Source organism: Oryzias latipes, chromosome 14 (genome assembly GCF_002234675.1).
Source record: "Oryzias latipes chromosome 14, ASM223467v1".
Taxonomy (NCBI): domain Eukaryota; kingdom Metazoa; phylum Chordata; class Actinopteri; order Beloniformes; family Adrianichthyidae; genus Oryzias; species Oryzias latipes.
The window spans coordinates 30,383,343-30,494,748 of record NC_019872.2 but is presented as its reverse complement, the minus strand read 5'-3'; the positions used below and the strand labels follow the sequence as shown (position 1 = coordinate 30,494,748).

At 43.8% G+C, this 111,406-nt stretch overlaps 3 protein-coding genes across 5 annotated transcripts; all 3 read left to right on the top strand.

Moving 5' to 3' along the window:
* Positions 1-27,042: 27,042 nt before the first annotated feature.
* On the top strand, positions 27,043-56,615 carry acat1 (acetyl-CoA acetyltransferase 1). Of its 3 annotated transcripts, XM_023962148.1 has the most exons (12): positions 27,043-27,205; positions 36,598-36,645; positions 36,871-36,988; positions 37,088-37,183; positions 37,262-37,362; positions 53,265-53,408; positions 53,489-53,639; positions 53,716-53,811; positions 54,580-54,693; positions 54,771-54,835; positions 55,467-55,624; positions 56,364-56,614. In XM_023962148.1, the coding sequence occupies exons 1-12, from the start codon at positions 27,158-27,160 to the stop codon at positions 56,482-56,484; spliced, it is 1,260 nt and encodes a 419-aa protein (XP_023817916.1). In that variant the 5' UTR covers positions 27,043-27,157; the 3' UTR covers positions 56,485-56,614. The 3 variants fall into 3 exon arrangements, with proteins under 3 accessions (XP_023817916.1, XP_023817917.1, XP_023817918.1); XM_023962149.1 differs by lacking the exon at positions 55,467-55,624 and having other exon boundaries at positions 27,063-27,205; positions 56,364-56,615; XM_023962150.1 differs by lacking the exon at positions 27,043-27,205 and having other exon boundaries at positions 36,592-36,645; positions 37,062-37,183.
* A 13,444-nt stretch (positions 56,616-70,059) lies between these two features.
* LOC100125446 (insulin) lies at positions 70,060-70,932 on the top strand. Its single transcript, XM_004084322.3, has 3 exons — positions 70,060-70,279; positions 70,359-70,550; positions 70,673-70,932. The coding sequence occupies exons 1-3, from the start codon at positions 70,075-70,077 to the stop codon at positions 70,837-70,839; spliced, it is 564 nt and encodes a 187-aa protein (XP_004084370.2). The 5' UTR covers positions 70,060-70,074; the 3' UTR covers positions 70,840-70,932.
* A 1,325-nt stretch (positions 70,933-72,257) lies between these two features.
* LOC101159483 (magnesium transporter NIPA2) lies at positions 72,258-96,262 on the top strand. The gene is made up of 10 exons (XM_023962674.1): positions 72,258-72,489; positions 81,615-81,713; positions 89,394-89,531; positions 89,835-89,891; positions 90,669-90,759; positions 90,834-90,994; positions 91,088-91,255; positions 94,807-94,886; positions 95,230-95,442; positions 95,510-96,262. Exons 1-10 carry the CDS (start codon positions 72,447-72,449, stop codon positions 95,699-95,701), a joined length of 1,242 nt encoding a protein of 413 aa, XP_023818442.1. The 5' UTR covers positions 72,258-72,446; the 3' UTR covers positions 95,702-96,262.
* The last annotated feature ends 15,144 nt before the right edge of the window (positions 96,263-111,406 follow it).

Below are 111,406 nucleotides of genomic sequence, written 5' to 3'. Positions count from 1 at the left end.
AAATAATAATAATAAAAATGATAAAAAATAACAAAAAAACTAAATAAAACTTACCCCCTTCCTCATATAATCTCATATTAGGGTGAGAGGGTGGGGGATTTAGCCTTGAGGGGGGGGCTACTTGGCAGTGGTCCCCCTCCCATGGTTGCCGTATGGAGTGGGCCCCCCTCTCTCGGTTTTATTTGCAGCTTAGACGTGGCGAGGGTGAGGGGACATCACTGTGAGTAATCAGGAAATGTCCCCTTAGTGCCCTACCCGCCAATTTTAACTGCACCCCCTTAGTGCATACACCCTTTACTCCTCAAAATATACATTCAAACATAAACACACACACACCCTCACTTAATAATAATAATAATAAACTTTATTTGTATAGCACCTTTCCAGATAAAAATCACAAAGTGCTTCACAGTACAACACGATAAAACAACAGTAAAACACAGTAAAAACACATGTTAAAAAGAAATTAAGAAAAAGCTATTTTAAAAAGAAATGTTTTAGGCTGCTTTTTAAAAGAAAACACTGAGTCCACACTTACACACACGCACACAGTCATTTCACAAGGAAGGTGGGACCTTGGACCATCTGTCCCCTACTTGCCTTGCTACTGTACATGGAATACAGACACAAAGCAGTAGGGGGCGCCCAAGAGCCCATTACAAATAATGAATAAATAATGAAAAATCCTGTGTCAAATGGATTCACATTTATTCCGTTACATCAGCAGAGAGCATGGGAGCATCAGAGACACAACGAGAATAGTCAGGATCCAGACAAGAGACAGGGCAGGCAGCAGGCAAACAGAGTCAGAGACAATAGAGGGTCAGGATTAGGTATAACGCTTGACTATGCAGGCAGAGCGGCACAAACATTACTTTGCACTGAGTGAGTCTCAGTACAGTGCTTAAGTAGACTGTGAGTGATTGCAAATGAAAGTCAGTTGTGTGAAAACTGAGAAACTGTGTGCTGGGGTTGCTGAGAGATGAAATGCATTCAGAACTCTGGAGATGGTGACCGGTGACCAGAGGAGGAGACAGAGTTCTGACAGTTTTAATATTGGGCTATATAAATAAAATTGAATTGAACTGATTTGAACGATTAGAGCATGACATCCTCCAGTGGTTTAAATCCTATTTATCCCATAGGTACCAGTTTGTTAATGTAAATGGACATTCCTCTCAGTGAAATCGAGTTAGCTAAGGAGTCCCACAGGGCTCAGTTTTAGGGCACTGTTTCTGATTTACATGCTACCCTCAGGAAACATAATCAGGAAACACAACATTGATTTTCATTCTTATGCAGATGATACACAGTTGTATTTATCTATTAAACCTGACCAGAATGACCATATAGAGCAGGGGTCGGGGAACCTATATATGGCTCTTTTGATTGTCACATCTGGCTCGCAGACAAATCTTGACTTATATAATTTTTTTTTCATTAGAGCAGTCTTTCTCTGGCGCGATGCAATGGCAGAGGGGCGCGCAGTAGTAGCGGTGCTTGGAGAGAAAAAATCTGCGCCACTATTAGTTTACTATTATCTGTTATTTCACAGAGTTTGTAATAGCCTGAAATCTGCGAATTGCAACTGCGCGCTCCCATCTCTGAGAAAGAGGCGGGAGCGCGCAGGGACAGGGTGTGTGAGGAAGAAGGGGGGGGGGTTAGTGGGCGCAGGCATCAAGGGGAAACGTGCACTGATTAGAACACGCTGTCCGTCACATACCACACTGCAGCATTTGAGTATTGCTGTACTGTACTGACGTCTGCATGTGAGCAATCTCTGTCAGATCTAAAGAACATTCAGACCTACGATCAAGTTTAACGGATGAAAGTCTCAACGCCTGCATGAAGCTGAAAGCTGAAAGTATCAACCAGACTAGACCATCAGCAAAACCATCATGCAGCACCAGAAGTCACATTAATGCTAAGAAATACTCAGCATTTATTAGCAACATCATAGGAATTTATATTTTTGGTCATTTCATTAGGGTTTTCAGTCTTACTTTTTATAACATTGAAGATTAGTCATGTGCTGAAGTGTGTGCTTTAACATCCTTTGAACTTTGAAGAAGCTTCCTTAAGGTGCATATGTGAGAGGGTTTTGACTGCAGCTCCACGCTCATCCCCCGTCAGGGGAAAGAAAGGGATTCTTTGATCTTCTAAGGCCGTTTGGAAGACTCTGGGAATGATTCAATCTGTGGGAACCACTCCAGGCGTCCGTTCACGTGTGGAGAACAAAGCTCTAGGATCGACTTCCTGCTGGGGAGTTCCTGCCACCTGTGGTGGACCCATGGGGATTCCGAACCGTGTCCATCTGTGAAACTGCTCCCCAGAGGCCAGATGCTGTGAATCCAAGTATGGGCGGAAGGAAGTAGGCGGGCTCCTCTGCCAGCCAATCTCTAGCGACCAGAGGCGGAGATTCAGCGGCCATCATGCTTCAGGAGGAGGGACTCTGACCACATGATTAAAAGGGCCATGCTTTGGAAAAAGCTTTGTCCCCAGACAAGCTGCATGTAAAATTCGGATTGTAACTTCTTACGTTTTGCAGGCATTAGATTCGGGCACCCAGATCGATCTGTTTTATTTTGTTTAGAGCTCTTTGTTAGGGACAATAAAAACTCTTAATTTTATTCCGTTCGCATTTTCTGGTCATTCTCCCGACTTTTGGAACACGCATGAAAGAAATCTCAAAGCGACAGATTTCTCTTTTCTTCACAATGTTATTCAAAAGAATCCATAGACTTATTGTACTTTAAGTGTTGAAATCACATCAAATGCACACATTCACTCATTCATGCTGCTTGATCATATCAGCTTGGAAAAAATGTCAGCCCAAGGTTCAAGTAACTTTGAAAGAATTCGGTCTCTCTGGTCTCCCATAGCTAACTCCATGACTTAGGGGGTGGGGGGGCATGGTCGTCGCTGCTCCTTGCCCTTCTGCCGTGGGCCGGGGTGGGGGTCGGGGCCTCCGGTGCCTGGCGGGGGGTGGTGGGGGCTCCGTTGGTCGGGGGGTCGGGTCCGGCGCCTGGGTGGGGCGGGCTGGGGCGCTGCGTGGTCCTCTGGGCTTGGGTGTGGGGGTGCGTGGTGGGGGGGTGGGGTGGTGGTCTGGCTTGGCTTGGGGGGGTGGTCCCTTTGCCTGTGCTGGGGGGGGTTGGTGGGGGGCGCTGCTCGGGGGGGGCCCAGCGGCGCTGGATGGGCTTCCCATCTACACCTGGGGCTGGGATCGGCCCTTCCCTGGCTCTGGGGCGGGACGGGACAACCTTCTTGGGGCCCCCGGTCGCTCTGGGTGTCATCCGCTTTGGCTGCGGGGTCTGGGGGGGGGTGGTGTGGGGGGTCTTGTCGGCCCTGTCCTGTGGGGGGGCATTCTGGGGGAGGGGGGGCACTATTGGTACGGGGCAGGGGGGGTTGACGGGTCGGGGTCTCCGCTGAGGCCATCGGCGGTTTCCCCGGCCGGTCGGCTGCCTCGGTCCCGTCGAGGCCTGACCAGAGCTCTTATAGAGCCGGCGTTTGGGGGTGGGGGCCTGGGCTTGCTCCGGGGGGGGGGGGCAACGCTTTCTGGCTCCTCTCTCTCTGTGTGGGGGGGGTGGTGCTGGGCCTGGGGTGTCGGCGCCTCCGGGGGTGGGGCCCCTGGGCTGGGTGGGCCTGGCCCCCTTGCTGGGGGGGGGGGGGGGACAGCTGTTTGACCATCGGGGGACAGTCTACCAGCTGTCCCCAACTTACCCCCTTCCTCATATAACCTCATAATAGGGTGAGGTGAGGGGCTTAGCCTGCGATGAGCCTTGGGGGGGGGTTTACTAGGCAGTGGCCCCCCTCCTATGGTTGCCGTATGGAGTGGACTTTCGGTTTTATTTGCACCTTAGACATGTAGGGCCCTTGGTAGGGGGGGGTGCTTGGACATCACTGCCAGCAAGCAGCGGATGTCCTCCTAGCACCCTACCCGCCAATTTTAACCACACCTTAGACATTTAGGGCCCCTTGGTGGGGAGGGTGAGGGGACGTCACTGTGAGTAATTAGGAGATGTCCCCTTAGTGCCCTACCCGCCAATTTTAACTGCACCCCCCTTAGCACACACACGCCTCCCCCCTCAATATATACATCCCAACATAAACACACACACATGCACACACACACCCTCTCAAACACACATACACGCACACACATTTTGCAAGGAAGGTGGGACCTAGGACCATCTGTCCCCTGCCTCTTCCCTGGTGGGGGGTCCGGGCCCCTTTGCAACGGCGGCCGTGTCCCCGGGGTGCCGGCTTCCTGGGCCCGGCGGTGCTCTCTCCGCGCGGTGGGGGGGTTCACATCACATCTGAGCCGGGAGTGTTTGTGTCCCTGGGGGGTGGGTTCTGGTCCTTGCTCCTGAGCGCTGGGCCCCGCCAAATTTCCAACTGTGGCCGAGCCTGGTCGGGCCATATTTACAACACCCCTTGTGGGCCCTCTTTTTTCCCCGGGGTTCCCCCCTCTATGGCGGGGGCGGCGGGCCCCTGCCTCGCTCCTCCCTGGACCAACCGTGGGCCGGGTGGATGGCTGCCTGGAGTGCGGAGCGGGTCACCCTTGGGGGGTCCTGGCTCGTACCTGGGGTTGGGGCGGGGGGATGCCCGGAACTCCTGGGTGGTGGTGGGGTGCTCGTCTGGGGCTGTGGGCATCCTTCTCCGGTGGGGCCCTGCGTTGGGTTTTCCCGGCGCAGCGGGGGGGCTGCTCTCCTGGTTGGGCTGGGGCGGCGCTCTCTCTCCCTCCGTGCCTCCCTGCTCTCTGGCTCTGGGGGCCTTGCGGCGGCCCTGCTGGCCCTGGCCTGGGTGGCGGGCTTGGTCGCCCGGGCGGCGGTTGTTCCCTGCCGGTTCCCGTGTGGCGTTGGGGGGATTCCGGCTGCCGCTGCGGTGGGGGTCTTGGGGTGGGGATGGCTGGGCACTCTCCCTCCTTCTTTTCACGTTACACTATCCATTTTAGAAGAACATAAACACTCACCTGAGCACAGGTGTTAGCTCACCTTTGCACTAACAGTTCGCATGACTGAATGACTGAAATATTTCACACTAGTTGGTTTTAAGGCATAAGTATGCGTGTGAACGCTATCTGTGTGTTGTGTACATGTCAACAGGTGGACATTTTTGCAGCTAGCAGGTGTGTTTATAACATTTGAGTGTGTGTGTGGACAGGCTCCGCCCTTTTTGTACTACATTTGAACCTTACCATAATGATTAACAACCAGTAAACTTGTTGCTTTATGCTGCTTCATGATCTTATCCCCCTTCCCCTCCTATTATCACCCCCTACCCCCCCTCTCTCTATCGTCCCTCTCTCTTCTTCCCCTCTTTCCTTTTCCGTCCGGTCCAACACCAAAGATTTTCAAACATGATTGAAATTAATAAAGTTTGGCCTCAATTACAAAAGGGGTTTATTCAGACATACCTTTGGTTTGTCTGAAGATTAATAACCCCTATTGTTAAAGTAAAATATGTCCAACACAAGAGGCCCTCAGCTCTCATCTGTCTGCCCAGCTGTTGGACAGGACAAGTTAAAATAAAAAAAATAAAAAAATAAAAAATGCACACATTCACTTGTAGTTTTAGTTTTAAACATATTGTAGTGGACTAAGTTGGACTGGGCGGCTGTTGGGACGCGTTCTAAGTTCTGGAGTTCATTGAACACATCATGCAGAGTTGCTGATTGGCCCTCAGTCTGTCGCTCAGCCTGTCGTTGGGGGGTTTGGACCAATGGGGTTCAGTTATGGGCCGACTAAGGGTAATAGGAGGGCTGGTGTAGGAATAAATAGTTGGGGGAGCGCTCTCGTCTCGGTGGGAGAGATTGAGGAGCTGCTGAATAAGTTGTACGGCGCTGGTTATGGCCTGGAGTAACCAGAATAAAGAGCCTCAAAAGAAGTTAGGTCTTAGTGCCTCAGTGTTGGAAAGGGACACTACATTATTGTATGGCTCTCACGAAATGACATTTAAAAATATGTGGCGTTTATGGCTCTCTTGGCCAAAAAGGTTCACGACCCCTGCTATAGAGAAACTGAATGCCTGCTTCAGAGACATCAAGACCTGGATGACAATTAATGACCTCCTTTAAACCCAGAAAAAACTGAGGTCATTAGCCCTTGTGTTATCTTAGATGACCCCCCCCCCCTTCCATTGACGTGTTTGTTATGTCTTGCTGTTGCTGCTGCTGCTGCTTTGCTGCATCACCTGTCATTCTGCTCACCTGGCAGGTGTGGCCAATGATCTTGATCAGCACCTGACAGGTATTTAAGTCAGAGGAGGCCACAACCGAAGGAGAGGCATGCAGAGCAGAGCAGAGCAGAGCAGAGCAGAGCAGAGCAGAGTAGGAGGCTGAGGTAGTGATGGGACGATGATACCTCAAGGAGTGTATTGACACACTAAACAAACTGTGTCGGCACTGTATTGATACTGTGTTGGTCACCCAATAGTGACCCCTGCAGTAGTTATGGAATCATTGCAGGTAAAGAAATTCCTTGTTCGTGTAAATGCTAAAACTGAGTTGGTATGTAAAATATAGCAAATTAGAGTAAAAATGCAGAGTTACAATTTTTCTACTTTTTATGTGCACATTTGTCAACTTAACTGTTAAATCCTATGAAATAAAAGACAAAAAAGTGATTAGTTCATGAATTTTTATTGAAGAACAAAAGTTTTTGGAGTCTCTTTGCTCCAAGGCGATTTCTCCTCTTACACACCAGCTCCCCAGTCTTGGAAAATACTCTTTTGCATGGAACAGACGATGATGGTGAGCAGAGAGTTTTAAGTGCAAGTTCATGAAGATGTGGGTATATTTCCTGGTTCAATTTCCAATATTGCAAAGGATCTTGGTTTCTGGGTGAGTTTCTTTCTGCCAGGTAGCGTTGGACTTCAATAATGGAGTCAGCTGTTGCGTTCCTCGTCTTCTGGGTCTCTGCAACCTCCATATCTAATGTTTTCCAGAGATTGTGCCCTAAAAAATAGTTAATCATTACTTTATTATCACATGATAATAAACAGGTGATACAGGAGATCCCTGAATCCCTCATTTTCAACAAAGCTGAGTGGCTGACAGTCTTTGATGATCATATTGACCACTGCCTCATCCACTGCTTGCTTGTTAGGAACTGCAAGCCAAAAGGAACTATTTTGTCAAAAGCTTAATAAAAGGACTGTAATTTTTTACAAACAATATCAAATAGACATAAGACGACATGGTGGAGTAGTGGTTAGCACTGTTGTATCACAGCAAGAGGGTTGGAGGTTCAATACCAGGCCTTGAGCCTGTCTGTTTGCATGCATGTTTTTTTAGCACAATTTTTAGAGAGAATTTCAACATACCTGGGGTACTCTCACGAGTAGCTGCCAATTCTTCATTGCCATGCCGAGCTCTATAATGCCTCAGCATTGATGAAGTGCTCTTATTGATATAAGATAGCTCTGTGGAGCAGAGCCGACACTTCACCTACAATAACATAAAAAGTTAATTTATCTGAAAACAATTCAAACCTCTTACCAGAACATTGCATTAAAAAAATAGACACCCTATCTCAGGATTACGAGATCAGGATCTCATAATTACATGATAACATGAATAAAGCAACTGTAAGGCTCTTTAACTATCATATGTATCACAGGTCATTCACTTGATAAACTGATAAAGTGAGTGCAATGCACCACCTTAAAAAATAGTATATAAAGGAGAAAAAGATTTACCTTGTTTGGCGTCACGAGATCAAAATTATTCCACACCGGGGAAAACTTCCTAGGACGATCGATGATCAAGCAAAACTCCATCCGACAAACCCACGACATGTTCATACAGTTTGTTTCCTTATAAACACACTTTGGCGCGGCACATCCAAACGATACAGTTCCTGTATCGGTCACGTGATTCTTTCTTAAAGCAATACGCGCACCGAAACGAGGTTTGACTCTTGAGGTCTCGGCACTGTGCTGCACCCGTGTCGCTCGTCCCATCACTAGGCTGAGGAGCAGTTGTATTGGGTTGGAGCTGTGCTGGTTGGTTTGTTTCCCTTTTGATTCCCTCTTGGTCCTCAGCAGTCTTATACTGCTGGGTTTTGTTATTATAGTTTGGGGTTGGACCTTGGTGGTCCTTATTCGCGGGCTTTGTTTACTTTCAATAGTTAGATTTCGTTAGGCAGCCTTAGCAGGGAGCTGCTGACTCCGACGGTCAACGTGGCTGGGTCAGTTGTCTCCCTGAATTATTTTCTGTTTGGCCAAGGCTCCAATCTCTTTGTTTTGTTTTTTTTGTCAGGACCAGGGGGGTATTCCAGGAAGCATGTTTAAACTATCCTGACTTTAACCCTGAACTCTGGCTGATATCCGCCTGAACTTGCTTACTCTGGGTATGTCGGTTCCAACAGACCGGATAAGAGTTAGCGTAATTACGCTCCACTTGGTAACCCTGGGTTAACGCACGTGCACAGCAGGTACATAAAGACATTCTCAATGGATCGCAGATTTATGGAGTCACTACGGAAACGCGTGGAGAAAAAAAAAGCGAGCGCTATACTTCAGTGAGACGGAGTCTGAGATTTTAATGACGGCGGATGAAGATTATACGTCCATCAATAAAGTAATACGGCTGCATCATCAGCAAAAGAGAGTTTCTGCTTGTAGTAGAAGAACAGACAAATTAAATGCACGAGTTTCTGATCTTATTTCCATTTTCATGTGACGCATATATATATATATATATATATATATATATATATGTATGTATATATATATGTATGTGTATATATATGTATATGGCTGGGTAGCTCGGTTGGTAAGGTGCAGAACTGTCATGCAGGAAACCCCGGTTCGATTCCCAGGGCGGAATGAACAATTAATGGTAATAGAAAAATGGCAATGATAAATGGGTTAATTACCATGGAAGTGGGGCAATTACCATAACAATGACGGGCAATTAATATCACCAGTGAGGGTCCTTGGGCAAGATCCTTAACGCTAATGCCTACCTGACAACATGAGAGACAATGAACCACATGTCATGCCGGCTCAGACGTCGCCCGACCAAACAAGGTCTGCGTCAGGTGCTGAGGGACCAGAGCACCCTGATGGAAAGTGGGCCACTGGAACAAGACGGAAATGGACTAGATGTGAGAACAAGGTTCTGTTAGAATGCTACTACTCAAGTAATCCCACCCAGAGGGGTTACATGCAGAGAATGTGGAATGAATGGATGCTTCGAAACCCACAATCAAGGCTAACTGCCAAACAACTGTTAGCTCAGTGCTCTAACATCCACAAACGGCAACTCCTATCACAACTTGAGATTGAAGCGCTACAATAGAATGCCACGGGAGAGCCAGAACAACAGGTCAGAGAGGAGGTTATACCACACTCCCACCCTGAGATTGGGTACACAGCCCCAATAACCACATTTCCGCTGACCGAGGCAGCAATTGACCTGAAAGACAAGATCATGTCTACAATGAACACTAGGCAACCCCGACACCAGCTACAATGGTTAAGTGATGTACCGCCTGAAAGTCAACTGGAAACTGTGAATGAAGCATTGAGGGCGATTCCTACCACAACCATCACAGAAACCAATGTACTGGTTTACACTTCAGCAGCAGTGTAACACTCTACAAACAAAATTTGAAAGCCTTACAACCCACAGGTCTGTTAGTTCCTTCTTAAATGCTTATTTAAGTGTATGTGAAAGAAACAAAACCAGGCAGACTGTAGGAAAATATCTTTCGCTCTGAGATTTTTCCACGCATGTTCTATTAGTCGGGAGAGATAAAAGACCAAGATTCAGCCGGATAAAGTCACAGAAGGTTTATTCCCTAACAAAAGTTCTAAGACAGAATTAAAACAGATCTGGGTCCTCATTTTAGAAGGCCTTCAAAACGCAAGAAGTTACAGGCGTTTTACATGAAAGGCCACAAGGGAGAAGAAGACAATAAAATTATGCTCTGCTCAGACTTTTAAAGACAATTCGGATTTCCTCCTCCCATAGAAAACATGACGTCGAATCTCCACCCTGGAACACTTGGATTGGGTGACTGATGATCCGCCTTCGTCCATCAGCCAATAGTCGACGGTCACTCTCCGGACCCAATCCATCTCCCCAGGGGATGACTTCAAAGGTACGCCTGGTGCTGTGATAAACTCAGACTCTTCCTGTCCGTAACAAATCAGATTGACAGCAAGAAATCCATGGAGAGCCTAGGTTAAAGATCAACCTTTTTGTTCTTCCCTGGAACCGGACATCTACAGAAGTTCTCACAGCTATAATCTATTCCTCGTGGTTTAGATTAGAGTGCTGGCTCCATTTCTGCTGGCCAGTGCCCGAGAGGTCAGCATCCCCCTCCTCTGTAGGGGAATGAGTGACAGCTGCTGTCCATAGGTCACATCTCAGGAATGTGAGGTCAGGATGCACAAAGTTAAAGCACACACTTAAGCTATGGAATAAACTTCAAGTGATATATGTAAAACAGAAAACGTAATAAAATAAGACAGAGAAACCCTTCTAAAGTGAGGACCAAAAATATAATTTCCTTCAGTTCCCTCTCTTGGCCTCATGAAGTGAGGCCACACAAAAATAAAAACACATTATCACATTACACAATCAAAACATATCAGCCTACATTCAGACAGAAGCATTCTTGTATATTATAGTATAAAAAGTATAAAAATATAAAAAGAGAGCAAAGACAATCAAATTAACACTTCCTGTAAGAAAAGAACACCTGGAATTAAGGGGAGAAATTGAGACATATTAAGGCAGAATCAAAAATCACACAGGCAACGAAAGAGTAAAAATAGAAATGTTAAACATGACATCAAGCCTAATTCAGAAAATTTCTTCCATGTCCTCCATGGTGGTCCCATCGGAGAAGCTGCAATTCATATGGCCCACATAAATAAGAATAGCAATATTCTTAGTTAATATTCTTAGTTTGTTAGTTAGTTAGTATTGCAACAAAATCCAAAAAGTCATTCAGGGCCTTAACCACTCGTGTCCTCCTCCTGCATGTCCCACAAGCTCTGGCAAGCTTGGACCTGGCCTCCTATGGACTTCTGAATAAGCCTGGTAATTATTTAATCTGACACATGTGATACAACAGAACGACTGCAAAAGAGCTTGGGGTGTCTCCCCAAGATGAGTCTGCTGTGGATCTAAATATTGATTAGGGTTAGGGTCAGAAACTTAAAAAATAAAACAAGAACAAAAGACAATAATAAAATAAAACAATGACAAAACACGACAAGACAAGAATAAAAATGCACAGAAGAGATGTGATGGAAATGTCCACCACTTTGTCCTCTCCATAGTCTGCTTCTCCTCGTGCTGTTTTCATGGAAAACATAGGTGGGAGTATGCAAATTCAAGATAAAGACAAGTTTATTAGGGGCTGTCGTCTAATGACCCATGTGGTGGATTCTAACTCCACCAGCATTACTTATCACCTCAGGACAGTGTGGTAAAACCCCTTCATCCTCGCTGTGGATGAGATAACCAGATGAACAGACACACAAATCTCTAAAAAGGTAAAAAGGTCTATCAAAATTAACATTTAAACCTTCTTTCTAAACAAATACATTCAAACGATGATAATTGAAACAAAGATAATTGAAACCATGATAATACTAAAACAATTTCCTGCAACGAATCATTAATACCTCCTTTCCACCCTCTCTTGGCCTGGGGGGAACCCCAGGACACTAGTTGGGTGAAACCATGCAGGTCTAAACAAAGATAAGGCATAAATACATAAACTAGAGCAATTGAAAGTAAAAATATAGAAACAGTTTTGTGCACCGGTAAGGTGAACAAGCTGTCTGTCCAGATTCCTATGGAAGGCAAGATAACAACAGAAAGAAATGGAACCACGTATTGTCGTTGCCTTACTGCCATAAGGTTAGTCACACCCTCGTCATTTATCATCAACCTCAAGTTGTCCATGTGTTTCACAAAACAAAGAAGTGTCTACTACAACCACAAGAAAATCAACATGTCCAAACTATTTCCAGATGTTTATGCTGCAAAGTAGACATCCTACGCTCTATATACAGTGAAAAACCTGTGCTAAAAACAGTTCTGCCTAAAAATGAGACTTCCCTTCTGCTAAAGGGCAAATTCCTGTTGCATTTCGAAACTCAAACATACAATTGCAACAGAAGATCTTTTACTACTCACAGGCAGGTTTCAACAGTCGGAGCTGCTAGCTGCTACCCTCTAGTAGCACAATATCTTGTCAGAGAGACTGCAAACAGTGACTGAAAATGCCAGGAAATTTTATTAACACCTATGTACTAAAATGCGAATAACTGTCTGCTATTTTCACGTAATGGAATGCAAAAATAAGGGTTTGCTAAATCAATGGCAGTGAACAACACACATTGTTGAGCTAAAGTTGACAACATGCAATATGGATCAGGAACTAGAGTAATAGTGACATAATTAACAGTCCTTAAATCATATGCTATGCAATAAATTTTACCATCTGCTTTCAAGACCAGTCTAAAAGAAGTACTACGAAGAATGTGAATGCTACACCAGAGTTCCACAAACCAGTCTAAGTTTCCTTCATCCCTCCATCAGCTTCCTGCACCAGCATTACTGAAATCTAAAAACTTGTGCTCCTGCAATTACCTGAAGCACCACTAGGGAAGCGTGGAACATGAACCAACATCAAATGAACCTGTGGAGCATGAAGCATCAGAGAGCGTGTTTTAACAGCACCTCTGCATCTTCATGAGCTGTCTTCTGTCTGCCACGATGTTTGTCAATACAGAAATGGTCCAGAACTCAGGAATTTGTTGTTGGATGAACGGTTAACCTATACATTTTTATTGAGGGAGGAAAGTGAACACCTGAAAAAACACAATTCTACCAATCTGTGTTGTTAATGCCCCACTTAGTCATAGGACTGAGTTGCAGAGCCTCATGACCAGGGGGTGCTAATCCTATGTGGGATACAGCTGTGTCTGACAGCTAGTATCATTGCATTTGTGAGTGTATGAATGTACAATAAGCTTCTCGCCCTCAGGGCTAATATATGTCAGTGTAGTTCAAATGCCACGTGTGGCCTTCTACCTGCTGAAATATTACCGTGTACTGTCAATCCTAGAGTGTACAGGTCAGACCATTCGGAGGCGGAAATAGAGCTTTGAGGACAGGAGTCATGGTTTTCACGCCTGAAACCCATGAAACCACCTGGCGTGTCAGGGCCCTCTGGTTGTCTGGAGTGGGGGTTGGCTGTGGGGTCTGGCATGGCATCCAGTCTGCTGGCTCCTGTTTTTGACAAGACTGTCCCATCCCAACAGATTCACAGGCGTGTTTAGTGAATGCACGCATGAATGTTCCACCATCTGGTCAAAAGTCAGTCGGATGGTCTTTTGCAGGTTTTGAGGAGTCATTTGTTCATTTGTCAGAGCAGGTAGTGTCCACTAGAGTCATCAGTGGTTACCTCTCATCTTGGAAAAGACAATGGCTCTTGCATCATCAAGTGGTATTGTCCGACTTGCCCTGTGGTCCTCGCCACGGTGGAGGAGGGGCTTGGGGTGGTCGTGGGTACTGTTCATTTTTCCTCCAGACCCTCTGCCTCTGGGTCTGTGCATTCTGCTGTTGGGTACCTCGTTGTGGGCTATCACATGCCCAAGGGTTTGGAGTGCCACAGATGCCATTTCCAGATGCTGCTAGGGTCTCCTGGGTGGCTCACGTGTCCCAGGGTTTTCACCATGTTCTCCTGTCCCCGACTTACGAATGGCTGAGCATAACACGTCGCTTCTGCTGTCTCTGAGGGCATCAAAACTCAAAATTCATGTTATTATTTTTAAACACCATTTATCATGTGTGGATTTTTCAGCTGCTCAACTCCTCCCTTTCTCCTTTCTATTACCTGCAAATGTGCAGTAATACTTTACATGATTGAAGTAGTCATCTTAACCTCAGGGTCAGTCACCTCTGACTCGGCCCCCTTCTGGCTAACTGAGGTCCTTTTGGGGGAGGCGTGAGCATCTGCTCATGCTCTTGTACCCCTTAGGCAGAAGAATGTTCTGCATGAAGATTTATGAGGATTAAGGAAGGGTCTGGACTTCACTCTTATCTGGGCTGCCTTTCCTGCAAACATAAAGTTATGTGCTTCTAAGGACAAAAATTTAGAAAAATCATTAGTGTCCTGTTCAGGTTAAATGCCAACACCGTGGCTGCAAAAGTCAGTTGATCAGCGATAAAAGCCTATTCAAGAAAAAATCCCTAAATCTGTATGTGACCAATATAACGGGTGCGGAGCAAAAATGTTCAAAAATACACTTTCTTAGACACATTCTAACAGCTATTTATTCAGTTCTTTATCAAAAAGCAAGATCAATTGAGCTTTACAGTTTAACATTAACACCCTTAGTTCGACTTGTCCTGAAGGGCTTGCTGGTCCTAATAAGAATCTAGATAATTGCTAAAAATAACAATCTGACCAATCCAAACTTTTCCTTAAAGCTGCAGAACCTACAATTGCTAAAATACAGTAACAACTTTATCTTTCAAACTTGAATGCAAACCAAAACTGAGTGCCTCTTAGTACTAACCACCACAGTTCATACTGTGGCAGCTGATCGCAAAAATTCTACAAAGTGTAAATGTTCTAACACACAAAATGTCCTTTATACTACAGCACTTTTAAGACCTGCAGATCATCCTACCATCCTCCATGCCACAGATGGGAACTGCTTACAGAGGGGAAAAGAGGGGGGGGTGTTACATGGGGGGGTCATCATGTCTTGTAATTACTTCTTTTTCCTGCTAACAATTAAAACACTTCTCTTACACTGTCATAGAAGGCCTTTGTTTGTTCAATGCTGTTGCTGAGCACTGTCCATGTTCTATATACAAAATTGTACACCTTTCATTCTGATCATCATGGGAATTAAGAATTCCAATTAGTGTAAAATGAATGTTACAACATTGGGTAATGGTTAAACCTCTGCTCTTTGTCACCTAGAAGATGACAGCACCAACCTCTTTCTGTGAAAAATGAACTGCTTAAACCGTTCTATTCTCCTAATTCTCTATTCAGTTTTCCTTATTTAATCAAAAAACACAATTCACACTCTAAACTACAACAGGTTTGTTAAAACACAGACAATCAAGACGCAGACAAGAACTTCTAACAATTTTCTCAAAACCAAACCAAAAGACAAAACAAATTAGGTACCTTACACACAAAAATAAACCATTTCACTGAAATGAATCTTTTCTAACTAGTGTTAATATTTCCCCTTCTCTTTTCTCATCTTTCTCTTATAACAATTTTCAAATATTCTTGATTCTGATTCAAACGAACAAAACCGCCAGTCATGTGCTTCACATTCAAACATTCACAGCTGTGCAAATTCTGTTTTAAGGGAGTCCGAGTCTAAAAGAACCAAATGCTTATAACTAATTTCAATAAAACGTCTTTGAGCAAAACTGAACTAAATCTTGGTAATTAGGAAATACAAATAAATGAGAGAAAGATATTCAAAATACAAAAACCGAAATAATTGCAAAATTATTTTACACAAAATGTTTTAGACCGATGCTACCTTACCATGTTTTTGAAAAGATTTGGGTTACCTCCCGAGAAAGTAGTTTTCGTTCGACCAGAGACGGCTGCTGCAGCCATGCATGCAGTCATATCCTCGCCGTGGTGACAGAGGCTTCCGTCGGAGGCGCAGCGCTACTTAAAAACCTTTTTCTGCGAACTGAAAACCCACTGAAATTTGTTTTTAAACGACGTCTTACAACCGAGGTCATGACCACACTCGATAACGACGATCCCCGCCATGATTTTACCGCAGATTAGATCCCAAACTCTAACTGTAAAAGTTTAGCGTGTTTCGCCATTACGATTTCCGGGGACGCCGGCTCGCCGGCCACGTGGTACTAACAAAGCCAATCATAGACATCGACACATTCGAAAGCAACTAAAACCTCCAGTCATTGGTTCATTCGACGTAAACAAGATGGCTGCGGCCATAGACACAATAAACAAGGAAATGTGGAAATAAAGTTAAAATTCACAGATTTCAAACACTTTTTCATCCCATTCTTTCCAAAATCTCATACATTCCATTCCATTCATCCACATTCAAGTCATTTTCACCGCTGTTGTCAAGTCAAATCGTCACCGTCGTCTGTCGTCGTATTGTCTGTTCCACCCCAGTCGTATTTTGTCCGGACAAAATGCATCATATACCTCATATTTTCCTTTGATGTTAATTTCGAATCCTTCTCTGGTCACTCTCCATCTAAAAAAATAATTTGTCGAGGCCGCTGCCCCGTTAGTGTCTTCCAAATTACCTAAACGCGCAAAAATTAGTTCCTATACTACACTGTTTTTACGCCTTGGGCGTCTCTAGGACAAACAGACGGAACCTTATGTATTTTTAAATACATTACCTCAAACACAACCGATAAACCTAGGATACCTTTTCTGTACTGTTGTTGCACACTAGGTGTCACAAACTAACAGTCAACCATCCCTTTAAAGTTTGGGTCAACTTTTATTTATTTATTTATCTATTTATTTATCTATTTATTTATCTATTTATTTATCTATTTATTTATTTATTTTCGGGGGAAGCTCTACCGCCCACTCACTCGAGATCTCGTTCAATTTGAGTTATTCAACTATGAGATAAATTAATCAATATGCAGAATTTTGCAGCAGGCTTCTGCTCACCTGTTTTTGTATGCGGCCGCGTGAGAAGTCGACCAAGTGGACGGGAGGAAGCGTGCCCAGACTTTACACTGAAAGTCTCAAAAAATACGAAAAATACGTCACCGGCTCGATCCGTGTTCCGTTCCCCGACTTCACGTTTCGGGTCACCAAGTTTGTAGGAAAATATCTTTCGCTCTGAGATTTTTCCACGCATGTTCTATTAGTCGGGAGAGATAAAAGACCAAGATTCAGCCGGATAAAGTCACAGAAGGTTTATTCCCTAACAAAAGTTCTAAGACAGAATTAAAACAGATCTGGGTCCTCATTTTAGAAGGCCTTCAAAACGCAAGAAGTTACAGGCGTTTTACATGAAAGGCCACAAGGGAGAAGAAGACAATAAAATTATGCTCTGCTCAGACTTTTAAAGACAATTCGGATTTCCTCCTCCCATAGAAAACATGACGTCGAATCTCCACCCTGGAACACTTGGATTGGGTGACTGATGATCCGCCTTCGTCCATCAGCCAATAGTCGACGGTCACTCTCCGGACCCAATCCATCTCCCCAGGGGATGACTTCAAAGGTACGCCTGGTGCTGTGATAAACTCAGACTCTTCCTGTCCGTAACAAATCAGATTGACAGCAAGAAATCCATGGAGAGCCTAGGTTAAAGATCAACCTTTTTGTTCTTCCCTGGAACCGGACATCTACAGAAGTTCTCACAGCTATAATCTATTCCTCGTGGTTTAGATTAGAGTGCTGGCTCCATTTCTGCTGGCCAGTGCCCGAGAGGTCAGCATCCCCCTCCTCTGTAGGGGAATGAGTGACAGCTGCTGTCCATAGGTCACATCTCAGGAATGTGAGGTCAGGATGCACAAAGTTAAAGCACACACTTAAGCTATGGAATAAACTTCAAGTGATATATGTAAAACAGAAAACGTAATAAAATAAGACAGAGAAACCCTTCTAAAGTGAGGACCAAAAATATAATTTCCTTCAAGACCGAATGGGATTCCACTCGCCTTATTCACAAATATATATACACACACAACATACCCCAAAGATCAACAACCCTTCACCACCCTACACACACACACCCCAGTCTGAATGTTCCGTTTTTCCCTCCGCTCCTTTTGGCGTCTTCCACCCGTAACTGCGGAGGCAGTCTCAACTAGCGCGGGGTTTTTGAATGTTCCGTCCGCAAGTCAGAAATCATACGCCTTACCGGCTCCGTTGACCCACGATCGTCCCCCGTAAAACGGATTGTCTGGGGCCTCACCCCCAAGGCGGAAATACTCCCACAGTAAAGATACACAATCCGATATGGAAAGTTGACGTGCTGGGCTGAAGTCGCTGTTATGTGGCTCGAAATCCTCGTGTTGCGGCTGATGCTGACTTGCTCTGAGCATGCCCTCCTCGCAGCTCCCGCCCGGTCTGGAGTTTTCTGCCGAGTCACCTTTTCCCATCATTCCACACCTTTTGTGATAGCCCAATCAACCGTCACCTAGGTGACGGGACCACCAAGCCAATGGGAAGCCACTTGCACAAGTGTCCATCAAATGTGGGATATACCAAGGTGATGCTCTGTCCCCACTGCTGTTCTGCATAGGTCTGAACCCCCTCAGCCAAATAATCAACAAGACTGGCTATGGATACCGACTCGGAAATGGGGCCAACATCAGTCACCTCCTCTACATGGATGACATCAAGCTATATGCTAAGAGCGAGCGTGACATTGACTCCCTGATCCACACCACCAGGATCTACAGTACTGACATTGGGATGTCATTCAGGCTCGAGAAATGCAGCCGGATGGTGACAAAGAGAGGCAAGGTAGTCCACACAGGAGGGGTCTCACTCCCAGAAGGAACAATAGCAGACATCGAGGACAGTTACAAGTACCTTGGAATTCCGCAGGCAAATGGCAACCTGGAGCAGGCAACAAGGAAAGCTGCAACAGCTAAATACCTCCAACGAGTGAGACAAGTCCTGACAAGCCAGCTCAATGGCAAAAATAAGACCCGGGCAATAAACAGCTACGCACTGCCAGTTATCAGATACCCTCCAGGAATAATAAGATGGCCAAAGGAAGAGATCCAGACCACGGATGTTAAAACACGAAAGTTCCTCACCATGCATGGAGGGTTCCACCCCAAATCCAGCACCCTGAGACTGTATGCTAGCCGCAAGGAAGGAGGCCGAGGACTAGTGAGCGTAGAAGCCACTATCCAGGATGAAACATCCAAGATGCATGATTACATCAAGCTCAAGGCCCAAAATGACAGTGTGCTCAGTGAATGTCTCAGGCAATGGAGAGCAGAGGATACAGTGGTGGAGGACAGATCCTCATGGGAGGACAAACCCCTGCATGGGATGTACCACCGGACCATAACTGAAGTGGCTGATATCAAGAAGTCCTACCAATGGCTAGAAAGGGCTGGCCTACAATACAGCACTGAAGCACTCATCCTGGCAGCTCAGGAACAAGCCCTGAGCACCAGAGCCATAGAGGCTCAGATCTACCACACCAGACAAGACCCAAGGTGTAGGCTGTGCAAAGAGGCGCCTGAAACAATCCAGCACATAACTGCAGGATGGAAGATGCTGGCAGATAAAGCATACATGGAGCGCCACAATCAAGTTGGCTGGAATAATATACAGGAACATGTGTGCAGAATATGGACTGGAAACCCCAAGGTCAAAATGGGAAACACCTCTGAAGGTGGTAGAGAATGAGAGGGCAAAGATCCTGTGGGACTTCCAGATCCAGACTGATAGGATGGTAATGGCGAACCAACCAGACATTGTAGTGGTGGATAAAGAACAGAGGAAAGCCGTTGTGGTGGATGTGGCAGTGCCAAGCGATGGGAACATCAGGAAGAAGGAACATGAGAAACTGGAGAAATACCAGGGACTCAGAGAAGAACTGGAGAAAGCCTGGAAAGTGAAGGTGACAGTGGTGCCTGTGGTAATTGGAGCACTCGGGGCAGTAACCCCCAAGCTGGAGGAGTGGCTACAACAGAAAGCTGGAAAGACCTCAGACCTCTCAGTCCAGAAAAGCGCAGTGCTAGGAACAGCTAAGATACTGCGTAGGACCCTCAAGCTCCCAGGCCTCTGGTAGAGGACCCGAGCTTGGAGGAGAAACCACCCGCGGAGAGTGAGAGGGGCGTTTTTTTTTTATTTATTTACTTATTTTATATATATATATATATATATATATATATATATATATATATCTTATCCAATTCTGCCAACTTAAATGAATTACTTCTATTGGTAACAAGTAATTGAGTTAAATTTATTCAACCTAATTTCTTACGTCTATAAAACTCAATAGTTGTTAATATAACTCAAATTTACATATTTATTTAACTAAATATCATATTACTCCAATTCAAGTAATTCTTGAACTCTCATATGTCTAAGTTTGAGCCGCAAGATCCTCATTTTTATAACAATTAAAAAAAAAAAACAGTATGTGCTTGGTGCCTTCATTCATTTTGTCCATAGTCCATATGTTTTGGCCCCTTCGTGATTTTCCCTCTAGACTGGGACAGGCTTGCCTGTCGGGGCCGTAACAGTGTTCTTTCCCACTACCATGACAAAGGTGGATAAAAGGTGGAGAGGATTTCATGTAATCCATGGACACCAGTGAAGATCACTGTTAGAGCCATTTTAAACATTCTAAGGCATTGGTACTGATATGTTGGTCAACTTTGGAGCCCAGCTGTTCTATTGGCTGAAGAGGTATGACGTAGGTGAGTAGGTCGGTTTTGGGCATTAGCGAAGCAGAGCTAGAGAGCGCACTAGTTTTTGACCGTACTTAAAGTTCCTTTGTTTATATGTTTTTTGGATTTACATTTTTGTAACAACCTTTTTTGGAAATTAAACATTCAAAATGAGGAACTTTGACTGTGGAAGTTCATTAACGAAAGACGCGTCAACTATAAGTTCTGACTCTACAGCTTAAGTGTGTATTTCAGAAATTAGACGGATCCACTCTTACCATCACAAATTATTGAAGAAAAAAGGTTCTAGTGCGGGGGTCGGCAACCCGCGGCTCCCCTAGTGGCTCCCTGGAGCATTTTCAAAAATGTTTGAAAATGTAAAAAGATGGGGGAGAGAAATATATTTTTTGTTTTAGTATGGTTTCTGTAGGAGGAAAAACAAGACAAAAACATTAACATTTTCCAATACTGTAAGAAAGTGTAGAAAAACTTTGTAGCGCCAAGCAGGTAGTCACTTGCAGAGGGCTACACAGGAGCCAAGCTGTCTGGAAGTTGGGCTGTCAATCAACTGGCTGCACTGGAAAAATGTCCATGTCCCATACAAGTCACGTTTGCGAACAATTTCAGAGAGGAGCAGGTATAAAGCTTCACTGAGAACAGTCTGCTTTCTGATATTATGACCCCTTTACTTAAAACACACACTGCATTGAACATTGCACAGGTGTCATCAACCTCTCTCCCTCCCACACTCATGGTGCAGCATAAAGAAACAACATAACAAGAAGAATAAACTAAGGTGGAACAACAAAACTGCCATATGAAAAGAAACATGGGCAAACAGAAACGCTCATGCTGAGCCCTGATAAGATCAGGAGACCGCATCCCACAATCCCCTGCTGCTAACAGACCTAAAATGCACATGACCACCACTACAATATTACTTTTTTTTACTTTATTGTACAACACGAAAGTACAATACAAAACACAAATTTACAAATTAAACTTCAGATATGCCAGGGGAGCATTCTTTTGTTCAAATCCTCAAAATAAAAATGACATCAAAAATCAGATTTCTTTATTAAATTTCTTTAATTTTATCAAAGCAATGAAACATAATTCATTGATATTGTAGCGACACGGGGCTTAGCCCCGCCTTCAGCCCCTAAGGCTCATGGGAAGTGGGGAGTTTCGGGGTAAAACCTTGAGTGAGAGTGTTGTGAAATGAAGTGAGGTCCATGCTGTTTTTGCTGTGTAAGTGCTTAATAGTGGGCTTGAAGCTAAAGAGGAAACTTGGAACGCTTCCTGTTTATTTTTGCTGGAGACTGTCCGGAGTGGTGCACTGTTTGGGACATGGTCAGCTCTTCCATGAGGCAACTATTTTTTTTCTTTCTTTCTTTATTTTTTCCATGAGGCAACTATGCTGGCAGTCTGGTTTTATCTTCCCCGCTAAAGTGACGTCCTGGCTGGGTCGTTACACAATAGTAATGAAGTCAAACTTCCACAACAGAGCAGTCCCGTGACGCGTCGTTCTCCCAGAATGCACTGCAGGGCAAATAAACATTTAATCGTTAATAATGCTCATTATGTGTTTGAAACAACTTAATCATTTTGATTGCAGGCTAATATAGTTAATATAGATACACATTGCATGTGTTGCCTTCATTATTAGGCTTAAATAGGGCTTTTTATATTTTGCGGCTCCAGAAAGATTTGTTTTTTGTTTTTTTCGTCCAATTTGGCTCTTTCAACATTTTGGGTTGCCGACCCCTGATCTAGTGGGTCTAGATGACCCCACTCCCAACGTTAACGTGCCTAGGATAGCACAAAGGTTACACTAGGTCCTAAAAACCTCAGAGATGCTCTGTCTGCTCAGATAATCTCCCTGGATGGTTTAAGTATAGCCCCCAATTCCACAGTTATATAATTTTATTTGGTTGTATTTATTTGTCAAGCCTTTAATGATGAGGCTGAATTTGGCGTCTGGATTTTAGCTTCTACTTTAAAGTTTTATTACACTTAAAAGGTTTTTAAATATATTAAAACTAATTTTACTGTTATTTTTTTGAACTACATAAAGATTTATGATTCGGTTTGCACAAGCTCGGGCGCGCTTGCTAGCGGTGGTCACGACTATTCAAAGAACACAGAAAGAATGGTGACCGACGTCTCAGAGGAAGAGTGATAAAAATCTGTCAGATGGTCCGCCCTTCCATGAAGGAAAAGCTGGTGGATGTTATAGACACTGTGCATCGACTAGGCAATAAGAGGCAGCCTTCAAGCAACACACGGCCCAGAGCTATTATTCTACAGTTCATCTCTCGGCTGGGCAGGGATGCAGTCTGGAAGGCGGCGAAGAATTCACCTTACATGAAGGATCACGGTTTGCAGTTCAAGGAGGTTTTTTCCAAAGGCGACAGAGAGAGGAGGCTGCGGCTGTGGCCAGAGATTCAGAAGGCTCGAGCTGCTGGAAAAGTTGCCTACTACGCTGGTGCCAGGGCCTTCATCCAAGGAGAAGGGGAAATCATCTTTGGTGATCAATAACATATCTTCATTTAAAAAAAAAGGAGAAGAAGAGGGAAGAAGAAGAAAAAAAAAAGAAAAAAAGGTTCCATTTGAAGTGTTAACACACTGGACATATGATTGTCGCTTTTCTTGACATTATTATATTCAAAGAGGGTGTTGAGTTAATGCCTAAATGTTCTGTGTTAGTGTTATTTTTTTCACACTAGTTTGATTTAATAAGGTGCGACTGCGTTTGCTGTTGACCTATATATATATATATTTTTTTTTGGACTAAAGCTTTTTTACAAGTTAAAAAGGTTCTATTTTTCTACCAATTTTTCTACTTTTTTATGTCATTATCTGTTTTCTCGTTAAATGCCAGAGGGCTAAGGAATAATGTAAAGCATAAGGCCTTATTTTTGTTTGCTAAACAGCAAAAAACTGACTTTGTTTTTTTTCAGGAGTCTCAGTCTCTTGCTAATTTTTGGAAAGCTCAGTGGGGGGATGACTTTTGGTTTTCACATGGTACAGAATTCTCTGCAGGAGTATGTTGCGTGAGGAATAATTTTAAGGGGGAAGTTTTGCACACCGATTCTGATACAAATGGTCATTTTATTTGTCCAATTGTAAAGATGAGCAATATTCATTGCATGATAATCAATATTTATGGCTACAATTCCAGCTCTGATAACAATCGGCTTCTGGATACTTTAGAAGATAAAATATTGTTCTGGTTAGCCAAATTTCCAAGCGCACATGTACTAATCAGAGGTGACTTTAATGTGGTGATGGACCAAAACGCTGACAGATGGCCTCCAGGTCAGACTCTAAAGTCTACATCAAAGCTGAAGCTGTTGGTAGAAAAGCTGGATTTCTGTGACATATGGAGGACCAAATTTCCTGATAAAAGGGAGTATACGTGGAGTAATAAAAGCAGATCAAGGCAATCACGTTTAGACTTTTGGCTTCTCTCAAAGGATGTAGACAAAGAGAATGTTTCTGCAGACATTTTAACAACACCACTAACTGACCACAAAGCCTTAACAATTAGAATTCAATTCTTTCCTGATGAAAATGGGTCTAGAAAAATCTGTTACTGGAAATTGAATGGTACGTTATTAAAGCATGAATGTGTTCAATCAGTGATTAAGAAACTCATTAAACTTTACTGGGATAAAGCGCAACAGGAAAATGCTTACAGTACAAACTGGGAACTCTTAAAATTTGAAATTCCTAAATTTTTGCAAAGATATGGCAGCATTCAGGCGAAATCTAAACGTAAATTAGAAGAAGAAATTATCGTTGAAATTACTGAACTTTCAAGTTTACCATCAGAAAACCTAAATGAGGAGCAAAATTTAAGATTAATAGATTTACAATTAAAACTGGACAATATGTACAAAGCTAAAGCCGAAGGAGCTTTTATAAGATCTCGACAAAAATGGTTGGAACAAGGGGAACAAATGACTTCTTATTTTTTCAAATTAGAGAAGTCACAAGCAAAGTTTAATTCGGTGTTACAGTTAAATATAAATGGAAAAATTACAAATGATAAAAAGCTTATTTCTAGTTTTTGTCATGATTTCTACTGTGAACTCTATAAGACAACTTTTAGTCAGGAAGCAATGAACTCATTCTGTGATTCCTTGAATAATATAAATAAAATCAGTGAAGAGGATAAATTGGGTTGTGATTCTGTCATTTCTTTACAGGAAGTTTCAGATGCTATTAACAATCTAAAAAACAACAAGTCCCCTGGGAACGATGGAATAACAGCAGAATTTTATAAGCTTTTCTCAGAAGTCTTAGCCCCATTTTTACTGAATGTTTATACAGAAAGTATCACAAATATGACTCTTCCAGCCAGCATGACTCAGGGTGTTATTTCCCTGATCCCCAAACCCAACAAAGATACTTTGCTGATAGATAACTGGAGACCTATTAGTCTACTTAATAATGATTATAAAATATTTGCCACAATATTAGCCATGAGAATGAAAAGTGTTCTTGATACTGTAATAGATGAGAATCAGTCAGGTTTCATGAAAGACAGATGCATCTCCAACAATCTAAGACTGGTTTTAGATCTTATAGATTATTCAGACCTCATTGCTGATGATGATAGCTTCATTCTATTCCTTGATTTTTGTAAGGCATTTGATACTGTTGAGCATCCTTTTCTATTCTACTGTCTGCAAAAGATGGGTTTTGGGGATTATTTGTGTAGTGCTGTTAAAACACTCTATGCAAACGGAAACAGTTCTGTTAAGTTGAGTGCTGGCACCACTCGCAGATTCTGTCTCCAGAGAGGAATAAGACAGGGGTGTCCCGTCTCTGTGTACCTGTTTCTCCTGGTTGCACAAGTTTTCTGCAGATATATAAAATCAAGTAATATTGATGGTATTTCCATTGCTGGTAAAAACATTCTTATAAGTCAACTGGCTGATGACACCACATTATTCTTAAAAAACTCCTCACAGGTTCCCAGGGTTCTTCAGGTTATAGAAACATTTTCAAAAGCATCTGGACTTTATCTAAACCTAAAGAAATGTGAGTTATTTCCTCTGAAACAATGTGCTCTAACATCCATATATAGTATAGTAGCAGAAGCAGAAGGAATTTCCAGACTAGTCTACATTGCTTCCTCACCATCTCTGGACAGTAAAACTGCAAAAAGGATTGATCAGATACTTTTTAATTTTCTTTGGAGAAACAGAATCCACTATGTACGAAAATGAGTAGTAATGAATTCATCAAAAGACGGAGGACTTGACTTTCTTGACTTCTCCACTCTGAACAATGTCCTCAAAATTAAATGGTTAAAAAACTTCTTAAAAAGTGAAACCTCATTTTGGAATTTCATACCTAAATATATATTTGATAAGCTTGGTGGTCTGCCATTTCTTCTATTATGTAATTTCAGAATAGAGAAAATTCCCTTAAAACTGTCTAAATTTCATAAGCAGGTTTTATTAACATAGACTTTGATCTACAAACATAATTTTTTTCCTCATCGCTACTATATTTGGAATAACGCAGATATTCCACACAAAAACAAGAGTATTTTTCTTGAAAATTGGTTTGAAAAGAACATTTCTCTTGTGACACAGCTGATGAATCCACAAGGTAACCTGATGTCATACGTTGAGTTTCTGTCCACCTATAGTCTGCATGTCTCACCTGCAGAGTTTGCATTGGTTACTGGAGCATCCCAGGTGCTGTTAGACTTCTGTGGAGCCGTTCTCCTTCAAATACTCCATGTTTTCCTCCCAAATTAACTGATTTGTGGCGTGGAAAGATTTGTTTTTCAGCTGGCAGGAATAATCAAAGTATCCGTTCTCTGTTTCAAAATGACCGTATGTTATCTCTGACTGGAACAGCTTTGGATGTAGAATTCAGTGGGAAAAGGTTTGGACCCTGCCCCAAAAGTATTTCATCGCCAATAAAATCAGAGAAATTTCTTTCAAAATTCTTCATAAATTTTATTCAGTGAAACATTTCTTTACCAAATTTTAAAAAAGATCTGGACATAAACTGTTCATTTTGTCATTCCTCACCAGAAACTGTGCCTCATCTTTTTTGGTTTTGCTCTTTCACTCAACTATTTTGGAAAGATGTGATACATTTTATGAGAACTCATCTATGTGAAGATTATAAATTAGTTTATGAGCATATTATTTTGGGATATTTTACACAAGAGAAACTTATGCAGATAAAATATATGTAGTTAATTTACTCATAATTATGGCTAAACCCTTTATACACAAGTGTAAATATTCCACAAAAAGCCAGTGTTTTATGTTTTTCAGAAAGAAATGGTTCTGTATGTGAACAGTATCAAATCCTCGACTAACAAAAAAGCTGTCAGAACAGTTGAAACATGGTCTCTCCTGAAACTTTAACAGATTCCTTTGCCTTTATTATTTTTGTTTTATTTTTGCATAACCAGTTTTACATAGTTATTATTATGGTTTTTGTTTTTTGTTCATTCTCCTGGCAAACGTGAAGATTATATTTTGCACACAGTGTGGAGTTTTGTTTTTGGTACTATGTAAGTGCAATATTTGTTAATAAAGTTTATTTAAAAAAAACACCGTCATTTAAAAAAAAAAAGCCTGTGGGTCTCGCGTTAACTGAATCTTACTACAATTCCCAGAATGCTTGGCGGAACCAGCCCCGGACTCTGATTGGCTGCGTTCCGCCTGCGCTTGTCTGAAGGTGAAGTAGCAAAATTTGGGTCACAGACCCGTCCTCGTCTCCATGATGTGGTCCACTGGACTTCCACGTTTCGTCCTCTGCAGACATCAGGTAAGACCCACGGCGGAACATCCGGTTCTGCCGGTCTGACCGAGCAGCAGAGCTGTTTTTGGCCGCAGTGAAGGCAGCTCCGCTAGCAGGCCTCTGGGACCGACCTGAGGAGAACCTCCGAACCGGAACATTCAAGTTAATAATGATGGAAGCAAAACTGGGTTCTGATCCGAACGGTCAATTAAGGACAACTCTGTGAACGACAGATGTTTACATTTACAGTAGCTTTGGGTTTAGGCGGTATCTGACATAAATCTTTCATCTGTGACCCGGATGTTAACCCGGGGGGTCAGAAGGTCGGCTAGGGGCCAAATCCAAAACACAACGAAGGTCGAAGGCCGAACAGGATAAACTTCTATGGATCAAACTAAAACAAAACGTTACTTTTAACATGAGCATGAATAAAAATAGACCGAAAACATTATTCCGGAATTAATCAATTTATAAATAAATCATATTCCTAGATAAATATTAGGTATGTGACGAAAAATTCAAAATTCATTGGATTGCCCTGATTTTGTCGCTGGAAAGGACTTAAAGAAAGCTTTCCAGTGGGATAAAGATGATTTAGATAGGTATAAAAATCAATAAAGGTGTGGCACTTAGGGATGGGTATCGTTAAGGTTTTAACGGTACTACTACTCTTATCGATACTGCTTATCGATCCGGTATTTTAACGGTACTCTTATCGATACTTTTTGAGAACGAAAAATAAATAAATAAATAACAAATGAAGAACATAAAGTGTTTTATTTCCTCATTATGCAACAACATTGATTTTTTAACAAAAATTTTTACTTTATATACATGAGAATGTTCCAGACAGGATATTCATTTAATTATTTAATCTAATTTCTTTATGAGCGTGATGTTTCTTTTGATCTTTTGTCCATTTTCCACAACCTTGAATAGACTGTTCTGTCTGTCAAACACCAGAGTTAAGTTAAGTGAGATAATGGAAACAAATTCACTTTGATGCAGACTCCTTTATATTTATTTATTGTTTTAAATCCAGTAAACCCAATAAATTATATTAATTTTACGGATGACAACTATCGTTAGTTATTAATTATTATTAAGTATTAGGAAGCAGCTGATAGTTTGTCACGGGTCTGGAATCATAAGCGGTGAATCTAAGCCCCGCTCTCTACCTGTTTGTGTAGAACACGCCGCCCCAGCGTGTTCTACACAAACAGCGCAACATACGGTCATCGTAGCAGCGAGGTGACAGGATGGTAGGGGCTGCTGATGCAAACTTCATTAATTTTACGCAGAAACGTTAGTTCTTAGTCCAGGGCGCTCACGTGTCCCCTACGAGATCGCCACTCACTGTGTGTGCGCTGCCTTGTCTTGTGTGTGTGCGCGCGCGGCGCGTGCTGTCTGAACAACAGCCCCGCCCCCCCTGCACACAAATAGACAGACGGAGCTCTCCGCTTCAATGAGAATACCGAAATTAATATCATCATTAATTAACGGAAAATTGACTGACTTGGTGAGTTAAATATGGCAGAAAACGCTTGTGGGACACACACAAAAAAAAGAAAAAGTAACTTCTCCAGTACCGATAGCAGAACCGTTCAGGTCAGATCTTAACGATACTGCGGTCCCGAAGAATGTGGCCCCGGGGCTGGTTCAATACCGGGGCACGGTACCCATCTGTTTTATGAAATAATTTTTTGCAGGTTCGAGGGAGGTAGGCACTGAGCAGAAACAAATGACTCAAAGACTGCAAGCTAGAATAAAATGTGTCTTTTTATTCCCCGCTTCAAAACAGTCACACAACATAACACAGGAGTTTAAGCCATGCAGTTTCAACAGAAAACATTTCATCTGCCCCTACCGTGACACACGGACTGGAGAGCCAACAGTCCCGATAGAGTGGCTTGAAACAAAACTCCGGCTGGGCGTTCGTACGTAACCCACAGCAGACTCTGAATAAAGTTGGGCTTCCTTATCTTTTATATTCTTTGATGAGCGTGAGGAAAAGGAGGGCCGGTCCCTTCCCGCAGGCTCACCCTGCACGTAGACTCATCCTATACCATCATAAACATGTCAGAATATCTTCTACAGAGCACTCCTTTTACGGGTCAGTAACAGGATAAAATTCTAAACATTGTCAGGATATGCTCTACAGAGTCCTCCCTTAACAGGATAAAACTTTATATTAAACATTCCTTTTGGGGGTCAGTCATAGAAACATCATAAACATATCAAGACATTCTCCTTTTTTGGTTATTAGCAACATAGAACCTTATATAAGAGTACATAAGAGTTTACATAAGTATTCCTTTTTTGGATGGTCAGCCACAGAACATTATCTTTAATGCAGGGCAGAAGGCTCCCCCCCTGCCTACAGTGCATTATCCATCTCACCATCCCTAGTGGCACAAGTGTGAAAAATAAAGCAAAAGAACAAAATGTTTGTTACCCGAAGCAAAGATGTGTGGGCGGTACCACAATTACAAGAACTACACTGGATCTAGACCTGTCAGCAGCTCACCATCTGCTCACCATCTATGGAAGCGATTATGTAGCATAAATAAAAAGCAAAGTCAAAACCAGAAATGCTTTTTCATTTTCAAAATGAAAAAGCATTTTTTGACTCAAAAATAAAATGAAAAAGCAATCCACCAAAATGCTTTTTCATTTCCTTCCTCAACACAGCTTATTCTGTCACTTAATTAAAATTAAAATTAAAATGGTATTTGACATTTCATTTTCAAGACGTTCTCTGGTAAATGTGTAGCATAATTCATTTAGAAATGTCTAATTTGACAATTAAAATGGATTAACAGAAATGCTTTTTAATTTTCAAAATGAAGCTGCATTTTTTGACTCAAAATTAAAACGAAAAGGCAATACTTCAAAATGCTTTTTCATTTTATACCTAAAACCGCTTATTCTGTGTCATAATTAAAACGAAAATGCAAAGAGGGGATTGCATTTGCATTTTAACATCCACCCCGCGCACCTTGTCACAATATTCATTTAGGAAAAGCATTAGGAGAGGGGAGGCGGGGCGATGACGTCACTGCTTTCTCCGTGTGTCCGGCTGCTGACTGACGCTCACACACACACACACACACACACACACACACACCAGGAGCAGACTGTGTTAGCGGCAGAGACGAGGGTTTTGTGATGGTTGTGAACTTCTGATGAGTTTCCACAGCTTCTCAGGACTAAGTAGCTGCATGTCCGCCGTCTGCGGTCCTCCTCCTGACGCACCGCAGACAAGCTTTTTTCTTCGGACCGCCAGCTGCCTTCGCACAGCGGAGCGCGAAGCTCCTGATGATCGCTGAAGGCGGAAATGCTGCTGCGATCTGAGAAACCATCATATGAATTTGTGTTTCCAGTGGTGTCCAGAACAAAATAATGACCGATTCCCACATTTTTACACATTTATCTGCAGCTTCGCGCTGAATTTGCTGTTTGATTTATTAAGATCCAGGAATCCAGGTTTGAACAGGACCCGGTTTTACGTAATCTTAATGTGAAAAATGCAGCAGAATGTTCCTTTAGCTCCCTCGCGAATCAGAAGCTGTGAATCGTAAGCCAACTTCAGCGTCGTCTGACCGCACGGATTTAAAAATATATGATCGAGCAGAGCAGGCCCTAAAATATTAGCATAACTGTAATAAAAGCACATTATGAAGATAGTCTCCTGCAGCTTCGCGCTGAGTGAGTGTTTTTGGTCCAACCAGCAAACGTTTAGCATGGAGAAATCTGCTGTCTGTTGATGGAGCTCCAGCTGTCATCAAACAGTAAATTCACCGCGAAGCTGCAGATAAATGTGTAAAAATGTGGGAATTACATCAGTCTTTATTTTGTTCTGGACACCACTGGAAACACAAATTCATATGATGGTTTCTCAGATCGCAGCAGCATTTCCGCCTTCAGCGATCATCGGAGCTTCGCGTTCCGCTGTGCGAAGGCAGCTGGCGGTCCGAAGAAAAAAGCTTGTCTGCGGTGCGTCAGGAGGAGGACCGCAGACGGCGGACATGCTGCTACTTAGTCCTGAGAAGCTGTGGAAACTCATCAGAAGTTCACAACCATCACAAAACCCTCGTCTCTGCCGCTAACACAGTCTGCTCCTGGTGTGTGTGTGTGTGTGTGTGTGTGTGTGTGTGTGTGTGTGTGTGTGAGCGTCAGTCAGCAGCCGGACACACGGAGAAAGCAGTGACGTCATCGCCCCGCCTCCCCTCTCCTAATGCTTTTCCTAAATGAATATTGTGACAAGGTGCGCAGGGTGGATGTCAAAATGCAAATGCAATCCCCTCTTTGCATTTTCGTTTTAATTATGACACAGAATAAGCAGTTTTAGGTATAAAATGAAAAAGCATTTTGAAATATTGCTTTTTCATTTGAATTTTGAGTCAAAAAATGCAGCTTCATTTTGAAAATTAAAAAGCATTTCTGTTAATCCATTTTGAATGTCAAATTAGACATTTCTAAATGAATTATGCTACACATTTACCAGAGAACGTCTTGAAAATGAAATGTCAAATACCATTTTAATTTTAATTTTAATTAAGTGACAGAATAAGCTGTGTTGAGGAAGGAAATGAAAAAGCATTTTGGTGGATTGCTTTTTCATTTTATTTTTGAGTCAAAAAATGCTTTTTCATTTTGAAAATGAAAAAGCATTTCTGGTTTTGACTTTGCTTTTTATTTATGCTACATAATCGCTTCCATAGATGGTGAGCTACCAACGAGCCTGGAGCTGACAGGTCTAGATCCAGTGTAGTTCTTGTAATTGTGGTACCGCCCACACATCTTTGCTTCGGGTAACAAACATTTTGTTCTTTTGCTTTATTTTTCACACTTGTGCCACTAGGGATGGGTACCGTGCCCCGGTATTGAACCAGCCCCGGGGCCACATTCTTCGGGACCGCAGTATCGTTAAGATCTGACCTGAACGGTTCTGCTATCGGTACTGGAGAAGTTACTTTTTCTTTTTTTTGTGTGTGTCCCACAAGCGTTATCTGCCATATTTAACTCACCAAGTCAGTCAATTTTCCGTTAATTAATGATGATATTAATTTCGGTATTCTCATTGAAGCGGAGAGCTCCGTCTGTCTATTTGTGTGCAGGGGGGGCGGGGCTGTTGTTCAGACAGCACGCGCCGCGCGCGCACACACACAAGACAAGGCAGCGCACACACAGTCAGTGGCGATCTCGTAGGGGACACGTGAGCGCCCTGGACTAAGATCTTTTTTTTTTTTTTTTTTTCTCTTTCTTTAACTTGTTCTGTCCAACAGCTGAGCAAACAGATTAGAGCTGAAGGCTTTTTGTGTTGGACAGGTTTTACTATCACAAAAAGAGGTTATATAGCTTCAAGAAACTAGAGTGTAGATTTGTATAAACCCCTTTTTGTCGTATTATTTTGTATTTATTTGTTACATTTAGTGTGTGTGGGGAGGGAGAGGGGAAGAATGTGAGGGGAGGGTGGAAGAGAGTAAAAGGAAGAAAGGTGAAAAGGTGGGGGATACAAGCACTGATTTGAATAAGTTATTATTTTAAGCTGTAACAATTATACCAGATCTGCTGGAAAGACGAATGTTACATCAAAGGTGAAAATCTGACACTAAGATGAGCGGAAAAAAAACTGTCCATCAATACACTGTGGGTAAGGAGGAGGGATGAAGCAGACAGGGAGCAGTGTGGCAGTGTGCACGTGCACGTGCACATGGGGGTGGAGATACATGCATGCTGCCGACGTGAACCGTGTGTTCATAAAGGGAGCCAGATCCTACCCAGCCAGACCAGCCAGACCAGGAGAGGGGAGGAGAGCCCCCCAGGCCAGAAGCCCCCCCAGCATCCGGACCCAGGCAGCCCGGGAGGGGAGGAGGAGGGGACCGCCCACCCCACCAGCCAGGCACAGAGAGGGCCCCCCTACAGGGGCCCCCCCAATGCCCAGAGGCACAAGCGAACCCAGTGTCCGGCCCCCAGGCCACAAGACAGGAGCGCTTAGCCGTACCAGGCGGCAGCCATGGGGGCCACCGGGCGCCGGACACCGAGACAAAGGCCAGGGACGAAGCCAGGGCCCCCGGAGCCGGCCACCACCCGACCGGCGCCCCGTCCCCGCAAGCCAGCCCAGGCACGCGACCCTAGCAACCCAGGGATCGCCACGCACCCACAGCCACAGCCACCCCCCTAAAACCCTACGCACTACAACCCCCCCCCCCCGCCATAATATCTGACCCCCCCTCCCCAACCCTCTCAGTGCCCTCCCCTCTCTGTGATGGGGAGGGAAAGCCCCAGAGGGTCCCAGCGAGCCAGCCCCCAGGTCGGTCCTACCCATGCACTCACACACACATACTCACAATCATCTGGTTACCCTCCCTACCCCCGCCGCCAAGCAGTAACCCCCCCCCCAGCCGGCCGACCCCCAGCGCCGCATGCCCGACCCTTCCCGCAGCCGACAGGACACCCATAAGCCCGGCCGCCCTGAGAGGACCAGGCGGGTGAAGACCGGCCGCCCCCCCCCGACCCCACCCATGTATGGAGGTGTGGGAGTGCTGTGTGTGTGCTGCAGGTAAAATAGGAGGTCACCAGTGTGGGGGGATCCACCGCTGCCAAGCCGCAAAGCCCCCCACTCTGGAGTCCCTCTGTGAGTGGTGTGTATTTGCTGTGTGTGTGCTGCTAGCATGCAGTGTGTGTGTCTACAGAGGAAGTTAAAATTGTGGGGGGGCCAGGGAAAGGTGAGCACGGATGTTTCACCGTGCCCCCCTCCACCAGACCCTCTCCACAAGGCCCTAGATGAATCAGAGTGTCTAATATGCAAGTAAAAAGCGGGGAGGAGGGCGGGTGCCAACGAGAACCCAGAGAGGGGCATCCCCAGTGAGCCCCGCCAGCATACCCCTCCCATCCAGATCCCGGGGCCCTATGTGCCTGTGTGCAATATTTGTTTGGGTGAGAGCGGGGAGGAGCGGGCGGATGGGCACAACCGGGGGAGAAGGCTCCCCCGAGCGACCGGCCCCCCAGCCGGCCGCGGTAGGCGCCCCCCCTCCCAGAGCGGCCGGGCAGCCAGAAACGCCAAGCCAGCCGCAGTTGGAGGCCAGAGCCTCGCGGCGCAGAGAGACAGCCAGCAAGGAAGGGTCCCGGTGCCAGAACGGGGGGGCAGGGGACCCAGCCCGACCATTCATACCCTGGCCCCCCTAAGGACTAGCACACTGCCCCCCCCAAAAAATAAATAAATAATAAAATAATAATAATATTAATAATAATAATAATAAAATAATGAATATAATAATAATAATAATGAAATAAACCCACCCAAGTGAACCCATTAACCCCTGCTGTGACTGCGGCGCCGACCCCCGGGGGGCCAGGCCACGCGCCAACTACCGGCCACGGGCGAAACACCGGCCACGGGCAGATGACCCCCAGCCCCCGCCACGGCGACCAGCCACCCAGCACGGCACCCAGCCGCCGTTCCCGGTCAGCCGCACTGCCTACCCTGCGCCCAGCAGGCACCCGCCCAGGAACCCCTGCCAAGTTGCCGGCAGAGTGTGCGCCCCCACCACCACCCCACCCAGGCAACCAGAGCCCCGAGCCGGGAGAACGACAGGCCCGGCAGAGCCCACCCCCCCAAACCCACCCCGGCTCAACCTATCACCATCCCACCCCCACTAGGTGATGTGACTAACCAGCTGGAGCCAGGGAGAGTCTGAAGCCGACAGGTTTTTTGTGGAGGACATTATCTCTAAACTAATATGCTCTGACATGAGGTTTCTGTAGTGGTTGATGCTAAGATTATTTTTAGATTTCCAGTTTAGGAGGATAGTTTTCTTTGCGATACATACAGCGGTGAGAACCATATAAGCCTTGTTAGATTCCATGTTGATGTTATTCAGGTCACCTAATAAGCAGAATTTGGGGCAAGCAGGAATCTTATGATTAAACCAGATTGATAAATCCTCACAAACCTTACGCCAGAATGATTGGACAGGTGGACAGACCCACAGGGCATGCAAATAGTCGTCTATGTTGTTACCTATGCACTGTGTGCATATAGCAGACTGATTGAGACCCATTTTAAATAACCTCTGTCCGGTGTAGTGAGTTCTGTGGAGAATCTTGTATTGAATAAGTTGCAGATTAGGGCTTTTGGTCATATTAAAGGCATTCAAACAGATCTGTAGCCAAAATTGATCACTAGAATTCAATGACAGCTCAGACTCCCATTTTGTCATGGGTAAGTAAATGGTTTCATCTATGTCTGATAACATCTTATAAATTTTGGAGGTGAGTTTGGGATTTTTAAGGTCCATGAAATGTGTTACCGTAAGGGGAGGGTCTAGGTCTATTTGGGTCAGGCAGTATTTAGTGCTTATAGCTGATTTAAGCTGCTGATATTCTAGAAATTTGTTTATACTAATTCCATAGGTTGAGGATAACGTTGAGAGGGACATAAATTTTCTATTCTGAATTATATGCTGGAACTGCTGGATTCCTTTGTTCTTCCATGAAGCAAAATGAATCATGTTTTTGTTAATCAAAATGTCAGGGTTATTCCAAATGGGGGTAAGTTTACATGGAAATAATGTGAGGTTGTTTTTTTTAAGAAAATGGACCCTGGACTAAGATCTAACGTTCTTAGTCTAGCATTCAAAAAGAATGCTGTGTAGTACTACATATTATTCAGCAATGATATTCAGAAATCATCAGATGTTTGGCCTTTGAATTCAGCCACTGGTGCAGCTGCTTTAAGGGGGTAGCAGATGTTTTAGGACACGTGACAGATGTGGTGGACAGAATCCGGTCCTTCTCCAAAATAAAACTTCCTTCATAATTAGAAAATTAACATAAATTTACAAAAATCTAAGTCAGCGTATGTATCATCTCTTTTGTCTGCGGCCCGGCAGCAGGGAACTCGCAGACCGGTTCCGGTGGCCTGGGCTTAGGGACCACTTCCCTGGACAACAACATTCTAGCGTTAGCATTTAGCTCCAGACCACACAGTCACCAGTTTTCGGTGTTTAACTTGCTTAAAATAAACATCTGGTCGTTTAACACACAGTCATGGACTTTAAAGGAGCTGGATAAGTAAAAAAATAAAGAGGGAGAGCGGAGAGATGTCTGCTTTAAATGGAAGATGCTTGGTCTACGAGTGGGAGCTGCTCCATCTTTCTGAATGTTACATCTTCAACATTTGTTTAATACCTGCCAGGAATCTCATTTCAAAGGACAATTAGACTTTCAGAGTGTGTGTGTGTGTGTGTGTGGGGGGGCACTGAGATAAAAGTACTGCGGTGAATACATGGGTGTGACAGAATACGTGTCCCGTCTTCAGTGCTCTGAAGACACTTTCATGTGAACATTAGCTTCCTGATTCTGCTGTGAATTCATGTCACAGATGATCTGAGACTGTGGTACTGTGTGTGCAGACCCAGAATGTCCTGTCAAGAACACACACATCCACCCCTCCTTTCCAGGTAAGAGTATGTTTGTCAGTTCTACCGCACGTCCAGTAGGGATGCAACAACTCTGTCTTCACAAGTCGCTTCAACGTTTTGACAAGCTTTAATGTTATTCCATGAAATAAACCTAATTTTACTTTGTTAAACTGCTTCTATGCTATCATTCAGAGATACTGCAAAAGTCTTCTTAGTTCATCAATATTTACCCCCACAGTGTTTCAATCGTCTACATCTCCTCAGGAGGTGGTCATCGTTAGCGCCACGCGCACCCCCATGGGCTCTTTCAAAGGCTGCCTGGCGGCAGTTCCAGCCACCAAACTGGGCTCTGTGGCCATCAGAGGCGCTGTTGAACAAGCAGGTGAGTTCAGTCAAAGGTTGTCTTCTCCTTTTTCTGGAAGGGACGTTGTTGAATTTAGGTCCTCTTGATCTAGTTGCAGACTAGATTTGTTGTCTGCAGGAATAGCTCCTGAGGAGGTAAAAGAGGTCTACATGGGAAACGTGCTTCAGGCTGGACAAGGTCAGGCCCCCACACGACAGGCCCTGCTAGGAGCAGGTATACGGAACATCCAGGTAACCCCCATTTCCTGATGAAGCCAATGCACGGACATGAAACATTGCTGATTGTCTCCAGGCTTGAGCCTGGGAACCCCGGCAACAACCATCAACAAAGTCTGTGCGTCTGGAATGAAAGCCATCATGATGGCAGCCCAGAGTCTGATGTGTGGTCACCAGGTAATGTTATTTTACCAAATAAGATGGTTAACCATGTTAAATGGGTTACTAATGTCTCATGCAGGTGACTGACTAACTTATGAATGGCTGCTCATGTTTAGAATGTTAGACGTTTAAACAATAAAACGTAGAATGTTTCACACCTGAGGTCATAAAATCAGATGAATGATGTCAGTGATGTGTCAGCTTAGTTTGTGTTACTGATGTGTGTCAGCTTAGTTTGTGTTGCTGTTGTGTGTCAGCTTAGTTTGTGTTACTGATGTGTGTCAGCTTAGTTTGTGTTGCTGTTGTGTGTCAGCTTAGTTTGTGTTACTGTTGTGTGTCAGCTTAGTTTGTGTTATTGTTGTGTGTCAGCTTAGTTTGTGTTACTGATGTCAGCTTAGTTTGTGTTATTGTTGTGTGTCAGCTTAGTTTGTGTTACTGTTGTGTGTCAGCTTACTTTGTGTTACTGTTGTGTGTCAGCTTACTTTGTGTTACTGATGTCAGCTTAGTTTGTGTTATTGTTGTGTGTCAGCTTAGTTTGTGTTACTGATGTCAGCTTAGTTTGTGTTACTGTTGTGTGTCAGCTTAGTTTGTGTTACTGATGTCAGCTTACTTTGTGTTACTGTTGTGTGTCAGCTTAGTTTGTGTTACTGATGTCAGCTTAGTTTGTGTTACTGTTGTGTGTCAGCTTAGTTTGTGTTACTGTTGTGTGTCAGCTTAGTTTGTGTTACTGATGTCAGCTTAGTTTGTGTTATTGTTGTGTGTCAGCTTAGTTTGTGTTACTGTTGTGTGTCAGCTTACTTTGTGTTACTGTTGTGTGTCAGCTTACTTTGTGTTACTGATGTCAGCTTAGTTTGTGTTAATGATGTCAGCTTACTTTGTGTTACTGTTGTGTGTCAGCTTAGTTTGTGTTACTGATGTCAGCTTAGTTTGTGTTACTGTTGTGTGTCAGCTTAGTTTGTGTTACTGTTGTGTGTCAGCTTAGTTTGTGTTACTGATGTCAGCTTAGTTTGTGTTATTGTTGTGTGTTAGCTCAGTTTGTGTTACTGTTGTGTGTCAGCTTACTTTGTGTTACTGATGTGTGTCAGCTTAGTTTGTGTTATTGTTGTGTGTCAGCTTAGTTTGTGTTACTGATGTCAGCTTAGTTTGTGTTATTGTTGTGTGTCAGCTTAGTTTGTGTTACTGATGTGTGTCAGCTTAGTTTGTGTTACTGATGTCAGCTTAGTTTGTGTTACTGTTGTGTGTCAGCTTAGTTTGTGTTACTGATGTCAGCTTAGTTTGTGTTATTGTTGTGTGTCAGCTTAGTTTGTGTTACTGATGTCAGCTTAGTTTGTGTTACTGTTGTGTGTCAGGTTTGTTTGTGTTACTGTTGTGTGTCAGCTTAGTTTGTGTTACTGATGTGTGTCAGCTTAGTTTGTGTTATTGTTGTGTGTCAGCTTAGTTTGTGTTATTGTTGTGTGTCAGCTTAGTTTGTGTTACTGATGTCAGCTTAGTTTGTGTTATTGTTGTGTGTCAGCTTAGTTTGTGTTACTGATGTGTGTCAGCTTAGTTTGTGTTACGTTGTGTGTCAGCTTAGTTTGTGTTACTGTTGTGTGTCAGCTTAGTTTGTGTTATTGTTGTGTGTCAGCTTAGTTTGTGGTACTGATGTGTGTCAGCTTAGTTTGTGTTACTGATGTTTGTCAGCTTAGTTTGTGTTACTGTTGTGTGTCAGCTTAGTTTGTGTTACTGTTTTGTGTCAGCTTAGTTTGTGTTACTGATGTGTGTCAGCTTAGTTTGTGTTACTGATGTCAGCTTAGTTTGTGTTACTGTTGTGTGTCAGCTTAGTTTGTGTTACTGTTGTGTGTCACTTTACTTTGTGTTATTGTTGTGTCAGCTTACTTTGTGTTACTGATGTGTGTCAGCTTAGTTTGTGTTACTGTTGTGTGTCAGCTTAGTTTGTGTTACTGATGTCAGCTTAGTTTGTGTTACTGATGTGTGTCAGCTTAGTTTGTGTTACTGTTGTGTGTCAGCTTAGTTTGTGTTACTGTTGTGTGTCAGCTTAGTTTGTGTTATTGTTGTGTGTCAGCTTAGTTTGTGGTACTGATGTGTGTCAGCTTAGTTTGTGTTACTGATGTTTGTCAGCTTAGTTTGTGTTACTGTTGTGTGTCAGCTTAGTTTGTGTTACTGTTGTGTGTCAGCTTACTTTGTGTTACTGTTGTGTCAGCTTACTTTGTGTTACTGATGTCAGCTTTGTTTGTGTTACTGTTGTGTGTCAGCTTAGTTTGTGTAACTGATGTCAGCTTACTTTGTGTTACTGTTGTGTGTCAGCTTAGTTTGTGTTACTGTTGTGTGTCAGCTTACTTTGTGTTACTGATGTCAGCTTAGTTTGTGTTACTGATGTCAGCTTAGTTTGTGTTACTGTTGTGTGTCAGCTTACTTTGTGTCACTGTTGTGTGTCAGCTTAGTTTGTGTTACTGATGTCAGCTTAGTTTGTGTTACTGTTGTGTGTCAGCTTAGTTTGTGTTATTGTTGTGTCAGCTTAGTTTGTGTCACTGTTGTGTGTCAGCTTACTTTGTGTTACTGATGTGTGTCAGCTTAGTTTGTGTTACTGATGTGTGTCAGCTTATTTTGTGTTACTGTTGTGTGTCAGCTTAGTTTGTGTTATTGTTGTGTGTCAGCTTAGTTTGTGTTATTGTTGTGTGTCAGCTTAGTTTGTGTTAATGTTGTGTGTCAGCTTACTTTGTGTTACTGATGTGTGTCAGCTTACTTTGTGTTACTGTTGTGTGTCAGCTTAGTTTGTGTTACTGATGTCAGCTTAGTTTGTGTTATTGTTGTGTGTCAGCTTAGTTTGTGTTATTGTTGTGTGTCAGCTTAGTTTGTGTTACTGTTGTGTGTCAGCTTACTTTGTGTTACTGATGTGTGTCAGCTTACTTTGTGTTACTGTTGTGTGTCAGCTTAGTTTGTGTTACTGATGTCAGCTTACTTTGTGTTATTGTTGTGTGTCAGCTTAGTTTGTGTTACTGATGTCAGCTTTCTTTGTGTTACTGTTGTGTGTCAGCTTAGTTTGTGTTATTGTTGTGTGTCAGCTTAGTTTGTGTTACTGTTGTGTGTCAGCTTAGTTTGTGTTTTTGTTGTGTGTCAGCTTAGTTTGTTTTACTGTTGTGTGTCAGCTTAGTTTGTGTTACTGTTGTGTGTCAGCTTAGTTTGTGTTATTGTTGTGTGTCTGCTTAGTTTGTGTTACTGATATGTGTCAGCTTAGTTTGTGTTATTGTTGTGTGTCAGCTTAGTTTGTGTTATTGTTGTGTGTCAGCTTACTTTGTGTTACTGTTGTGTGTCAGCTTAGTTTGTGTTACTGATGTCAGCTTTGTTTGTGTTACTGATGTGTGTCAGCTCAGTTTGTGTTACTGATGTCAGCTTTCTTTGTGTTACTGTTGTGTGTCAGCTTAGTTTGTGTTACTGATGTCAGCTTTGTTTGTGTTACTGATGTGTGTCAGCTTAGTTTGTGTTACTGATGTCAGCTTTCTTTGTGTTACTGTTGTGTGTCAGCTTACTTTGTGTTACTGTTGTGTGTCAGCTTACTTTGTGTTACTGATGTCAGCTTACTTTGTGTTACTGTTGTGTGTCAGCTTACTTTGTGTTACTGTTGTGTGTCAGCTTACTTTGTGTTACTGATGTCAGCTTACTTTGTGTTACTGATGTCAGCTTAGTTTGTGTTATTGTTGTGTGTCAGCTTAGTTTGTGTTATTGTTGTGTGTCAGCTTAGTTTGTGTTACTGTTGTGTGTCAGCTTACTTTGTGTTACTGATGTGTGTCAGCTTAGTTTGTGTTATTGTTGTGTGTCAGCTTAGTTTGTGTTATTGTTGTGTGTCAGCTTAGTTTGTGTTACTGTTGTGTGTCAGCTTACTTTGTGTTACTGATGTGTGTCAGCTTACTTTGTGTTACTGTTGTGTGTCAGCTTAGTTTGTGTTACTGATGTCAGCTTAGTTTGTGTTATTGTTGTGTGTCAGCTTAGTTTGTGTTACTGATGTCAGCTTACTTTGTGTTACTGTTGTTTGTCAGCTTAGTTTGTGTTACTGATGTCAGCTTACTTTGTGTTACTGTTGTGTGTCAGCTTAGTTTGTGTTACTGTTGTGTGTCAGCTTAGTTTGTGTTACTGTTGTGTGTCAGCTTAGTTTGTGTTACTGTTGTGTGTCAGCTTAGTTTGTTTTACTGTTGTGTGTCAGCTTAGTTTGTGTTACCGTTGTGTGTCAGCTTAGTTTGTGTTATTGTTGTGTGTCAGCTTAGTTTGTGTTATTGTTGTGTGTCAGCTTAGTTTGTGTTATTGTTGTGTGTCAGCTTAGTTTGTGTTATTGTTGTGTGTCAGCTTAGTTTGTGTTATTGTTGTGTGTCAGCTTAGTTTGTGTTACTGTTGTGTGTCAGCTTAGTTTGTGTTACTGATGTCAGCTTAGTTTGTGTTACTGATGTGTGTCAGCTTAGTTTGTGTTACTGATGTCAGCTTTCTTTGTGTTACTGTTGTGTGTCAGCTTACTTTGTGTTATTGTTGTGTGTCAGCTTAGTTTGTGTTACTGATGTCAGCTTTCTTTGTGTTACTGTTGTGTGTCAGCTTACTTTGTGTTATTGTTGTGTGTCAGCTTAGTTTGTGTTATTGTTGTGTGTCAGCTTAGTTTGTGTTACTGTTGTGTGTCAGCTTAGTTTGTGTTACTGATGTCAGCTTTCTTTGTGTTACTGTTGTGTGTCAGCTTACTTTGTGTTATTGTTGTGTGTCAGCTTAGTTTGTGTTACTGATGTCAGCTTAGTTTGTGTTACTGTTGTGTGTCAGCTTACTTTGTGTTACTGTTGTGTGTCAGCTTAGTTTGTTTTACTGTTGTGTGTCAGCTTAGTTTGTGTTATTGTTGTGTGTCAGCTTAGTTTGTGTTATTGTTGTGTGTCAGCTTAGTTTGTGTTACTGATGTGTGTCAGCTTAGTTTGTGCTACTGATGTCAGCTTAGTTTGTGTTATTGTTGTGTGTCAGCTTAGTTTGTGTTATTGTTGTGTGTCAGCTTAGTTTGTTTTACTGATGTGTGTCAGCTTAGTTTGTGTTACTGATGTCAGCTTTCTTTGTGTTACTGTTGTGTGTCAGCTTACTTTGTGTTATTGTTATGTGTCAGCTTAGTTTGTGTTACTGATGTCAGCTTAGTTTGTGTTATTGTTGTGTGTCAGCTTTGTTTGTGTTACTGATGTCAGCTTAGTTTGTGTTATTGTTGTGTGTCAGCTTAGTTTGTGTTACTGTTGTGTGTCAGCTTACTTTGTGTTACTGTTGTGTGTCAGCTTACTTTGTGTTACTGATGTCAGCTTAGTTTGTGTTATTGTTGTGTGTCAGCTTAGTTTGTGTTACTGATGTCAGCTTAGTTTGTGTTACTGTTGTGTGTCAGCTTAGTTTGTGTTACTGATGTCAGCTTACTTTGTGTTACTGTTGTGTGTCAGCTTAGTTTGTGTTACTGATGTCAGCTTAGTTTGTGTTACTGTTGTGTGTCAGCTTAGTTTGTGTTACTGTTGTGTGTCAGCTTAGTTTGTGTTACTGATGTCAGCTTAGTTTGTGTTATTGTTGTGTGTCAGCTTAGTTTGTGTTACTGTTGTGTGTCAGCTTACTTTGTGTTACTGTTGTGTGTCAGCTTACTTTGTGTTACTGATGTCAGCTTAGTTTGTGTTACTGATGTCAGCTTAGTTTGTGTTACTGTTGTGTGTCAGCTTAGTTTGTGTTAATGATGTCAGCTTACTTTGTGTTACTGTTGTGTGTCAGCTTAGTTTGTGTTACTGATGTCAGCTTAGTTTGTGTTACTGTTGTGTGTCAGCTTAGTTTGTGTTACTGTTGTGTGTCAGCTTAGTTTGTGTTACTGATGTCAGCTTAGTTTGTGTTATTGTTGTGTGTTAGCTCAGTTTGTGTTACTGTTGTGTGTCAGCTTACTTTGTGTTACTGATGTGTGTCAGCTTAGTTTGTGTTATTGTTGTGTGTCAGCTTAGTTTGTGTTACTGATGTCAGCTTAGTTTGTGTTATTGTTGTGTGTCAGCTTAGTTTGTGTTACTGATGTGTGTCAGCTTAGTTTGTGTTACTGATGTCAGCTTAGTTTGTGTTACTGTTGTGTGTCAGCTTAGTTTGTGTTACTGATGTCAGCTTAGTTTGTGTTATTGTTGTGTGTCAGCTTAGTTTGTGTTACTGATGTCAGCTTAGTTTGTGTTACTGTTGTGTGTCAGGTTTGTTTGTGTTACTGTTGTGTGTCAGCTTAGTTTGTGTTACTGATGTGTGTCAGCTTAGTTTGTGTTATTGTTGTGTGTCAGCTTAGTTTGTGTTATTGTTGTGTGTCAGCTTAGTTTGTGTTACTGATGTCAGCTTAGTTTGTGTTACTGTTGTGTGTCAGCTTAGTTTGTGTTACTGATGTGTGTCAGCTTAGTTTGTGTTACTGTTGTGTGTCAGCTTAGTTTGTGTTACTGTTGTGTGTCAGCTTAGTTTGTGTTATTGTTGTGTGTCAGCTTAGTTTGTGGTACTGATGTGTGTCAGCTTAGTTTGTGTTACTGATGTTTGTCAGCTTAGTTTGTGTTACTGTTGTGTGTCAGCTTAGTTTGTGTTACTGTTGTGTGTCAGCTTAGTTTGTGTTACTGATGTGTGTCAGCTTAGTTTGTGTTAATGTTGTGTGTCAGCTTACTTTGTGTTACTGATGTGTGTCAGCTTACTTTGTGTTACTGTTGTGTGTCAGCTTAGTTTGTGTTACTGATGTCAGCTTAGTTTGTGTTATTGTTGTGTGTCAGCTTAGTTTGTGTTATTGTTGTGTGTCAGCTTAGTTTGTGTTACTGTTGTGTGTCAGCTTACTTTGTGTTACTGATGTGTGTCAGCTTACTTTGTGTTACTGTTGTGTGTCAGCTTAGTTTGTGTTACTGATGTCAGCTTACTTTGTGTTATTGTTGTGTGTCAGCTTAGTTTGTGTTACTGATGTCAGCTTTCTTTGTGTTACTGTTGTGTGTCAGCTTAGTTTGTGTTATTGTTGTGTGTCAGCTTAGTTTGTGTTACTGTTGTGTGTCAGCTTAGTTTGTGTTTTTGTTGTGTGTCAGCTTAGTTTGTTTTACTGTTGTGTGTCAGCTTAGTTTGTGTTACTGTTGTGTGTCAGCTTAGTTTGTGTTATTGTTGTGTGTCTGCTTAGTTTGTGTTACTGATATGTGTCAGCTTAGTTTGTGTTATTGTTGTGTGTCAGCTTAGTTTGTGTTATTGTTGTGTGTCAGCTTACTTTGTGTTACTGTTGTGTGTCAGCTTAGTTTGTGTTACTGATGTCAGCTTTGTTTGTGTTACTGATGTGTGTCAGCTCAGTTTGTGTTACTGATGTCAGCTTTCTTTGTGTTACTGTTGTGTGTCAGCTTAGTTTGTGTTACTGATGTCAGCTTTGTTTGTGTTACTGATGTGTGTCAGCTTAGTTTGTGTTACTGATGTCAGCTTTCTTTGTGTTACTGTTGTGTGTCAGCTTACTTTGTGTTACTGTTGTGTGTCAGCTTACTTTGTGTTACTGATGTCAGCTTACTTTGTGTTACTGTTGTGTGTCAGCTTACTTTGTGTTACTGTTGTGTGTCAGCTTACTTTGTGTTACTGATGTCAGCTTACTTTGTGTTACTGATGTCAGCTTAGTTTGTGTTATTGTTGTGTGTCAGCTTAGTTTGTGTTATTGTTGTGTGTCAGCTTAGTTTGTGTTACTGTTGTGTGTCAGCTTACTTTGTGTTTCTGATGTGTGTCAGCTTAGTTTGTGTTATTGTTGTGTGTCAGCTTAGTTTGTGTTATTGTTGTGTGTCAGCTTAGTTTGTGTTACTGTTGTGTGTCAGCTTACTTTGTGTTACTGATGTGTGTCAGCTTACTTTGTGTTACTGTTGTGTGTCAGCTTAGTTTGTGTTACTGATGTCAGCTTAGTTTGTGTTATTGTTGTGTGTCAGCTTAGTTTGTGTTACTGATGTCAGCTTACTTTGTGTTACTGTTGTGTGTCAGCTTAGTTTGTGTTACTGATGTCAGCTTACTTTGTGTTACTGTTGTGTGTCAGCTTAGTTTGTGTTACTGTTGTGTGTCAGCTTAGTTTGTGTTACTGTTGTGTGTCAGCTTAGTTTGTGTTACTGTTGTGTGTCAGCTTAGTTTGTTTTACTGTTGTGTGTCAGCTTAGTTTGTGTTACCGTTGTGTGTCAGCTTAGTTTGTGTTATTGTTGTGTGTCAGCTTAGTTTGTGTTATTGTTGTGTGTCAGCTTAGTTTGTGTTATTGTTGTGTGTCAGCTTAGTTTGTGTTATTGTTGTGTGTCAGCTTAGTTTGTGTTATTGTTGTGTGTCAGCTTAGTTTGTGTTACTGTTGTGTGTCAGCTTAGTTTGTGTTACTGATGTCAGCTTAGTTTGTGTTACTGATGTGTGTCAGCTTAGTTTGTGTTACTGATGTCAGCTTTCTTTGTGTTACTGTTGTGTGTCAGCTTACTTTGTGTTATTGTTGTGTGTCAGCTTAGTTTGTGTTACTGATGTCAGCTTTCTTTGTGTTACTGTTGTGTGTCAGCTTACTTTGTGTTATTGTTGTGTGTCAGCTTAGTTTGTGTTATTGTTGTGTGTCAGCTTAGTTTGTGTTACTGTTGTGTGTCAGCTTAGTTTGTGTTACTGATGTCAGCTTTCTTTGTGTTACTGTTGTGTGTCAGCTTACTTTGTGTTATTGTTGTGTGTCAGCTTAGTTTGTGTTACTGATGTCAGCTTAGTTTGTGTTACTGTTGTGTGTCAGCTTACTTTGTGTTACTGTTGTGTGTCAGCTTAGTTTGTTTTACTGTTGTGTGTCAGCTTAGTTTGTGTTATTGTGTGTCAGCTTAGTTTGTGTTATTGTTGTGTGTCAGCTTAGTTTGTGCTACTGATGTCAGCTTAGTTTGTGTTATTGTTGTGTGTCAGCTTACTTTGTGTTACTGTTGTGTGTCAGCTTAGTTTGTTTTACTGTTGTGTGTCAGCTTAGTTTGTGTTATTGTGTGTCAGCTTAGTTTGTGTTACTGATGTGTGTCAGCTTAGTTTGTGCTACTGATGTCAGCTTAGTTTGTGTTATTGTTGTGTGTCAGCTTAGTTTGTGTTATTGTTGTGTGTCAGCTTAGTTTGTTTTACTGATGTGTGTCAGCTTAGTTTGTGTTACTGATGTCAGCTTTCTTTGTGTTACTGTTGTGTGTCAGCTTACTTTGTGTTATTGTTATGTGTCAGCTTAGTTTGTGTTACTGATGTCAGCTTAGTTTGTGTTATTGTTGTGTGTCAGCTTTGTTTGTGTTACTGATGTCAGCTTAGTTTGTGTTATTGTTGTGTGTCAGCTTAGTTTGTGTTATTGTTGTGTGTCAGGTTAGTTTGTGTTATTGTTGTGTGTCAGCTTAGTTTGTGTTACTGATGTCAGCTTAGTTTGTGTTACTGTTGTGTGTCAGCTTAGTTTGTGTTACTGTTGTGTGTCAGCTTAGTTTGTGTTATTGTTGTGTGTCAGCTTAGTTTGTGTTACTGATGTCAGCTTAGTTTGTGTTACTGATGTGTGTCAGCTTACTTTGTGTTACTGTTGTGTGTCAGCTTACTTTGTGTTACTGATGTCAGCTTACTTTGTGTTACTGTTGTGTGTCAGCTTAGTTTGTGTTACTGATGTGTGTCAGCTTACTTTGTGTTATTGTTGTGTGTCAGCTTAGTTTGTGTTACTGATGTCAGCTTTCTTTGTGTTACTGTTGTGTGTCAGCTTACTTTGTGTTATTGTTGTGTGTCAGCTTAGTTTGTGTTATTGTTGTGTGTCAGCTTAGTTTGTGTTACTGATGTCAGCTTACTTTGTGTTATTGTTGTGTGTCAGCTTAGTTTGTGTTACTGATGTCAGCTTTCTTTGTGTTACTGTTGTGTGTCAGCTTACTTTGTGTTATTGTTGTGTGTCAGCTTAGTTTGTGTTATTGTTGTGTGTCAGCTTAGTTTGTGTTACTGTTGTGTGTCAGCTTAGTTTGTGTTACTGATGTCAGCTTTCTTTGTGTTACTGTTGTGTGTCAGCTTACTTTGTGTTATTGTTGTGTGTCAGCTTAGTTTGTGTTACTGATGTCAGCTTAGTTTGTGTTACTGTTGTGTGTCAGCTTACTTTGTGTTACTGTTGTGTGTCAGCTTAGTTTGTTTTACTGTTGTGTGTCAGCTTAGTTTGTGTTATTGTTGTGTGTCAGCTTAGTTTGTGTTATTGTTGTGTGTCAGCTTAGTTTGTGTTACTGATGTGTGTCAGCTTAGTTTGTGTTACTGATGTCAGCTTAGTTTGTGTTATTGTTGTGTGTCAGCTTAGTTTGTGTTATTGTTGTGTGTCAGCTTAGTTTGTGTTACTGATGTCAGCTTACTTTGTGTTACTGTTGTCAGCTTACTTTGTGTTACTGTTGTGTGTCAGCTTAGTTTGTGTTACTGATGTGTGTCAGCTTAGTTTGTGTTATTGTTGTGTGTCAGCTTAGTTTGTGTTACTGTTGTTTGTCAGCTTACTTTGTGTTACTGTTGTGTGTCAGCTTAGTTTGTGTTACTGATGTGTGTCAGCTTAGTTTGTGTTACTGATGTCAGCTTTATTTGTGTTACTGTTGTGTGTCAGCTTACTTTGTGTTATTGTAGTGTGTCAGCTTAGTTTGTGTTACTGATGTCAGCTTTCTTTGTGTTACTGTTGTGTGTCAGCTTACTTTGTGTTACTGTTGTGTGTCAGCTTAGTTTGTGTTATTGTTGTGTGTCAGCTTACTTTGTGTTATTGTTGTGTGTCAGCTTACTTTGTGTTCTTGTTGTGTGTCAGCTTAGTTTGTGTTACTGATGTCAGCTTAGTTTGTGTTACTGTTGTGTGTCAGCTTAGTTTGTGTTACTGTTGTGTGTCAGCTTAGTTTGTTTTACTGTTGTGTGTCAGCTTAGTTTGTGTTACTGATGTCAGCTTAGTTTGTGTTCTTGTTGTGTGTCAGCTTAGTTTGTGTTATTGTTGTGTGTCAGCTTAGTTTGTGTTATTGTTGTGTGTCAGCTTAGTTTGTGTTATTGTTGTGTGTCAGCTTAGTTTGTGTTACTGTTGTGTGTCAGCTTAGTTTGTGTTATTGTTGTGTGTCAGCTTAGTTTGTGTTATTGTTGTGTGTCAGCTTAGTTTGTGTTACTGATGTCAGCTTAGTTTGTGTTACTGATGTGTGTCAGCTTAGTTTGTGTTATTGTTGTGTGTCAGCTTAGTTTGTGTTATTGTTGTGTGTCAGCTTAGTTTGTGTTACTGTTGTGTGTCAGCTTAGTTTGTGTTACTGATGTGTGTCAGCTTAGTTTGTGTTACTGATGTGTGTCAGCTTAGTTTGTGTTACTGATGTCAGCTTTCTTTGTGTTACTGTTGTGTGTCAGCTTACTTTGTGTTATTGTTGTGTGTCAGCTTAGTTTGTGTTACTGATGTCAGCTTTCTTTGTGTTACTGTTGTGTGTCAGCTTAGTTTGTGTTATTGTTGTGTGTCATTTTAGTTTGTGTTATTGTTGTGTGTCAGCTTAGTTTGTGTTACTGTTGTGTGTCAGCTTAGTTTGTGTTATTGTTGTGTGTCAGCTTACTTTGTGTTATTGTTGTGTGTCAGCTTAGTTTGTGTTACTGATGTCAGCTTAGTTTGTGTTATTGTTGTGTGTCAGCTTAGTTTGTGTTATTGTTGTGTGTCAGCTTAGTTTGTGTTACTGATGTCAGCTTAGTTTGTGTTATTGTTGTGTGTCAGCTTAGTTTGTGTTATTGTTGTGTGTCAGCTTAGTTTGTGTTACTGATGTCAGCTTACTTTGTGTTATTGTTGTGTGTCAGCTTAGTTTGTGTTACTGATGTCAGCTTTCTTTGTGTTACTGTTGTGTGTCAGCTTAGTTTGTGTTATTGTTGTGTGTCAGCTTAGTTTGTGTTACTGTTGTGTGTCAGCTTAGTTTGTGTTATTGTTGTGTGTCAGCTTAGTTTGTGTTACTGTTGTGTGTCAGCTTAGTTTGTTTTACTGTTGTGTGTCAGCTTAGTTTGTGTTACCGTTGTGTGTCAGCTTAGTTTGTGTAATTGTTGTGTGTCAGCTTAGTTTGTGTTATTGTTGTGTGTCAGCTTAGTTTGTGTTATTGTTGTGTGTCAGCTTAGTTTGTGTTACTGATGTGTGTCAGCTTAGTTTGTGTTACTGTTGTGTGTCAGCTTAGTTTGTGTTACTGTTGTGTGTCAGCTTAGTTTGTGTTATTGTTGTGTGTCAGCTTAGTTTGTGTTACTGATGTGTGTCAGCTTAGTTTGTGTTATTGTTGTGTGTCAGCTTAGTTTGTGTTATTGTTGTGTGTCAGCTTAGTTTGTGTTATTGTTGTGTGTCAGCTTAGTTTGTGTTACTGATGTCAGCTTACTTTGTGTTATTGTTGTGTGTCAGCTTAGTTTATGTTACTGATGTCAGCTTTCTTTGTGTTACTGTTGTGTGTCAGCTTACTTTGTGTTATTGTTGTGTGTCAGCTTAGTTTGTGTTACTGATGTCAGCTTAGTTTGTGTTACTGTTGTGTGTCAGCTTAGTTTGTGTTACTGTTGTGTGTCAGCTTAGTTTGTTTTACTGTTGTGTGTCAGCTTAGTTTGTGTTACCGTTGTGTGTCAGCTTAGTTTGTGTAATTGTTGTGTGTCAGCTTAGTTTGTGTTATTGTTGTGTGTCAGCTTAGTTTGTGTTATTGTTGTGTGTCAGCTTAGTTTGTGTTATTGTTGTGTGTCAGCTTAGTTTGTGTTACTGATGTCAGCTTAGTTTGTGTTATTGTTGTGTGTCAGGTTAGTTTGTGTTATTGTTGTGTGTCAGCTTAGTTTGTGTTACTGTTGTGTGTCAGCTTAGTTTGTGTTATTGTTGTGTGTCAGCTTACTTTGTGTTATTGTTGTGTGTCAGCTTAGTTTGTGTTACTGATGTCAGCTTAGTTTGTGTTACTGATGTGTGTCAGCTTAGTTTGTGTTATTGTTGTGTGTCAGCTTAGTTTGTGTTACTGTTGTGTGTCAGCTTAGTTTGTTCTATTGTTGTGTGTCAGCTTAGTTTGTGTTATTGTTGTGTGTCAGCTTAGTTTGTTTTACTGTTGTGTGTCAGCTTAGTTTGTGTTACTGATGTCAGCTTAGTTTGTGTTATTGTTGTGTGTCAGCTTAGTTTGTTTTACTGTTGTGTGTCAGCTTAGTTTGTGTTACTGATGTCAGCTTAGTTTGTGTTATTGTTGTGTGTCAGCTTAGTTTGTTTTACTGTTGTGTGTCAGCTTAGTTTGTGTTACTGATGTGTGTCAGCTTAGTTTGTGTTACTGATGTTTGTCAGCTTACTTTGTGTTACTGTTGTGTGTCAGCTTACTTTGTGTTACTGATGTCAGCTTAGTTTGTGTTACTGTTGTGTGTCAGCTTAGTTTGTGTTATTGTTGTGTGTCAGCTTAGTTTGTGTTATTGTTGTGTGTCAGCTTAGTTTGTGTTACTGATGTCAGCTTAGTTTGTGTTATTGTTGTGTGTCAGCTTAGTTTGTGTTACTGTTGTGTGTCAGGTTAGTTTGTGTTATTGTTGTGTGTCAGCTTAGTTTGTGTTACTGTTGTGTGTCAGGTTAGTTTGTGTTATTGTTGTGTGTCAGCTTAGTTTGTGTTACTGATGTCAGCTTAGTTTGTGTTACTGTTGTGTGTCAGCTTAGTTTGTGTTATTGTTGTGTGTCAGCTTAGTTTGTGTTACTGTTGTGTGTCAGGTTAGTTTGTGTTATTGTTGTGTGTCAGCTTAGTTTGTGTTACTGATGTCAGCTTAGTTTGTGTTACTGTTGTGTGTCAGCTTAGTTTGTGTTACTGTTGTGTGTCAGCTTAGTTTGTGTTATTGTTGTGTGTCAGCTTAGTTTGTGTTACTGATGTCAGCTTAGTTTGTGTTACTGTTGTGTGTCAGCTTAGTTTGTGTTATTGTTGTGTGTCAGCTTAGTTTGTGTTACTGTTGTGTGTCAGCTTAGTTTGTGTTACTGTTGTGTGTCAGGTTAGTTTGTGTTATTGTTGTGTGTCAGCTTAGTTTGTTTTATTGTTGTGTGTCAGTTTAGTTTGTGTTACTGTTGTGTGTCAGCTTAGTTTGTGTTACTGATGTCAGCTTAGTTTGTGTTATTGTTGTGTGTCAGTTTAGTTTGTTTTACTGTTGTGTGTCAGCTTAGTTTGTGTTACTGATGTCAGCTTAGTTTGTGTTATTGTTGTGTGTCAGCTTAGTTTGTTTTACTGTTGTGTGTCAGCTTAGTTTGTGTTACTGATGTCAGCTTAGTTTGTGTTATTTTTGTGTGTCAGCTTAGTTTGTTTTACTGTTGTGTGTCAGCTTAGTTTGTGTTACTGATGTGTGTCAGCTTAGTTTGTGTTACTGATGTGTGTCAGCTTACTTTGTGTTACTGTTGTGTGTCAGCTTACTTTGTGTTACTGATGTCAGCTTAGTTTGTGTTACTGTTGTGTGTCAGCTTAGTTTGTGTTATTGTTGTGTGTCAGCTTAGTTTGTGTTACTGATGTCAGCTTAGTTTGTGTTATTGTTGTGTGTCAGCTTAGTTTGTGTTACTGTTGTGTGTCAGGTTAGTTTGTGTTATTGTTGTGTGTCAGCTTAGTTTGTGTTACTGTTGTGTGTCAGGTTAGTTTGTGTTATTGTTGTGTGTCAGCTTAGTTTGTGTTACTGATGTCAGCTTAGTTTGTGTTACTGTTGTGTGTCAGCTTAGTTTGTGTTATTGTTGTGTGTCAGCTTAGTTTGTGTTACTGTTGTGTGTCAGGTTAGTTTGTGTTATTGTTGTGTGTCAGCTTAGTTTGTGTTACTGATGTCAGCTTAGTTTGTGTTACTGTTGTGTGTCAGCTTAGTTTGTGTTACTGTTGTGTGTCAGCTTAGTTTGTGTTATTGTTGTGTGTCAGCTTAGTTTGTGTTACTGATGTCAGCTTAGTTTGTGTTACTGTTGTGTGTCAGCTTAGTTTGTGTTATTGTTGTGTGTCAGCTTAGTTTGTGTTACTGTTGTGTGTCAGCTTAGTTTGTGTTACTGTTGTGTGTCAGGTTAGTTTGTGTTATTGTTGTGTGTCAGCTTAGTTTGTTTTATTGTTGTGTGTCAGCTTAGTTTGTGTTACTGTTGTGTGTCAGCTTAGTTTGTGTTACTGATGTCAGCTTAGTTTGTGTTATTGTTGTGTCAGTTTAGTTTGTTTTACTGTTGTGTGTCAGCTTAGTTTGTGTTACTGATGTCAGCTTAGTTTGTGTTATTGTTGTGTGTCAGCTTAGTTTGTTTTACTGTTGTGTGTCAGCTTAGTTTGTGTTACTGATGTCAGCTTAGTTTGTGTTATTGTTGTGTGTCAGCTTAGTTTGTTTTACTGTTGTGTGTCAGCTTAGTTTGTGTTACTGATGTGTGTCAGCTTAGTTTGTGTTACTGATGTGTGTCAGCTTACTTTGTGTTACTGTTGTGTGTCAGCTTACTTTGTGTTACTGATGTCAGCTTAGTTTGTGTTACTGTTGTGTGTCAGCTTAGTTTGTGTTATTGTTGTGTGTCAGCTTAGTTTGTGTTACTGATGTCAGCTTAGTTTGTGTTATTGTTGTGTGTCAGCTTAGTTTGTGTTACTGTTGTGTGTCAGGTTAGTTTGTGTTATTGTTGTGTGTCAGCTTAGTTTGTGTTACTGATGTCAGCTTAGTTTGTGTTACTGTTGTGTGTCAGCTTAGTTTGTGTTATTGTTGTGTCAGCTTAGTTTGTGTTACTGTTGTGTGTCAGGTTAGTTTGTGTTATTGTTGTGTGTCAGCTTAGTTTGTGTTACTGATGTCAGCTTAGTTTGTGTTACTGTTGTGTGTCAGCTTAGTTTGTGTTACTGTTGTGTGTCAGCTTAGTTTGTGTTATTGTTGTGTGTCAGCTTAGTTTGTGTTACTGATGTCAGCTTAGTTTGTGTTACTGTTGTGTGTCAGGTTAGTTTGTGTTATTGTTGTGTGTCAGCTGTCTCAGCGTCCTGACCCTCACCAGCGGAGGAATCATTTGCTTTTAGGACGTGATGGTGGCTGGAGGCATGGAGAGCATGTCCAACGTCCCATACGTGATGGCCAGAGAGACCCCAGCCTACGGGGGGGTGAAGATGGAGGACCTGATAGTCAAGGATGGACTCACAGACGTTTATAACAAGTTCCACATGGTAGCTGTCTTCAGCTGATTTGAGGTCACACATAGTCACGTTTTTGGAGGTAACCGCCTGTTGACCTGTGTGGTTGTCAGGGCAACTGTGCAGAAAACACAGCCAAGAACAGCCGCATCAGCAGAGAGGAGCAGGACGCCTTCGCCATCAGCTCATACAGTCGCAGCAGAGCAGCGTATGAGGCTGGTGTGTTTGCCAAGGAGATTGTTCCGGTTAGCATTCCCCAGAAAGGTACTGGGAGCTTGCTCACCTGTTTGTGGTCATGGATGGACCCTGAGAAAACACCAAACAGCTGGTCTGTCTGCAGGCAAGCAGGACGTGGTGGTGTCCGAAGATGAGGAGTGGAGGCGCGTGGACTTCAGCAAGGTCCCCAAACTGAGGCCGGTGTTCCTGAAGGAGAACGGTAGCTGACAGGAATCCACATTCATGAGCAGCAAATCTATTTTCAAAAGACGAGTAGCAGATGCTCTGGCCGGCACGTCCAGCCATCCCTTTGGGGGTCACGGGGTCATGGGCCTATCCCAGCTACTGTTGGGTGATGATGGCCTCCAGTCTGTCACAGACTCCATATATATCACTAGATTGACCTTGGCTTGTATATACAGTGACGTGCACGTGTGGCGCCGTGCCATCCAACCGAACCCTGCTGTTCCAGTTTAGGACACGCAGGCATCAACCACAAACTTCAGGCTAGCTCCCTCATTTCTTAACCAATTTTAACAAAACAAAGCTTAATTAAAGCTCTGAAAATGATTGAACTGGTGGTACATTTGAATATTTATCATCACTAAAGAATAAACTGTGAATAGTGCGAGCACTGCGGCTTCTGCTGTTACAGGGAAGACACTGCTGTCAAACTGACATTTTGATTTTGCTTCAAGGGAACGACACGCCTGTGCTCCCCTTTAGGTGCAGCCGCTCCTCCCTGACCCCTCCAGGGTCAGGGAGGAGCGGCTGAACTGAAAAAGGTTACGGTAACAGTGACCTCATGACCCTCCACGGGTCATAAGGTCACTGTTACAATGACTGATTGCTCTGCATCACTCAAACACTTTAGTTTGAAAGGATCTTTCGTCTATAATACAATAACTGCTACTCTTGATTAATCAGATTACTCAAGTATTTGTACTTTGAGAAACCTGGAGGATGGGTCATTTTCTATCATGTTTAGGCACGGTGACTGCAGCAAACGCCAGCACTCTGAACGACGGCGCTGCGGCTCTGGTGCTGATGACGGCGGCGGCGGCAGGCCGCCTGGGCGTGGTGCCGCTGGCCAGGATTGTGGGTAAGCTCCCGCCCCCACCCCGCCCCGTGTGGCAGCACAGGAGGTCTTTCTGGTTGTAAGCTGCTGTTTTCTCCAAGCCTTTGCAGACGCTGCAGTGGCTCCCATCGATTTTCCCATCGCTCCTGCCTTCGCCGTGCCAAAGGTGAGGAAACGCCACAAACATCCATCGGCTGAGCGGCAAAAGGCTTTTAGCCGCCGGGCTTTGGCCAGTCAGTGATCAGTGAGTGGTCAAAGTCGTTGGTCATTTGAACACTTAGAAAAAGCCTAAAAGCCGTCAGAAAAGAAATGTTTGTTTGTTTCCACTTTATCCTGAAGTAACAGAATCAGTGATAAACACCAGCCCTGGTCCAGACCCCCCTCCCCGCTTCACAAAGGTGTCTCTCATGGCTAGAGACCCCCCCTCTATAATAATAATAATAATACATTTGGTTTCAAAGCGCCTTTCCAAGGACACTGTACAGATAAAAAATCCACAATCAAATCACAACATGTTAAAAAACCTCAGCTACTCCTTGAGGAGACGGAAGCTCGTCCAGGAGGTTCTGGTTCTTTGCATTGGTTCCCCTCTGCACGTCTAGGTCCATCAGGGCCCGGTTACCAACAGAAGCTCAGAAGAGGACGTCCTGACGCTCAAACATGGAGAACTATGTGGACCATCAGACCTCCTACGTAGACGGACGTTTAGGAAGAGCAAAAACGTCGTTCTGTAGAGGGCGTGTGAGTGTCCCTAAGCTGCTCTTTGAAGTCCACCTTTGCTGATGACATCACTGCAGGTGCTGAAGGCTGCAGGGCTGACCAAGGAGGACGTTTCCATGTGGGAGATCAACGAAGCCTTCAGCGTGGTGGTTCTAGCCAACATCAAGATGCTGGACATCGACCCCACCAAGGTCAACATCAATGGGGGGGCAGTCTCTCTGGGACACCCCATTGGGTAAGCAGCTGATGCAAACGGAGCCTTCATCACGGCTGCAGAACACCTGGAGACGATTCTCCTGACCTTTGACCCTCCTGAGTCCGGTTCTACTGCGGAGAGGCGTGGCCGGGAAAGGATTTTGGTCCGTCTAGATCAAGGATCAGCAACTTTTACTGCAAATGTCCCCAAAAAACAAACCAGACAGCTATAGATAATTAGCAGCAGGTATTTGAAGACTATGAACTGATTGCTCACATATCAATGGTAATTGTTTTCCACAATTCTCATCAGTGATTGACAATAACTAGAAAAACGTGTCTAAACACGACACATTTATTTCCGTTGATCTGCTCAAACATGACAGCCAGGAAGACAGTCAGACCATAAATCTTTGGACAGAGACACATTCTTTCTACTTTAGTTTCTGTACATTAACACCGTGAATTTGAAATCAAACAACTCAGATGCCATTGAAGTGCAGACTTTCAGCTTTTATTCCATGGGTTGAACAAAAAGATTGCAGAAAAATGTGAAAAACTAAAGCATTTTAAACACAATCCCTTTATTTCATGAGCTGGTAGTGCTGAACTTTTGGTTCATGGGTTTTACACGGTGGTGCTGATCCAAAAGGTTTTTCTGTCAATAGAATGGTCACATCAGAGGGAGGGAAGGTCAGAGGTCACTTGTCCTGGTTCCTGATAGAACCAGTGTCCTTCAGTGCTCACTAAAATCACTACTGCACACTTCTACTCCACAGGATGTCTGGAGCGAGGATCGTGGGTCACATGGTCCACAACCTGAAAACTGGTCAGTTTGGGCTGGCGAGCATCTGCAACGGAGGAGGCGGAGCCTCTTCCATTCTGATTCAGAAGCTTTGAAGAAAGCCTTTGGGTCTGCGGCGTCTGTTACGGCTACAGTAGCCTTTAGTCACACTCCTTTGTTTTAGAGCAACAGTTCAGGTTTGAGAAATAAAGAGTTTGAAGAGCTGGCTTTGACCTGCTGCAGACTTCTCCGCCTCCGTCTGTTCTTCTCTGAAGCTCCACCCTTTGATGAGGTGGAGGAGTTTTTCCTGATGATTTTGACACATCAATAGAACTGATGCTGAAGCTGAACTTGGAGGCTCTGATGCTGTTTTCACAATCAACGTGATTGGCGCCGCAGAGGCGTCCAGTTTTAATATTTAGCCAAAGTACAGCCGTGATCAGAGACCTTGCGGTACGATTTGGTGTCGCAGTTTGTCTGGAGTTAAAACACTAACTTTGGTGAGGTTAACGAATCACGTCAACCAATCAGGGACTTGGCTCTTGGCCACGTGACGTGTTCAATGACTCGATCAGCAGGTGGAGTCCAACTTCAACATAGGGAGAAGCTGTCAGTTCTATCAGAGTTTGGGAACAACAGCAGCTCAGCCTCCAAGTGGTCGACCACTAACCTGATGGAGAGGGGTCAGAGGATGCTAAAGGTCAAAGAAAGGTCAACTTTCTGCAGTCAGTTGCTGCAGAGCTCCAGACGTCATGTGACCTTCAGCTCAGTCCAAGTCCAGCACGCAGAGAGCTTCATGGAACGGGTTTCCACGGCCGAGCAGCTGCATCCAAACGCACGTCAAGTACAATGCAAAGCGTGGATGCGGCGGTGGAAATCACGCCGCCACTGGACGCCAGGGCAGCGGAGACGCCGTCTCTGGAGGGATGAATCAGACTTTTCCATCTGGAAATCTGATGGACAAGTCTGGGTTTGAAGGTTGCCAGGACAACGATACATCTGGGACGGCATTGTGCCACGAGAGAAATTCGGTGGAGGAGGTATTATGGTGTGGGCTTGTTTTTCAGGACTTGGGCTTACGTCCAGTGAAAGGAACTCTGAATGCTTCAGGACACCAATACATTGTGGACAATTCCATGATCCCAACCTTGAGGGAACAGTTTGGAGCGGCCCCTTCCTCTTCTGCCATGACTGAGCAGCAGTGACCAAAGGTCCATGAAGACATGGAGGACAGAGTCTGGTGTGATGACCTGCACAGTGTCCTGACCTGAACCCCATAGAACACCTTTGGGATGAATTAGAGCAGAGACTGAGAGCCAGGCCTTCTCCACCACCATCAGAGTGTGACCTCACCAATGACCTTCTGGAAGAAAGGTCAGACATTCCTAGAAACAGTCCTCAACCTCGTGGACAGCCTTCCCAGAAAAGCTGAGGCTGGACTGACATCAGCTTTAACTCTATGGGTTAGGAATGGGACTGCCCTTCAGTTCATACGGGTGTCCAGCAGGCGAGCCAATTCTTCTGATAAGATAGTCAGCGTTCGAAATAAGCGGTTATCCTGTTGTCCGAGACACCCAGATTTCACGGAGGACAACCAAAAATCAACCTGATGGTTGTCTTTTTTTTTTTTTTTTTTTTTTTTTTTTTTTTTTTTTTTAACTTGTCCTGTCCAACAGCTAGGCAAACAGATGAGAGCTGAGGGCCTCTTGTGTTGGACATATTTTATTCTAACAAGAGGGGTTATTCATCTTCAGACAAACCAAAGGTATGTCTGAATAAACCCCTTTTGTAATTGAGGCCAAACTTTATTAATTTCAATCATGTTTGAAAATCTTTGGTGTTGGACCGGACGGAAAAGGAAAGAGGGGAACAAGAGAGAGGGACGTTAGAGAGAGGGGGGGGGTAGGAGGGTGATAATAGGAGGGGAAGGGGGGTAAGACCATGAAGCAGCATAGAGCAGACAGGTTTACTGGTTGTTTATCGTTACGGTACGGTTCAAATGTAGTACAAAAAGGGCGGGGCCTGTTCACACACACTCAAATATTATCAACACACCTGCTAACCGCAGAAATGTCCACATGTCAGCATGCACACAAAACAGATAGTGTTCACGAACGCATACCTATGCCTTTAAACCAACTAGTGTGAAATCTTTCATTCATTCAATCATGCAAACTATTAGTGCAAAGGTGAGCTAACACCTGTGCTCAGGTGAGTGTTTATGTTCTTCTAAAATGGATGGTGGAATGTGAAAAGAAGGAGGAGCGCCCAGCCACCCCCACACCCATACCCCCGCCGCAGCAGCAGCGGCAGCCGGAATTCCCCCAGCGCCACACGGGAACAGGCAGGGAACAACCGCCCCCCGGGCGACCAAGACCGCCACCCAGGCCAGGGCCAGCAGGACCGCCGCGAGGCCCCCAGAGCCAGAGAGCAGGGAGGCGCAGAGGGAAAGAGAGCGCCGCCCCAGCCCAGCCAGGAAAGCAGCCCCCCGCCGCGCCGGAAGAGCCCAACGCAGGGCCCCACCGGAGAGGGACGCCCACAGCCCCAGACGAGCACCCCACCACCACCCAGGAGTTCCGGGCATCCCCCCGCCCCGACCCCAGGTACGAGCCAGGACCCCCCAAGGGAGACCCGCTCCGCACTCCAGGCAGCCACCCACCCGGCCCACGGTTGGTCCAGGTAGGAGCAAGGCAGGGGCCCGCCGCCCCCGCCCAGGAGGGGGGAACCCCGGGGAAAAAAGGGCGGCCCATAAGGGATGTTATAAATATGGCCCGACCAGGCTCGGCCATGTTGGAAGTTTGGCGGGGCCCAGCGCCCAGGGGCAAGGACCAGGACCCACCCCCCAGGGACACGAACACCCCCGGCTCAGGTGTAATATGAACCCCCCCACCGCGCGGAGAGAGCACCGCCGGGCCCAGGGAGCCGGCACCCAAGGGACACGGCCGCCATCGCCAAGAGGCCCGCACCCCCCACCAGGGACGGGGTAGGGGACAGATGGACCCAGGTCCCACCTTCCTTGTAAAATGTGTGTGCGTGTATGGGTGTTTGAGAGGGTGTTTGTGTGCATGTGTGTGTGTTTATGTTTGAATGTATATATTGAAGGGGGAGGGGTGTGTGTACTAAGGGGGGTGCAGTTAAAATTGGCGAGTAGGGCACTAAGGGGACATCTCCTGATTACTCACAGTGATGTCCCCTCACCCTCCACACCAAGGGGCCCTAAATGTCTAAGGTGCGGTTAAAATTGGCGGGTAGGGTGCCAGGAGGACATCTGCTGCTTGCTTGCAGTGATGTCCAAGCACCCCCCCTACCAAGGACCCTACGTGTCTAAGGTGCAAATAAAACCGAAAGAGGGGGGGCCCACTCCATACGGCAACCATAGGAGGGGGGCCACTCCCAAGTAGCCCCCCCCCAAGGCGCATCGCAGGCTAAACCCCCCACCCCCTCACCCTAATATGAGGTTATATAAGGAAGGGGGTAAGTTGGGGACAGCTGGTAGACTGTCCCCCGGTGGTCAAACAGCCGTCCCCCAGCCCACCCCCAGCAAAGGGGCCAGGGCCACCCAGCCCAGGGGCCCACCCCCGGAGGCGCCGACACCCCAGGCCCGGCACCACCCACCCCACACAGAGAGAGAGGAGCCAGAAAGCGTCGCCCCCCCCCGGAGCAAGCCCAGGCCCCCACCCCCAGACGCCGGCCCTAGAAGAGCTCTGGTCAGGCCTCGACGGGACCGAGGAGGCCAACCGGCCGAGGCAACCACTGATTGCCTCAGCGGAGACCCCGACCCGCTAGCCCCCCCGACCCGTACTAATAATGGGCCCCCCCTCCCCCCCAGAACGCCCCCCCACAGGACAGGGCCGACAAGCCCCCCACCCCACCCCACCCCAGACCCCGCAGCCGAAGCGGGTGATACCCAGAGCGACCGGGGGCCCCGAGAGGGTTGTCCCGTCCCGTCCCAGAGCCAGGGAAGGGCCGATCCCAGCCCCAGGTGCAGATGGGCAGCCCATCCGGCGCCGCTGGGCCCCCCCCACCCGAGCAGGGCCCCCCGCCAACCCCCCCCAGCACAGGCAAAGGGACCACCCCCCCAAGCCAAGCCAGACCACCACCCCACCCCCCCACCACGCACCCCCACACCCAAGCCCAGAGGACCACGCAGCGCCCCAGCCCGCCCCACCCAGGCACCGGACCCGACCCCCCGACCAACGGAGCCCCCCACCGCCCCCGCCAGGCACCGGAAGCCCCGACCCCCACCCCAAACCACGGCAGAAGGGCAAGGAGCAGCGACGACCAAGCCCTCCACCCCCTAAGTCATGGAGTCAACCACAGGAGACCAGAGAGACTGAATTCTTTCAAAGTTACTTGAGCTTTGGGCTGACATTTTTTCCAAGCTGATATGATCAAACAGCAGATTTCTGTGTTGACTTATGTTTATATTTTTCTTGTTTTTCCAATTTATTAAAATAGTTTTTTTGGCAATACAAAGAGTTATGAAAATGATAGATGCTAATCCTTCTTCTATATCGATGGCACTCATGTCACCAAGCACACAATACACATAACCAACATGAAGTGCACATCCTAGTGAAACCATTAACAACTCCATGCATTTCAACATAAAACCACAAACTTCTATCTATGAGGAATGAGATAGACTACTCAGATCCTCAATCTGAGTGTGGGGATTATTCTGCCCCAGAACTCACCCAGTTCCTATTGTTTGAACAAACATAGTCCTTTAGGTACGCTTGCGGCGCCCTGGCTCTTACTGGAAACCGTCTCTCAGACACTGAAGTCTCCTGTTCCAACTCGTGTTCTTCAGGGGCCACACTTCCTCTCGTATCTTCCGGGGGAGAAAGAGCAGGTGTTTCTGGAGCCACAGGAGTTGGTGAAAGGTGGTATCTGTTCCTCCGCAGGACCCCCTTTGGTGTATCTATGACGTACGACCTTGGAGTATTTGCAGCCGAAACAACCGTGCCCCTCTCCTGCAGACCTTTAACCCACACATGATCTCCAGGCTGTAACTGAGACAAATCATGTGCTCTGTGTCTGCTGTTATAATCTTGCTGAAGCTTTTGTCTGTACTTCTGCTCAATCTTCCTCAGCCGCTTCATATCCGCACCTTCTGGATTAAGCTGAGAAGAAATCATAGGAACAGTCGTTCTTATCCTTCTACCCATCAGAAGTTCTGCAGGGCTGTATCCATTCGCTGGAGGCGCAGAACGATAAGCCATGAGAGCAAGATATGGATCCCCAGACTTCTTGAGAAGATTCTTTACAGTCCTCACAGCTCGTTCCGCCTCACCATTGCTCTGTGGGAAATGCGGGCTTGAAGTCACGTGTTTGAAGTTCCAGCAGTGCACGAATTTACGGAAGTGCTCAGAACTAAATTGTGGTCCATTATCCGTGCGCACCTCATCCGGAATGCCGTGTCGTGCGAACACAGATTTAAAGTGTTCAATAACACCTTCAGATGTTGTAGATGTCAGCTTGGCCACCTCAAAATACCTGGAATGATAGTCCACCACAATCAGGTAATGCTGTGAACCAAACTAAACAGGTCTGCTCCTACTGTGGACCATGGTCTTGTAGGAAACTCAGTAGGAATTAAAGTTTCCCTCAGGTTTGTTCTCTCACGAGCACAGACATCACATTTTTCTATCATTTCTGTTAACTCTTTACTGAGACCTGGCCACCAAACTGACTGCTTGGCTCTTGGTTATTTTGGTTTGGTTATTTTGGTTATCCCCAGATGTCCTTCATGCAGCTTTGAAAGAATGTCCTTCTTCAGTGATGCAGGAATCACTATTCTGCTACCGTAAAGCAGCAAACCGCTGTGAACTGAGAGATCTCCTGAGTACTGCAAGTAAGGCTGCAGGGATCTGTCAGCTGAGAATTTATCTGGCCATCCTTCCACACAGCACTTTTTGAGTTGCTGAACCATGACGTCATTCTCCTGATGAGTCTTAATTTGCTGAAGCCTGCTCTCAGTAGCTGGTAGGCTGCTTATGACCGCGTCCACATACAGGTTGATATCTTCCTCCGATAAGTCAGAATCATTCCCTCCAACAGGATCTCTTGACAGAACGTCTGCCGTTGCGATGTTTTTGCCTGCGACATGAGAGATGGTAAAAGAAAACCTCATCAGTCTCATACGTAAGCGTTGTATGCGGGGTGGCAGCTCATCCAATCTCTTTGATCCCAGCAGTGGGACTAACGGTTTGTGATCCGTTTCCATGTGAAAACATTTCCCGATGAGAAACTCTTGAAACCTCTCACATGCCCACGTCAAGGCCAACGCCTCCTTCTCAATTTGGGCGTAGCGCTGCTCTGTTTCGCTCAAAGCTCTGGACGCATACGCGACCGGTTTCCATCCTCCATTTTCTTGTTGTTGGAGGAGAACCGCGCCCATCCCATCCCCAGGAAGAAGAATCTGCAGACATCAGCGTTTCAGCATTTGGGTTATACAGAGCGAGTCCCGGGGGTGTCGTCAGATCAGCTCTGATACTCTCAAAGGCTTTCTGCTGCTGTGAACCCCAGTTCCACATGTTAGACTTCCTCAGCAGGTCTCTCAGAGGGCGTGTCTTTTCTGCCAGGTGAGGCAAAAACTTTCCAAGGTGATTTGCCATTCCAAGAAAACGTCTCACCTCGCTCACATTGTTAGGCTCCTGCATGCCTGTGATGGCTTTAACCTTTTCAGGGTCTGGGCTGACTCCTGATCCTTCAATAATCTGACCCAAGAATTTTATCTTGCTTTTTGAAAACTCACATTTGTCATTTAATGTGACACCTGCCTCTTGGAGACGAGATAATGCTCTTCTCAGTCTCTCATCATGTTTTTCTTGTGTGGTTCCCCAGATGAGAACGTCATCCATCTGACACAAAACTCCTTCGAGACCCTCCAGGATACGTGACATTCGTTTCTGGAAGTGCTCGGGTGCAGACGAGATCCCAAAACACAGACGATTGTAGCAGTATCGTCCAAAAGGAGTTATAAAGGTAGTCAACAGAGAAGAGTCTTTAGATAGTGGAATCTGCCAGAATCCAGCATTAGCATCCAACTTTGAAAAGACTTTGGCTCCAGCCAGCTGCCCTAATGTGTTTTCAACAGACGGAAGAGGATGTTTTTCTCTTAACACAGATTTATTCAGTTCGGTTAGGTCAGTGCAGATCCTCACCCTGCCTGTGCGATTTGGCAACACCACCATGGGTGCACACCACTCAGTTGGCTGGTCCACTTTTGAGATGACCCCCTGCTGCTCCATTCGAGTCAACTCCTCCTTAACCTTTGGCATAAGGGGAAGAGATATGCGTCTTGGTGTGAACAAAGAGGAAGGCTGAGCGTTCGGCTTCAGCACAATGTTGTACTCTCCCTCCATTTTTCCGAGTCCACTGAAAAGCCTAGGGAACTCCCTTTTACCAGTCGCCGTGGAGTCCAGAATGATCACAACATAGATGTCCTCCTTTGTGTTCTTGTTATTTTTGTGAAGGCTAGCTGTGAACATACCTTGGACTTGTAACCGTGAACCTCCTGGTCCTCGTAAGACTTTCGTTGGCTTCTCCAGCTTGCCAAACTGTCCTTCTCTGTACAGCGTCTCTGAAACTGCAGTCACATCAGCTCCAGTGTCAATTTTAAACACTGTGCTATGGCTGTTCACCTCTACTTCTGTGATCCAAGGACTTATTGTGTCATTATCAGACACTGAACCTAAGAAAGCAAATCCATCAATTGAGTCCTCTGTCACCATAGCAATTTTCATGTCTTTCCTCTGTTTGGTTCTGCAGACTCTTGCATAATGTCCCTTTTTCCTGCACTGATTGCACACTGCTTCACGTGCTGGGCATTGCTGCATGCTATGTCCTCTTGAATCTCCACATCTCGTGCACTGAATTACTGTGTCCTGTGTGTGTGTCTTTGCTTTTTGGCGGTGTGGCGGTGCTCTTGTCTTCGCACGCACGCCGCCGTGTTGACGCGCGTGCACGCCATCTACATGCACATCCGCTCTGAAGTTACTGTGAAGCATCTCTTGCTGCCTGGCTTTTTACCTGCTCACTCTGTCGCGCTCTATTTACTGCTTTTTCTAACGTCAGCTCTGGATCCATCTGTAGTTGTTCCGATAATCGTTTGTCTTTCAAACCCACAACAAATCTGTCTCTCACCATCTCGCTGTGAAGAGCGCCGTAGCCGCAGTGCTCTGCCAGGCATTGCAGCGCAGTGTGGAAGCTGTCGACCGTCTCTTCCATCTCCTGCTGTCGTTGGTTGAACTTTGCTCTTTCAAAAATTATATTTCTGTGAGCCACGAAATGAGTGTCCAGCCTTGTCTTGACTGTGTGGAAGTCGACTGCCTCCTCCGGACTCAGGTGCAGCGAGACCTGAATATCCTCGGCTTCCTCCCCCATGGAATAAATCAGCGCGTTCACTTGGTTCTCCTCGGCTTGAGTCTCCAAACCAGACGCAATCCGGAACTTTTCCAAACGCTTTATCCACTTAGGCCAGTCATCTGCCTTGAAGGAAAACTTCTGAGGTGGGGGAACCTGGAATCGACTCATGGCGGCCGTCCCGGACTTCGATGGCGACTACGAGCGGCGAAATCCACACTATTATTTTTCTTTTCTGAGTTCTTCAATTCAAACCCCTCCTGGGTTCACTTCTGACACCATGTTCAAGTGGCTGAGTTTTATATAATTTATATCACCAACACACGAGACACGCTTGTAGCTTCACACAGGTTCTGCTTTTATTTTACTTCCCTCCAGGCACAAATCAACCCATACAAAGGTTCCTATCCCTTTGTGTCACCTGATACTACAACCTTTGTGTTTCTACGTGTGCATTTTTCAATAAAGATTATTCAAATAAATGTGTTGAGCAACAGTACCTGGGGCGACCGCTAGAGGTCTCCAAAAACACGCTCAAAATAATCAGCCCATTAACAGATTTCAAACATCGTGTTCTCCCTACCATGACAAAGGTGGAAAGATTTCATGTAATCCATGGACACCAGTGAAGATCACAAATCATTGAAGAAAAAAGGTTCAGAGCTCTGTCTAGTGGGTCTAGATGACCCCACTCCCAATGTTAAAGTACCTAGGATAGAACAAGGGTTACGCAACAATTATCAAAACCAAAGTAAAAAAAGAACAAATATATTTAAATCTGTGTAAAGATACTAGTTATAAAGATATTAGTTTCTTGGCAATACTTTGTGTAACCAGATGCTTCAATATTTAGTAAAATGTTTGTTTTTAATATTTAAAGATTTTTTAAAATGTCCATCATTAGAGGCAGTTGATATTAGATGTATAGAAGAAATAAAGATGTAAGTACTGACATCTGAGCAGGTTTAGTTGCTGTTGAATATTGGTACTGAAGGACAACCAAAAATTGGGGAGGACAACCAAATATTACTTGCCAGGTTGTCCAGAGGACAACATTTTTTCCCTTTATTTCTAACGCTGATGCACATTCTAAATTATTCTGCCATTGACACATTTTCTAGGAGTTTTCTAAATCCTCAATGCAAATTGTTTTCCGAATTAAATACCTTCAAAGCCACTGTTCCACATTATTTCACACAGCAGAGTTCCACAACATTTGACAGATTCTAAAGAAGTGAAAATGGTCATTTGTTGAATTTGCTGCATTAGGTCATATTTATCAAAAACATCTTCAAATGTCAGATTCAGTTTGAACATAGGACACTTTATTTTGGAGCAGCTTCACAATTCTTGCATCCATTGAACTTGTGAGCTTTTGGAGAGTTTCTGCTTGACTTTCTCCACCCGATTGAGAACTTTTTGTATCACTGAAGAAAGTGATCATTCCTAAGCTCCACCTACTTTTCAGAGGTCATTTTCACACCTTTAGGGACTGTAACCCTTGTTCTATCCTAGGCACCTAAACATTGGGAGTTGGGTCATCTAGACCCACTAGACAGAGCTCTGAACCTTTTTTCTTCAATGATTTGTGATCTTCACTGGTGTCCATGGATTACATGAAATCTTTCCACCTTTATCCACCTTTGTCATGGTAGGGAGAACACCTCAATGGAAGGGGGGGGGGGGGGTCATCTAAGATAGCACAAGGGTTAAAGGGGCCGACCAGCTCTCTCCCCATGAATCTGGCCAAAATCATGACTGCCACCTCCTTGCTGACGTCACAGCCTTGTTGGGTCGTGGTGGCCATCCACCAACCATCCACTACTCCATCCATCTGGACCATCCAGGGTTGTATGGCACTTAGCAGTGAACACTGTTTGAAACGGACTCATCATGTGTGTCTGGGCCCTCTGCAGCCGTTTCTGCCTGTGAGGGTTGTTTAGGGGGGGTAGAATACTGCAAGAGACTGCAGAGATCTTCATAGAACGAGCAATGGAGATGGGAAGAACCTTTCTTTTTCAGGTGAGGATATTGATCACATTTATCGGAAAAGGGTGTAAAAAAAAATTGGAAACAAACATTCTGTGGTCATTGTGTGAATGGGACTGAGACTTGGGCCTTAACACTAGAACGCCCATGATTTTTCAACTCCGCCTGCGGCGTCCAGAGCACAGCCAAATGGCTGGGGGGCTCAAAATGACTAATACAACAGCCTTCAATTAGCCACCATTCATTTGTAAATGCAGCACTAACTACCTGATCATCTGGATGAAGACATTACAATGTCCTAGCTAACCACATTCTTTGCTCAGATCAGGGCGGTGGAGGTTTTCTGCTTCAAAAGAGTCTCCAAGCTCTGAGAAACTTTGACTCCCAGTTTGCCTAAATTTTATAACACTGAGCAGACATTGAAAATGATGCTGGAGCAAGTCTAACCCATTCACACACCGATGGTACCAATCTATAACCACCAGGAGCAATGTGGGTTAGGGTCTTGCCCAAGGATACTTCAACACACGGTCAAGGTAGGAGTTGGACCTGCGATCCTCTGATCAGGGGTTGACCGCTCTGTCTCTGCACTTCGGCCGCCCACAGTAATGAAATCAAACAGACTGATGCTTAACTCCTGCACCTGTGCATGGGACTCACCTGAGATCAGGAACAAAAGGGTGTGTGACCAAACATGAACCGGCAGCCGCCAAGCTGACGGTCTGTTCCTCACTACCTCCTGCAGGAAATGAAAGCCTTCCTCATGTGAGGATTTACCAGCAGGGCTCAGAAGGGTGGAGAACGATCCACACAACTCAGCTTTTCCTCTAAAAATGAACAACTGTTCTAAGACTTCTAAAAACGATGACGTTGAGGATATTGGTCATTATTCAGACTGGAAAAATCCTTTGGTCCGGATAGAGTCCTGATCCCTGCGTTTGGTCTGTCATCAGAATGCGGTCGAAGGGACTTTCCTGTTCGGAACCAGTCATGTCAACAAAACTAGTTTGAAACGCCTGTATCAGTGTCAGGCTGGAGGCTTTTTACTGCTGCTTTGGTCCGATGGCAGCGCGCTGTAGGGCGGTTACTGACAGGAAGACGGCTATGAAGGGGGCTATGGTGGGGAAACGGTGAGAAGCAATCACCCTAAAAGTTGTTTTGATGCATTCATCCAACCACGTTTCAGTGAGTTGTGTCTCATCGTTGTGGTGTTGTGGCATTAATTTAAGAAAATTCTTTTAAGGAACTACAAGGTAGTTTTTAGGATGACATCACAGCAGCGCCGGGCGCGTAACGAGACACAGAAAAGTGTGTAAGAAGCGTTTTCAGTGGCAGGAAAATAACCGTTCTGACAAATAAACTGTTGGACCCTTTTTCCAGTTTATAACACGACAATCGTTGCTTTACATTTGGAAATGCAAATTAACTCATCTGCTGCTCCATTCCTACTATTACGGTGGCCATTTTGGTCCAGTTGTTCAGCTCAGAGGACGGATTGTATTCAGACAGGAATCTCAGATTGAACCAAAGATCAGGATTTTGGAAACAAACCGAGACCACCTCCAAAGATGGGTCCAAGAGTGGTTCCTGAAATACAATCATACAATCAGGAAATGCAGCGGTTTAAGAAATGGAAGTTGCTATAGAACCTATAGTCATTGCTGTATTGACCATATCAACCCCATCCTTGGCTGGTCTTTTTCTTCATCCACCTCTCATTGTGTCAGCTCCTTTTCCACTTTCCAGCCTTCATTTGTTGATCTTTTGTCAAATTTGAAATCTGCGTCATTCTCAACTAAAGCCATATTTTATGCAATTTATTAAACATTTCCAGTTTCCTGTCATCTTGTTAGGTCAACTCCAGTTCATAGAATTGTTTTCCTGAAGCAGATTAGAAATCAACTTTGTGTTGAAAAAGGAGAAGTTAAAAAGCTCTAATCCTTGATTCACGGACACAAAGGTTTTAATATCTGTTTACACAGAAGTAAAAGAGATTTAGAGGGTTCAAAAGAATTCAATACATATTTGGAAAAAGTGTTTTTGTCCAAAGCTTTGACCAAATATTGAAAAACAAATTTGAAATCAGGAACACTTTCTGACGTTTTTCATTTGGATTGAAGATCCGTCCATTCAGATTGTTTGCAGAGATGGAGTTCCTTTGTCAGCAGCATTTACCATGTCATATTATGTTTCCCCTCAGGGGACAAAGAAGAGCTCTGTCAACAGGAGGCGGGGTATCTGTCCAACAACAGCAGGCCAGCCCGTCCACATCGTAATCGTGTTTATCTCATCCATTTCCAGCAGCTAAAACAAAGGTTCAATAAAATATAAAGGTAAGCACAAACAGCACTGCAGGCTCTCTGGAACTGATGACATTTGGAAAAACTGTCAGATTATTGTGTTTTATGCAAGTCAAACCCTGGATAGTCTGAGGAACCATCACTAGGTGTAGCTGGGATAGGCTCCAGCCATTCTGTGACCCCAAACAGAAAATCTATGGATGGCATATCTAAGTCTTGGTCCCAATGGTCTTTTGGGTTGGTTACGGGCGGCCTGCAGGTGAGAAATGGTTAAACCTGTGCGGGACGAGCAGGTTCTCTGCTGGGTGAACCCTGTTCAGTTTCTACGGGCGTGCTGCGGGCAGCAGGTCGAACTGAACACTTCTCAAACACGTGAGGGTGAAGTAGGTAAGACAGGCGTGTTGTATGGATTTTTCAACCACTCCCAGAATCCCGGGGACTGAGCAAGGAGTCGTTAGAACTGTTCACGGGACATGTGCGCGCTCCTTGCTGCAGCCTGACTGTTAGAAATGAGGAAATGAGCCAATCAGAGTGTAGTTTGTGTGGACGTCCTAAGGACACGTACTGATCACGTGCACACCCCGTGCACCCCGTGTGGCCTAAGGACAGCATCACCCGTACATGCATGTCACTTCCATTAACCTTAGAACCTCAAGCATCACAATGGTACGCTCCATTTTCATGACGCCCCTTGAGGTAGCGGTACCAGCCTGGAACCTTCTCACAGACATTTGCATCTCATCGCTGGTTCTTTAATGAAGATGCTCTTCAGCAGAAACATCTGGGTCACGCTGCAGGAAAAGGTGGAAACATTGAAAAACTGCTGGGGTCGACAGAAACTGGTCATTAACCGATCAATATTTGTCCATTTAAGGTGATCAGATTATTTTGGCTCATTAGCTTGTGTTTGCTGTCCTGTTCCATTAGTGAATGAATGAGCATCTGCAGCAGCAGCTCGTCCACACGGACACGTTTGCAGACAAATACCAACATTTTAGCTTCATAGAGATTTTTTTCTTCACCTGTCTCTTCTCAGAAAGACTCCTGATGGGTTTGGACTTTGGAAGAAGCGACTCTGACAAGTGTCCCCAAAATTGCATTGAAAAAATAGTCTTTAGTTTGGATGGGGGTTGGGGGGTTGGGGGCGTGTTCAGATGGAGTTATAAAAGAGTCCCAATCCCTCCGCTCTGCCCTACACCCACCAGCTGCCCTGGTCATCCTCTTCTTCAGCAGAACCTCCTCTGGTCTCCAGGTACGACATCCGGTCTTCTCTGTGGTTTTCATGGCTGGAACAGAAACCCGACTGCATATTTTGGGGTTTGTGCGTCCAGGTCCCCTCATGATGGCAGCTCTGTGGCTTCAGACATTCTCCTTGCTGTTTCTGCTCATCGTGTCGTGTCCGGGCTCCCAAGCCATCGCCCCGCAGCACCTGTGTGGCTCTCACCTGGTGGAAGCTCTGTACCTGGTCTGTGGAGACAGAGGATTCTTCTACACCCCCAAGAGAGACGTGGACCCTCTTCTCGGTGAGCAGAGGGAGCTCTGTGCTCGGGTTGGGGTGTTTCTTCATGTTTTTTGATCACAGCCTTATCTGGGCTGTCTAAGCACAGCCACACTCTGTAAGCATGAAACCTGACTGTCCCATCAGGGCTCCTCTCCCCAAAGATGGGGGGCGCCACAGGTACGGGGGCCGGGAATGAAGTGGCTGAGTTCGCCTTCAAGGACCAGATGGAAATGTTGGTTAAACGAGGCATCGTTGAGCAGTGCTGCCACAAGCCATGCAACATCTTTGACTTGGAGAACTACTGCAACTGAGCAGGAACCGGACTCTGCCCAAGAGCCGGCGACATCCCAGAGCTGGACGACTGCGTTCAGATGTTAAAATAAAGTTTTGAGAACTGAAATCTATTTGATCTTGTGTATCTTTTGGAATGTTGGCTGTCCAGAGAAAGCTGCATCTAAAATGTTTTTAACATCCGTAAAGAAAGGAGCTAACTCCATCGTGTCTGAAACACGCCTTCTTCTCACTTCAGTGAGGACAGACCAAAGATAAATATTGATCAAGATGCTGAAACATTTCAACAGCTGCTGGTGAGCTCAGCATCAGTAGATGAAGATCTTCCAGAGTCCAGAACCTAACAGAAGACATGGAACCAGTAGCAAAATGAGGTGGAGAACAGGGTGGAGAAGGCCTCATGTAAGCACAGGTTGACCCTCCGTCAGTGACCCACAAACCCAACAACCCTCTCACACAGACAGCTTCTTCAAAGAAGCACAAACGATTCAAGAATGGCTTTTATTCTGGAAAAACTATAACAGAAAATGTGAAAAAGCATATATTTATTTGCATTTACAGACACAAAGTCTGTTCATATTGACTTGCTAGAGAGAAAACAAAAAGGTTTTTTTTTCTAAAATGAGACAGTTAAAATAGATTCTGCCTCTGAAATGAGCTGCAATGGATAAACAGACCAAAATGTTTCACTGCACGTAAAAAGTATTCATAAGGATATTCATAGTAAAGAAATCAACAATGACATCGTCTACGACCCTCCAGCTGCAGGAAGGGCGGTTCTGGAGTAGAGTGGTTGGACAGCACTTCATGAACATCAGTGTTTCAGTTTCAGATGAAGGTGTCATGTGACTGACGTTCTCTGTGTCTCCATCGCAGAATAGAAATTTCTGCAATAATATAAAAATAGAAAATAAGATAGATGTAAATCACATAAAGGAGGACAGTCATCTCAATCTCTGCTCTGGGAAAAGAAAAACAGCAGATTTTTCTAGTCTTTGCAGCTTTGGGCGCCACCAGGTGGCGCTCTCACACAGAGAAGACTATTTTATTTACCAGGACTTTCATTCTTGTTTCAAATCCGCAGAAAGTTTTTTGTTAATTTACAAAATTATTTTCAACTTAGAAAAACAAACAAAATACAGTTACTTTTACTCCAATAAAACACCATAAACCACACAGTAAAAACAAGAAACCTTTCAAATAGAATATTGAATAATTTACAAAAATACGTTGTTCTGCAAACAATGACACAAACTTTAATTACTGTAGAATTATGCAATACTATGTAATACGCCTGAATTCAAAGATAAGATTAAATTAGTTTAAAAAATAGATAGAATTAAATCAAGAAAAAGAACAGAAGACAGGTTTGAGTTTTGTTTTGAAAGAGTACAGGAAGTGGACTGATCCAGTTTTATGGGGGAGGGTAGCCTTCTCCCGCTCTGCCCGGGACCTTTCATCAGTGCGATCAGCTCTCTTTGGAGGGGTGTGGCTATAGCGGGCTCAGGTGTTCACCTGCCGGAGTGGCTTCAACTGATGCAGAAACATCGCGAGGATTAAATAACTGAAGCAGATTTTCTGCAACCTGAAGGTTTTTCACTTCATGTTTCTGTGGATCTGAAGCAACATGGAGGATTTTCACCTGAACAACAACCTGACCTGCAGCAACGGTGAGCTGCTCCATATGAAACACCTGTCTGCCTGACACCTGGATATGTTCCACCTGTACTTTCCACACCTGTCCCTTCCACACTTGTCCTTTCCACACTTGTCTGTCTTACACACCTGTACTTTCCACACATGTCCTTTCCACATCTGTCCTTTCCACGCTGGTCCCTTCCACACCTGTCTGTCTTACACACCTGTACTTTCCACACCTGTCCCTTCCACACCTGTCTGTCTTACACACCTGTACTTTCCACACTTATCCATTCCACACCTGTCTGTCTTACACAGACTCAGTGGGAATGGCTATGACAGTGTCGTATTTCATTGTGAAGGTCATCTTCACTTCTTCAGAAATGTGAGAAGTTCCTCCTGTTTCCATGATGGAGAAGTTGTTCAATATTCTAAACTGCAGATTAGCAGCATAGAAGTTGAACATTATTTTAAATTAAAGGAAGTGACCTCATCCCTGCTTCTATACATATTTGGGGCGAAGGTGGCACAGGTGGTTGAGCGGGTCGTCCAATGATCGAAAGGTTGGCGGTTCGATCCCCGCTCCCACCAGCCAAAATGTCGTGTCCTTGGGCAAGACACTTCACCCTCCTTGCCTCCAGTGTGGCTCCACTGGTGTGTGAATGTGTATGTATGATCCCGGTGATGGTCAGAGGGGCTGTAGGCGCGAAATGGCAGCCACGCCTCTGTCAGTCTGCCCCAGGGCAGCTGTGGCTACAACCGTAACTACCATCACCAAGAATGAATGAGGAGTGAATGAATAATGGACACAATGTAAGCGCTTTGGGTGTCTTGAAAAGCACAGATAAATCCAATCCATTATACTTTCAGATTAGGGGTTTCTGACTCTTCTTCTGGAGAAACACTAAAGAGTTGACATGAAATGAAGTTTGCATTTTCTTTGAAAGAGGAAGTTGGATTACCAATGGAAAAGAGGAAGAAACTCATATGCAGGTCAATTTATTATCATGACGTCTGATGGAACGAGAACCACTGTCTTCTTTCTCTTTTGGCATTTCCCATCAGGGGTGGCCAATAGGGTTGTGCCGATGGACGATATCATCGTCCATCGTGATGGGTGACTGACATCCCGATGGAGAGACACCATCGTGATGCCACGCCCCCGCCACGTTGCGCGTCGACACCATAATCCGCGGTTACATGTGCAAAATATCTTGATGGGATCAATGGTCGGATTAGAATCCAACCGTGTACATGGGCCCAGAAAAACGTTTTCAGAATTAACAAACGTGCACTAAGGTCACACTTTCAGTCGGAATAAATCATTCGCACATGCGCAGTAGGGTTTGACAAACCGGAAGAGGATATAACTTCCGCCGAGTGGCTTTTTTTCCCCAAACTTTATTGAATGTAACAATTCAATAGAAAAAAATGTTAAACAGCGCCGAGCGGCTTTATAGATTGACATGTCAGCTCGGTAATATACGAGACGCTCTTCTAAACGTGCTTTTAATAATGTTACGGTTATTATGAAACACCTGTTCGCTCATCATTTGAATTTTAATCCGTGTGGTCAGTGCTTTTTCTGAACGAAGCCAGGATTAGCAGTATGCTAACACGGGCTAACAACATTAGCTTTGGGTGGCGCTGCATCCTGGCTGCACGCAAACATTTGGGAATAACATCAGCCTTTATTTAGTCGGGACACGACTGGAAACACAAATCCATGTGATTTTTTGAACGGTTTCTAAGGACTGAGCGACATTTCTGCCTCACACCGCCGCTGTGTGTGCTGACGATCCGAGCTCTGCTCCAAGACACACACTTTTAGACCCGGTTCTGAGTTCGGTTGCTTGTACCCCTAGAGCTGCGGGACGGATCGCAGTCTGAAATCTCCCACACATAGCGCTCATGTAACAAAGCACCCCCCCCCCCTTCCCCTCAAACACAAAGCTGTAAGTCCGCGCTCCGCCGGTCCACTTGACTAATTAAGTGCGGGAGCGGACGACTTCTTTTCTATTTTGTTTGTTACTTTTTTTGTTAAAGTCACTTCCCTCAGTTTATACTGGATCATCGCGGATTAGTCATTAGTTGGGAAATAAAATAAATAAAGTAATAAAGTAAAATAACGAATAGCAATTATATAAGACAGAAAAATTAAAAATAGCCCCCCACGACGATATCATCGTCCATCCCGATGGTTGACAGCAAACATCGTCAACGGCCAATTTAGGGGACATCGCCCAACCCTAGTGGCCACAGCGAATCATCCTTTTCCACCTCACTCTATCATGGACATCTTCTACCCTAACATTAGCCAACTTCATGTCCTCTGTTAAGACATCCATGTATCTCCTCTTTGGCCGTCCTCTTGCCCTCCTGCCAGGCAGCTCCATCTCCAACATCCTTCTACCAATATATCCACTGTCCCTCCTCTGAACATGTCCAAACCATCTCAGTCTGGCTTCTCTGACTTTGTCGCTAACACAGGCAACATGAGCCGTCCCTCTGATGTACTCGTTCCTTATCCTGTCTAACCTGGTCACTCCTAAGGAGAACCTCAACATCTTCATCTCCGCTACCTCCATCTCAGCCTCTTGTCTCTGTCTCACTGCTACCGTCTCTAACCCATAGAGCAGAGCTGGTCTCACCACTGTCTTGTACGCCTTTCCTTTGAGTCTTGCTGGCACTCTTCTGTCACACAACACTCCTGACACTTTCCTCCAACCGCTCCAACCTGCCTGCACTCGCCTCTTCACCTCTTTTCCACAATCCCCATCACACTGAACTGTTGACCCCAAGTACTTAAACTCCTGCACCTTCTTCACCTCAGCCCCCTGTAACCTAACGCTTCTACCTTGATCCCTCTCGTTCAGACACATGTATTCTGTCTTACTACGACTGACCTTCATGCCTCTTCTTTCCAGAGCAAACCTCCACCTCTCTAGCTGTTCCTCCACCTGCTCTCTACTCTCACTGCAAATTACAATGTCATCCGCAAACATCATTGTCCAGGGAGATTCCTGTCTTACATCGTCTGTCAGCCTGTCCATCAGCATAGCAAACAAAAAAGGACTCAAAGCTGATCCTTGGTGTAGTCCCACCTCCACCTTGAACTCCTCTGTCTGACCTACAGCACATCTCACCACCGTCATACTTCTCTCATACATGTCCTGAACTACTCTGACATACTTCTCTGCCACTCCAGACGACCTCATACAGTACCACAGCTCCTCCCTCGGCACCCTGTCATACGCCTTCTCTAAATCTACCAACACACAATGCAGCTCCTTCTGACCATCTCTGTACTTTTCCATCAACATTCTCAAAGCAAAAATGGCATCAGTGGTGCTCTTACGGGGCATGAAACCATACTGCTGCTCACAAATCTCCACCTTCTTCCTAAGCCTGGCTTCCACTACTCTTTCCCACAGCTTCATTGTGTGGCTCATCAACTTTATTCCTCTATAGTTGCTGCAGTTCTGCGTGTCACCCTTGTTCTTAAAGATCGGGACCAGAACGCTTCTCCTCCATTCCTCAGGCATCTTCTCACTCTCTAAAATCCTATTGAAAAAACTTGTTAAAAAATTCCACTGCTGTCTCTCCTAAGCACTTCCATACCTCCACAGGTACGTCATCAGGACCAACGGCCTTTCCGCTCTTCATTCTTTTCAGAGCCTTCCTAACCTTGAGAAAATGTGCCTAAAAGAGCTTAACAGTATGAAAACCTGAAGGCAACAGAAAAGTTTAAGATAACCAAAACAGTCAGAGACAAAGAAGTTAAAATAGGAAACACAAAAACTGTCCCTTTCAATATTGTAGGGTTGCTGGAGCCTGTCCTACTGTAAGGCATGGTGCAGCTGTAGGGTAGTGCCTACTTCTGATTGGAAGACTGCAGGTATGACTCCCGCCTTGCCGGCCCTTGTTTTGAAGTGTCCTTGGGCAGAGATTGAACCCCAGTTTGCCTCTGGTGGTTACAGGTTGGGACCAGTGTTTGGCAGCAGGGCCGGCCGGCATCAGAGCATGCATGTGTGAATGGGACTGTGACTGTAGAGCACTTTGTGCCTTCGAGGAAGGTAGAAAAGCGTTTTACAAGTATACGCCATTTACCCTTTAACATAGTAATATAAGGAGGAGGATCTGAAGGATCTAGGGTCAGCAGTGCAGAGGAACGGAGAGAGTGGAAAAGAAGTGAAGAAGAGTGCAGGCAGGTTGGAATGGGTGGAGAAAAGTGTGGAGAGAGCAGCCATGTTGTTTCCTAGAGACACTGAGGAAGACAGGAAGCAGAGATGAAGATGCTGAGGTTCTCTTTGGGAGGGACCAGCATGGATCAGGAATGAGGACATCAGAGGGACAGAACATGGTAGAGGTTCTGGAGATAAAGCCCGACTGAGATGGTTGAGACTGAAGGATGCTGAGTCTAGAGGAAGAACTGAGAGGAGGATTCTGGATGCAGAGAAGGAAGACATGAAGGTAGCTGCTGGAGACATGCAGGAGACAGACGGAGGAAGCTGATTGGCTGTGGAGACCCTGAAGGGAATGGCCAAAGGAAAAGAAGAAGGGAAGAAGACTGTGCTATGATAATAACAGCTGAAATGTTTGTAGAATTGTTAACTGAAAGATATTTATATCATTTTTGACATTGACAATCAGAAACTTCTATCATGGTGATGATGAGAACATTGCTAAAGATACAATTGTTCCCAACATAATTGATCTAAAACGTAAATCACATACATCTAGTTTGAAAGGTCTTTTCTTTACATATTTAAAGGATTTCCAAATTAATATTTATTTTTCATAAACAAACTATGACAGAGAGAAGAACCAGAGGAGCACACAGGAATAATTAAATATTTTTACACCTGAAACCCTGAAGCATAGAGACCAGGAGAATGTTTGTGGAGCTGAAGAACCAGATCTCCAAGTAGTCTGTCTGCTCTAGATGACCCAACTCCCAATGTTAAATTGTAGGATAGCACAAGGGTTACGACCCCACCTCCAACTCCACTCACAGTAGAAATGAATTCTGTTTTCTGCTTCCGCTTTCTCTAACATGACCGTCTCCACGTTTACACCTGCCCCCCCCCAATTAAAAAGAAAACCGGATCTCTGCTCTGAAGTTTGTTTTCCTCCATTGGGTCTGTTTACACTGCAAACATTTGTTCTCTTGGCCTCCGCTCCTCTTGCTACACTGGTCAGACCAGAATTGCACAAACTGGGTAAACAAATGTGTGAGATGGTCAAAGAGAGCAGATGTTGTTCAAGGCAGTCAGAAACTCATCCATGCATAATAACTCTGCATCTATTTATTAAAAAATCCTTTTACATTTTATCTAATCAGTCAACTTTGTTCTCTGTTTTACCTTTGAAATTGTCTTTTTTCACATTTCTATAATGATTTCAAATCAGTTTTTATCAGTTTTAGTATTTGCTCTACATAATATGAATGTCATGGATGTCTACCACGGCTGTAATGATTAACAACAAGTTGATTCAAATCGTACTTTGTAGTTGGCGATACGATTCCTAGTTTATTTCGGTTCCTTTTAAATGATCCGACTGGATCTGATCCTCTGACCGAAAGTGGATCCAGATCCTCTGACCTAAAGTGGATCCAGATCCTCTTCATCCAAACTTCCAGCAGTGAGACTCAGACAGAAATTCCTGCTACTGAACAGTTTTCCAGATTCTTGGATTTCTTCCAGAAATGAAATCTGTGTCCAAACCAACAAGTAAACTAGAATGAATGTCAAATCCATTCACATGTTAGTTTCCTAAAGACTGGAATGATGGACTGATCCGTTTTTGCTGCATCACATGTGTTGTCATCTGTGATTGGTCGTTTTTACCTTATAGTGAAATATACCGACTGTACTTCGATCCAGACGGTATTTTCCAAAATTGATGATCTATTTATTTCCTTTTGAAGTGATTTTTCCCCCCCGGTATACGTTGATTTGATTTACAACTTGCATCAGAAAGATCGCTATGGTTGGATCCTAGGAATAGAAATTGATCCATTGATTAATCGATACATCCCTATTGTCTACATCAGGAGTGGCGAATAAATTTTTTCACCAATAGCCGAATTTTTTCACTGTGAGAGTCAAAGAGCCACACCACACACTAACCTGCCAAGACACACACACAAACACGCTATTAAAGCTGTATTATTTTCCATAACACACTCCTCTCCCTACAACACAACAGCAAGTATTGTACTTGTGTTTATTTCAAGGAAAGTGTCCACCCTCAATACACATCAGCTTAGCCAAAGTTAACACACCAACTACCCTGGAGGTCAGATACCCCCCCCCACACACACACCCTTTCTCTCTCTATCTCACTATTTTCTCTGCCTCTCTCTGACACACAACTCAGTGACGTGCAGTGAGGTTGATGCTGGTGAGGCACCGACTCCTCTGAAGTGAGATTTACGATGATAAAAACTGAATATTTCACCATTCATCCAACAGTATTTAACTGGTAATTCTTTGTCTCTCAACATTCCTCTTTCAATGACCCTCACACCAAAAAATACACAAACATCTGGACAGAACATCCTTCTGGGGGGTATTCCAGAAAGCAGGTTATGCTAGCTCACATGGTAAGTTTGAGGCTAAGGAAGTTGATAACCTCAGCTTTCTATTCCAGAAATGGAGGTATGTTTCAGGGTAGGTCAAGTTGCCATAGCAACTCATGCTCTGAACATAACCTGGTCCGGAGCAGGTTTAGTTGAAGGTTAGTTTGTTTTCAGAGAGGTGAAGCAGCATGCCGTGTCCATTTGAAGATGATTTAGTGGATGAAGAAGCTCAGATAATACTTTTTCCACCGTGAGAGCGTGATAAGACCACATATGGATGTTGGAAAGAGAAACTTTTTACTTTGATCTAACTTCATTATTTGCTTCAGTTAAGATAAATCTTTTTTTTTTTAGTTAAGTCAGCTTAAAAATAACACGTAGTTATCAGACTGTTATTTTACTTTCATTCAAATTAATTCAATTAAGTAGGTGTAACTTTGGTGCTGCTGTTAGATCGGCACCGCAAGGGATTGTGGGATACCATTTCATTTGCCTGTCTGGACGGATTTGGGTTTAAGTGTGGGTTTTTGACCAAATGTGTTTAGTTGTTTAGCTGTTTTACTGTGTTTTGCCCAGTTATTTTGTCCTACTATGCTTACGTCTCTGCACCATGAGTGAAACGGTGGATGAGGTTATATAGCACCCCTATGGTTTAATGGTATATTAACAATGTCGGAAAATTCCTAATTAAATGAACACACTAACAATTTACTGTTCTGTTCTTTTTATTGTTATAAAAATGAAGATCTGCTGGCTCAAACTTAGACATATGAGAGTTCAAGAATTTTAATTCATTACGATGGAAAAAAAAATTATTTGAATTGGAGTAATATGAGATTTAGTTAAATAAATATGTAAATTTGAGTTATATTAACAACTATTGAGTTTTATAGACGTAAGAAATTAGGTTGAATAAATTTAACTCAATTACTTGTTACCAATAGAAGTAATTCATTTAAGTTGGCAAAATTGGATAAGTTATATATATATATATGGGTCACATGAAAATGGAAATAAGATCAGAAACTCGTACTCGTGCGTTTATTTGTCTGTTCTTCTACTACAAGCAAAAAACTCTTTCTTTTGCTGACGATGCAGCCGTATTACTTTTTTGATGGACGTATAATCTTCATACGTCGTCATTAATCTCCGACTCCATCTACACCTGGGGCTGGGATCAGCCCTTCCCTGGCTCAGGGACGGGACGGGACAACCCTCTTGGGGCCCCCGGTCGCTCTGGGGGTCATCCGGCGCTTTCTGGCTTCTCTCTCTCTGTGTGGGGTGGGTGGTGCTGGGCCGGGGGTGTCGGCGCCTCCGGGGATGGGGCCCCTGGTCTGGGGGGGCCGGGCCCCTATGCTGGGGGGGGGGCTGGGGGACGGCTTTTTGACCACCGGGGGACAGTCTACCAGCTGTCCCCAACTTACCCTCTTCCTCATATAACCTCATATTAGGGTGAGGGGGTGGCGGGCTTAGCCTGCAATACGCCTTGGGGGGGGCTACTTGGTAGTGGTCCCCCCCTCCCATGGTTGCTGTATGGAGTGGGCCCCCCCCTTTCGGTTTTATTTGCACCTTAGACATGTAGGGCCCTTGGTAGGGGGGGTGCTTGGACATCACTGCCAGCAAGCAGCAGATGTCCTCCCAGCACCCTACCCGCCAATTTTAACCGCACCTTAGACATTTAGGGCCCCTTGGTGGGGAGGGTGAGGGGACATCACTGTGAGTAATCAGGAGATGTCCCCTCAGTGCCCTACCCGCCAATTTTAACTGCACCCCCCTTAGTACACACACCCCTCCCCCCTCAAAATATACATTCCAACATAAACACACACACACACGCACACACAGACCCTCTCGAACACACATACACCCACACACATTTGCAAGGAAAGTGGGACCTAGGACCATCTGTCCCCTACCCCTTCCCTGGTGGGGGGTACGGGGCCCTTGGCAACGGCGGCTGTGTCCCCTGGGTGCCGGTTTCCTGGGCCCGGCGGAGCTCTCTCCGCCCCGGGGGGGGGGCGGTTTACATTACACCTGAGCCGGGGGTGTCCGTGTCCCTGGGGGGTGGGTTCTGGTCCTTGCCCTTGAGCACTGGGCCCCGCCAAATTTCCAACTGTGGCCGAGCCAAGTTTACAACACCCCTGGTGGGCTCCCCTTTTCCCGGGGTGCGGGGGCGGCTGGCCCCGCCCGGGAGGAGATCCTCCTCTTTGAAAAAGGCCTGTGAGCTTTGAGAGTGTTTTTTCCTCTCCAATACCCCCCCCCCACCCCCCCACCCCCAGCTTCTTATTGTCCTGATTTATATAGGCAGCAGCTACTGCAGACTAAGAACTCCCGACTAAGCCAGGATTGTGGAACTGCTTCCTAATTCTACGTGGCTGGTTAAGTTCAGACTCCTGACAAACACAGACCTCTAGCTTTGGGTACGCATTCTAAATGTATGTGACCAAGCTGACCTGCTAACAGTGTGAAGGATGAAACCTAGGGGGACGAGGAGGTCAGGGAATTGAACCCTGGGAAGAGGAACTCTACAATCTCAGCTGGTAAAGAATTTTCCTCTAAATGTCTCTGCAGGATCTTTGCTAACGTGGACATGTGGCTCCGAGAGCGCAGTGTGTGTGGTCACTACCAGTCTGATGAACACACACCTGAATGGGAGCCTACAGACTACGGGTAAACACGCACACACAAACACAGTTTGCTGAAAACTTAGACGGTATTATTTATTTATTTATTCATGGCGGCTGAACAATGGCTGCTGGTTGGCGGGTGTCACCTGAGCTCTGAGGAGAGGAAGCCGACATTTCAGAGAAAGATGTTTACCTGATCACTTCAGCTGGTGATACTTGTATAATTTATTCAGAGATGACCTGTTTCTCTAAGAAGTTCCTGAAAGGACTTCAGCGAGGTTCACTCTTGCTTCTGGAGCAGTAGTTAGTGGTTCTGTCTAACTTAGTGTCTCTTTGAGTGTTGAGGTTCCCACAGCAAAACTAATATGAACATGCATCGTTAACCCTTGTGCTATCTTAGATGACCCCCCCCCCCCTTCCATTGATGTGTTCTTCTTAGGATGACAAAGGAATTTTTCACAGTGAATTTTAAATAAAACAAATCAGATGCCATTGAAGTGCAGACTTTCAGCTTTTATTCCATGGGTTGAACAAAAAGATTGTATAAAAATGTGAAAAACTAAAGCATTTTTAAACACAATCCCTTCATTTCATGGGCTCCTAAGTAATTGGACAATTGACTTATAATAATAATAATAAGCTTTATTTGTATAGCACCTTTCAAGATATAGAATCACAAAGTGCTTTACAGTAAACATAAAAGCACGAAACACACAATGTAAAACACATATAGAAATAAGACAAGGTTAAGAGAACGCCATTTAAAAAAAAAATGTTTTAAGCTGCTTTTTAAAAGAAAGTACTGAGTCCACAGATCTGAGGCTAAGGGGGAGGGAATTCCAGAGAGATGGAGCGACTGCTGCGAAGGCTCTGTCACCTTTTGTTTTCAGCCGAGTTCTTGGAACAACCAGCAGACCCTGGTCACAAGATCTCAGGGAACGGTTGGGAGTGTGAGGCTGTAGGAGGTTTGTTATGTAAACCGGTGCTTGGCTCTTCAAAGCTCTGTATGTTAGCACCAGGACTTTAAAATCCACTCGGTAACGGATGGGGAGCCAATGAAGCTGGTTCAGCAAGGGGGTGACATGTGAATACTTAGAGGATTTTGTTAAGAGCCTAGCAGCAGCGTTCTGGACAACTTGAAGCCGTTCCAGAGATTTTTCATTTAAACATGTGAAAATGGAGTTGCAATAGTCAAGGCGTGTTGAGATGAAAGCATGGATGAGCATCTCCATTTCTGAGCGTGACAGAATATGACTCAGTTTAGCAATATTCTTCAAATGATAAAAACAGGAACGAACAAGTGAGTTAATGTGACAGTCGAGAGATATAACAGGATCTAAAATAACACAGAGGTTCCTCACAGAGGGTTTAATAAAAGATGCGAGTGGACCGAGACTCTCGACTATCTGAGGCAGGCATTTGTCCGGAGCGCAGACGAGGACTTCGGTTTTAGATTCATTTAGTTGAAGAAAGTTGTCACTCATCCAGCTCCTGACAGAGTCCAGACACTTGAGTAGAGTCTGTATTTTAAAAACCTCCTGTGGTTTAAAAGACACATATAATTGAATATCATCGGCGTAAAAATGATAAGAAAGATCCTTAACCCTTGTACTGTCTTAGATGACCCCACCCTTGCATTGACGTGTTCTCCCTACCATGACAAAGGTGGATAAAGGTGGAAAGATTTCATGTAATCCATGGACACCAGTGAAGATCACAAATCATTGAAGAAAAAAGGTTCAGAGCTCTGTCTAGTGGGTCTAGATGACCCAACTCCCAATGTTAAAGTGCCTAGGATAGCACAAGGGTTACAAGAACTTAAAATATGCTGTAAAGGCAGCAGATATTAGTTAAACAATAATGGTCCCAAGACAGACCCTTGTGGTACACCACAGCTAAGTAATGCTGAGGAGGATTTGAATTTGGAAAAACTTACATAAAATGACCTTCCAGACAGGTATGAGGCGAACCAATTTAAGGCGGATCCTGATATCCCGACCCAGTGCTTCAGTCTATCTAGCAGGACGTGATGGTCAATAGTGTCGAAGGCTGCTGTTAGGTCCAGCAGCAATGGCACAGAGCAGTGTCCTGTATCACTTTCCATCAGGATGTCGTTGGTGACTCTAAGAAGGGCTGTCTCCGTAGAGTGAGCTTTACGAAAACCTGACTGAAACTGATCGGGGATCTCGTGACTCTCCAAAGCAGCCGTGAGCTGTGTGGCAACAACTTTTTCTAAAATTTTAGAAATAAATGGAAGGTATAAGAATTGTGTTCTTCAATTCTGCTGCCTTCCGGTCATGAAAATGTTCAATATGTAAGAGAAACATGTAAACATTTGAACATCAATTTTCATGAAAGGAACAAATAAATAAAAAATGAAAGGTTGGAGATGGGTCTGTAGCTGCTGAGAGAGGACGGATCAAGCTCAGGTTTTTTTAAGAAGAGGACGAATGACGGCTTTCTTGAAGTAGTCAGGGACTTGTCCAGACAGCAGAGATGAGTTTATTATTGTCAGGACGCAGGGGCCAATGGACTGAAAAACCTCCTTAAAGAGAGATGTGGGCAACACATCAAGAGAGCAGGAGGATATCTTCATTTTACTAACCAAGCTGACTAGCTCAGATAAAGAGATAGGTAGAAACTTATCTAAAATTACAGACCGTGCTGGGCTAGGGACCGAAGCAGCCCCAGCTGCAGGACGCAGAGAACCTTTGACTGATCTGACTTTTCCGATAAAAAAAGATAAAAACCTATCACAATCATTGTTCGAACAAATGGGGGCAGCAGGTAGAATGGGCGTGACAATGCTACTAATGGTGTCAAATAACACCTTGGTATTACCTCTACTTTTAGAGATAAGATTAGCGAAGTAAACTGACCTCGCATCCCTGACAGCACTGTTAAAAGAGACTAGAAGGTCCTTCAGATGAAGCAAATGTACAGCTAGGTGGGTTTTTTTTCAAAGACGTTCGGCTTTCCTGCACGACCGCTTAAGGTGACGAATACTGTCATTTAGCTAAGGGGATGCCTTTATAACAGGGGCTAGTTTAGTTTTAATAGGACAGATGTCGTCTAGAATGGACACACAGTATCTGTTAAAATGATCTACTAAAAGATTAACATCGGTGCCCAGAGATAAAACCGAGTAAAAAGCTTCAGAAAACACATCGGCTGAGGAGGAGTTTAGGAAGCGAGAACTAATTTCTCTGCGCGCAGGCTGCAGCGACAGAGTAAAAGACAAGTTAAAGACAACTTAAACTTCCATGCTATTTCAGTCAGACAACTCTTGCAGTAAGAAATATTTATTTGACATTTTTCCACATTCTTTAAGTTGGCATTCACATATTTTCGTTTGGCATAAGGCTCCGTTCAATTCCATAAAACTTCCATAAAATTCCATAAAATTTCCATGAAACTTTTCGGGTAACAAAACCCCCCTTTACGGAGCCCACAGGTGGAAGCCGGGGAGGAGGGTGGGGCGAAGAATGAGCGCTGAAGGTAAGAAAGAATGAACAACTGCGCACCTGGCTTAAATAGGACGCTGAGCAGGTGAGTTAATTAACTGAACCGCCCTAGAGTATTTACCTGTAAAACACTGCAGCGAGTATCTGCCCGAAATACGATAAATCGTCATTTCAGTCAGACAACTCTTGCAGTAAGAAATATTTATTTGACATTTTTCCACATTCTTTAAGTTGGCATTCACATATTTTCGTTTGGCATAAGGCTCCGTTCAATTCCATAAAACTTCCATAAAATTCCATAAAATTTCCATAAAACTTTTCGGGTAACAAAACCCCCAACACTAAAATCATCCAGAAGAAGAGAAAATGTGAATGTATAATCAGTGTGTAATAAAATGGGGTGTGTTTTCGGAAGCATTCCATTTTCATTTCATTTCCCAGTATGACTGCTATGTGTGACACGGCCCCATTGACCGTTTGGGCCGCCCCCGTTCGAGTACAGCGCCACGAAGGGAACATGCTAACTAGTGGATCTACTATGTGTGACCCGGCACCATTGACCGTTTGGGCCGCCCCCGTTCGAGTACAGCGCCACGAAGGGGACATGCTATCTAGTGGATCTGCTATGTGTGACCCGGCACCATTGACCGTTTGGGCCGCCCCCGTTCGAGTACAGCGCCACGAAGGGAACATGCTAACTAGTGGATCTACTATGTGTGACCCGGCACCATTGACCGTTGGGCCGCCCCCGTTCGAGTACAGCGCCACGAAGGGAACATGCTATCTAGTGGATTTGCTATGTGTGACCCGGCACCATTGACCGTTGGGCCGCCCCCGTTCGAGTACAGCGCCACGAAGGGGACATGCTATCTAGTGGATCTGCTATGTGTGACCAGGCACCATTGACCGTTGGGCCGCCCCGTTCGAGTACAGCGCCACGAAGGGGACATGCTATCTTGTGGATCTGCTATGTGTGACCCGGCACCATTGACGGTAGGGTCGCTCCCGTTTGTGGAGACCACTAGAGGAACATACTATCTGAAAGAGAGAGGGAAAGAAATAAAAGGAGAGCCAACATAAAATTACTTATACCTGATCTTAGAACGTAAGCTCACTTCCGCAAAACGCTGTGCAGAACTATAATTTAAACCGCCAAACAACCCGTATGATACACCCCCAACACTAAAATCATCCAGAAGAAGAGAAAATGTGAATGTAAAATCAGTGTGTAATAAAATGGGGTGTGTTTTCGGCAGCATTCCATTTTCATTTCATTTCCCAGTATGACTGCTATGTGTGACCCGGCACCATTGACCGTTTGGGCCGCCCCCTTCTTTCCATTTCTTTTATCCGAGTTCAGCGCTACGAAGGGGACATACTATCTAATGGATCTGCTATGTGTGACCCGGCACCTTTGACCGTTGGGCCGCCCCCTTCTTTTTATTTCTTTCATTCGAGTTCAGTGCCACGAATGGGACACACTATCTAATGGATCTGCTATGTGTGACCCGGCACCTTTGACCGTAGGGCCGCCCCCATTCGAGTACAGCGCTTCGAAGGGGACACACTATCTGGTGGATCTGCTATGTGTGACCCGGCACCTTTGACCGTTGGGCCGCTCCCGTTCGTGAACCACTAGGGGAACATACTATCTGCAAGAGAGAGAGAGAGAGAGAGCCAAACAAAGGAAACGAAACAAAACAAAGCAGGGAGCCAACATAAGAATCACTCATACCTAATTTTTTAAGAACATAAATCCACATCCGCAAAACGCTGTGCAGAACTATAATTTGAACCGCCAAGAACAACCCGTATGAAGACACTACCTAACATCCAATCCAAGCTTCCAAAAGCATGCTAAACATGCTTAAGTACATCCATTATTCGTAGCTTCCATCAAATACTAAGAACGAGCTTAACAGCTATAAATGTTATTTCATTTGGTATACTATTTAACGAGCTTAATCCAACGACAGGACTACGAACGAGCTTAACTGCCATAATGTTTCCCCATTTGGCATACCATAATACGAGCTCAGAACATCCATTTATTCGAAGATTTCCATCTAAGTATCAAGAACAACCTCAACGCCATATGTCCGAAGCTTAATTGGCGAAGAATGAGCGCTGAAGGTAAGAAAGAATGAACAACTGCGCACCTGGCTTAAATAGGACGCTGAGCAGGTGAGTTAATTAACTGAACCGCCCTAGAGTATTTACCTGTAAAACACTGCAGCGAGTATCTGCCCGAAATACGATAAATCGTCATTGCATGGGCATGTGTGGGCAATTCCCTTGTTATGTCATTATGAGTGAAGCAGATAAAAGGCCTGGAGTTGATTAGAGGACTCGTGCTGCATTTGGAAGATTATGCTGTGAACAGACAACATGCGGTCAAAGGAGCTCTCCATGCAGGTGAAAGGAGCCATCATTAAGCTAAGAAAACAGAAAAAAACATGAAACCAGAAACTGCTACAGTATTAGGAGTGGAAACATCAACAGTGTGGTTCATCCTGAGAAAGAAAGAAAGCACTGGTGAACTCAGCAAAAAGACCTGGACGTCCACGGAAAACAACAGTGGTGGATGATGGCAGAATCATTTCATGGTGAAGAGGAACCCGTTCACAACAGCCAACCAAGTGAACAACACTCTCCAGGAGGTAGGCGGATCAATATCCAAGTCTACCATCAAAAGAAGACTGCATGAAAGTAGATCCAGAGGGAACACTGCAAGATGCAAGCCACTCAGAAGCCTCAACAATAGGAAGGCTAGATTGGACTTTGCTAAAAAGCATCTAAAAAAGTTCTGGAAAAACATTCTTTGGACAGATGAAACCAAAATCAACCTCTACCAGAATGATGATCAAGAGAAAAGTATGGAGAAGGCGTGGAGAAGTTCCTGATCCAAAGCACACTACATCATCAGTAAAACACGGTGGAGGCAGTGTGATGGTCTGGGCGTGCATGGCTGCTAGTGGCACTGGGACACTAGTGTTTATTGATGACGTGACACAGGACAGAAGCAGCCCAATGAATTCTGAGGTGTTCAGAGACAGACCGTCTGCGCAGATCCAGGTGAATGCAGCCCTGTCTGCGCAGATCCAGGTGAATGCAGACCTGTCTGCGCAGATCCAGGTGAATGCAGACCTGTCTGCGCAGATCCAGATGAATGCAGCCCTGTCTGCGCAGATCCAGATGAATGCAGCCAAACTGATCGGGCGGCGTTTCATAATCCAGATGGACAACGACCCAAAACATCCAGCCAAAGCAGCTCAGGAGTTTATTAAAGCAAAGAAGTGGAATATTCTGGAATGGCCAAGTCAGTCACCTGATCTGAACCCCATTGAGCAGCATTTCACTTGTTGGAGACTAAACTTCAGACAGAAAGGCCCACAAACAAACAGCAACTGTTTGCCGCTGCAGTAAAGGCCTGGCAGAGCATTCAGAAGGAGAAAACCAGCATCTGGTGATGTCCATGAGTTCAAGACTTCAGGCTGTCATTGCCAACAAAGGCTTTTCTACCAAATATTAGGAATGACCATTTTGTTTTCAGTTATTTCATTTGTCCAATTACTTATGAGCCCATGAAATGAAGGGATTGTGTTTAAAAAATGCTTTAGTTTTTCACATTTTTCTGCAATCTTTTTGTTCAACCCATGGAATAAAAGCTGAAAGTCTGCACTTCAATGGCATCTGAGTTGTTTTATTTCAAATTCACTGTGGTAATGTACAGAAACTAAAGTAGAAAGAATGTGTCTCTGTTCAAATGTTCATGGTCCTGACTGTAGAAGCTGGTTTAGTTGGTCAGAAGGCATCATGGGATATTGTGTATTTGTTGTGTAGCTGAGAGACCGTTGTCATCGTTCTTCTTACGTACTCGTGAAACTTGACTCCAGCTCTGCATCCCTGAAGAAACGGCGGTCAGAATCTCATTTTGAGTTGGCAGGGTTTAGTTTCTGGGGTTTTTGCCGAATGCCAGCGTCTGCTTGTTCAGAAGGTCATAGACCAAACAACGGCTCTTTGATAGACTAGTTCAGGAGATCTGGGGCTGTACGGCTCCCAAATCCGACCTGTTACCCTCCCAGCAGCTGCTGAGGAACGGTAACAGATCCGTTATTAGATTGAATTTCTGGAACACTGAAGTTTCTCTCTGTGATGGACGCTGATGGCGGTTCCTAAAAGCGCCAGAGAAGCGAACGTCGGCGTACGTGGAGCCTCACGTCCACGACTGATGACCACGTTGTGAATGTTGCCTGCAGGCCAGCAGACCTATACAGTGTACAACATGTGGCTGGGGTTGGTCCTGGCTCTGCTGTCCGCCTTCCTGATTGGTGGGAGCGTCATTCTGAAGAAGAAAGCTCTCCTTCGATTGGCCAGAAATGGACAGACCAGAGCAGGTTGGTCTTCCTCATAGACGCTCATGGCGGAGTGTTTAAAGACTTCCTTTCTTCAAGATCTAGACTTTAACAGTCCATTCATCTGCTCTATTCCATTCCTCCACGGTGTCTGGTCTGTGTTCTTCCTGTCTTCCTTCCCTTCTTTCCCTAAACTTGTGTTCTTTTGTTCCTCTTCCTGTGTTTTATTGGTTATGCAGCGCCATTTAAAGATGGAAACTGCTTTGATTTTTCAACATAAATTGTTTAAATTTTAATTTTCAACCAGAAAAAAGAGAAATGGTTGAAAAGAGTGTGTGTTTGCAGGAGAAGGAGGTCATGGATACCTGAAAGACTGGCTGTGGTGGGGAGGCCTTCTAACCAGTAAGAAGATTTGTTATTGATCTGCTGAATAGACACATTTATTTATTGATGAGGAAAGTAAATATTAAAATAGACTTTAAATCTCAACCTGTTTATATGAACATGTAATCAACTCTTTGTATTCTTAGCAGCTCAACCATACAGCTAATGATTTTGAGACTCTAATTAATTTAAAGATTGATTTATTGTTTTATTTCTTTAATCAGACCGAAGCCGTCCCCTATTTCCTTTCCTGTCAGACCCTCTCCTCCCCTGCTGAACGTTTTGATCTAACTCCTCCTTCCTGATGTGTCCTCCTTCACAATGTCTCCTTCTTTGGGGTCTCTCCTCCTGCTGAATCTTTGCTCCTTGTCTATAAAGTCTCACAAATTTCATTGTATATTTAACATGTCACAATGACAACAAAGCCTCTTCTCTTCTATTCTCTTCTATTTTATTCTATTCTATTCTAGGGTCTCCTGTGCACATTTCTTTTAAGGATCAAACTGAGCATAGAACGTTTTTACAAAAGGAAAAGTGTTTTAGGTTATAAGAAGGATTAATGTTGTTTTTGATGCCAAACCCACATTTACATAAATCTAGTGCATAAAAAGGTTTGGGAGAAAATTTTTAAGACTGGATGAATTTTGACCTAAAACTGGAGCTCCCTGTTTTTGAACTTCTGATGCTTTTAGCTCCTGTTTAATGGGCTTAACTGTCATGAAAACGTCCATGTTTGTTTCAGGAAAAGCAGAATGAACTTTTTCCCAGCAGTAACAGAGGTGTCTGTGTGTGCAGTGGGAGCAGGAGAGTTGTGTAACTTTGCTGCATACATGTTTGCTCCGGCCACGCTGGTCACGCCGCTCGGGGCGCTGAGTGTCCTCATCAGGTAGACTGAGACTCTAAGGAAAGACTTGAATGTAAACGGCAAACGGGTGAAGGGATGTTTTGTGTTTGTTCCAGCGCAGTTCTGTCGTCCTACGTGTTGGGAGAGATGCTCAACATCGTCGGGAAGCTGGGCTGTTTTCTGTGTGTGCTGGGGAGTGTTCTGTTGGTTCTTCATGCCCCCCAGGAACAGGAAGTGACATCACTGCAGGACATGACCAATAAGCTGCTGAAACCTGGTGAAGCAGATTGAATCGATTTTTCAATATTTTATCATTCCATGAACTCTACTGGAGGAATGCTTGTGTTTTGGGGTTTTGTCTGTCCTGCAGGTTTTCTGGTGTACGCCGGGTTGGTTTTGGTGCTCTGCGCCGTGCTCATCTTGTATTTTTGTCCGCGGTCGGGTCGCTCCAACATCCTTGTCTACATCAGCATCTGCTCTCTGCTCGGGGCCTTCACCGTGTCATCTGTCAAAGGGCTCGCCATCGCCATCAACACTGGTGAGGCAGAGACGGGAGCTTATCTACCTTCTACCTTCTAATGCTCATGATGGAACAACAGAAGACTGAAGTACTCTTTAAACAGCATTTAGCCCTTGTTCTATCCTATGACCCCCCCTTCCATTGACGTGTTCTCCCTACCATGACAAAGGTGGATAAAGGTGGAAAGATTTCATGTAATCCATGGACACCAGTGAAGATCACAAATCATTGAAGAAAAAAGGTTCATAGCACTGTCTAGTGGGTCTAGATGACCCACCTCCAAATGCTAAAGTACCTAGGATAGCACAAGGGTTACAAATAGATATCAACGCAGAATTATGTGACTTTACAAATAAAACATAGGAACAATAGTGAAAAATAACGGGAATCTAGAAGGGACAAAAGAGCTAAACTTTCACTTCATAAATTCTAAGGACGGAATTTCTTAGTACAGCTGTAGAGAGGGAGGTTCTGTCTCTGCAATGACCTTCAGTTGGTCCAGGATGACATTTAGTCTTTTGTCTGGAAGTTAGGAAAAGACTGATGGATAAATTGGAGGTGAAGTTCAGACATGAATTCAATTCAATTCAGTTTTATTTCTAAAGCCCAATATTACAACCATAGTCTCAATAGGCTTCATACCAGTAATTGAATAATAATTGATGGATGGATGAATGAATTGATGGATGAATGCGTGGATGAATGGATGTGTGGATGGATGGATGAATGGGTGGATTCGATTTCAATTCAATTCAATTTTATTTGTATAGCCCAAAATCACAACAGTCGTCTCGATGGGCTTCAAAGTAAAAACATGAAATCAAAAGGATCACGAATACAAAGAGTTCAATAGGAAAATACTAAAATGAACTAACAAACTGACTAAGCTATACTGGCATCCCTGCCCTTAGACCCCCCTTCACGGTAAGGAAAAACTCCCAAAAAAACCGGATTCCGGAAAAAACGAAGAAACCTCAGGGGTTCCCACATGAAGGAGGGATCCTCCCCCAGGACGGACAGGCGATTTACCAGAACTCTTAGAGAAGAATTAACTTATCTAAATCTACAACTACATATATAAAAGTCCAGCAGACGAGCTTCATCCAGCCGTGCTTGGGGGGACAGTCAAAGGCGCGAGTCGAGCCGGAGACAGGAACCACAGCCAGGTGTAGGAGCAGGAGCAGAGACGAGGTAAACGGTCAGGAACTGGAGCACGGATGAGCCAACTGGAGTCTGGAAGCACTCCCACTCCCCAGGAGGGGAAAGAGGAAAAGAGGGACAATACATGAATCACTGCAGCAAACAGAGACATGGAGAACTAAATGATAAATAATGATCAAGAATAGAGAAGAGGAAGGGTAGAAGTAAAAAAGGAAAGAGGACAGAACCCCAGAGCACCATAGTTACCCCAGCTTCAACTTCTAGCAGCCTTTAAAACAAATAGTTATTATTAAGTTTAATTTAAACAAATTAACATTAAGTTAAATAATCTCTGAATACTATCTAGTCTGACAATAATCCTGTCCAAAGAGGAATGTTTTCAGTCTAACTTTGAATCTAGAAAACTGAGTCGGCCTCTCTTCCATGAGCTGGGAGTTTATTCCATAAGACAGGGGCTTGGTGGCTAAACGCTCTACCTCCAACCGTACTTTGACTAATTCTAGGAACCACAAGCAGTCCTGCATTTAGTGAGTGAAGTGTTCTGATTGGATGGTAAGGGACTATGAGGTCCTTAATATAGGACGGGGCCATTCCATGTAAGGCCTTATAGGTTAACAGGAGGATCTTGAACTTGATTCTGGAATCAACTGGGATCCAGTGAAGTAAAACTAACACAGGAGTGATGTGATCTCTTCTGCTAGTTCCTGCTAACAATCTAGCAGCTGCGTTCTGAACAAGCTGGAGACTTCTTAAGGAACTCTTAGGACACGCTGCTAACAAGGAGTTACAGTAATCCAGCCTCGACGTAACAAATGCATGGATGAGTTTTTCAGCATCACTCTTAGAAAGTAGATTTCTGATCTTAGCAATATTCCGCAGGTGAAAAAAGGCAGTTCTACACGCCTGAGATATGTGAGCCTTAAATGATAAATCCTGGTCAAATAAAACCCCAAGGTTTCTAACTGTGGAATTGGAGGCTATACTTATACCATCCAGGGAGACTATCTGAGCAGACAGAGCATCTCTGAGGTTTTTAGGACCAAGTATAATGACCTCAGTTTTGGATGAATGGATGGATGAATTGATGGATGAATGCGTGGATGAATGAATTAATGGATGAATGGGTGGATGAATGAATGGATGAATGGGTGGATGAATGGGTGGATGGATGGATGAATGGGTGGATGGTGGATGAATTGATGGGTGGATGGATGGATGGATGAATGGGTGGATGAATGGATGGGTGGATGAATGGATGGATGGATGAATGGATGGATGGATGAATGGATGGATGGGTGGATGGATGGATGAATGGGTGGATGAATGGGTGGATGAATTGATGGATGAATGGGTGGATGAATGAATGGATGAATGGGTGGATGAATGGGTGGATGAATGGGTGGATGGTGGATGAATTGATGGGTGGATGGATGGGTGGATGGATGGATGAATGGGTGGATGTATGGGTGGGTGGATGAATGGATGGATGAATGGGTGGATGAATGGATGGATGGATGGTGGATGAATTGATGGGTGAATGGGTGGATGAATGGATGAATGAATGGGTGGATGAATGGGTGGATGGATGGGTGGGTGGATGAATGGGTGGATGGATGAATGAATGGATGGATGGATGAATGGGTGGATGAATGGATGGATGGATGGATGAATGGGTGGATGAATGGATGGGTGGATGGTGGATGAATTGATGGGTGAATGGGTGGATGAATGGATGAATGAATGGGTGGATGAATGGGTGGATGAATGGGTGGATGGATGGGTGGGTGGATGAATGGGTGGATGGATGAATGAATGGATGGATGGATGAATGGGTGGATGAATGGATGGATGGATGGATGGATGGATGAATGGGTGGATGAATGGATGGAATGGGTGGATAGGTAAATCAATTATTTAACTGTTTTATCTGTCTGCGGCTGCAGGAGTTCACAATCTTACCAGACTTAAGGAACTACGTGGTAGAGCGGTTGACCTCTGATCTAAGAAGTGCAGGTTCAGTTCCCACCATGCCTGCCTATGTGTTACAGTGTCTTTGGGCAAGACACGAGTTGGCCCTGTCAGCAGATATCAGGAGATAAACTCAGAAAAAAAGGTTCAGACGTTAAAGAGGAAACTGAGAAATCAAAATGAGGGTGATGATCAAACCAAAACTAACTCATGTTAAACCAGATGAGGAGCATTAGCCGCTGGTTGATGCTGCCTCATGAGGTAGAAAGCGACGCTTCAACAAACGTCAGCATAGGAGGAAGCAGGGTTAAAACCTGTTATCGTTGTTTCTAAGGATGATGATCATATGTAGATGTTTTTACGAAGAACTGAAGAATATCTGGAGATCATTATTTTATAAAAGAAACTGAATGATTTCTCTGAGCGTTCTTCATTTTCAGTCTTGAAGGACCTCTCCGTGCTTTCCAACCCTCTCACCTGGATCCTGCTCTTCACCCTCATCACCTCCATAGTAACTCAGGTGAGCCTCCAAACACCCATCCATCCATCCATCCATCCATCTTTCAGACCCATAGAGACCCTGTCTGGGTCACAGAGATTTGCTGGAGCCTATCCTAACTACTGTTGGGTAAAGGCGGGGAACCAGCCTGTTGTACAGCCCCGATTTATAAAGTTTCTGTTAAATGAAAATGAATAGAATAAAAATGTTAAAGGAAAAACTTAAATGTAGAACAAAGAAAAGGAAAAAAACAACAACGAAACAAACCCTAAAATGAGGAAAATGGAAGAGGAAAAGGCCTTTAAATGAAGTGCCATTCAGACCATTGGGCTCAGCTTCTGTGGGCGTGGCTTTATCCCGGCAGGTGAACTACCTGAACAAGTCTCTGGACACCTTCAACACCCTGCTGGTGTATCCCATTTACTACGTCCTCTTCACCTCTGTGGTCCTGTCCACCTCCATCATCCTCTTCCAGGAGTGGAGCAGGATGTCGATTGTGGACATTGTCACAACCCTGGGCTCCTTTCTGGTCATTGTGGTGGGTGTGGCCATGCTGCACCTTTTCAGAGAAATGCAGGTGGGTGGCCACTGTAAATATTTCAGTGATGTTTGTTATAACTTTCTAAAAATGTCATTTTCTGCAGGTCACAGTGAGAGAACTGACCAATCAGCTCTCTCAAACTGTGGAAAGGGAGGGGCTCACAGATGAAGACTCAGCAGGTAGAAGAGATGGAGTGAAGAAGAAGGAAGATAAATATGGACTGATTGACAATGTAGTGATAGAGAGTCTTCCTCCCATGAGAGAGGAGGGGCCCAGAGTCTTCATCATCAGCTGAAAAGAACATCAAGATGCACTTCCTCCTGGACTTTGGTTTAAGGGTTAAATAATGCACATGTAAGACAAGTACATTGGAATGTTTCTTCTGCAGCTCAGGGTAATTACAGAAGGACAACAAAATAACAAAACTAACACGGTTCATGAATAGGATGAAAACAAAAATTTAAGAAAGAGAGGAGCAGAGTGAAAATAAAAAATGTAAAATAAAAATTCAAAAGTATAAAATAAAATTTAAATATTGCAGTGTCCCAAACTTTTCATTATTGCACTTTTGTTATGTGTTATAATGAAAAAGGTTGGGATGCTGCAATATCAAAAATTTTATTTATAGTTTTGGATTTTTATTTTACTTTCCCCCCCCCCACTTTAACCTGAAGCTTTAGCTCATCCTCTTCCAAAACGCTCTTCCTCACATCTTCCATCCATCTATTTTCTTCCGCTTATCTAGAGTTGGCATAGTTTAACCCTTGTTCTATCCTAGGTACTTTACCATTGGGAGTTGGGTCATCTAGACCCACTAGACAGTGCTCTGAACCTTTTTTCTTCAATGATTTGTGATCTTCACTGGTGTCCATGGATTACATGAAATCTTTCCACCTTTATCCACCTTTGTCATGGTAGGGAGAACACCTCAATGGAAGGGGGGGGGGGTCATCTAAGATAGAACAAGGGTTAAGCAAAGATCCCCAGACTTTCCCCTTCCACGTCCTCCAAGCGCTCCGGGGAAATCCCATGCCGTTCCATTCGAGAGACGTTTCTTCAGCAGGCACTTGGTCTTCCCAAGGCGAAAACAATATGGAGTTTTTATTGGATTCTGTCAATTCTAGATCTAGATTAAAGGTTAATTCTCCATCAAAGTTTTTTTCCTTGAAATCAAAGTCGAGACATTTCTCTTAATAGGTCTGGTAGTAATCAGATTACATTCAGGTTTCTTAGGTTCTCTGATTAACTGCTGACAGTGTTACTGTGTTTCTTACCCACTGTAACCAGGTTGACCATTAACATTCATCTGCTGAATGAAATGCCACGGACGTCCCGGTAGAGGATTTTCAAACAAGCAGGTTTCTAAATTCTAACTCCTTAAACTGGCTCTGAACAAGTCCAAATACTCTGGTGGTCCAGATTGAAAGCCCCCCCTCTCTTTGGTGAAGAAGATCCTCATAAAGAATGTCATCATGACACAAGCTAGTGAGGTGATGGATTTATCAATAAGTGAACAAAACTCATATTTTACACAATAAAAGATAACACTGAGTAAAACCACCAGAGAACAAAACGGGGAAATAGAAGGAAATGGAGAAAAAACAATGGACTGATTTCTTTGCTGATGCTTTTGTTCTCAGGTTACAATACTATGGAGAAGCTGGGGGGGGGGGTCTTGAATAGTGTGAGTGTGAGGAAATATTTCAAGAAAACTTTTGGTTTTAAATTCTGTAAAACTGTTGAATAAAACTTTAGAAAAACCAGTTTGACGTCTGTTTTACAGAAAGAGGGACAGGAACTGTAAATGGCTTCATTGTTGCTGTTTCCTAAAATTAGTGTTAGTTAGATTGTTTCAATAGTGAAACAATCATCTGATCCACTGACACCCGAACTACAGACAGAGAAACACTGAAAGTGACAAAGACTGTCAGCAAAACACGGCCCATATCAGCAGGAATGGGAAGAGACACAAACCAAGGATGTTCCTCACCAAACATGGAGGGTTCTATCCCTGATCCAGAACTGAGACTGGAGGAAAAACACCGGAAGAACATCAACAATATGGTCTTTACCTAAACTTGACCCAGCACAGTCTGGAGAGTTCTGCCAGATTCCGGTCTTCAGGGTAAATTACAGGACGGATTCTTTAAACGGTTTTAACTCAATTTCCCCCCCAAAATAGTTGGAAAATCAGTCAGAAACGATTTGTGATCTTCACTGGTGTCCATGGATTACATGAAATCTTTCCACCTTTATCCACCTTTGTCATGGTAGGGAGAACACCTCAATGGAAGGGGGGGGGGGGGGGAGTCATCTAAGATAGCACAAGGGTTACACTGTTTTAGTTTAAATTGATGAAGGGAAACATTAAAGGATCGGCTTTGAGCTGGTTTTTGTTTGTAGTGGTGATGGAGAGACTGTGGAGGTTTGATCTGGAAAACAAGAGATGAAGGTCAACCACAGAAAGACTGAGAATCTGCGTGTGAAAGACAGGAACTCCAGAGGAACGGTGAGGTTCCAGGGAGCAGACAGGGAGAAGGTGGAGGACTTAGGCTCAACAGTCCAGAGGTGGAGTGGAAGCAGGTTGGAACGGGTGGAGGAAGGGTTCAGGTGAGACCAAAGGAAAGGTGTAGCAGACTGTGGAGAGAGCAGCCAGAGACGGACAGGAGGCAGAGATGGAGATGCTGAGGTTGTCTCTAAAACCAGGATGGATCAGGAATGAGTCCATCAGAGGATCAGATCAGATCTGGAGATCCATGCAGGGAAGCAGAAGGAGACGTTTGAGAGGAGGAACAGTGATGGTGAAAGGATGCTGAGGGGGGAGCTACAGGAAAGAGGAGGAGCAAAGATGTTCATGGATATAGAGAAGGAGGCTGCAGAAGAGAAGGTTAGATGGGGGTGGAGCTTGCTGTGGCGCCCCCTAAAGGAGCAGGTAAAAACCTAAAGAAGAAAGCGGAGGAAACGATGTGAACTCTGACTGTTGTGAGAGCTTGATGCCCCTCTGAGGGAAACTCCCCCAGGATGGGGCTGTTGACAGAGCAGCAGCCCCAGCAGCTCATCACCACGGCAACAGCTGAAGTGTTTGTCAGACAGGAACTCTCGCAGAAACAGACTCTAAGATGTACAGAGACACTGTCGCACAGCAATTCACACAAAACGAGAATCAGTTACTGCTCTGCTTATGGGTGTGGGGGGTTAGAAGCTCAGCAGTGTGAGAGTCTGCTGCTTACCTGGGATGAGTTCACCTGAGCAACAACATTGCCATGGATTCTCACAGAGAGACAGACACACACATGTATAGACACACACACACACTAATGTACACACACACATAGACACAAACACACAGTGTACACACACACATAGACACAAACACACAGTGTACACACACACACCAAATTACATACACAAACACACACTAATGTATACACACACATAGACACAAACACACAGTGTACATACACACACCAAATTACATACACAAACACACACGAATGTATACACACAGAGACACATAAACACAAACACACAATATACACACACATACTAATGTATACACACACACTAATGTACACACACAAATAGACACAAACACACAGTATACACACACACACTAATGTATACACACAGAGACACACATAGACACAAACACACAATATACACACACACTAATGTACACCCACACTAATGTATACACACAGACACACATAGACACAAACACACAATATACACACACACACTAATGTACACACAGACACACATGTGTATACACACACGCACACATAAAGGTCATTTATAGTGTATCTAAGCCTCTACCATACATATGTAACTTATCATTACAAACTGGGAGATTCCCAAACCAAATGAAAATAGCCAAAGTGATTCCTATCTATAAGAGTGGAGACAAACACCAATTTACAAACTATAGACCTGTTTCTCTTCTTCCACAATTCTCAAACATTTTCGAAAAAAATATTCAATGATAAATTAGCTTTATTTATTGAAAAACATAACATTATAAATGAAAACCAATATGGTTTTAGAGAAAATAGATCTACCTCATTGGCTATCATTGATGCTGTGGAGGAAATCACAAATGCTCTGGACAAAAAGAAAAATGCAGCTGGAATTTACATTGACCTAAAAAAAGTATTTGACACTCAATCATGACATCCTACTGGACAAACTGGAAGTGTATGGGATAAGAGGACTAGCGCTAACTTGGGTCAAAAGCTATTTAACGGGAAGAAAACAATTTGTCAAGATTCATGAATATACATCAGAAACCAAAGAGATAAGTTGTGGTGTCCCACAAGGATCAATTCTGGGCCCGCTGCTATTCAATATTTACATAAATGATATATTCAATGTTTCAAAGCTTATGAAACTCATATTATTTGCTGATGACACAAATATATTCTATTCTACAGACAATCAAAGGGAACTTATCAAGGTGGTGAACACAGAGTTAAATAAAATAAAATTATGGATGGATTACAACAAATTATCTTTGAACCTAGATAAAACCAAAGTGATGTTTTTTGGAAACTACAATGCAAATAAAGAGCTCTCAATTGAAGTAAATAATGTCTTAATCGAAAGTGTTACAGAAATAAAATTCTTAGTGGTTTTTATCGATGACAAATTAAGTTGGAAGCCACACATCAGACACATACAAACTTGTAACGATCATCTATTTATTTATAGTGCTCATTACGTTTTTTAGGGTAATTAGATTCTTTAAATTGATATATTTACACTCAACAGTTTTTCCTCTTTGTTATTCAGATTCTTTTATATAACACAAGTAAACCAAACAACAGAAAAACCCAAATAATATAATAATCCTTAGTCTCTCAAAACCGATTTGTTTTCTTTAAATGTCCCGTTAATGTCCGTGCTGTAGCATCTTCCTTTCAGAGTTCACGGTCACTCCCACTCCAGACATGTAGGCATTCTCCACAATGAAACGGTATCCAAACGGGAAAAAAAAGGAATCCTCTCACCCAAGGGTTGACTGTCCAAGTTTGTCCAAACAGAAATAAATCCCCAGAACGGAATCCGATGCCTCGGGCGTGAGATGCGCTTCTTTTTTCTTTTTCTCCTCAGGTCTCTCGTAGACTCCCTGAAGTTTTCCCCCGTCACGACAGGATGCGCTACCCCCCCCCCCTTACTTTGGTCCTATTTTTCAAATTAGTCCCTGGTACCGTCAGTCACATGACTTACAGCTGACATGTCCTTCATACAAAAAAACCCAAAAAATTCTGAATGACATTTCCTGAGGAAATCGGAAATAGGACTTTACAGTGTTATGGGAACAAATGTTTTTGACACAGAATTTAATCATAATGTCAATTCCATATTTTAAATACTTTTGTGGCTACATAGACCTCCCCCCCCCCCTTCATCCAAAGGCTTTTAAGGGAAAACACTATGATAGGTCTTTAGGTTTACCACATTTACAGCATCTTCTTTCTTTTGTGGGTCTCCCCAAATAACTCTGTAATTGATTGGCCCTAATTTCTTTATTATTTTTGCTGGTCCTTCCCACTTCGGCGCTAACTTTGCTGAAAACATTTCAGTAGCTTTAGAAAGAGGATGTGACCTGACCCAGACTAAGTCTCCCGGCAGAAAGTGCGCATCTTTTCTACGGGTATTATAATACTTAGCATTTCTAGCCTGGTTCACACCCACTCTCCGTTTAACCTCCTCAACCAGTTGTTGGTGTCTTTCAACTAGATTGTAGGTGGGGGGCTTGTCGGCCCTGTCCTGTGGGGGGGCGTTCTGGGGGGGAGGGGGAGCCCGCTATTGGTACGGGACCTTGGGGGGTTGACGGGTCGGGGTCTCTGCTGAGGCAATCGGCGGTTGCCCCGGCCGGTTGGCTGCCTCGGTCCTGTCGAGGCCTGACCAGAGCTCTTCTAGTTTTCTCCGTTTTGGGGTGGGGGCCTGGACTTGCTCCGGGGGGGGGCGACGCTTTCTGGCTCCTCTCTCTCTGTATGGGGTGGGTGGTGCTGGGCCTGGGGTGTCGGCGCCTCCGGGGATGGGGCCCCTGGGCTGGGTGGACCTGGCCCCTATGCTGGTGGGGGGGCTGGGGGACAGCTGTTTGACCACCGGGGGTCAGTTTACCAGCTTTCCCCAACTTACCCCCTTCCTCATATAACCTCATATTAGGGTGAGGGGGTGGGGGGTTTAGTCTGCGATGCGCCTTGGGGGGGGCTACTTGGCAGTGGCCCCCTCCTATGGTTGCCGTATGGAGTGGGCCCCCCCCCTTTCAGTTTTATTTGCACCTTAGACATGTAGGGCCCTTGGTAGGGGGGTGCTTGGACATCACTGCCAGCAAGCAGCAGATGTCCTCCTGGCACCCTAACTGCCAATTTTAACCGCATCTTAGACATTTGGTGCCCCTTGGTGGGGAGGGTGAGGGGACATCACTGTGAGTAATCAGGAGATGTCTCCTTAGTGCCCTACCCGCCAATTTTAACCGCACCCCCCCTTAGTACACACACCCCTACCCCCTCAATATATACATCCCAACATAAACACACACACATGCACACACACATCCTCTCAAACACACGCACACACATTTTACAAGGAAGGTGGGACCTAGGACCATCTGTCCCCTACCCCTTCCCTGGTGGGGGGTACGGGGCCCTTGGCAACTGCTGCCGTGTCCCTTGGGTGCTCTCTCCATGCGGGGAGGGGGTTCACATTACACCTGAGCCGGGGGTGTTCGTGTCCCTGGGGGGTGGGTTCGGGTCCTTGCCCCTGAGCGCTGTGCCCCGCCAAATTTCCAACTGTGGCCGAGCCTGGTCGGGCCATGTTTACAACACCCCTTGTGAGCCCCCCTTTTTCCCCGGGGTGCCCCCCTCCTGGGCGGGGGCGGCGGGCCCCTGCCTTGCTCCTCCCTGGACCAACCGTGGGCCGGGTGGGTGGCTGCCTGGAGTGCGGAGCGGGTTTCCCTTGGGGGGTCCTGGCTGATGGGGTGCTCGTCTGGGGCTGTGGGCGCCCCTTCTCCGGTGGGCCCTGCGTTGGGCTCTCCCGGTGCGGCGGGGGGGCTGCTCTCCTGGTTGGGCTGGGGCGGCGCTCTCTTTCCCCCGTGCTTCCCTGCTCTCTGGCTCTGGGGGCCTCGCGGCAGTCCTGCTGGCCCTGGCCTGGGTGGCGGATTTGGTCGCCCGGGGGGCGGTTGTTCCCTGCCTGCTCCCGTGTGGCGTTGAGGGGGTTCCGGCTGCCGTTGCTCCTGCGGCGGGGGTCTTGGTGTGGGGATGGCTGGGCACTCTCCCTCCTTCTTTACACATTCCTCCATCCATTTTAGAAGAACATAAACACTCACCTGAGCACAGGTGTTAGCTCACCTTTGCACTAATAGTTTGCGTGATAGAATGAATGAAATATTTCACACTAGTTGGTTTTAAGGCATGAGTATGCGTGTGTCAATACTATTTGTTTTGTGTACATGTTGACATGTAGACATTTTTGCAGCTAGCAGGTGTGTTGATAACATTTGAGTGTGGACAGGCCCCGCCCTTTTTGTACTACATTTGAACCTTACCGTAATGATAAACAACCAGTAAACTTTTTGCTTTATGCTGCTTCATTGTCTTATCCCCCCTCCCCTCCTATTATCACCCTCCCAAACACCCCCCCCCCCCTCTAACATCACTCTCTCTTCTTCCCTCCTTTCCTTTTCTGTCCAGTCCAACACCAAAGATTTTCAAACATGGTTGAAATTAATAAAGTTTGGCCTCAATTACAAAAGGGATTTATTCAGACATACCTTTGGTTTGTCTGAAGATTAATATCCCCTCTTGTTAAAGTAAAATATGTCCAACACAAGAGGCCCTCAGCTCTCATCTGCCTGCCCAGCTGTTGGACAGGACAAGTTAAAAAAAAAAAAAAAAAAGAACTAGATTGTAGGTTGCTTGTTGTTGGGGAGAAGGTGGTTTGTAAATCAGTCTCTGCAGAGGGCCATAGAGGTTACGTCCCAGAGCCAGCTCAGCTGGGGTCTTTCCTGTGGTTTATTGTTGGGCGGTGTTAATAGCAAAATGAAACTCAGGTAACCATTGATCCCAAGCATGGTGATGTTAGCCAACAAAGGATGCAATCATGGTCTTCAATGTTCTGTTTACACGTTCGGTGAGGTTGGTTTGTGGATGATAACGAGTTGTTAACTTCTGCACAACCCTTCATGTCTTACAAAGGTCAATTAAAAAACTACAAGTAAACTGAGGACCTTGGTCAGACACCAGATATTGAGGATTGCCCCACCTAGTGAATATTTCCTCTATCAGAATCTTGATAATTCGTGGTGTTTTACTGTCACTTAAGGGGACCAATTCAACCCACTTTGAATAGTAGTCAACCACAACAAGAAGAAACACGTTTGACTTCTTGCTCCTGGGGAAAGGCCCCATGAGATCTATTCCGAGCATCTCTCCAGGTTTGTTGACTGTGATGTTTTGTAATAAACCCGAAGGTTTGCAATTGCCAGGTTTGTACTTTTGGCAAGTTTCACATTTCTTGGTGTGTTCCCAGACATCTTTGCGTACGCTTGGCCACCAAGCTACATCCAGGATCTTCAGGAGGGTTTTCAGGCGTCCAAGATGACCTCCCAAAGGATTATCATGAAAGTAACGGAGAAACACTGGGACTAAGGCCTGAGGCACTACCAATTGGAACCGTTCTCCTTGGTTCTGCAAGGGAATTCTGCGATACAGAACACCCTGATGTTCTGCAAAACTGATCCTTTGGGGAGAAGGGTTGATGTCACTTTGAGTCCGTTTCATTTCATAAAGTTTTGGATCGTGATCTTGTGCTGGAGCGATTTCTGCTAAACTGGTTGGAAGATCTGAAGGACTCTTCAGGGTGACAGCAAAGCATGGAGATGGCTTTATTATCAAGGGTGTATATCCTCGAGACAATGCGTCTGGTGCAACATTTAGGCAACCTTTTCTATAGAGGACCTTGAAGTGGAACTGTTGCAACCGCAAAATCCAGCACGTCAAGCGAGATGTTGTTTTAGGACAATTGAACGCCCACGACAATGCAGCATGGTCTGTGTAGACAGAAAACTCCTTCCCTTCAAGATAGTGTCGCCATTTCTCAACCGCCCAGACGACAGTCAAACATTCCTTTTCTGAGGTAGAATAATTTCTCTTAGGTCCTCGAAGCCCTCTGGAAGCATACCCAATAACACGTTCTCCATGTTTTGTCTCCTGTGAGTGAATAGCCCCAAGGCCCACCTCACTGGCGTCTGTATGAACCTGAAAGGGAAGTGACATATCTGGCTGTGCTAGTATGGGTGGTGAGGTTAGAGCTTTTTTTAAAGCATCCATACTAGCTTGACATTCGGTAGACCAGTGCCACTTTACCCCCTTCTTCTTCAAGTGATTAAGAGGAGCCGCAATATCAGAAAAATTTGCAATAAATTTATGATACCAGCCTGCAAGCCCCAGAAAACGTTGAAGAGATTTTATATCAGTTGGTACCGGAAACTCTGCAATTGCTTGTGTTTTCGCTGGATCGGCTGCTACTCCTTTTTCTGAGACAACATGACCAAGAAATTTTAACTGTGATATGGTGCCTCTGTCAGACTCCTCCCCCTCTCCTCTCCGCTTGGCTGCTGATTCTCCCCAGCTGCGACCACTTACCTCGTCACCTCATCCGCCTTCTTAAGGAGCCCCAGGATCATCAGTCTTCGCCAGTCCGTTGCCCCTGATGGTGCATAGTTGGTCTTCAAGTCAAGCTATTATTGTTTCGCTACGTCAAGCCTATGACTAAAACTCTCTCTCTCTCTCTACTCACCTCCAGGAATCCAGTACCACGAGTGGTCGTCCGAATCAGCTTCCAGCCAGACTCCCCATTCTGTCCTCCCTGCGGTCCCACCTCGAGCCTCTGCCGTTACGAATATCCCGTCTTACCCCAGCATCTGCCTACGGAGTAATCCACCAGTGAGGCCGTCAACTTCTGCCTCCCGTCTGGAATCTTCATCCAGTTCTGCTTTCGCTCCGCCTTCTGATCCTCTGATTAAAACCTCTTACCTGCCACGCTCGCCTCCCGCTGTGTTTCTTCTGGGTTCCAGCATCTGGGTTCGAAATTGTTCTGTAGCCATGACAAACTGTTTTTTAAAGAAATGACATTTCTCCATGTTTTTTTTTTTTTTTTTAATATCTCTTTATTGAGTTTTTTACATATTTTACAAATAAACAACACCAACAACTTACAAGAACAGTTTGTGGAATGAAAAAATAAATAAATAAATAAAATAAAAATAAAACAAATTTAACTGTTTTTTACAAAGTCCTTAATAAAGGTGGACCAAACATTGAAAAATTTCTCTTCCCGTCCTTGCAGGGTGTACCTAATTTTTTCTAAATTTAGAAAACATAAAATGTCTCTAATCCACTGGATGTGTGTGGGAGGCTGCGTTTGCTTCCAATTTAAAAGTATTATTCGGCGTGCAAGTAAGCATGTGAACTGAATTAACCTACGCTCAGATTTCTTTTTAAAAGTTAGGGGGTCGGTGATTCCCAGAATACCGATGAGGGGGTCCAACTTGACTGTCTGGTTTAAAAGTTTTGACAGTGTCAGAGAAACATCAGACCAAAAGTTTGACAGCTTAGAGCAACCCCAAAACATGTGTGACAAAGATGCTGGAGCCTGTCTACAGCGTATACACAGAGGGTCAACGTCAGGGAATATCTTACTCAGCCTGAGCCTAGTCCAGTGGAGCCTGTGTATTATCTTAAACTGAATCAAACCATGCCTGGCACAGATTGAGGTTGTGTGTGTGGAGCCTAAACCTAGATCCCATTGCTCTTCTGAAATATTTATCCCGAGCTCTTCCTGCCAGGCCTCCCTCAGGTGCTGCAAAGTGCTGTGGCCATTGAGGTGGCTCAGTTTGTTGTACAAATGTGATATTCCGCCTCTAATCTCAGGGTCTTTCAAAAATAATGAATCGGTAACAGATTCCTCTGGGAGTTGTGGGTAATTTGGAGAGTTGTGTCTAACAAAGTCTCTTACTTGCAAAAATTTTAAAAAGTGAGTGTTAGGCAAGTTATATTTGTCTTTCAACATTTCAAATGATGGAAACAAACCATCAATATAGAGATCTTTGAAGACTTGTAGTCCACGATCATACCAGTCAGCAAAATTATCATTTTTCAATGATGGAGAAAGCAAATGGTTTTTAACAATAGGACCTGATAATGGATTTGCCTGCAGGCCAAAATGACGCACAATCTGTTTCCATATTCTTACTGTGTGGGATACAACCAAATCCTTAATGTATTTTAGTGATATTGTAGTTATGTCTGCAAAAACAAATGCCTTAGGGGAAGAAGGGGTGCAATGGTTCTGTTCTATCTCCATCCAGTTTGGAGATTTCTCTGTGATCCAAAATGAAATATTTTTAAGGTTACAAGCCCAATAATAAAGCTGAAAATTTGGTAAGCCCATCCCTCCTGAAGATTTTGGTCTTTGTAGAAACTCCCGTCTAATCCTAGCGACTTTCTTATTCCAAATGAATTCCAGTATTGTCTTGTCTAATTTTTTGAAGAAAGATTTGCTTAGGTGGAGAGGGATAGATTGAAACAAAAACAAAAATTTGGGCAGCACTGTCATTTTAATCACGCCCACACGACCGGCTAGAGAGAGTGGAAGAAAAGACTATCTCTCAAGGTCAATGATGGTTTGTTCAACTAGTTTGGCGAAATTTTGGTTGTAAAGTTCTTTTACCGATGATGTAACTGTAACTCCCAAGTATTTAAATTGGTATGAAATCTTGAGGGGAAGTCCAGATATGTTGACACGGGTGTCCTTAATTGGAAAAATTATACTTTTATTTATATTTATCTTATAGCCAGATACGGATCCAAAGAATTCTAGTTTTTTCATTATGCTTGGAATAGAAATGCTAGGATTTGAGACGTATAACAGCAGATCGTCCGCATAAAGTGAAACTTTATGTTCGCATTTAGCTCTTAGAATGCCTGTATAGTCCTCCAAAGTGCGTAAAGAGATTGCAAGTGGCTCAATTGCAATAGCAAAAAGTAAAGGGGATAATGGGCAGCCCTGTCTTGTGGACCTGGCAAGTGGAAAGTACTCTGATCTATAGCCATTTGTTTGAATAGAGGCGACTGGAAAGGCATATAATAATTTGACCCAGGAGATGAAACTATCTCCAAAACCAAATTTCGCAAGGGTGAAGAAGAGGTAAGACCACTCCACCCTATCAAAGGCCTTCTCCGCATCCAATGAGATGAGTAATTCAGGTGTGGGCTTTTCACCTCTTGTAAAGATGATATTAAAGAGACGACGAAGATTATGAGATAGCTGTCTATTTTTAATGAAACCATTTTGATCGGCATGGATAATTGTAGGTAGAACTGATTCCAATCTGTTACTTAAAATTTTTGCCAGAATTTTAGTATCAACATTTAAAAGGCTTATAGGTCTGTATGAGGACACAGATGTAGGATCCTTGTCTTTTTTATGGATCACAGATATTGTTGCCTGATAAAAAGTTTGGGGGAGCCTACCAAGGCAGAGAGATTCATTATATACTTGCAACAACACCGGGGCCAGCCTATCAATAAAAGATTTATAAAATTCAACAGTATAGCCATCAGGTCCTGGAGCTTTTGAGCTCTGAAGGTCTTTAATGGCCTGTTTTACTTCCTCCAATGTAACTGAGCTCTCTAACTCTGTTTTATACTTTTGACTAATTAAAGGAATAGAAAGATCTTCAAAAAAATTGTTCACCAGGTTAGCATCTTCAACTTCAGATGAGTACAGATCTTTGTAAAACATTTTAAATTCTGTATTAATTGCTTGTTGGTCAGAGGCTTTAGTGCCCGATTTTGTTATTATTTCCTCAATTTGATTTCTTTCCGCCATTACTTTAATTTGATGAGCTAAAAGTCTACTTGGTTTTTCCCCATGTTCATAAAAATGTTGTTTTGTCTGTTTTATTAATTTCACAGCCTCATTTGTAGAGAGTAGACTAAACTTAGTCTGCAATGCTGTACGTTCCGCTAGGGTTTGAGGATTTGGATTACAGGAGTTTTGTTGATCTAGTTTCAAAATCTGCTGGGCAAGTGACTGCTTTTCTAATTTTTCTTTTTTACTCTTATAAACACTGTGCGAGATAATTTGGCCGCGCATATAGGCTTTCATTGCTTCCTACAGACACTGTTTAGAGATGTCAGGGGAGTCGTTTGTTTCGAAATAAAATGCTAAATGATAGTCAATGAATTCTTTGAAGGATTCATTTGTTAAAAAACTGTTGTTCATTTTCCATGTTCTTGGGCTTGGAAATTTTGGGAACCCGAGAAGTAATGTTACTGGACCGTGGTCTGACAGTACGATAGCTTCATATTGTACTCTTTTAATTATCGGTTTTAATTTGGAATCTACCAGAAACATATCAATTCTTGAATATGAATTATGACGCTGAGAGAAAAATGAGTATTCACGTTTAGAGGGGTTGTGATCTCTCCATGGGTCCACCAGATTGGCCGAATTTAAGAAATGTCTAATCAATTTGGCAGATTTGGTAAGTGTCTGTTGGCTATTGGAAGACCTATCAAGCAAAGGATCTAAAACACAATTGAAATCTCCACCAAGAAGCAGGCTGTGACTATGTATATTGGGAATAGATGAAATTATTTTCTGAAAAAATTGTTCATCATCGTGGTTGGGTGCATATATGTTTGCTAAAATAACTGGTGTGCCACAAAGTTTTCCAGTAACAATAATAAATCTTCCCTGTGGGTCAGAGATTGAGTCATTACAGATGAATGGAATATTTTTCCTGATTAAAATAGCCACGCCCCTTGATTTTAAATTAAATTTTGAGTGAAATAAGTGGCCAACCCAGGATTTGCGAAGGACAGTTTGACTACAAATCTTAAGGTGTGTTTCTTGCAAAAACATCACATCTGCTCCCATTGTGTTAACGTGAGACAGTATCTTATTACGCTTTACTGTACCATTTAGACCTTTACAATTCCAGGACATGATTCTTATCAAAGTTTCATTATCAGACATTATGAGTATTTAGAAAAAAGTCAGATGCAAAAGGTTCAAATGCACATAAGAAGCAAAAAGAAGAGAAAAATAAATAAATAAAATAAAAAAGGAAAAACAGACTGCCACAAACGGTCAGAGCAAAATTTTTGTGAACATGAGAATCAGAACACGAAACAAAAACAACCCCTACCCCCGCTTTACCACCCCCCAACTGAACGCCAGGGAAAATTAAGGAAACGAAGATTCCGGACCAGCCCCACATCTATAACCCCAATCTTCTCTAACGGTCCGCAGTTCTTTATAATAACAATTATTTAAAACAAAATATGAGTTTAAGCAACAATAATAACAACAAAAGAAAAAAACCAAGACCAAGCAAAAGAGGGGATAATACCCCGAAAATATCAATGTTATGAATAAACCGAAATGGCAATCCCCTTAAATATTTACCTGCCACAATCTCAAAGGAAAAATCAAAAGTCCTACCCCTAGGGATATTCATATTTTTATGTAGAACCAGGAGGAAAGAAAAAAAAAAATAAATAAATAAATAAAAAGAGAAAAAAGGAAGAGAAGGGGTTTTGGGCGGGTGAGCCCAATTAACATTGTTGTGATCAGTAAAATGACTACCAAATGAAAATGTCACAGCTTTTCTTCGCCTTCAATTCAAGTTCCATATTAGAATCACTGCAGTTTCTTTTCACTTTTTCCTCATTGACTTGTTTTGGGGAGCATGATATACTTGCACAGTTTAAACGAAAGGAAAAGTCTTACCCCCAATAACAGTCATGTTAGATAAACATCAGAAGTCCCATCCAGACAGCCACCATCACGGTGCCTGTGCAGCTCCAGAGGAGGGGGCCGGCCCGTCATCAGCCAGCCCATTCAGGAACTGTGCAGCCTCTTCTGGCCGCTCGAATGCCCTGCTTCGGCCCCCATGCCAGACTTTGAGTGTAGAAGGATATAGCATTGCGTATTGCAGGCCTCTCTCCCGAAGCCTGCGCTTCACAGCGGAAAACTCCTCACGTTTCTTGGAGACCGCAGCAGAAAAATCATCAAATATCATGATAGGGGCGTCGCCAAATTTTAACGCCTGCTTCTTCCTAGCTGCTTGCATGATCCGAACTTTGTCTTGAAAGTTGTGAAGTTTCACCAGAAATACCCGAGGTCTTTTTCCGGGGGTCCTCCGCCCAGCCGGCACTCGGTGACACCGATCCACTTTCACCGCTCCTCCTTTGAAGCTCACGTCCACCAACTTCGGGAGAAAGTTTCCCACAAAAAGAACCGGGTTAGATCCCTCGCTCCCTTCGGGAAGCCCCACGACTCTGATGTTGCAACGTCGACTTCGGTTCTCCAAGTCATCAATTTTGGCGAGCGCCGTTTCGAGTTTAGATTTGAAACCTGCAAGCTGCGCATCATGGCCGCTGCAGATGTCCTCATGATCGGACACCCGCTGCTCCACTGAGCTCACCCGAGTTCCCAAACCAGCAATCTCCGACGTGCAAGTCTGTAGTGCCCGCAGCACCGGTTCAATCCTTTTATCAAAAGCCTCCTCCACAGCTTTTAGCATAGCTTTGTGCACTTCAGTGGATATTCTCTCCACCAATTTCTCCACATCCAGAATCCCTGCTGGGGGGACAGCTGTAGCTTGCTCGTTAGCCGCCGTTAGCTCTTCTCCACTCATTGCGGTTTCATTGCCAGGCTTATTTCCAGTTTTGTCCGTCTTTGCAGCCAGGTCAGTGGTCTTATGTGGTCTAGGCATCTTCAGAGATACTTTGGGTCGTTTTTTGTCGTAGTTTTCTTCGTAAAATATACCAAACAGGATATTAAGCTGCGGGAGCCGTAGAAACACGTCCTACTCCGCCATTAACGCTGCCGGACCTACATTTCTCCATGTTGAGACTGAGGTTGGCCCTATGGAGTCTGTGAAACACTTCTGCCAAGTCTTTCAGGTGGTCTTCTTGTGTTT

Bases quoted from the DNA above. Each gene is read 5' to 3' on its own strand.
- LOC100125446 (XM_004084322.3), top strand. From the start codon at position 70,075: ATGGGTTTGGACTTTGGAAGAAGCGACTCTGACAAGTGTCCCCAAAAT. The intron at 70,280-70,358 runs GTACGACATCCG...TTGTGCGTCCAG, and splicing joins GAACCTCCTCTGGTCTCCAG to GTCCCCTCATGATGGCAGCT. The intron at 70,551-70,672 runs GTGAGCAGAGGG...CTGTCCCATCAG, and splicing joins AGACGTGGACCCTCTTCTCG to GGCTCCTCTCCCCAAAGATG.
- acat1 (XM_023962148.1), top strand. From the start codon at position 27,158: ATGATGTGGTCCACTGGACTTCCACGTTTCGTCCTCTGCAGACATCAG. The intron at 27,206-36,597 runs GTAAGACCCACG...CTGTGTGTGCAG, and splicing joins TCGTCCTCTGCAGACATCAG to ACCCAGAATGTCCTGTCAAG. The intron at 36,646-36,870 runs GTAAGAGTATGT...ACATCTCCTCAG, and splicing joins CATCCACCCCTCCTTTCCAG to GAGGTGGTCATCGTTAGCGC.
- LOC101159483 (XM_023962674.1), top strand. From the start codon at position 72,447: ATGGAGGATTTTCACCTGAACAACAACCTGACCTGCAGCAACG. The intron at 89,532-89,834 runs GTTGGTCTTCCT...GTGTGTTTGCAG, and splicing joins AAATGGACAGACCAGAGCAG to GAGAAGGAGGTCATGGATAC. The intron at 95,443-95,509 runs GTGGGTGGCCAC...CATTTTCTGCAG, and splicing joins ACCTTTTCAGAGAAATGCAG to GTCACAGTGAGAGAACTGAC.